Genomic DNA, 131,661 nt, shown 5'->3' on the forward strand with positions numbered 1-131,661 from the left:
TTGTAACTATACTTGAGACCTTAGAACTTATATCGCAAGGTGGGTGGCGCATTTACGCTGTAGATGTCTATGGGCTCCAGTAACCACTTAACACCAGGTGGGCTGTGAGCTCGTCCACTTATCTAAGTAATAAAAAAAAATGCAATGTAAATGTAAAAGATCACTAAAACTATGAACTGTAATAAATGTAATACAAGAAGAGCATCATTATAGATGATAAAAAAATATTCAAATAAAACGTACTACCTTTGCTCAGCTGTTTTTATGTCATTTAAAGTATTATTATAATATTTTCTTCTTCTATCGTCAGCTATAGACATAATTAAAAGTACTTTTACAAATTAATCTCGCGTTTTTATTGCAATTGGATCATTTAAGACGCTTCGAATTTAACAGTATTTATAACAGTTTTAACCCAGTTTTGACCCAAGAGATGGCCATAGAAGTAAAGGCAGAAAAAATCAAAGATGGGAAGATGATTTCAAAAGAATAGCTGGCGGAGAGTGGCTGAGAAAGTCAAAGGACAGGACCTTGTGGAAAACATTAGAGGAGGCCTATGTCGAGAGACCAGCTGTTTCCTAGCATTAAAAAATATATATATATTTAATATTTAGATATAAGTATTGTAAATTTTTTAACAGCAATAAAGGCTTATTATTATTATTATAACAGTTTTAAAGTACCACTTTTATAAACGTTTACAAATTATCACACCATAAGCATGTTAGAGCATAAAATATTATACAGTTAAATTAAAGATATCCATATAAATAAAGCTGAAAAAGATTCACTCGTATATTGAGATAAAATTTCGACGGCGTTAAGATTCTATATTATCAAACGTTTCTAATTTTAATATCTATAATTAAAAGTGCACTGGCATCCAGTCGAAGCTCCGACCGTGGAAACCGCCTTCAAACCAAATTTAAATGATGAAACTTCTCAACTTATTCTTCGTTCGTTTTATATTTAGTAGAATACTTATTCCCGTCTGACTCAATTATGAACTGCCGAATGTTTTAAGCGTAATGTAAATTCCTATAGCTTTAAGCCAGTATGATTTGAAGAAAACATGGAGGGATATTTAGTTAAATAGAACGACTATACTTTTATTAAATCAAAAGTATATTACATATTTATATATATTTCTTGTGTGCGTGTGTTTGTCACTGAACTCCTCCTACGTCCATTTTTTTTGATGCGTTTGGGTGGCACCCTGGATGGTTTACATTCACAAATCATCCCGGCAAATGACGCTGCAGTCGGTATTTAGGTTATTTATCTTTCCTAGAAATAATTTATATGGCAAAACAACGTTTGCCGGGCCAGCTATGTGTTATAGTGTATGTATAATTCGGTTATAGCTTTGTTCTATATAATTTCATTCGTCGTATTTAATACCAAGGAATGTAACAAAATACGGTTGCAATGAGATATTCCGACGTCATAAAATAAAACGATTAGTGATGATGATGCTTCAACGGTCTTTTGGATGAGAGTCATTTATTATTTCTTTAATTCTTATTTATAAAGCATGCAGTCCAGTTATTCTTTAGGAAAAAGAGAAAAAAAAAATGCCGCATCGTTTGAAACTTATTTTACTATTAATTATATTTACAACAACATCAACAAATGCTTACTATAATTTACATTAAATTGTAACACAATAGCTATACATCAATTTTCTAAGGGTTAATTTTATACACAGGTCCGTATATGGTGTAGCTACAGTAGTTTAATAAAATACACTGATCCCTAACAACAGGTTAGCCTGTTAAGATCCTAGAGGCTCAGAGAACATGAAACTACACGAACACGCATGCCTTAACATTTCTTACTTTGTTTTTGGGGAGAACGAAGGAATCCTACTTAATGTTATATGTATGTTGTAAAAACGTAGGGCATATTTATATTTATAACCTAAAAACTGTTACTGATTTTTGTATATCTTTTATATTGCACCTAATTAAAGCGATTACAAATTGAATAGTGCGTGACGTCAATCCAGGGTTGTCAAGGTTACATTTATCTGAACAAATAAACTGATGCAATAAAACAAAAAAAATGCATATTCTTTTTTTGGTACACTTGCTGTTTGAGTTGTACCGTCTAAAACATCCTGTTGCTGAACAACTGGCGTTCGAGTCTCCGATGTGATAGATTTCAACTAAGCTAGTGGGGAGCAATGTGGCGCGTTCCATGTGAAGTGTATCAGCAGATCACCTTACCACCACGGAACGTAGAACCAGCATTCGTGCCACCACCACCGGGCTTAGCGGTAGGCAGTCTATCTGGAACCTGCCTAGAGGGCACCTTCTTTCGTGTCCCAAGATACCCGGTTGGTTTGACTTAGAAAGATGTTTCCATAAGCCTGGTATCAAAGATGAAGCTCAATGTCGGGATGTCATTGAAGGATTCATTGAAAATCATTGGAAGTTCATTGTCATTCAATGGAAGCTCAATGATATCCCGACTATCTTTTGTCTTTGGATACTTTTTTATTGTTAAATAATTGACATTTTATGTGCCTACTATATTTATTTAATTTTTGGATAAGATACATTCCAACACTCAAATAATTTTTATTTATAATTTAATCTACCAAGTCATTCGATTTAAGTTTCGTGTAACCGAAGTTTATTTATTTTATTTCTTTAATTATTTACCGCGCATCTGTATAATGAAATTCTATGAAAACAAAGTTCAAGTACTCATAATATTGTTATTAAAACACTTCAACCATGAAATCTCGGTAACGTTTTGAACATACAACATGTTATTGGTCAGAATTTTTAATTAGACCACTTAGATCGTATAAGTGTTTTGAAATTATCTCTACTACCCGCGAAAACATTCAAAGAGTATTATAATACTATCTCGATGAAATATTTATTTATCCAGAAGGCACTAGGCTATGTAATGTTTTTTACTAAAATATTAATTTTGGTACGTTTATAAAGTCGTTGTAGTTTCACTGCTATACCATTTAAGTAAAAACATGCCTAATCATTTCAAAAGCTCCGCAATATCATTTATTTTTTATGAATTGTATTTAACATAATTTCGAAATTATATTCCCAATTTAGCTAACATACTTAGATAACATATTTAAAATTTATTATAAAATTTAATTATATAATGAAATGAAATTACAAACAATTTAAATTAATTATAAATATATGTCAAACAATTAAACGTAAGTATGACGAAATGCATACAACTCACGAATAAAAATTTAAAGGACAAAATTAACATTTTTCATTTTCGACCAAAATCGAAAAAATAAAAGCTATAAAATTCTAAATGGTCATTACGTTCTTTACATTTATGCACAATTCAAGCTTTCGCACACAGAATATAAACAATACACCGATATCTACACTAGAAAAGATTATCATCGACAGATGAGGCTTTCCTCCCTGGCCGCGCAGATCCCATGCGGTGGTGCTAGGAATAGTTTCCCGTTTGCACATGCACACAACTGATAAATGTTCTGGTGATGGGGATCGTGCGGGTGCTGTGCTGATGGTGGCAATGGTAGAGCCGATTTCAATTTCGGCATGTAAATACTAGGTGCGTCTAAACGTATCTGAAATAGATAAAGGCTTTAAAATATATTGTATAGTTGTAATATATGTACGTGCTCAGATAAAGAGGTAATAGAAATATTTTGAAAAAAATCTACTTTTTTGATGGTTCTGTTTCTTACCGATCCGGCTATGGATCTCAGTCTGAAGGTTGTGAGGCAGCTCGCACTTATGTCGCCAGCTCTTGACTCCAAAGCTATGTTTTGGGCTGCATGCATTTCTAATGATCTTGTAGGAGACTCCAGCCTAAATAAAAGTAAGTGTAATTCAAAGAGATGAAAAGAGAGAAGAATCTGTGGATTCTATTTTGATGGAAAAATTTTCAAATAATAATCAGGGTGTTCTCTATAGTACTTGCTGATTCTATTTAGAGCTTAGCGGCACAGTGGTAAAATTGTACGTAAAAAAATGGTTTGACTTTGTTTCCGGTAACCGATTAACAATTAGTGCACCATGATCTGCACTAAAACATATCGCGAATTATCTTTTGGTATAAACTGAACTTAAAAAGATTTTTTCATTTTCCTTTACTCAGAATTACTTATTTATGCAATACTAGCGACCCGCCCTCGCTTCGCTTCGGAAACATTAAAACACACATGAAACCAAAAAGAAAAAAAAAATTTAAAAAAGTAGTCTATGTTCATCCGGGACAATGTCGGCTTCTAATGGAAAAAGAATTTTTCAAATCGGTCCAGTAGTTTCGGAGCCTATTCGAAACAAACAAACAAACAAATCTTTCCTCTTTATAATATTAGTATAGATGGATTGTTTAAACAAAAAAAAAACTAATAAAACTTACACTAATGGTTTCGCTGGGGGTGCCTTTACAAGTGAGGTCTGGACTGCGGTATTCAGTGTCACTCCAGCTGAACTGGAAACCGTTAGTGTATCCGCTCCTATGGTGACGGAATCTTGACCGGCTCCCAGTAGCAACGCTCCTCTTGAATCTCTCACTTCAAAGCGACCAACGTTGAGTTCTAAGCGGTCATGACCTAAGGAATTTGTAAACTTGTTCTATAAGTGCTGACAAATTCTATTATATATTATAATATTTTATACATATATTATTTATTTATTGCTTACATGGGTAGACGAGCTCACAGCCCCCCTGGTGTTAAGTGGTTACTGGAGCCTATAGACATCTACAACGTAAACGCCACCCACTTTGAGATATGAGTTCTAAGATCTCAGTATAGTTACAACGGCCTTCAAACCGAAACGCATTGCTGCTTCACGGCAGAAATAGGCAGGGTGGTGGTACCTACCCCGTGCGGACTCACAAGAGGTCCTACCACCAGTAATTACGCAAATTATATTTTTGCGGGTTTGATTTTTATTACACGATGTAATTCCTTCACCGTGGAAGTCAATCGTGCACATTTGTTAAGTACGTATTTCATTAAAAAAATTGGCACTCGTCTGCGAACACCGTTGCATCGCTAGATACGAATGCACCGGACACCTTATCCTTTAGGCCACGACGGCTTAAGCTACAGGTTTTATATACTAGGATATAGAGAGTACATGTGCAATAAATATATTGTAATTTAATTTTTAAATTCATTGTCCAATAAACATCTTTAATCACACTTTATAACCGAAAACGAACAATTTTTGCAGTTTATATTGAAACTCCGACTATAACACCATTGAAGAGAATTAGAAAAAAATCCTAAACTGATTTGTAATTGATTGTAAGTTATAATTTAACAGAAACATACATTTACAATTTTATGGTAAAACAATATGTAGTGTATACAAGCGATAAATTAGGATTTGTTGTGTTGTAGTTCAAATATAAAATAGGAGCATATTCTCATATGTATCCATCAAATTCGCGTCAACAAACCGCGGGCGATTCCAAAACACCTGGCGATAGGGCGGAAACAAAAAACTTCAACTCTCCCATCTTGGGTGATGTAGCGAAAATAAACTCTCAAAAAGTTTTATAGAAATTGATTGAAGCATAAGACAACACATTTTTGTACTATTCATGTTTTATATCCACTAAAAGTTTTTTTTAGTTACCTAAGAATAATCTACTTTGCAGCAATCCCTGTGAATCTCGAGTTGACACTGAGAAGTTTCTGGTAGATTCGATGGAAATCGGTTGACCTCTCCGAGATTTGATACTTGATGTAAATAGAGAATCGAGTACTAATGCTTGCCCGAGTAGCTGTAGTCCTCCAGGAACTATTCTGAGCTGACCCATTCCTTCCTAAAAATTAAAAGGTTAAATTAAAATTTTATCAGATTGTCGAATGCAAAACAAAAAAATTGACTCACCGAATTAAAATCCAAAACTTTGAGAACCCAAAGCGTGAGAGCTAGATTAATGATCATCATAAACATAAGCGCAATGACAAGTATATACAGGCATTTCTTCCTCCAACCGTAGATGCCAACTTTGAATTGGCTATTATAACTGTTTCTGATCGAGTCTGGCTTTGTGTCTCTGCCCGCATTGTTGTGCAAGATTGGCTCCGGGGTGATCTTGTCGGCGTACGGTATCCTACAAGAAAAATAAGCCTTTGAAACAATGCAAACGTGCAGCAAACGTCCAATGTTAGAAGTTTGTTTACACAACGGAATTGCACCGTAAGAAATGTGAATGTAAATGTTTTTGAACTATCCTTATGCAGTCTTCTTTGGTTTGAACATAGAAAATTACGATCAGTGTTAATATAAAATCTAAATTATTTTAGTTTTAATTTAATAAATTATTTAAGCTAAGGATCTCTAATTCTATATCTCATATCTTTTTGAAGGCTGATTGATTTTAAAAAATTCACTGTCGTAAGCAAAATTGTTATGCGTGTGTTTAAATTTGAAGATGACATGTCAAATTACTTTAGACTAATCATGAAAATTTATTTCAACTTGTTTTTGATAGACGATAAAAAAAAAGTAAAGCACATGATGATTAAAAAGTACTGTATATTCATCACGTCACCTCAAATGAAATATATTCATGGAATCGATTTCACAATTCCAATTTGTCGCGGAGGTACCCCAGGTCGTCGATACCGTCGTTCTGCTGTTTCACACCCCACACACACACATCGTACTAGTTAAAACAAATCCTTTTAACTTTGTATATATCAGAAATACCCTTAATCTATCTATCTATGTATATATAAAAATGAATTGCTGTTCGTTAGTCTCGCTAAAACTCTAGAATGGCTAGACCGATTTGGCTAATTTTGATCTTGAATTATTTGTAGAAGTCCAGAGAAGGTTTAAAAAAATGCTCGGAATTAAATAAAAATAACAATTTTGTTTTTCCTTTGATGTGTCCCCTGTCGGAGGGATTCCTTTTGTTTATTTTATACAAAAGTTTAGGTCTTTTATTTATCGATTGAGGCTCTACGAAGTCTGCCGGGTCAGCTAGTGAACAATAAAATTTCCTCGCCACAACAAAAAAAAATTACAAACTGCAGCTGTTTTGATTGTGAATCGTTGGCGTATGTTTTACAGGTCACCACTTCTTAAATTACAAATTAATTTACTTATGTGGTGCTACGCAGAAGATTTGTTAAGACAATTCACGTAGGCACGTAGTTAAATAATGAATGAAGAAGAAGAATAATATAAGATAGAAGAAGAATAGAACGAAATTTCACTCGCTAAAACACCCCAACCGATAAAATATAATACCTAATAATGCAGATACTAGAAATAGCGGACGGCTTTATCGCTCAGAGCGTTTACTACTATGCAACATTTTATAGGAATGGATTAAATAAAATGAATATGGGTGTTTTTACATCTTTTACTGGTGGTAGGACCTCTTGTGAGTCCGCGTGTAGGTACCACCGCCCTGCCTATTTCTGCCGTGAAGCAGTAATGCGTTTCGGTCTAAAGGGCAGGGCAGCCGTTGTAACTATACTGAGATCTTACAACTGATATCTCAAGGTGGGTGGCGCATTTACGTTGTAGATGTCTATGGGCTCCAGTAACCACTTAACACCAGGTGGGCTGTGAGATCGTCCACCCACCTAAGCAATAAATAAAAAAAATCTGCTGGTTAAAAAAATTAATTAGTTGCCGGATTTATCAATTCGATTTAGTACTTTTGACTATTCAACAAATCTAAAGGTATATATTTAATGTATTGTTATTTATTAATGAAATTAATACACGAGTATACCTACACTCAGCATTGGTGGTTATAGATTGAAAAAAAAGGGTGAAATTAATATAATTCGGTATAATTCAGTCATCAAATATAAAAATATTCTTCATTGAGATTTTATGAAGAATATTAAAATGGAATCAATATAATAAATGTAGCAAAGGTGAATAACGACGTACGGGGAACAAAAGTTCTGCCTATTTTATGAATTTTAGTTCAAAGTGTAACCATATCCTAAAGCATTTGAGACTTTATGGTCACACACCGAATTTGGTGGCGTTACATACGTTTTAGGCTCCAGGTGGGCTATGAGCTCGTCTAATGATACGCGCTAATCATAAATCTTAAAATATGATTTAAAAAATGAAGTAACTTTAAAGTAACTGGTGGTAGGACCTCTTGTGAGTCCGCGCGGGTAGGTACCACCGCCCTGCCTATTTCTGCCGTGAAGCAGTAATGCGTTTCGGTTTGAAGGGTGAGGCAGCTGTTGTAACTATACTGAGAACTTTAGGACTTATATCTCAAGGTGGGTGACGTATTTACGTTTTAGATGTCCATGGGCTCCAGTAACCACTTAACACCAGGTGGGCTGTGAGCTCGTCCACCCATCTAAGCAATAAAAAAAGCATATATTTTACGACTGGGTTATTGTCATTATTTCAAATGCAACTCATCTATTCAGTGGACGTGTATGAAAGTACAAGATCCGATAGTTGTAGAACCGGCTGGCGTCAACGAGGGTAATAAATTTAGTAGGATTCGAGTGTGACAGGAGCATTGCTTTCTGAAAAATCCCGACATGATTACCGAGGCTTCAAGACTGTTCATATATTATGAAAATGTTAAAGTTTTCGACCATGTGCAGTAATCTATACTAATATTATAAAGCTGAAGAGTTTGTTTGTTTGAACGCGAATCTCAGGAATTAATGGTCCGATTTGAAAAATTCGTTCAGTGGTAGATAGCCTATTTATTGAGGAAAACTATAGGCTATATAACATCACGGTAAGACCAATACATGTGGAGCACCAATAAAGAATGTTTCAAAATAGGGGTTTAAATAGCTCCTTGACATTATAATATTATTCAAAAATATTTTCACATTCTACGAAAATGAAGTGGAAGTAAAATTTAGCGTTATGCCAAAGTAGCTATTCCACGCAGACGGAGTCGCGGGCAAAAGCTAGTGCTCTAATAAAACAGAAGGTATTTTTTTTTTATTGCTCACAGCCCACCTGGTGTTAAGTGGTTACTGGAGCCCGTAGACATCTACGACGTAAATGCGCCACCCACCTCGAGATATAAGTTCTAAGGTCTCAAATAAAGTTACGACGGCTGCCCCGCTCTTCAAACCGAAACACATTACTGCTTCACGGCAGAAATAGGAGGGCGGCGGTACCTACCCGGGCGGACTCACAAGAGGTCCTACCACCAGTGATGATAAAGTAATTGACAGATGCTTAAATTTCGTTAGCGACATTTTGAAGATATGTTTCCATATACACAAGGTCCGAACAATAACATTTGGATCGTCGATCTACCGAATAATGTCATCCGAATAATGTCAATGTCATGTAAAAGATTTTTCCATTGTCGGTGACCTTACACATGTAATCTATATTTTTCATAATTTACCCGCAGCTACTCATGACACAAGAGTAGCTACTAAAAATTCTAAAGTTGAGAAGGTTACAGTAATAAAACGACTATTAGCTCAATAAACTATGGCAAAAATTTGATTTTAACATTAAATAAAGAATGTTATATAAAATAAAATTAATATAAACATGTTGCAAAATACAAAAGGCGGTATATATTTTTTATATAGTAAATGCTAAGTTTTGTAGCTAGTTAAGTAGGTGCTAAGCTTTACGGTTTATAATAATTTTTTTTAAATGCACCTACCACTAGTACAAAAGAATTGCGTGGAGATCGGTAGTAAAATAACGCGAGGATACTACTAATTTAATGGTCAACTGATGACGAAGTCGCCTTCTGATTAATGCCCGGCCAGATTAAGAGTTAAGTATGTAAAAGTCAGAATTTTCATATTTCAAGCAACAGACAGGTTTTAATGGGGTTGAATAAACTAAGCTCCCGGTCACTCAACAACCCGCCTTAGATCACGCAGACAGGAAGCAAGCTAACAATGGTTGGCGCCACATCTACGGTGCGGCTGGATCGTCAGGCTTTCCCAAACACACCTAGACCGCATAAACTGTACCCTACAAGAAATATGTCGAGGAGTGTTTTAATAGTAGTGTTTCAAATACATTTTGAAATCTTAAACTTTAACACTATAATGTAAGGCAGTAAAAAAATTAATATTCAAAACCACGTTTCAAAGCGTGCCAAATCCGTTCATTGTTTTTATATGTTTTGTTTTTGAATTGCGTAGTGTTTAGTACAAAGAGGCGTTCTATGGACCGACCATCTCGTCGCGAAACGTGTCCGAAGAAATTCACCATTCGAGACTGTACTATACCAAATAGACGCTGCTTGATGCCGAGTTCCTGAAGTATCGAGACATTTGTACGAAAGTCGGTCCACGAAACTCCAAGCATTCTTCTCCAGCACCACATTTCCAGAGCGTCTATTTTCTTCCTTTCCACGTCTCGCACGGTCCACGTCTCAGCAGCGTATAGAAATATAGAGAATATTAGTGTTCTAACGAGCCTGATCTTTGTGGTTTTGGTTATGTTTCTATTTCTCCATACTTTCCTCAGCCCGTCCATCGCCGACCTCGTGACAGCCATGCGCCTTCTGATTTCGTCCATGCATCCGCCATTATTTGAGATTAACGCCCCAAGGTATATGTAGGACTGGACCACGTCGCAACCCGCTATTTGAGTCACGTCCGGCGAGTTATTCATAGCGCGATCGACAATCATCACCTTGGTCTTACTGCGGTTAATCTTTAATCCAAACTCAAGGCTCACACGTTCCATCCTCGACAGTAACTCCCCCAAGCATTGCGCATCAGTTGCAAACAAGGTGGTACAGGGAAGCGTTGATGGTACAAGACCGCGCGGGAGGCCACCAATGCGGTGGACCGACCAAATTAAAACTGCAGTGGGAGGTCCCTTAAATGAGTGCAGTAGAATGGCTTCGAGCAGGGAGAGATGGCGCGACATCGTGAGACGCATCAAGTCTGCCCCTTCCAACACTACATGACGATCACGACCACTCTGTCAAGAGTGACACGACTGAGAAGAAGAAGTGTTTAGTATCTTTCCAAAGTTATTTGTCGGGGTAAAGTCCCTGATTTCGACGCAAACATTACACGGAGTTTTCGGAGCGAGTGCTCATGTAGGATTTACGGTAATCTGAATACAATAAGAAGGGAGAGCAACGAATATATGCTTAAATTCTCTTGAGAATTGATACGTGTTTATTGAAAATTTTAAATTATTGAAATTTGCAAACTACTAGAGCAACTTCGTTTAAAAGTCACTATAGTTTCTATGAAAAACTCATAGGGACCACTATGAGAATGCCTCTAGTCTAATGTAGAACATAAAATCATCTTAATTTTATAGAGAGGTAACTTTATAACTGTAATTGTTGAAATTGGGCACCTAAATGATTGGAACCATGGGTACTGGCGATTGGCATTAAGCAGACCGCGAGTTTGTCTTCCAATAAAGGCCAAAAAAAATGTAATTACATACCTATCTGTAATCACATATGTATATTTTTCTTGGGATGATGTTGGTGATAGGATCGATTCATAAGATGAAACAATTGATATATTCCATAATTGAATCGGAAAAAAATATGTAGATTTTGTTTCCGTAATCTTTTACGGAGCAACGCAAAATAAAACAAACAAAGTTCGTCAGAAGATGCGCTTTGTAAAGTAATTCGCTAAAATTCACCAGAGAAACAAAAAAAGCAGTTACAAAAATAACGATAGCGAAATCGGGCACAAAGCATTTGTGCACTTTATCTCTCCGTCCAGTCTCCCAACACGTTTGGAGGGTTTACGCGGCATTAGAAACCAATTACAGGACCAATACCTACTTATTGGTTTCCCCTATCCTACGGATGGGTGAATTATATTTTTAACATATTTAAATACGTCTAATATTTTAAGTTTTTGAACGAAGTTCCTTATTTATGGGACAATTCAGAGGGGTACCCTACCGGGAAAAAGCGTCCGTAACGTAAGATTTTTATTATAACGTACAAAAAATAACATATTTTTATTATATATTTTTTATAAATCATTGTGAATAAAATAAAGTTGATAACTTTTTAAAGTAGTTTTTTTATCAATAAAAAAATCATAATAAAAAATGTATACCCGAATAATTATTTCCTTTATCGTTTGGAGCCTCTGGGTTTGCGGAGGGACTTCGGTTCCCTCTGTATTTTATACCGTATGTTCCATGGGGAGTGCTCTGAGGAATTGTTCGAGATGATACCAGCATCTCGTTTTTACCATCGCACCGCCCGCCACCGGAGTAGAGTTCATCCATACTACCTGGAGCCACTGCGGTCATCCACAGTGCGTTTCCAGAGATTTTTTTGCCACGTACCATCCGGCTATGGAATGAGCTCCCCTCCGCGGTGTTTCCCGAGCGCTATGACATGTCCTTCTTCAAACGAGGCTTGTGGAGAGTATTAAGCGGTAGGCAGCGGCTTGGCTCTGCCCCTGGCATTGCTGAAGTCCATGGGCGACGGTAACCACTCACCATCAGGTGGGCCGTATGCCCGTCTGCCTACAAAGGCAATAAAAAAAAAAAAAAAAGAATAGAACTTAAAATTAATATTTTTATAATAAGTAACTTCGTTCCTATCCGGTGTCCCACGACACCACACTTCGTTTTTTTTTATTTATTAGATGTGTGGACGAGCTCACAGCCCACCTCGTGGTAAGTGATTACTGGAGCACATAGACATCTACAACGTAAATGCGCCACCCACCTTGAGATATAAGTTCTAAGGTCTCAGTATAGTTACAACGGCTGCCCCACTTCAAACCGAAACGCATTACTACTTCACGGCAGAAATAAACAGGGTGGTGGTACCTACCCTTGCGGAATCACAAGAGGTCCTACCACCAGCCGTTTCTTTATTTAGCTTATTTAGACAAATTAAGTCACAGTTCTCCTTACCAAAGCTCAAAAGGAAGATTAAGGCCTTGAGATACTTAAGAAGTCTCAATTGATTTTGAATTACTGGTACTCTAATCATAATTACTACACGTTTGTTAATAATATTTACGAACGGATAACACCTATAACTCTCAATTTGAGGGACTAACTTTGAGACATCTTCCGTCTGAGTGTCTTTAGGCAACATTTTGTTATTGACGTTTAATGAATGAATATTCGCAACCGTTAACAATTAATTTACATTAGACTAAAACGCGTACAGGAACATTGTAGTATTGCATTTAATACATAATGGAGATAAAAGGTAGGAATGGGGTGGAAACTAATAAATTCTCAGTGCGGAAGCGTAAACGATGTACGCAGAGAGAGCACGTAGCGGCGCTCCGTAGCGGCTACGAAGCTACGTAGTCCGTAGCCGTCTGTGTAGCCGCGTACCGCAAATGAGCCATATTAATCATTCCCATTACGGCACCTTGACTTCTGAGCTTCCTCTGAAGCCAGATTTCGTGTAATGAGCCAACCGTTTTTTTTTTTCTTTTTCAAATCTTACATTAGATGTTCTAGTAAAATTTATGCGATTATTCTTATACACAAATCGTATTGTGTTGACATGAAAAATAATCAGTCTTAAAGTCAGTAAAAATCAGTAAAAAGAAAAAAAAACATGACTTGATTTTCGTCGCCAAGTATGATAATTTGAGTTGGCAACGATGCAAGTAGCTATGGTGTGAATAAAGATATTCACAGAAAGACTGTCAAAACATAAATCCTAAACTAGGAACAATTCTTAAGGAGAGGACATTTAGTTACAGCAACGTGATAAATGTGTCGCACTGTTTTACATTTGTCAGAACTATACACAGTGGTGTCGAATGCGAAATTTTATCGATAGCCGCATTGGATGTCCGACAATATTGATTGGGTTATGTAAACATAATATCGACATTTGTCAAAGTGTCATAATATACTGTTATAGCATTGTTATTGTAGTCACTGGTATACATTTTACATTGCAATTTGTCTATCAATATACCAAATTAGTTGTCTCTTGGCAACAGTAACCCTACTCAAGTTAGTTGATACGAATTTTTTATTTATTACAGTGGCAAATTGTGCCTTAAGTTTTGAAGGGTGGATAATTATCTTAATCTAATTGCAATTCAACAGCATTTTTCAAGGTCGTACCACTAACAATATTATTAAGAATCGAATCAGGACCAAATCGTGTTCAAAAAAAGGTATACAAGTCTTCCTTACCACGCCGGATAAAACTTCGAGAGAAAAGGCTCACTAGAATACAATTATGAATATAAAATTCTATCATTCAGTTATTTGAACCTTAAAAGCGCGTACTTTATTTAAGATAGAGTTGTACAAGACTTGTTATATTGTGTATGATTACAGCGCTGCTCAGTTTAACAAATAAAACTATATTTATGTAGTATTTGATTTGTTGATTAAATACTTTAAGCCTAATCTAAGATTCTGTCTAACTCATTTAGTGTTGGCAGTAAGGACTGTTCTTGACTTTAGCCTTGGTACTTCGTTCTATATATTTCTACTGTGAGGGAGGTTGGTGATAGGACCTCTTGTGAGTCCGCGCGGGTGGGTTCCACCACCCTGCCTATTTCTGCCGTGAAGCAGTAATGCGTTTCGGTTTGAAGGGTGGGGCAGCCCTTGTAATTATACTTGAGACCTTAGAACTTATATCTCAAGGTGGGTGGCGCATTTACGTTGTGGATGTCTATGGGCTCCAGTAACCACTTAACACCAGGTGGGCTGTGAGCTCGTCCACCCAACTAAGCAATAAAAAAAATAAAAAACCGTGAAGCTATTTAAGTTGCGACTTCTACCTAATATTCATAAAGGATAAGAGAATTATTCGCAATGCGTCTATGTGGTTCCGGTAAACGGTGTGCCTTGAGCTCTGCTCCCGGCGTAATCTAATCATTATTAGGAAACAAATATCTTATAACTAATCACCATAATTCACATTTTATAAGCGTACAGGGTTAGTAAGAGTTAGAGTATGTGCTAATTGACCGATACACCGCACGCCCGATGTCGGAATACGCGGCCGCTCCACATTCGTCAGCGATATTCCACTAACGAACCAAAATAATGGCTATTAAGTTGAATAACGCAGCATTTCGCTTTACATTACGCAGCGTCGCTAACGGATCATTCCCGGTGCATAGACACACTGGACATTGCAGTTTTCATGAAACTATTTTACAACAAGCAATAAAACGAATACGCGGACACAGATATAAAAGAGTAAAAGGCTTTTATACATTTTTTTTTATTTTCGAACGGAAATTTACAGCTCAGTTTTGACTGTTTACGACTTATTAATAGCACAGTTGGATGACAGAATATCAGATATGTTGAATGATGAAATTCTATTTTTATTAAAGAAATACAAAATGACACACACAGTTGAAGCTGTTAAAACTTTAAAGATTTTATACGATTTTCATTAAATACATATTTTAATACGGACCGATGTATCACGAGGAACTGAAACTGTCAGTCTCCAGGCGGCTGCGTAAGCTCAACTGATGGCTCCACCATAAATCGAGTTTTCAATTTACCAATGACGCATTGCGAAGACAATGCGCGTTTAGACACTTTCGGCTTAGTTTCTAAGAACACATTTATCTCATATATTTCTAGTGAAACCTACAAATAATATATTTTGCATAAATAAAATAACTTCTGGCATTGCTGATGTAAATAAAGAACAGTCACTACTTTCCATCAGGTAGACCATATGCTATTCAGCTTACGAAAACAATACAAGAAAACTTGTGTATATTTATAGAATTATAACCAATATTAGAAATTATTACAAAAGACATCAATATTAACTAACCAACGAGTGTAATTAAAATTATATTACAAATAACAATTGAAAGTGTCACATATGGCGGCTTATTTAAATTTCTTCCAAGCAACTGTGTATGGAGAGGTATGATTTCACGATAATTTAAGTAATGCAACTATTTAATTTAGTATATCATCTCATTTATAAAGCTGGGTGCCAACCAAATATTTCTGTAATCATTCTGTAAATAAAAATAAATGCATTCGTTATTTCGTGAACTCGAATGACCAGACAATTGAAGCTGTAATTTATTAAACACACAAAGTCGATACAGAATAGTGAAAACGCATGAAGTTTTAAAAAAATTATCTACTAAACTATTACAAATTTATACATAGTTTTCGTATGAAAATTATTCTCTGTTATTACTTTAAATTTTTGTTCAATGGGGAAAACAGTCGGTCGCATGCAGCAAAATGCAGCCTAGCTCCCATTACATCGACCATAAATCAAAAGCATTGAAACGTTCTTCCTCCTTCGTGTCGGAACACCTTTGATGAAAGACCGATGTATGAACTATGAAGTAATAAATACAGGATTTCGGACGTATTACGAATGTCTGTTGTTTAATTTCAAACTACACAAATTCCAACTAAACATAATAAATGTTTTAAATTTAAAACAAGAGAATCCTCTCAAAAGCGTGGCCTATTTATTTTCCTTGATATATGTAGCGAATTGTTTCTACGATTTGTAATTCTTCGCGTACGTCTTGGCAAGTCCGCGACGGTACGGAACAAACTGCTTAGAATTATCGCTTGAAAAATACGAGCCGAGTTCCATTGTGTTATAAAGTAAGCTAACATATAGGTTCTATATAAAATATCTATGTATCGATTTGAGCCGAAGCGGGAACTGATCTAGTCCGTAATTTAAATTTCCGTTTACGGCATTATGTTTAAATTGATTCACTTTGATTATTAATGAATATTTTAAATCATTATTTTGACAGCTTTCCACGGTGCCAAAAAAATATAATTCCTTGAAGATTTAATAGAAGTTTTACATGTCATTTTCGTAGTGAATCAAAACATTAATTTGCCATAAATGCTTTAGACAATTTGTGAATATGGAGAATTGAGGCACAATGTTATTCTGGAATATTTTTATTTCAGTTCGAGCACTAAGGAATAGATAGCTACGACTAAGTTCGGAGAGGGCATGATAATTGAGATTTATACAGTGGTTGGACTAACTCTGCAACGCGACACCGATACAACCACCTTATTCATTCATTTTACACGCTTTGTTCCCTGTCTGTATTTACAATCGAATTTACTCTATCACTGGGACTATAGCTACAATAAACTGAATACAATTATAGATTTGGTTAACGACAAAAACTGTTTACTTAAAAATGGTTTCTAAAATTCAATAATTTAATTTAAAAGAAACTAACATGTCGTATTAGTTAAAAAAAACATTTGTTTTTTTATAACATTTAAAGTTATCGCAGTTCGGACTAAATGCATCATATATATTTTCTATAACATAAAAAATTCTCGCAGTTCGGACTAAATGCATCACATATATATTCTATAACATAAAAAAATCTCGCAGCTACGAGATTTTAATATATTTTCTATAAAATAAAAAAATCTCGCAGTTCGGACTAAACGCATCATATAATATATACAAATTTGGACGACATAGTCAAACAGGCTGCAGAGATTCGGTGCAGGCAATAGGCACAGGGCGTCATGTACGGTTAATACCTTGCCTCGGAGACATGCCCGCTCGGCTCAGCAAAACGTCAAAGGCAAATTGAAAATTAATTTATGCTTCAGAATTATTACACACAGCTCTCTAGGGAGCTGCAAATTAACTCAGTTTAATTATATTCTTCTGAAAGTAACAATTTGTATTTTGCGCAGTTCAATAACATTGTATTTGAATCGGCCATTTGTAACTTCTGTTCACGGTTTTCTGTTGCGCGACTAACTAATGTGTTAATTTGGCTAATTACGTGCAGTTGCATCGGTTGCAATCCAAAAACAAGTTCTAATTGTGTGAAATTACACGTTCGATGATTGATTATGAATGAGTTCAAATTCGGAATGTATATGTAGCCAGCGCGATCGGAACCCACTCGCGGGAGGGTTGAGAAAGAGTCGTAAATACACTTGGTGGCGCTCACTTATAAATTAGGATCATAAAGCAGTTGCCAAAGTTTGTTGGCGGCACGACGACCATAAAACAACGCTTTCGTCTCGGAGGGGATCGACGCTGCGACGCTTGTCTCTTGCAACGCTTGTGATCTTTCAATTTGAATGGATTATTATGAACGCCGCGCGCGATCGTTTATAAAGATTTAAAATTGAAATTGAAACGTATTTTGTTGGAGCACGCGTCGTATGAATATTTGTACGTTTTAACAAGCATAAGTACATACTCGTATTATTTTAAATTAGTATCTACTATATCAAAAATTCGACTCAATTATGAATCCGGTCATCGTTCTCGTCGAACCCGTCGCTTGCGACGAAGGGCTCGGCGAGTAAATTAACCCATAGACACAGCCCACTGAGTTTCTCGCCGGATCTTCTCAGTGGGTCGCGTTTCCTATTCGGTTGTAGATTCTGCGATGCACTACTTTTTCTAAGGTTAGTGTTAGCAACGTCGTCAGGTTAGAGTCCCGTGATCTCACCTACTTGTTAGGACTACGCTGATATAGCCTCTCAACGCTATCGGCTTAGGTAGGGAAAAAATATATATTGAACATTGATTTAAAAATATGAAATGTATTTACTAATATGGTAAATGTAACACCTAATTAATTAATGACTTCTGAAAAATATTTAGGTATCAGTTAGTATATAAATCCACCTAAGGATCGTAATAATAATGGATGGATGAAGGTTTTTTTAAGGTGGACTAGTCTACCAGTAGCCGTAGCTACTACCGGTTGTAGTGCATATTGAGTCAGCACGGATACGTCCTACCAACATGGCCCTCCCTACGGCAAAAAAGCTATACGTTATATTTTAAAGAATGAAACAGATACGATATTCCGTACTCCTGTATCAAGATAGGTGGCATCATTCACGTCATGATGCCCATGGACTCCGCTAACCATTTATTTATTGAGCGTATTTGAGGCTCGATATAGTAACTACCACAACTAGAACACTGGATGCCTTACGAATTAACCATGAAGGTCAAGGGTTCGGAAATTTTCATGCAAATCGTTTCATTCTGCTTTGATTATTCAGTATTATCATATGTCCACTGTGTACAACAGTTGTTTTATCAGAATTTGTCTAGATAATATACATTCGGTGATATAAAAATTATGTCATAACATAAAATCATCCAAAATACCAATGAACATCACCGAATATGAAACGTGTGGCCTGTCAATGTTCAATTAGTCATTGTATAATGAACAGTGTGACATAATTCTGGTGCTTATTCTCACTTATTTGTATTCAGTTTGGCTGACTAGCAAAACGCATACAATCCATTGTGTTTCAATTGACGTTTCGAGAAATAGGCAAATGGGATCTTAAACCACTACAAAATAAATGATTCTAGTGGATTTCAGAGATTAAAATTGTCGTATACGCAATTATAAATGTCTAAGCTGACCTTAAGTAGTTCAATAAACAGCACTAAAAATCAAACGGTCTCTCAAAAACTTCTTTCTATACATATTTTTTTCAATTACTTCCTTAAATTATAAATTGAAGAGCCCGGACGCAGTGCTCTGATAAATTGTTCAATACTGTTTCATAGCACGACTTATTGTAAAGTTAATTATTATTAATTACTAAATGGCACTACGCCGGCATACGAAGTTCGCTGTTGGCCATTAAATTTTTATGTTTAAAATATTGTGCATTCAATTAGTTCAAAAGAATAATATAAAACTCAGTGAGTCGTCCGTGACTACGATAGCTGTGAAGTATTCGAAAGGTCGAAAATAATTTTATATAATATAATAATAATATAATAACAAACGCAAATAATAATATAATAAATAAAAAGTTTTTGATCGAAAAATTTAGGTGACAATTCACCTTTACTGTTTTCTTCAAAAGAATGTGGCTCTCTTTGGAACCGGGGCCATAATTTACACAGGGACAGGATAATAGTCTCACCTCATGCAAAATCACAATATACTCACAATACCACTACAAGAATAAAAGTAATTACGTAAGAGAATAACATGAGGATGTTATCACTGGGAGGGGTGATGACATTAGACGTAGCTTTTGTTTTTTTATTGCTTAGATGGGTGGACGAGCTCACAGCCCACCTGGTGTTAAGTGGTTACTGGAGCCCATAGACATCCACAGCGTAGACACGCCACCCACCTTGAGATACAAGTTCTAAAGTCTCAATATAGTTACAACGGCTGCCCCACCCTTCAAACCGAAACGCATTACTGCTTCACGGCAGAAATAGGTAGTACCTACCCGCGCGGACTCACAAGTGGTTCAACCACCATTAATAAAGAAGATGTTGTCGGCATACCCATGTTTCCTTAATAGCCAAGCAGATTAAGATAAATTCTCACATACTTGTTGATACGTAAATAAAACTACACAATATGAAAACACATTCCGGCCGATATGTTAGTTTCTTCGTCATTTCGAAATCGTGAAATCGCTTGGAAGTAATTCGCGAAGGCGGGTTTTCCACAGACGCTTTACTTACAGCACTCGAAGTAAGTTGGAGGCAAACTTAGCCGTCTCCTTCCATTCAAACACTCGGTAACGACAGATCGTTTTTTATTCATCCCCTGCTTTTGAATGCATGAGTGGCATTCCAATATTTCAAACTAATTCTTAAATAAAACTGCACTCTCAATTTTGATTTTCAGATAAGTAAGTTATCGTTATCGGTCTTAAGTAGTTTTACTAATTAGATATCCATAGTAAAATAGTTATTTTTGTAAAACAATTTTAAACAAAGACGAACGCAACAAACTCTTCTTAACTAATGGAAAACACTTAATAATTGACATTAAAATTCTCTTTTTTTTAATATTTCTCTATCGAACTGATCTGGAAGAGATCGTTGTTAAAACCAACATCCTTTTTTTTGCATCTTTTCATATAAAAAAAAAAAAAAAAATTCTGCAAATTAATGCATAAGACATTTTTTACATAATCATGCATACTAAATTTTAATACAATATTACCGTAAAATACAATTTTAAAAATTAACATCGATCTTCAAATTGACAAAACTTGACACGCACTCATGAAGCAAAGAAACTAAAGCCTGTATATATTAAACAAAGTTTTACAGCTATAATTTTCTGATATCAGTGAAATACAGGCCGAGGGTAACATTATTTTAAGTAGGGTCACTATAATCTCCTGAATGACGGAAATGGTAAGAAATAAAGGAACTGTCAGAGTATAATAGGATATTGAAACTAACCCGTGAAATTGAATTGTAAATTTTCATTTCTGAGCATAGTAATTTATCAAATGATTAATTTTACGTAAATTACTCATGTAGAAAATATTTGAATCATTAAACTTTTTTTCCAATTCCAACGGTTAAAAGCTTTCAGTTCATTCTTATACATATAGTTCGTAAGTTTTATTATGATTGACCGAACATAATCTATACTAATATAAAATTGAAACAGTAACTTCTGTTCCAAAATTGCTGTTACAAAATTTTTATAAAAACATTGAGATACATTTTCCCACAAAGATAGTTTATGTAGATAATGGCCGTTACAACTAAGATGCTTTTTGATTTTTCTTCCAATTAACTAGCAAGCTATGGGCCAGACAATGACACATTTTAAAACCGGAAAATTTAGAAAATACAGGATACCTAAAGCGAGAATATAAGGTCAGATCAGTTTTGCACTAATCTTTTCGAATTTCATATTGTTGTTGGTTGTACCGTATTTTATTATGCTTGGAACATTTTTAGGATACTCGTATGAACCAATGTTCGCTTAATGATCGAAGTTCGACCATAATCACTGGGTACTCTAATACTTAGATATTGATTTTATGTATTATATATATTTTACTGTTATTAATATTTTGTAAATATCATATCTTTTCCTGACCCCGCTGAGTCAGAACCAGCCTGTCGGGTCGGAACGCGTTACACCGCCGACCGGGTTGCTCTTCCACAGTAACATACATACGTACCTCAATCTACTGAATTTCTCGCCGGATCCTGTGAGCGGGTTGCGATTCCGATCCGGTGGTAGATTCAGCGAAGTACTGTTCTTGTTAGGGCTAGTGTTAGCAATTCTCTCAGGTTGAGCCCGTGAGTTCACCTACCAGTTCGAACGTAGCTAGAATAGCCCCTTAGGCTACCAATGATTAGGTAGGCAATAATAACGGTACCACCGTCGTATCTTTATCTGCTATGATGCACTCGTGGCTTTGAAGAGTAAAGCAGCGATATAAAAGTAAAACAAGACCTTAACTATCTAACTACTTAACTACCTTACTACTACCTTAACTACCTTAAAATCTATAGACGGGTCACGGTATGCGTGATGTGATATGGGCTTCAATAGGTATCAATATAGATACGATGATAGATAGATATAAATACGTATTTATAATATGACTATATTAAGGTTACATAATATTTTAAATGTTAAAAAAAACTAAAAATCATGGATTTATCTTTTACGAACAAAAATCCGTCTATTGTAAATAAAAATTGTTATACTCAGAATATTTTAAGAGAACCAAATTTTTTTTTCAACATCTTTGTGCAGAACTGATGTCATTCTTCGTGGGAGTAGCATTTGTATGAATAATTGAGTTGAGACGAGCTTGCTCTCCGGGGCTTTCGATAGAATACTAGGATCTGATCAGTGATTGTGTACGATAAATCTGTGTCTCTCAACATCCAGGCTGTTTATTCCGTGTAAATATTTTATATGTAGTGTATAGGAACTGGGTGAGATCATTCAATAAAGCTGTCATGGCTTCTTAAGATTATATTTTTACAAAAAATCTAGATAGCACGAGCGCTTGATGAAAATAATAATAATAATGCCCGTATAGTTCGCCGGTTTCTCTCCCAATAGTCCCTAACGCTCCGGCTGATTGTTGCCCACCTCGCCGGAGTGTGTCCTGTCGTCTTCTCAGGCGAGGCAGTGTGTAATACAAATAATAATAAATTTTTATTTCAGAATTAAATTCCATATGAAGTGTTAGTAATACATGTATGAAAAATCATAACGTGCCACGCGGTGTTTTACACGAAAAAACATTAGGTAACTCAATATTCAAATTTCATGTTGGAAAATGAAATGTATGTTTGCACAAGTACTGACTGAATAAACAATTCAAACTCCTGTGAAGACGTGAGGTGCAACACAAATCGCCGAAACTCGCCGAAGTGAACCAAGCGCATATCGACCATCAGATTCTTTCTGACATTAGAAATCTTTCTAACATTAAACTTTGTGCGTTGTCAATTTATCAGTCACATTTACTTTTTTTTAATCACATAATCTATACATATAAATAAAATTAGAGTGTCTGTTTGTAGTATTGAAATAACCGCTTTTTGCTACATGCATATCAATATACCTCGGTACATACTCGTACACCAAAATAACATTTTTTACAATTTTTGTCTGTCTGTCTGTTTGTTCCGGCTAATCTCTGGAACGGCTGGACCCATTTTGATGAGACTTTCACTAATAGGTAGCTGATGATATAAGGAGTAACTTAGGCTACTTTTTTTAGACTAGCTTCGCCCCGCGGCGTCTCCCGCAGTTATTGTCCTACCGCGCGCAACATGACGGGCTTCGCCTATCAATAATAGCATTTAATGTCTCCGAAGCCAAGCGAGGGCGGGTCGCTAGTAGTTAATATGATTATTGAGTACAATAAACAAATTTGTAAATATATAAATATACAGCTAAAGAGCATAGCATACATGCATCGGAAAATGAATAATTATTGCAATTAACTGCCTTTTATGAAGTTTTCCGAATAATGAAATAAACTGCTACCGAACTGATTTCGTGATTCCAAATATTTTAATTGACAAACAGAAATGGCCGGAACGTAGCGCTTAAATTTTGCTTGCATTTGCGGGATGTTAATTCAATGAATAAACATCACGTCGGAACAACATCAGAATCCACTTTCTACTTCCAAATGGCGAAGGGACCTATCACTACGACTACTCTTTTTTTTTTTTATTGCTATGATGGGTGGACGAGCTCACAGCCCACCTGGTGCTAAGTGGTTACTGGAGCCCATAGACATCTACAACGTAAATGCGCCACCCACCTTGAGATATAAGTTCTAAGATCTCAGTATAGTTACAACGGCTGCCCCACCCTTCAGACCGAAACGCATTACTGCTTCACGGCAGAAATAGGCAGGGCGGTGGTACCAACCCGCGTGGACTCACAAGAGGTCCTACCACCAGTAAGGTATGGTAAGGTACTCGAATATCTTAAGATGCGGTAGTCTCAATAGTATATAATAGTGCAGGCTGTATGTACATTAAAGTACTACATTAGAATTGAAACTATAAAATATACTGTATATAACAATAATTTGAGGGGCACACACTTACTGATAGTGACACACAATAGTTGAATTTTTCTTAACAACAGTTCCAAGGAATTTAAAAAAAATGCTTCTCTTCTATAATCTTAGCATATCCCTAGCCTAGTGTGCCCTAAATGTAAATATTTTTTAATCCAATGAAAATTTAAAGTAAATGCAGCAGAATGAAAAGTCCTAACCATGTTCAACCAAATTTTATTTTGTCAAAGAACCACATCATCCGAATTGCTTTAAATTAATAAGCGAAGACAAAAAAAAACCGTTAAGTACCATTGCATCCATACATTTGTGCTGGTTTTCAAGCAATTTTTTCTAGCTATTTTCAAGTTTTCTCTTTTTGTTTAATAGCACTTTTAGAACTTAGGAAATATCAATAACATTTTAAGAAATAATATATTTTTTCTGAGTGTTAAATAGAATAGCTTTTGGGAGATAACGACAGAGGGAAGATCTTCCACCGAACGGGTAATATGCTCGGTAAACCGGTAATTCGAATGTTATTGTTACGAACTTGTATGTATTTGCAAACTTATTTCGAAAATTTGAGAGATTCAGGCATTTGTCAAATATCTTGTGTTCTATGATAGCTATCCGCCGCAACGCTAAGCCCCACAAGCTAAACCTAAACATAATATTAGGCATAAAATGAATCTTACTGCAGTCCAAATTGATGTCATTATGCGAAAACTACATAAAGCATCCAAATATAATGACAATGTTGCATAACACTTGTAACAGTTTTATGACACTTTATGACATACCCACGCCTTACGTTCGAATTTCTTTTTTCGAATGACTATTTCTGCACAGACGTACCAATATAGATATCGATTTTCGTTTTATTAATAGTGACTTAAAAAGATCGTAGTGTTAGCGTCATTAATTTAAACTCACTCCGTTAGTCTGGGCCTTCACAAAGACTGTGTGAATATTTATACTAAGCCTCCGACATCGTAATGAAATATAATATAACATGTAAATCTTAATTTAAAATGAGGATTGGAATTAAATCAACGTATCATTTTTTTACTAACTGAAGTGCTCCCGGTCCATTACCGGCTATAGACTTTGTCATATTTGCCCCCGGCGTCCTTTGGGCTATATCACAGTTCTCCTGCAAATCTCCTCATTAATGATTCGATCTACCAGGGAAACTCCGAGCGTAGCCCTCTCATAATATGTTGTGATTATGTTGTGAACGCCACGGTTGAAGTGGCAGTGGACAGGACACATTGCTCGTAGAGGAGATGATCTACGCTGGGCCAATAGTTCTCGGGTGACGATAGCGTACCACAATATTTTTAAGGAAACTCCTTACCGTAATGTTCTATCTAGAAACTTATTTATATTTCTGTTTAACATTGCCTAAAACACCGTTCGCGTGACTTGATATAATTATCAGGAAAATACCCACATTTACTCTGACACAAAGCATTCAGATTTCATAAAGCAAATTGTCGGTTTTACTTAAAACTTTGCTTCGAACTTATAACTTAAAATTGATCACTAATGCTCTTCGAATTCCTCGTCATCATTAACCTTGTTTTTTTTTGAGTATTTTTATAATTACGCCTTGAAGATATTCCATGCTATAAACAAAACTTAATAACAATGCTCTCAAAATATACTTTCGAATTTTATTATTATTTTGAAAAGTATATATGTGGGATTTATGAATGGTAGGGTGCAGATTACCGCAGAAATTCACACAAAATAATTAAAACAATCTTAACGTCGTACGATCCTTTACTCCTTCTTTTGACAACTAACTTATCATCTAATTTTACTTGACAGTGACATCTACCAATATTATAAAAGTGACATAAAAAGAAAATAAGAATAATCAGAACCCCACACGGCTATCCTGCATTATTCATCTGGCCCGGATGAATGCGATTCTTGTTCGTCATCACCATTAGACCATGGTTTCATCATATCAGCGGAGCTAGTGGTGTTAATAGGTCCTTCACCGTCTCCTATCTTCTTCACAGTGTATCTGTCATTCCTTTTTTTCTGTATAATTTGATATGGTCCTAAATACTTCGGATGTAGCTTATAGCCTTGAACGAATTGTGTTCTCTTAATCGCTACTAGGTCTCCGATCTCATACTGTATGGCTTCTCGTCTTTTGCGATTGTAAACTTTTCGATTTTCTTCTTGAATTTTCTGAATATTTTGCTTTGCTCTGTCTCTAAGTTCTGATCTTTTGTCTTGAAAGTATACTAAATTCTCCTTTTCTATCAACTTTAGAATATCATCACTTTTGTCTCTCATTTTGATTCCAGTAAGCAGTTCAAAGGGTGTCATCCCAATACTTCTTTGGTAAGTCCCATTTAAACAACGTTGCACTTTGCCAATCTGTCGGTACCATTTTGCAGGATCGTCTGATGTGAGTTTACTCAGCACGTTTATTATTATTTAGTGTATTCTCTCAACTTGACCGTTTCCTCTCGGCTGACCAGTAGTTATTACATAGTGTGTTATGTTTTCTTCGTTACAGTATGTTTTGAAATCATTAGAAGTAAAAGCAGCATTACGATCTGTTATAATTCGCTCTGGAGAACCGAAAGTTTCCTGTTGCAATCTGAGTTTTTGTAGTACTTCTTCCGTCGATAAAGTTTTGGTTGGGTAGATCCACGTAAATTTTGTGAAACCATCTACAACAGTAAAAATGTATTTGTAATTCTTATTCGTAGATGTCAAAGGACCAAGATGATCAACATGGTAAGTAGACAATGGAGTGACCCCTTTATCAAGCGGGTGTAAATATCCTTCCTTCTTTCCTTTTTTATGCGAAATTAATATGCATTCCACGCAATTATCAATAATTTATCGTATCTTCTCTTTGCTATTTTCAATGTAGTAGTCTCGGTTTAGTAATTCTTCCGTCTTTATAATTCCGAAATGGCCTTTCTCGTGACATTTTTTTATTATCTCATTTATCATCTTCTTAGGTACAACAATAAGTCTAGTACGATCTTTAACTTTACACAATATTCCATTTTCTAGTACAAAATCTTCATAAGGTTCTCTTTCTAACAACTTCTTTAATAGTTTTATTTTCAGGTCATCATCTTGTGCTCTTCTCAGGCGTGCAGTAGTTTCGGTAAGTATCAGGCTAACAGGGTATCTGCTCAAAGTATCTACATGTCTCATCTGTGTTCCGGATCGGTGTTCAATTTTGTAATCAAATTCTTCAAGGAGGAGTGCCCAGCGAGCAACTCTATGAGGTAAGTCTTTTTTCTGTAGCGTCATGGTTAAAGCAGAACAGTCTGTTATAATTTTGAAACGAATTCCAAGTAAATAAACTCTCAATTTCTTTATTGCTTCTACAATTGCTAAAATTTCCAGATAGTAGCTGTGATATTTCTTTTCTACAGGAGTAGTCTTTTTGCTCATGTAGTATATCGGGTGCAGCTGGTTATCTTTTGGGCTTCTCTGCAATAAAACGGCTCCGTAGCCATCTATGCTTGCATCTGTATGTAACTCTGTTTCGAGATTCGAATCGTAAATGCGTAAAACTGGTGAACCACACAAAATCTGTTTTAATTTTTCAAAAGCTCTTTCGCAATTAATGTCAAAATCAAAGTTTACATCCATCTTGAGTAAATCAGTCAGTGGCTTTGCTATGATTGAGTAATCTTTAACAAATTTTCTAAAATATCCAGTTAAACCCAAGAATGACCTTAGTCCTTTTATATTCTCCGGCTTCTTGAACTTTGCAACAGCTTGTATCTTCTCAGTAGAAGGTTTTACATGATTATCACAAATAATATAACACAAATATTGAATTTCTCTTTGCAGAAAGTGACATTTCTCCCAATTAAATTGTAACCCATATTCTTGCGCTCTTTCAAGTATTTTCTTCATCTTCTTGATTCCTTCTTCTTCTGTTCTAGAAGGTATTATTAGGTCATCTAAATAAGCTAGGACAGTGCCATCTAGAATGAAATCCTGAAAGATATCATTAATGAAGCGTTGGAATACGGATGGCGCTGTGCACAAACCGAATGGCATTTTATTGAATTTGACGGCGTTAACGATATTTATGTTATATAGCACGTGCAATAGGAGTAACTCACACAAGCAAGGTGCGCCGGCCATGTCGTTCTACTCGTAAACAACAGCTGCAACAGAAGTGACTCATAAGCCAGCTGCGCCGGCTAGTATAAAAGGCGGAACATGCCTTGAAATGAACATTCGTTCGACTGCGTTTGCCCGGTGCACTTACTACGTTGTTACGTTGTGTGATTCAGTGACTGTTGTACGTACTGGTTAAAGATTGGATAAGTGAAAGTGAATTAAGTTATCATATTGTTGATTAAATCAGGAATCAAAAAGTGACCTCCTTTTACTTGGTGTTTAACAAAATAATGTCTACCCTCAAGCTTACATCAGAAGTGGGATCAGGACTCTACTCTCACTGGCGTGACGTGTTTAAACATGTTCGAAGTACAGCAAAAAAAAACATGATGCAGATCAGAATACTAGTAGTGGTACGCCACAAGAGCGTGAATGCAGCATACGTAAGTCGTGTAATAACGTCTCTGTTACCTCGATGGAAGATCTGAGCCACGAAGAAATCGTCACATCTTACGTTCTGGCTCATGTTGCCCAGTTTGACTGTCGACTTCATCACATGGCATTTACTAACGGAAATACAACACGTAACAAGCTATTGCAAGAAATTAAGGAAAGTGCAAATCTCAAGTGAAACTTCGATCGCAATAATGGATCTGTCATGACGAGTGGGTAGTTCCGACACGAATCGTTTTTAAGCCAATGACTACTGCTAGAGTTACATGGCACTGGTACAGTAAACCAGGACATGAGACTGTGAATTGTCGCTGAAATTTTAGAATCTACTCGATTCAATACCAATAACACTACACGTTCGATGACTTCGGGCTCCAGCAAGCAAGCCAACAAGAAAGCAAGCAAGTTTCCGTGGGGAAGAAAAATTGACACATCTGAAGTCGTCGTGACCTGTAAGATAAGACGTCCGGTGCGTTCGTGTCTGGCGATGCGGCGGTGTTCGGGTTCCGCTGGCGAATGCAGGTTTTTCCGGTGAAGTGCGTCCTTGTGCGTGCTTGACATGTGTTCGCGGTTGGCTTCCTCAGTGTGGGAGTAACATCGTGTAAGAGAGGTGGAACCCGTAAAATTGTAGTTTGCGTGGTGGCTGGTAAGATTTGTTGCGGTAAGAAGTTTGCATGGTGGTAAAATGTCTTGTGAGTCTGCACAGGTAGCCGGAGGTGAGACTTCCGCGGTCGCGGCCCACCCAGTCCGCGAGAACCGGGCAGATCGCCTCGACGGTACGGAGGCCGGCCGACGGGTCTGCCAAACGACGAGACCACGCCTCCAGCACGGACTGCCGATATTGGAGCCCCCGCGCTCCGGCTGCACTTGCGCTAGGGCGCGTCGCCTCGTAGGAGACTGTGAGGTATCATTGAATAACTCTGACTGCGATCGCGCGCTGCCGGCGTCGCAGCGCGGCGACGTTCTCGTGGGTAAGGACGTGGCACCAGACGGGTGCTCCGTATAGTGCCATCGACCACACGGGTACCATCACCCTGCCTATTTCTACCGTGAAGCAGTGGTGTATTTCGGTTTGAAGGGTGGGGCAGCGGTTGTAACTATACTGAGACCTTAGAACTTCTATCTCAAGGTGTGTGGTGCGTTTACGCTGTGGATGTCTATGGGTTCCAGTAACCACTTAACACAAGGTTGGCTGTGAGCTCGTCCACACATTAATACGAAGAGCATAATCAAACGAAATTAGATACGAAGTTTAAAGGGCCGTTTAAAGTAGTTGAAGTATTGGATGGTGTCGATTTAATTTTGACTCTCACACATTCGCTTAAGGCTCGAGCTGCTACTTGCCTCACAAAAATACAGCCTGGTAAGATATCCTGGTCTACTATTAAAGAGATGCTGACAAAATTATCTAATGATGCAAGACCACTTCGACCTGGTTATTAAATTTGAAATGGAAAGCAAAAAGGGACCAGCTGAAGCCGGTATCCGGCTATGGCAACTTATAAAGAAGATTCCCGACGCTAATGTGCCAGAACAAATAGCCACCGGATTTGTTATATCAATACTGTCGCAGTGTGATGAAAGAATCCGTCGGGAATTGAACTTTGTCGTTATTACCACAAAAAATCGTCTATTTCACACATTACGTGGCTTTACCCTCAAAAGAAAAAACGAAGATCCTGATAAAGAACCAAAACGCTCTCGAAGTTTTTTTCCGTGGAAGCTGCCATTTCTGCGGAAAACCTGGGCATCGTGCCGAAGGGTGTTGCGACAGATACTGCTCTCAAACTTTTTTCGATATTCCAGCAAAACCTGAACAACCTCCTCATCCGTGGGCGCCCGGCTCTCGCCTGCAAGTCAGCTGTTACGTGTGCGGTGATGCGAGTCATGTAGCTTCTGGGTGTTCCATGCGCTACAAGAAGAAAAACGACACTGCTCCAGGTGCTGTGGCAGGTGCAACCAGAGACGTCAACGTGTGTTCCAGAGCTTCAGTGTGTTACAGATAAGTGGTTTTGGCTTCCCCTTTATGTTCCATTGAGGGTCAGAATGTAGTCTTATAAAACAAAGCCATAGTAATTTATTCAATGGTAAGAGGTTTCATGAACAAGTCACTCTTTGATCTGAAAGTAACTCGGACCAATCATGGCAAGAGCAGTTAGGGGATATTCAACTCGCCCTTAATAGTACACGTTGTCAAGTAACAGGGTTTACTCCAATAGAATAGATGTTTACCGTTCAGGGTAGTTCACTTGAAATATCTAAAGTTTCAACAGAGTGATAATCCCTTGGTTTAGTCGAGGCAAAGCTAAAGTCAAACTTTTTTCCGCTGGGGATTTTGTTTTCGTAAGTTGACCGAAAATGTTAAGGTCCCTTCAACATTACTGCAGTTATGGAAAACGATAGGTATAAATTGAGACATGTAAATAGTTCTAATAGAGTGTACAAATTTCCCCAAGAAAACTTACGTGAAATACCTCGAGGCCCGTCAGGCCTACTAGAAATTTCTGAAAATTATAGTGACGATGACGTGACGGCGTACACAGATGGGTTAATTAATCTTGTTCATGAAACTGATCTTAATGATGACGACTCTATCACTGACAATAGAAGCGACATTTTTGTCCGCAAATAGCGATACAGCAAACATAGTCTGTGGGTAGTGATACAATGTCTGTAAGCTCAGGCACCTCAGGTGCAGGTGTTGGAAATGTAGAAAACGATGGTCGGTCTCGCACTATTTCTGAAGAAATTCCGTATAAATGTTCTGGTTTAAGAAATGTTTTAACAAAAGCTACCGTACATGAAGATTAAAAAAAAAAAAGAAGAAAAAAAAAGAGAATTGTATGTGGCTAGAGAGATGTTAATCCGGACTGGCAAAAAAAAAAAGAGAAAAAAAAAAAAAAAAAGAAAGTGTGAAGTCATTGAAGGGTCTGTCCGGTCCAATGGCTTGGCTATAGGGATTTTCATCCAGATTAGCCACAACAATTAGCTACAGGGATTGCGATTCGGTCTAGCATTTTCCGGTCTAAGTTAAAAGGGGCATACTTACATACCTGAAGAGTTTTAAATGAACTGGCCCAGGTATGTAAGCAGTCTGAAGGTTATTTATACCCAGTATAGGATTTTCTGAAGAATTATGCGAACCGAACCCTACTAGATTGTTAATATCATAGACCACGTTTTAAGTTGCATCCGTTAATGTCAGGATGAACGAACACGTTTGTTGTTCACAGACATACCATAAGAATGCGCGCACGAGGACGAGCGCACGTCAGTATGGCCGTGACGGCGTTAACGATATTTATGTTATATAGCACGTGCAATAGGAGTGACTCACACAAGCAAGGTGCGCCGGCCGTGTCGTTCCACTCGTAAACAACAGCTGCAACAGAAGTGACTCATAAGCCAGCTGCGCCGGCTAGTATAAAAAGGCGGAACGTGCCTTGAAATGAACATTCGTTCGACTGCGTTTGCCCGGTGCACTTACTACGTTGTTACGTTGTGTGATTCAGTGACTGTTGTACGTACTGGTTAAAGATTGGATAAGTGAAAGTGAATTAAGTTATCATATTGTTGATTAAATCAGGAATCAAAAAGTGACCTCCTTTTACTTGGTGTTTAACAAAATAATGTCTACCCTCAAGCTTACAAATTCATATTGTCCTTGTGGTGTTACGAATGCAGTATACTTCTGGCTTTCTTCGCTGACATTCACGTGTAAAAATCCATTTTTCAAATCTAGTGACGTAAATAGTTGTGCTTCTTTCAGTTTGTCGAGTTGGTCTTCTATAAGCGGAAGTGGAAATCTTTCTCTGATAATTTTCTTGTTGAGCCTTCTGTAATCTACGCATAGTCGGTAACTTCCATTTTTCTTTTTCGCTAATACTATCGGACTTGCAAATTCTGATTTACTTGCTTTTATTACATCTTGATCTAACCATTCTTCTATCTGTTTATTTACTATGTTTAACTCTAGAGGTGAGAGTCTTCGGGGAGTCTGGTGAATCGGATCCTCATTGGTAAGTATAATTTTAAGTTTTACATTTGATTCTTTCATCGTAGTCTTTAAGTCATCATAGTCTTCCAGTAATTTCTTAATTGTGTCTTTATATTTCATCGTCTTAATATCATATTTGTCTGTAAGTTCTTCTTTGTAATCATTAATCTGAGTCAGGTGTAATATCTTCTTCACTGAAATGCCATCAGCGGAAAATGCAATTTCAATTTCGTTCAATATCGGATTTCCGAGTAAAATATTAACGGGTATTACGTCATCGTCTACCACGTTAATATTTGTTTCAAAAATCACATCATCCATTTCAATTCTTGCTGTAAAAGATCCTTTTGTGCGTACTTCATGCTCGGCTATTCCTGATAAATTAAGTGTATTGTTCGGATCGTAGTCATTATCCTTTGACAGTACTTCTCTATAATAGCATTCTCGAATTAAATTTGCATCGCTTCCGGTGTCAAGAAAAGTAGTAACTTCAATATCATTAATCTTGGCTTTCTTGTATGGCTGACGAAGATTCGAAGTAAAGTCGCTTACATCTTAGATTTTAAGTGTCTTCTTCATCGTACTCTGACATTCGTTTGATTTGTGTCCATATTCGTTACATTTGTAACATTTTATTCCATTTATGCATGCCGATGATTGGTGGCTAGAATCACCGCAGTTGTAACATCTCTTAGTGTACACGGGCTTGCGTCCTGTCGTCGTGGGTGTAATCTGAGCAGCAGCTTTATGGTGCATCTTTTCCTTTATTTGTGTGTATACTTCCAGTTTCTTTCGAAATTGTTTCATGTCGGTAGCTCCGTATAAAATAGATTTGTTTGTTTCAGAGTCACGGATACCATCTATCACGTATTCTATGATAGCTTCGTCTTCAACTTTCCCATGCATAGCCAATTCCTTCATGTGTAGAAAATACTGTTGGTAAGTCTCACTCGTTTTCATCTTGCGTGATGCTAATTTTTTGTGGATGGTAGCACTACTGAGTTTTGGGGCAAATTCTTCTTTTAATAATTCTTTAAGTACGACCCATGATGTTATCGAGCCCAACGATCGCAGAAATAACTTTGCTGTACCAGAGAGAAGTCTTTTCGAATAAATAATTTTCTCTATTTCAGTCCACTCCATTAACGTAGCGGTATCTTCAAAATCACTCATCCATGTCTCAATCGGGTACGTATCATCTCCGGTAAAGGGCGTCATAGATTTCTCTAAGTCATTAAAAGAAATCCGTGGTTTGTTTCCAGAGGTAATATCGTCTGAACTGGGTTTTGTCAAATCTTCATTGTCTTTCTGATTTCGTCGTGCCATTCTGTATCAATTGTTTCGTCATTTATCAACCAAAATAATAACCAATCGTCTTCATAATTTTTTCTGAATAAAATAATCGTCGTTCCCTCAAATGGTAAAATTCTACCAAATATCGGGTATTTTTTTCAGTATGGCAATATTTTATTTCTCTTCTTGATTGACACAGATGATGTTTGACAGCTTGCTTGGCGATTATGCGGCATCTAATATTCACACTTTTACACCGTACACCATGTTTTCTTCATATCCCGGACGAGCCCCCATAAAAGTTGTGGGATTTATGAATGGTAGGGTGCAGATTACCGCAGAAATTCACACAAAATAATTAAAACAATCTTAACGTCGTACGATCCTTTACTCCTTCTTTTGACAACTAACTTATCCAGGGGGGTGCAACTCCCATACAAAGGAAAATAACATACAACTAGCGTCATCTTTAGGAACCGGCGAGGTCATTTTTGAAACGTTTTGGCCTTAATGAACTAATAAACTCACTAGATGGCAGATACGAGTTCTGACTCAATAAAAAAGGTTAGCGTACTTTGAAGCAGTGCTTCCATTTTTAGGGAATTCTCCCTTTTTTAGGGAAAAATAGCTGATATTTTGGATGATAAAGACAATTTAAAAAATATAAAAAGCAAAGCCTATACTAGTAACTGTTGTGAATTTTAAAATAAACGGTTTTTAAAGTAAAACAATGAACATTTTATTTTATGGAGAGAGAATGACATTAAGTCGAGTTGACAAGTAAAAGAATAAAACAGAGTTGTGTATAAAAACTATTAAGAAGGTTTGATTCAACAGTAACCCTCTAGTAAAGTAAATCATAGATTAAGCCACTGCTTTTTTCTTAGGGATTCCCCAGAATCCCAATAAGTATAATCCGCCAAACTTTTATTTACCTATTTTCGTTGATGTCACCAGAACTTACTTGTATTGTAATATACAGGTACTTCATGTACCATGAAAGATTATCATGGTAATTTCATTTACGAAAACCTTGTAATTGTCATTTCACTTTTGCTAGCAGTTCCTTCTTCAAAGACTGAGGTGGAAAGATTATTCAGTGTTCTCAAATGTAAAAACTGACAAAAGAAACAGGCTTTCTAATGAAACCCTGAACGGCTTGCTTCATAGAAAGTTCCCAACTTTGCCAGCAAACAATTGCTCAATTTTAGAACCGAACAGTGTTAGGTTGCGTGCAGCAAAAGAATATAAAAGAAATGCGTCGACTTCCTTGAAAATTCTAATCCTATAGATCTATGATCTTCTGGGGGCGTTTATATTATATATACCTACATTAAATAATATGCTGTGGTTTATTTTCTGTATTTTATTTATGCTTTCTATATAAAGGATTTATGAAAGTTGTCTAGGAAATTTTAGGGATAAATTCAAAAGAAACTAGGGTAAAATGTGTTAAAAAAAACTTAAGTGGAAACACTGCTTTGAAGTTTTCAAAATTCCAGGGCCGTAAAACAATCTCAAAAAAAAAAAAAAAAGTTTTCAAAATGTCGTAACGATTTAATTTTTTAAATCGTTTTTTTTTGGTCTTGGTGTGAGTTATTTTACGTTGTAGTATTAATTTAGAGCATCTTTTAGCTTTATGAGAATATTAGACGATTAGACATTGAGAAACTCTGTTTTGAATTCTCTTTAGACATAACTTGGTTCCAATACTTTTTTCTTCGTTAGCGTTTCGTAAGCCTGTGTAACTATTTTCGTTTCTTACAGAAAGCTTATTATTAAAAATCAGCATGCCTCGAAGATCGAAAATGAAATGCTATTTCGGATGCCTTGATAACGGTGAGTTTACACTATTTTCCCGGTATATTATTTGCTAACAGAATTATTATTCATAATATAATTAAATGAATTAGCACCAACTAATGGTCCTTCCTATTTCTGCTGCCTAGCTATCATATATGTTAAGTTTGATTAAAACAGTCGGTGTTAAGTCTCGTACTATCACACACACAACTCAGATAATAAAATTGTCTCGAGTGGGTGGAAGTATTTATGTTTTGCAACTCAGCGTATTATATGCTTATTGTCAAGTGGGCCCGAACTAGTTTTTTGGAATGATCAATCAGTCATGCTTTCCTGTTTAAATAAAATACAGCACAATTGATCTCACATCCAAAGTTAGATGATGGCATTCACATTTTGTTTCCTGGTGTTTGATAACCAAGTTACACCAAGTGGCCTGTGACCACGTTCATCCTTCTACCCAATATAAAATAATGTTTTTATTTTGTAGACAAAGGTTTGATAATGACAAAATTTTATGGAAAAATTATAAGGAGCACTAAAATGTCTGAAACATGAAAAGATTGATGCACTATATTTGAACCAGAACGTGTTATGTAATATATTAATTTGTAAGTATGATTACATTAACACTAAATTTTTCATGGTCGTATTTTTTCAATATTTGTTACATACTTAAGATACTTTGTTTCTCCGTTTCAGAAGAGAAACTGATTCAGCAAGGAATGTGAACTCACAAGGGATCTTAATTTTTTTAAATATGTTTATAATTTATAAATTAATAGATGAAATAGTTCATAAGAACTAAATTGATGCCAATTTTGTTTTAAAATAGGTTGTTTAGTTCTTATAGTTATACTATTACGTTTGAATAGTTGTAATTAGTAAGTTAGTAATATATGAAAATACTGATATAAATTTTTGTAAATGAGCTTTTGTAAATTCTACGAGAAGATGATTTTAATTAATGATCAAAAGTCAACGATCTTCAAAAGCATTATTTGCAATTATTTAGATTAACTGTGGAATATATTTGCTAACTTGTGTTTTCTGTATGAGCAGATATAAATGAAAATGCCCAAACATGATTATGTTTCTTACATTTTCATTATGTGAAATCAATATGCTTGTGACTGAGTATATTAATAATTTATTAAAACTTAAGTGATAGACAGCAACCCCTATGACACTGCTGAAGTTTATAAGCACTGGTGACCACTTATCATGAGCCGGGTTGTGTGCTCGTCTGCTGTTGAGTGCAATAAAAATTTTCGAGACCCTTTCTATTATTTAGATGTAATATTAATGTACATTTAATTTGGATTAAAAGATAAATTTACATTTTATGTTTGCATGTGTATGTTTATAATTCATTTGCATGTAACGAACATCAGTTTCTTTTGTAACAAAATGCAAACTAATGGTTTGTAATGAATGTAATTAACTTTAAGATGATTTTCTTTCAATCTGCTGTTTGTTTCATCTAGTATTACCAAAGCTAAAGCATCAGAAACGTCAGAATAGAAATAATTTAGTTAAAGAATAAAAGTATAACTATTGTAATCATGTCTAAGATTACTATAAGTGTCATTAAGTACAAACTATCAATATTTAAGAGTACTTTAAATCATCATTACATTTTTTAAACATTTTTTGTTTTTTTTTTGTTTTTCAAATCATGTAACAAAACGTTTGTGCAGAACAAAATGTCACATGTTATGAACATGATTGTGGGTTGATCGTTTCTTAAATTTCTAAATGTTTATAAGAATGCTAAGAATAATTTAGTATTCACTTTAGTGTGTGTATTATCTCTACAATGCTAGTTTAAATGACAATTATTGTATGACGAAGCATAGGTAGTATTTATAGATGTAATATTTTCATACAAGGTCATGATCTGTCACGATCAACTTTAAGCAAGAACTGCTATCATTAAGAAACAAATTTATTAAATTTAATTCAAATTGTCTACTATGTTTATAATGGAAAGCTGACATGTTTATATTTCGCACAAATGACTTAATTGACATTGAATGATTTGATTATCTAGACTTAATTAACTTTTAGATAACTTTCGATTTAATGTTAATAAGTACGCTAGTAGGATTAATCTAGAGGAGTTATTGTTATTCGAAGTTTTATACAATTGTACGTTCATACAATCTTTTAACCGAAAATTGTTTGTAATATAGGGAAATTAAATAGCTTACAGAGAATTACAGCTTTTTATTTTAAAAAACTGTTTTCTCTCTGTATGAAAAGATCTTATCGATTAGAATGCTGAACACAATCAAACATTCCTTAATATCTCATAAGTACTACCGGGAATTCCAGCGATTCTAAACGATAAGATTTTTTCATAAAGAGAGTTATTAAAAATATTAAAATTACTAAAAAAGCCACCTGGTGGGGGGTAGGGAGACTAATAATCGACCGTAGCGACGCCTGCTGGACCGGGCTTTAACTAAAGCAAAAATAAAAACGAGAGTTGCGCATCTATCTCTAATATATTAAGTGTATAATCTATGAACTTATCATCTAATTTTACTTGACAGTGACATCTACCAATATTATAAAAGTGACATAAAAAGAAAATAAGAATAATCAGAACCCCACATATACCTATATATATTAATACGTGAAGCAAAAACTTTATATTCCTTTTTAAGAAAATTGCACGGACGGAGGAGTATGAAACTTTCCACACTTATAGAGAATATAGATAAGAAGTGCACAATGCTAATATTTTTATAAAATAATGCATAAAAGATACATTAAATCAATAAAGAAAACATTACACACACTACATACCATGTATTTGACGCACACACGCATGCATACTATTTATTTACTGTCAAACTTTTGTTCTTGACGTCTGTGGTCAAATTGAGAATAGATTAAATATTGTTTGTTTTTGTTAATATTTTTTATAGTGTACTCTTGGCGAAATTTGTGATTATAGAAGTATAAAATACAATCATAACAGAGTACAAACTTACAATTCCAATTAATTATAGTCGGATTTCGATTACTGCGGGACCTCTAGTATTTATAACTATGTAGTGAATTTGTTGTGATTTTCGTCTAAAGCCTTAAAATCTTAAAATTCAAATCGGCTGAAAGAACAGGAAATATAAACTGATAAATCTTTTCTATCTTAGCCATGGATATGAGCAGTAAATACAAGTGCTTGTTTCCACGAGGCAAAAATTTACATGTACATAAGTTATTTGAGTCGGAGGTGCGTTGGCTCGTAAATCTTGCGACAAGGGGATTTCTGTTTGTGAAGTTTCTTTTTTATTTCCACTTTATCTGTGTAACGCAAAGAACTGCGAATACTCAGGCGCAACTCGGTAACATGTTCAACTTCGATAAATCAATTTGTACACTTACTCGTACTTATAATGTACTTATTGTATTGAGTTACGTAGGGTAGGTACGTGCTGAAGATGAATCCGAATTTTCGTTAATATAAACATTCTGAATTTTCTTTTTTCTAAATTAAATTTTATTATTGTCCTACTATATTTATTCAAAATCTTATTAAGTATACTTTTTTTTGTGTCTATGACACAAGCCACCAGTGGTTAAGACTCCAGAGTAAGAAGCCTCTTCACAATGCGCGCCATATCGAGGATAACTACCTTCTATACCAGGCCCCTAACCCTGCAGGATAACGATAGTTTGTAAGGTGTTGATCGAAACTTTTTGCTATCAAACCGTGTACCGACACCACTATTGAAAAAATAATGATTGAATCAACATGCTACATGGCAGTATTTATTACTGTCATTGTTAAGGAATTATATTTCATACTAATAATTAAGACCAAAGATGACTAAAATAAAGTCAAACAAGTAAATTATCATTCATACGATAGCTTAACTCACCTTACTAATAGATTATAATAATACAAAATGTACAAGATATTGTAACAATTCATCAATCAAATCGAATACAATAATTATAATATTAAAATTGATGTAATTTATTTTGAAAAACATTAAAGCGACTTTACTTTCAAAATAAACCTTCGTTACGTTTACGTCCGCGGGCCTGACTCGTTTTGTCCGTTTTGCATCACAAAGTTAGATGTGTTTGTCGTTCTATTTTAAACGCGATAAGGCCAACTTTCTAGTCCTCGAAATGTGAATACCTTGTTGCGAAAATGTGACTAACGGAAACTGTATACAAGTAACTGTACTGTCCTTGCTCGACACACAAATATAGGGGGTCCCTCGAAGCCCGTCTGCCCCTCGCCTCCCCCCACACACCGAGAGCGGTTCGGACCATTTATATTCAAATTTCTTTACTATAACGACATATTCACGTGAGTATTGTAAAGTTTTCAATAATTTCGAAGTTGAATATTGTCTGAAGATCTGAAACTAACAAATAAATATTGCGGAGTGTATGTGAAAAGAGAGCGGCTTGATTTAAAAAAATCCATTATTAATATTTGGGCCTATTTTAGAGATGAAAAATTGTCATAAGATGAAAAAGCAAAATACACATGAGCCATCGTACTAAACAACATACAACCTAGATTTATGGATTTTTGCAAATTCATCAGTCTATTGGTCATCCTTAAGTTATTCTCCGTAGAATTTCCACATCAATTACAAGAATGTTTTTGGAATAATTTTTTTCATTAAAATTTTACTTTTCACTACTAGCACATTTTTGTGTTTAAGAACACTCCAAATCCATTATGTCTTCTAATTTTTAGGATTTTGTTTTCCTTGTCAGGTTTTTAAAATACGGCTCAGAGGTAGTTAACAACCACAAGTTATTTCTTTAGAGAGAGAGAGAGAGAATACACTTTATTGCACACCAAAACACAATTTACATTCAAAAAAACAATCAAAAAACAGATAAATTTGTACAATAGGCGGTCTTATCGCTAAAAGCGATCTCTTCCAGACAACCGTTTAATTTATAGAAATTCTGGAAAATATAAAAAATATAGCAGGTATGTTGCGGTGTACTATAGATAATACATTATAGAAAATATATACATACAATAAACAAAATATATACCGTTTACATATAATATGAAATATATACTTATTATTATATACCAATATACACACTTACATACAATACATACTAATATACTTACATACACATAATACATCAACAGTATGGAAATAATAAATGATGATGCAAACAAACAGCACTAAGAAGATAAGTAGTGTTCCTTCACCATTCTTTTAAAACAGTTTAAAGTTTGAGCCCTTCTCACTGCATCCGGCAGAGCATTCCACAATCGAACCGCCTGGACGGTGAATGAATGATCAAAGAATGATGATGAATGCGCCGGCATTTTCAGTCTCAGGCTATCCGATGATCTCAGTGAAAAATTATGCGTATCACGTAGGAACTCGAAACGTTCTTTGAGATATATGGTGGCATGGGGGTTAAAGAGAGTACAGTATAGTAATGAAAGGACATGAGTATTGCGGCGAAGGCGAATTGGTAACCACTTGAGCTTAGTGCGAAATTCAGATACATGATCATATTTCCGTAAACCAAATATGAATCTTATGCAGAAAATTTGTAGCCGCTCAAGTTTATCAAGTTGTGTTTCAGTTAAATCAGTATAGCTGGCATCGGCGTAGTCAAGAATTGGAAGAAGGAGAGATTGTGCAAGCGCAGTTTTAGTGGCAGTTGGAAGAAAATTTCGTAACCGTCTCAAAGATCCAGCTGTTGCAAACACCTTCCGGCTAACCTCTTTTATCTGAGCGTTCCATGAAAGGTTTTTATCAATTAAGATTCCTAAATTTTTCACAGTATCGCTGATAGGAATTGGTACGCCATCAAATAAAATAGCCGGAAGCTGCGACCATTTCACTTTCGAACACAATCTTGAACTGCCGACAACAATGACCTGTGTCTTCGACGGGTTCACCCTCAATCCTTTCTTTCATTTCTTCATTCAATCATTTCTTTAAATGTTCTTTACAATTTAAATTTTAGCGACTTAGTATAGCGTATAATATCATGTTACCAGTAGCTTCTTAGCTTCTTAAAATAACTTAGCTACAGTTGTAAAAATTAGTTTTCCTTTTTCTATTCGCAGATGAATGGACAAGCTTATGGCCCAACTTGTGTGAACGGCAACCGGGGTCCAAGGACACCACACCGTGAATGCCACAATCTTGAGACAGTAGGTCGAAGCCTCAATTGCATAACGGCTGTCTCATCCTTGAAAATAGACCGCATTACTGGGTCGCCGTCGAAGCTGACAGGATGGTGCTACCAATCCATGCTAGCTTACACAGCACTCACACCAAAGCTGAAAAAGTTATTACTAAATCCTTCGGTTTAAGCTGGAAAGTATTCGAAACGTCAGAAATAATAAAAATAATTTAAGCTCAAAGGTATAGTTAGTAAATCCGTATATAAGATCCTCTATTTCTGAGCCGAAATTAAGCAATTTGACTTTCATGATTAACGTTTAAAGAGTCCATACAGTTAAAACTGAGAAGCACATGCAATAAATATGATATTAAATAAATAATTAAAATACTACTAATTTAAATAAAAATGTCATAAAAAAACTACATAGCACTCGGGCCGTACTTTAAAAAAATTCGTGAGCAAGAAAGAAAAAAATTATAAAAAAATGGATGCTATTTATTTCAGAGGTTAATTAAATACATTAAGACCTAAGCCTCGGCACGGTCGGTTATTAACAAATATTACTCACAATATTCATCGTTAGAACAGTTCAGGGTAGATTACGTTTTATTATTTCCTGCAAAGGTTGCCTTGGGATACGGTACAGATATAAACAGTGTTAAATAATTACGATTATCTTCCTAAAAATGTTCCTTTGGTTATTTCATTATTAGTTTAAATTTTTTTTACATGAAGATTACAGATTTCACTGTTTATCTTATTTTGACTTTTGATCCCAAACAGCAATCCTCATATAATTTTACTTAATATTTCGACGTTGATATCTCATGATAAAAATGGTAAAGTATGATACTCAGTGACTCTCCTAAATATCTATTGGTACATTTTTGATAAATACTATCAATTTTAAAATTGTTTTAATTCTCATGAACGAATTATTAATGCATATTTGTCGTTCTAATATATGTTTTGATTGGCATTACGTATGTACATATCACATATTGTTGAAACAAGTGATAATACTTACTGATGAATTCTTTCGTATATTGAAAATGAGTAAGTAATTCAGTGCTATGCATTTTATTTTCATTCACTATACAGAAATAATGTGTGTGTTGCGTTTTCTTGAGGAGAATTAAAGAACATAGATGATTTAGAGATAACAGAACGTCTTACTATTTATTTTACCATAAAAATTTGAAGTTAGCATGTCGAATCTTTTTTCAAGGATTTTTGGAAATTAAAAACTATTGAAATGAAGAAAATTTAAATATATTGAAATATATAAGCATTTATGACTTAAAGCGAACTGATAACTTTTGAAGATTTTTTGTTAATTTTATTCAGGACGAGTTTTATTTAAATGGTATTTGAGGGTAACGATAGAAACTAGTATGTACTTATTTGCAATATTCTCTTTTAAGAGAGTTTATTTGTGCTTAAAAACCGAATCAAACTCCAGTGTTTGGGCTTCCTAGAAACGCAACCCGTCACATAAACTTATTGTGACGAATGTAGAAGCTGGCCATCAGAGAAGTTCAACAACTACGGTGTCCAGGCTACCAATGAACCGCCAATGAGACATTGACACTATTAGAACCTAAGTAGCGTCCGATATGTTATGACTATAATTTATAAGGAAACATATTGACGGTAACACAGCGCTTGGTTCTTATATGGTAGCGAAATTTCGGACTGTAATGGCAACTTGGGCTTTAGTGCACAATCTATGTATATAAAAATGAATTGCTGTTCGTGAGTCTCACTAAAACTCAAGAACGGCTGGACCGATTTGGCTAATTTTGGTCTTGAATTATTTGTGGAAGTCCAGAAAATGTTTAAAAGGTAGATAAATATGAAAATGCTCGGGATTAAATAAAAATACCAATTTTGTTTTCCATTTGATGTGTCCCCCGTCGGACGGATTCCTTTAGTTTGTTTTATGTTTATTTTATACAAAAGTTTAGGTCTTTTATTTATCGATTGAGGCACTACGAAGTCTGCCGGGTCAGCTAGTCCTAAATAAATATGTTTGTTCTTGTAGATCAGTACGACAATGTAGCATATCCCACAACTTCGTAGCTGAAGTGAAATGGGTGACGCGGTAAAACTTACAAATATTTCGAATCAATTGTTTATTGCTTAATGATGTCGTTTCATAACTAAACATGAACTGACTATTGAATTGTTTTTTATCCTACTCAAAGGTCAAATTTAATAAAACTATTTATTGTTATCGGTTTTATAAATGTGTGCAAATTTTCAAGTTCGGCGGCCGTCTTGAAAACTACATATGTTAACAGTGTGGCGGGACCTAGTAGTATGATAGATACTCGCAATACGTTATACCATCGGTACTTATGATTAGAATTAAGGCCGCAGTTGGATAAGGAAACGAAGGTGAAGATTCTACCATACAGATACCCCATAGATGAAAGATAAATTCATGCTTTTAATGACGATGGATTCTTAAATATATTGCACGTAAATAATTACTTGTAAACGGCTGAACCGGATCACAAGTCTCATAATTAACCATGGACGCCAAAATAGCCCTGTCTTGAAATATAGCTTGCATCATTTCATAGCAGTTTTAATTTGTCGATAAAAATAAATGTTTGTGTGCCTGGAATCTAGAAGGAACACGTTCGGTGAAGGTAGTATAACCTTTCGAGGTTATTAGCATAGGTAGAAAAGTAGAAGAAAATGTTCGATAATTTCAGATACAAGCGCCGGGCACGGGAGTCTCAACAATTGGATCACCTCCATACTATGAGTTAGTGATAATATATAATTGTAGCGGAGCGTGATCAAGTTTTGATAGTTTAGAATCAAATGAAACATACAACATAAGATTTTAGATGGTTGTTAGGGCAGATTTTGGTCTTTCAGGCTGAGCCTCGTGAGCTCATCCACCAGTCATGTCGAAGCCAGAATAGACCATCAGGGATGCTGGCAGAGAGTTAGACAAAAAAAATGGCTGGCCTAATGTTATTTCTCCAAAAACATGTATGCCTTTATTCTGACACTTTTCAATTTACTGTCGATTTATAAATACGTCGCTTCAGGACTATATACTATACACTCATGAATTGGCCAATCAAGTTTGTAACCTTAAAATACAATGACAATAGAACTATCTCTTTTGAAATAAGAACAAGTGACATAATAACGAGACGACGTAATAAAAGAGTCTGCAGTGAATTTAAATGTTTCAGGAAAAGTTCAGTCGGTCGAGGTTTCTTCTTACAATGGTGTTAGAAACTTTTTACACCTCATTTATATGAAAATTTCTTTTGCAGTTACCTAACCATATGCTTCATATTTTACTGGACGAGTTGTAATAGTATATCTCGAACTTACGGCTATTTAACTGTAAAGTTAGTTAACTAAAACTGAACTTTATGTCGCAGAAAAGTAAATGTACATTTCATTGGTATTCATACTTACTTTGTACATTAATGTTCTTTGGGCAAGTTAATAAGAAATATCGTCTTAATATTAAGCAGATTCTAAAATAAAATTAAGAACTTAGCAGCAGAAAGGTCAATATTGTAACGTTTTATACAGTTTAGTAAAATTTAACGGCACGTTAAGTACGCCGAATTCAAATTAATAGAAATTGAAGTAGGAAGACTAAAGTTAACTTTCGGTTGAAATTAATGAAGATTACAAAATTCACGGCCATTGAGTTCTCCGCCCCGGCGAACCTTTGACTCTAAGTTACTTGTTAGAACAAATTGAGAGAAATAATAAGGCTCATTTGTTTGGTTTAAACGGTAACGACGGGATATTATTATTTAACCACGTTCAAATTTCAGAATACGTTTTTATTTTAGTGTAAACGCCATTGAGTTATAAATATGACGTAAAGCTATTTCCTTTAAAGTCTTGTATTATGTATTATTGTCTTATATTGTGGTTCTTCAATAATTTGATACGTATTTTAAGCTATATTTATAAACCTCTTCAAGTCGTTTTTTTATTTTTTATTAAGATAATTTTATAGACTTGGTTAAATACTCACTTTCTTCCCTTGTGATCGGTGTAAACTATGTGGTTCCTGACAGCAGGAGCCTGGCGACTCCTCCCTAGCGATTGCGTCTCCATCATCCGATTTGCATCATATTATAGCTTAACGACAGCGCATGTGGATCTACCAGTCCGCACTGTTAGTCGAGGCGAGCCGCCAACACTTCCAAACTGTCCGTTCAGTTAGCGACCGCTTTGCCGGAATTATTCTCCCGCAACTCACTCGGCTTCGTTTAACAACTTCGGATGGCCAGCTTGTTAGAGCTCACTGTTCGGCGTCGACATTATGCACACAGTCTAGACTTCTTAGCTGTGAAACTTTCATCCGCCCCGTTGAATTTGTTTGTTAACACATTGTCCTCTTGTGAAATTGCGGGAGCAAACTATTTTGTCAAGACGGTTTCGTTGTAGCTATTTTAACAAAATAATCTCTAATTTTATTGAAACATTATTTTGTTGAATCGGTACTATACGAATACTTTTTTTGAAGAACTCTTTATATTAATTATGAATTGATATGTTTAAAAATTACTTCAAAATTATAGTCTATATCTGAAATGAAAGCTAGTAAGGAACACTATGTAAAAGCGTACTATGTAAGAGAGGAAAGACAAGTAATTCTGGGTCACGAGGTCTCCTTAATATCTTCCGGAGTAACAGGAAAATGTGAGTATGTATTCAGTGAGTATATAAAACTGTTTACATAAACACTTATTTACCTTCCACGGGTAGGCGGAGCTTGGGATCGAGGCGGGCTTATTTGGAATCGACAAGGAGGTGGAGTGGAGGCTCCTACTTATTTATCAATACGTTATTTAAAATACAATTTCGTATACTTCATTTTCACAACAAATTAGAAGAAACACCTTTCAAACTGTCTTTCAATTACAAGGAATTAATACAACAAATCAGCCGACAAACAAATCATTGCCGCGTCAAAAATATTTCCACGACTCGAACATTTAGTAAACGCTGAAATGCTTTCTCATTTCATAAATTATATTTCTGAAGACAGAGTACAAATGGCCTTTAATTAACTGGAGAATGTCGGCAAAACGGCAAATATGCCAGGATCGCCGGCACCCCGTGCCCTCCCATAACACCGCTAACTACGATTTACACTCGCTGTTATTTATATTCAAGATACAGTAACACAATTTAATTTAATTTACAAGGACGGTTAATGTTATTAACGTCGGGAAAGGAATGAATTCTTCAAGAGAAATGAGTTTGAAATTAAAATTAAATTTATGGTTATTTTTCTTTGGATTCAAACCTTATCATAGAGTACGACTCGTTTGTGAAACATTTAATTTGACGATACTTTAAAATCGTTCACATTTGTTTTTATTTCAGCTCGTTTTTGCATACATACTTACTATGTTTTATATATTTTATATTTTTTAATTTAGTTTTGGAATTATTTTCGGAAAAACTATTTCCAAAACGCGTTGGAACAATTTAAATAAACTTTTCTTGACGTTCGAACCCCTATACTTCATTTGATTGATCACTTCGTAAAGTTTTGTACCGATCTATCGGTCGGTCTTCATTGCGAAGTAAGTTACGAAAGCGCCGCGAAGGCAATTTAAATGAATCGCCCACTCACCCTGGAGGCTCGCAGCCGACTAAAGGCTTCGCCCGTCTGTCGTGCCACTTCACCCCTTCAAACTCAATTTCTCCAAATGAATATCTACCTTAACACTGTGGATAATAGTTTAGTTTACCATAAGCCGAATTTCGGGGACTTCAGAGTGAAGGAGTAAGAAAACAGGAGAATACGTCACGAAAATCTAATTCTTCCTGCGTGAACATAATGACGGCTTTACAACCGAAGATGATATGGGCCTCAAATTTTCGCGCGTTGACGAGCTAGCAAATTCAAAGTCCTTATTCTTTAGGTTTGAGGGTTCAGTTTTCAGGTGATATCTTTGGCACGGAGGCGGTCGTAGGGCTTAGGGGTGGCGCGTAAAATAAGCGCATGCGTAAGTCTCTTTAATAACTTCCAAATTCAGAAGTTGTCACAATCGAAAAGATTAGTTTAAAACGATGACAATGACGACCAAAAAAGATTATTTTTTTTCAGATTTTAAAAACATTTCATTTCACAAAAAAATTAATATGTAGGAAAATTTTTTTTTTCTCAAATAGTTTCCTGACTATCCTGAATATTAAGGTACTCACCACATATGACTGAAAACAGTGGCATAGAACCAACAATATTTGTATGCCATTATCGAATCTGCACTTCGGTATATGGACTATTTCGCTTCAATGTAACTCTCAATATGAGCTTTGTTACCGCTTTGTGCCGCCATTTCTTGTGTCACTGCATTGAATATATCGGGTGCTTTCCTTTGTGCACGGAATATTGTTCGTCTTTTGTCGAAATGAACGTTACCTCTCCGCGAGTTGTTTCAGAGAAGAATTTCCCGATTGCAAAGTAATATTTCCCCTTAAGAATTTCGATGTGTTTCTTTCATGTCGAAGATGACTTTACTTGAGATTATATTGTGTCGGAAAATGTTATTTCAACTTTGGTTTTTGAGGTCAGACATTCTTTTTTATTATTATATTTTTGCGTCTTAATAATTTGACACTATGATTTTCAAGAGCTTTGAGGTCAATATTGTGTTTCGTTGTAATGGTAAAAAACGTAGCTTTTGATGAAAATAATATTTTCGTTTTGTGAAGTTTCAACCTTAAAACGGTTATTGGGTTTTATAAAGCAAGTACAGTAGGTTTACATTTTGTTGTTTTTAAGATAAATTTGTAGGGCAACGTTGTTTTTTTTTGCTTCTATAAAACAATTTTGACCAGAGCTGCCCGATGTACTATGTACTCATATCAACTAATGCAACCATGCCAGTTTCAAATCCCGCAGACAAGTACCAATTTTTGTGAGGAAATACGTACTTAGCACATGCTCATGAAAACTTTCACGATGAAAGAATAATATTTTTTACTATATAACAATCGCATTTGGAATGAACTTACCTTCATAATATTTCCTATGCGTTATAAAATCTTCCTCTTCAAACAGAGGCTTGGCTGAGCCTATAGCATTGTGGATGTCTACAAACGTCTGTGTAACAACTAGTAACTACTTACCATCAGAGAGGCCGTAAGCTTGGCTATCTGCAATGGCAATAATATTCTACAATATTCAATATGGTCACAAGTTTTGATACTAAATATATAATTTTTTTCTAACTCCATTGCCTTCAACAACATTTTATAAAATCGAGGCATTAATTTAAGCTTTATGACTGTAGTTATTATATCATAGTTATTCAAGAAATAATCAAATGATACGTCGAAAAGAAACGCCAGTGACCTAACAGTTAAAGTAGTCATACAACTCAAATCATCATAATGCAAGTACCAATATGCTCAAGCAATTATTCATTTAACCTGTGTCTTATAGATACGACTCATGAAAGCCTGGTGCACGTGTCCCGTATCCAAATTGGTTCCCCTCAAACGCTACAATCCCGATTTCTAAGTTAATTGTCAAATGATCTAGATCTCCATCCCATCCGTAGCTGTATGACAACTTCGTAACGCTGATATCAATGCGACACGATAAATCGCTTAGCGCTGACCCGGCTCCTGCAATAGCATTCTATCGACTGCGCCCTGCACGCATTTTGACGGATACCCTCCATTCACTTTAGATTTTATGAATACTACTTACTAGTTCTAGAAGTTAGCAGAAACCAAAGCATGGATCATCGTTCCCGCCGATTTCGACGAGAGTTTGACGTGACACTTCACAGCCAACAAATTAACCCGCTGAGGTTCTTGCCAATCTGTTTTTTTTTATTGCTTAGATGGGTAGATGAGCTCACAGCCCACCTGATGTTAAGTGGTTACTGGAGCCCATAGACATCTATGACGTAAATGCGCCACCCACCAGACCTTGAGATATAAGTTCTAAGGTCTCAGTATAGTTACAACGGCTGCCCCACCCTTCGAACCGAAACGCATTACTGCTTCACGGCAGAAATAGGTGGGGTGGTGGTACCGACCCGTGCGGACTCAAAAGAGGTCCTACCACCAATAAGTAGATTCACTCGCGAAACAGCTGCCCTTGAACTGATCGCCATTTAAAATAAGTAAAAAAATGTTTCTTCTAAGAAATAGTAACACCGCATCAGTTAACCACTAATCTTGTGTTGGACTGGTTTTATGTGATTGCATTGTGTTTCCTCTTTTCAAGTCCAATACTCGTCTGACCACCAATTAGATTAGGATTAGTGTCTCCGACAAAACAATTAAGCTCTTTACTCTTGAGATTGTCAATTATTTTCAAAGTAAGCAAAATGTGAACAGAGTGTAATGCAAACATACAACATTGTTTTAGATTGTATACTCGTACTGATAGAATTTGAAAATTATATTAAAATAATAATCTTATTAATTTTAATTTTCTAGAATTAAATGGTCACGTGGAGCCAAATTAGAAAATTTATTGGTCCTTTGTCTATGGTATCATATAAAAAGTACCACGAAACCTGCTATAGATATTTGTTTTAACTATGCAATGAAAAATTTTCGTTTCGGTTTAATCCTAGATCTATGTTAATATCACGAAGTTAGTGTCTTTATTAAGATATAATTAAAAAGTATTCAAGTCTTACATCCACTTGTTCTTGTCTCGAAAATGTTTTCTTGATATTCTAAACATAGGAACATTCTATATTGGGGATATTCCGGCTCACGCAGGTGCTAACTGAGCATGGTTGCTTCGGTGAGTTCCTGCACCGGATCTGAGCCGAGCCGACGGCAGAGTGCCACAATTATGGTTGCGACTTGGACACGGCAGAGCATACGCTCGTCGCCTGCCCCGCATGGGAGGGGTGGCGCCGTGTCCTGGTCGCAAAAATAGGAAACGACTTATCGTTGCCGAGTGTTGTGGCATCGATGCTCGGCGACGAGTCGTGGAAGGCGATCTCGCCCAAGCCCTGGCCCTCTAAGTGTTTCGGGTCCCCTTCACATGTCGGTCTGGGGACTGGCGAAGGGAGCCTAAGAAGACGACGTGCAAGCTGCTCTGCACGCATTTTACGCAAGAGCATCCGGGTGATGGAAGGCCGGCTATTCTCGACCCACGCTGGTTCTAACCTAGCGGGGTATTCCGTTAATTGCCGTTCCATGTAGCTTAATTTGCATGCAACAAATTCAGAAGAAATTTTCGTCTTCACATTAAATGTTGAAAACTGAGCTTTATTTATTAGATATATTTTTATTAAAATTAATAAAATGCACCCTATACATATGCTAATATCGGAAAAGGCAGTTAGTTTTTTTTTCAAAAATGATATTTCGAAAACTAAAAGAGTAGGGTTATTTCAACTGAAACACAAATTGAACTGAAAATACTTATTGCGACAACCTAAATATAGGCAACTGTGTGACATAAGTTTATGTGACATGAAACTTATCTAATATAATAGATTTAATATTATTTAAAGAGCATTTGAAGTTATTTCAATGATTTGTTCCAAATTATAGAACGAGTGAAACTGCGAGCACACCTACTACCGACATGAGACTCATGAACGTACAATTAAACCAACCAATTACTTGTACATTATACAAGCAATTAACAATTAACACATCTACAACGTTTCGGTACCGCTACGGAACCCTATCGGTATAATTTATACGCCCTGTAATTATGGATTCACAGCACACTGCGACCCGGCAACAATTTAAAGTAGCACAAGACGCGTAGCTTTTCGCACAGTAAATTTAAACAATCAGAAGTATTTATGAATTCACATAGTTATTTTTTATGGCTCTAGTTAAGAACGAGCTCACTTTGTGTTTAGTGTAAGAATCCACAGACATCACAACGCGATTAGAGTCACACACTTTGAGAAATGAAGACGTATTTTTATTGGCAGTAAAGCCTCTTCTGAGACGACCACCACCATTAAGTAGTATATGTTACGACTAACAGAATATGCTTTTCTCTCAGCCCACTGACGTCCACTGCTGGACCTAGGCCTCCCCCAAGCCTCGCCACAACGACTGGTTCTGCACTGCCCAGCACTGCATCCAATTAATCCCCGCAAATCGCAATAGGTCGTCGGATCATCTTGTGGGAGGCCTACCCACACTACGTCTTCCAGTACGCTGTCTCCCCTCAAGAACTTTTCAGCCCCATCGGCAATCTGTTCTACGAGCAATGTGCTCTGCCCACTACCACTTCAACGTCGCAATCCTTTGGCCTATGTCGGTTAATATGATTAAAAATAAATAAACTCAGATTCAAGTTCGAAAACTACTATTAAATTTATCACTAACTTGCTGACTTGATAGCCATTAATAACCATCTCGAAATTTCTACTATGTATTATTTGTATAATAATAATACATAATAGATGTAATCCAAGAAGCGTTAAAACCTTATCCCTACTTTTGTGAACGTTTTAAAAATATTCAAATCAAACCAGGGGCTATCAGATGGAATGCTTATAAAAAAGAACAGGATTGTGTTTATTGATCAATGAACGAAACAACAAAACCGTCAAAATAAATTTTAAAATAAATCTGCAGCGACAATTAGCATCAGTTCGTTAGATAGAAACGCTAAATATATGTTTTTCTTGTAGTCTGAACCAAGAACGTGATAAAGTAAAGTCGTATGCCGCACACGTTGTTCTTTTACATTATAAAGAGACCCAAAAGGTAGGAGTCTTCTAGTTCAGCCAACAGTAATAAAAATATTAAATACAGTGTAATCTATACTATTATTATAAAGAGGAAAGATTTGTTTGTTTGTATTGAATAGGCTCCGAAACTACTGAACTGATTTGAAAAATTCTTTCACTCTTTGGAAGCTACACTATCCCTGACTGACTATCACTAAACCATTGATGATAGAATAAAATAACGATTAATATAATACGAATAAAATAAAATAACTACGACTTTGTAGATCACATTATTATTTACAAAAAGTGTAGCGACAGCATATTATTATGTCTGTCTATTATAGTTATGCCACAATAAGTGTTCATTTATTTAAAAAAAATAAAACAACGTCAAATATTGTTTTTTATAATTTATAATTGCAAGCTTTTTTTATAATTGTGGGTTTACTGGTGGCCCGGAGGCCTTTCCAGTTTCACAAGGACAGGTGGGCGAGCAAGGGCTGAGACAGAGCAAGGGCTCAGCCAGTACAAGGAAGCTCTGACTCAATAAACTCAATGGCTTTTGTTTTATGTGTATGACCTTTTTACGAAAATTTGAAAAATAATAATACAAAAATAATAAACAATCAGACTTATTTAAGATATTATTCTTAATTTATTTTGTGTGTAATATATATTTGTTCATTTATGTTAAAATTCTTTTACAACATTTCATGTTTCACCGACGTCACACAGTAACGAGTATTGAAGTCAGTATCCGTGTATACGTAATCCTTATTAATCTAAAACATAGTATATCTTTGTTAAATACATTTTTAATAAACATAGCGCATGGCGGTAGTCTCGTGGCCCAGGTCTAAATGTTTGAAAATAATAATAATAACTGGAAACAATTCACACGGTCATCCGGCCCTAATTTAAGATTCACAGTGTTATGTGTACCAAAGATTGATAAACATACTTATACACGTTTGTTCATATACATACTGGGTTTGAGGAGACCGCTTCCGAAAACGAAGATAGACGATAGTACTAATGACTGAATAATCTTTGATCACGGGACAGAAAGAAATCGATCCTGATATAAAATAACATATTTTTAAAATGTTTTATTAGCATTATTTACGCTCCGCTGTGTTAGTACAGCTAAATGAAACGATAGTTTCATAAAAAATACATTACTTTACAAAAAAAAAACCAGCAATGAAACACAAAATCGAAAACAGCTGATGCTCGGATCAACGAACGCCCTGGCGCGGCGTTTCTTTTAGACGCACAACGGCAAATTTACAACTTTGTATGTACAAAATTTTGGTGTTCGAAAGCGGTCTCCTAACACCCAATCCAACCCAAAACTCCCAACAACTGAAGGGTTAGCATTACAGGCTGATTTACAGGATCAGGAGGAGAGCCAAAAAAGCAGAGCTCAGCTCCGTGAATTCAGAGGCCTGTATAGAGCAGACAACTGTTAACTTATGATTATTACATTGCACTATTTCTCAGACCGTTCACAAAATAGTTTAGCTGTAGAAATGAACTAGACATTGGAATTCACCAGTGTAGGCTCAATTACTATACAAAAATAGGATTTATTAAATGAATTTCAATGTTTCTGTTTCATAGCACACAAATGCATTAAAGTCTGTTGCAAATCCGCATTAACAGTGTGTCTCAGCGGTGCGTCCCACTGCTAATTACGGCCGGATTACCGGACAGACCCGTCCAGCACTACTTACTGTTTCACAACTATGTTCTAAGACAAAGCGAATAATGCGCCCAACAATACCTTCCATTAACACTAAATGAGACTTTTGTACTGAAGTCTTATTTGCTAACAATTATGCTATGCTAAATATAATACAAAGTTTCCTAATTACTACTAACCAGACAATTTTAATCAAGCAAACTGTTATCATTATTAATAGTTTTCTTGAAAAATATAGTTAAACGAGTTACGTGAAAATCGGTATTATTCGGTATTTACTAGTGGTAGGAAATCCTGTGAATCCGCGCGGGTGGGTACCACCACCCTGCCTTTTTCTGCCGTGAAGCAGTAATGTGTTTCGGTTTGAAGGGTGGGGCAGACGTTGTAACTATACTTGAGACCTTAGAACTTATATCTCAAGGTGTGTGGCGCATTTACGTTGTGGATGTCTATGGGCTCCAGTAACCATTTAACACCAGGTGGGCTGTGAGCTCGTCCACCCATCTAAGCAATAAATAAATATAAATAAATAAAATATTTTTTTTGTCACTAACAAAACAACTCTAATAACATCGAGTCAATAATATAAGGATATCGAGTGGTATTTGAAACTGTTTGTGTATTCTACGAGCAGCGGGTGCGGTAGCCGCAAATAACAGAAAGAGCAAGTCCTCGGGGCATCGCTTTAGCTTTTCAATTTCCCTTTCGGAATTATTCGTGCTAATCGAATACGACCGCCAGACCGGGATCCGATCGCGATGATTCATTCATGAGACTAATGTCGCGCGCTCCGAACTACATAAAATGTTGCTATTTACACTATTTATTAGTTTTGAGCAACATGAGAAGAGAACTATGAATATATTCATCGTCCATTTCACAATATAATCGACCATCATAGATTTTAGTAGAAACTTATTAACTCGTTGAAGTCGCCGTGGCCTAAAAGATAAGACGTCCGATGCATTCGTGTTGAACGATGCACCGGTGTTCGAATCCCAGGTGTGTACTAAATTTTCTAATGAAATATGTACTCAACAAATGTTCACCATTGACTTCCACGGTGAAGGAATAACATCGTCTAATAAAAATCAAACCCGGAAATTTTAATTTGCGTAATTACTGGTGGTAGAACCTATTGTGAGTCCGCGCGGGTAGGTACCACCACCCTGCTTATATCGGCCGTGAAGCAGTAATGTGTTTCGGTTTGAAGGGCGGGGCAGCCGTTGTAACTATACTTGAGACCTTAAAACTTATGTCTCAAGTTGGGTGGCGCATTTACGTCGTAGATGTATATGGGCTCCAGTAACCACTTAACACCAGGTGGGCTGTGAGCTCGATCACCCAACTAGGCAATAAAAAAAAACAAAAAAAAACTTCGCTTATTATTTGAATGGATCAATTTCTAAAAACTTATTGCATAACACCTATTGGACTATGACAAAATCCTTCCTGAAGTGCCAACAACAACTATACCAAGTTTCATCATAATAATTACCCGATATAAAGTAAATATAGAATATAGGAATAAATAAATGAATAATCATGAACAAATCACATACGTTCATCGGGTCTAGTAATATAATAAAGTAGTATTCTCTCTAGTACGGCAACCAGGGACTAAAATACTAACTTTTGGACGCTTAAATAATAAATAGGCAAATTCGTAGGCAAATTTCCAATATATACATAAAAATATAGATACACGAAGATAAAGAGCAAATTGCACGAATATTCTCCGTGGAAGTTGAATTCTCGACCTTCGAGCCTGTCAGGACGGCTAACTACTGCGTGTCAGTCTAAATTATTAAATACTAGCTGACCCGGCAGACTTCGTAGTGTTTCAATCGATAAATAAAAGACATAAACTTTTGTATACAATAAACTTAAAAGAAACAAAAGGAATCCGTCCGACGTGGCGACGGGGGACACATCAAAAGAAAAACAAAATTGTTGTTTTTATTTAATTGCGAGCATTTTCTTAATTATCTACCTTTTAAACCTACTCTGGACTTCCACAAATAATTCAAGATCAAAATTAGCCAAATCGGTCCCGCCATTCTCGAGTATTAGCGAGACTAACGAACAGCAATTCATTTTTAGATATATGTATATAGATTATTTAAAACTCATATCATTTAATTGTAAATCAATAGAATTTTTTCCAAACAATTTTATATTTTATTTATCTATAAGAACAAATAGTAGAGTGGCCACTTAATGCCAAAGGTATTTATTTTCTAGAAGTTAACCAAGGGTAGTGTAGAGAGTACCTGACGTAGGTGCATTACTTTATTGAACAAAAAAACCAAATACTTCAGTGCCTGGTAATTTTTTTTTTTAATATTCAATTCAATCTATAAATTACACCCGGCACGTAGGTACTTTTTTAAATTAACTATTGGACCATTAATAACTGTACGACCATGTCGGGTGGATTATCATTAAACATGCTGAAATTTAAAATTAAAAAAGATGTGTGGTGTCGTGGGACACGGGATAGAATCGAAGTTACTTATTATAAAAATATTAATTTCAAGTTCTATCCGAGGTATCATTCGGTAACGTGCGAACTTATTGTGGTATTGTTATTTTTTGGACGTTATTATAAAGTTAACTCGTACACTGTGTGCATTACTAATAAAAATCTTACGTTACGGACGTGTTTCCCCGGTTGGGGCACCCCTCCGCATCGTCACATAGGGAACTTCGTTCCAAAAAAAATTATAACCAAAACGTATACCATTTTTCGGAACATTAGGAATACGTCATCACCTTCACGAGACACCGTGGCGCGCAAATGATGAGTCGCCTGCTAGGTGGAGTATTGTCGCGGCATTAATGAGCGCGGACCGGCCGGGACAGCGCTGCGGAAGAGGAAAATTAAACTCCTGGGCCCCGGGCTCTTATTCATTACTCCACACCCGATTGCTTCGTGGTTTGTTTATGCAACTTTAAAACTACACTCCAGCGACAGATGAATAGGAGATTAAAAATTGCCTGTCTAATAAGCAGTTACTTTGTTTGCTCGTAATGAAATAATTAATATGACTTTTTCGCAATGATATTTAATCGCTACTACTAGAGACTATTCCAATTTTATTCTTACAGCGTCATAAATACAAAAGTAATTTCTTTGCTTAGATGTACGGATGAGTTCACGGCTCACCTGGTCTTAAGTGGTTATCGGAGCCCACACACGCCTATAACGTAATTGCCGCCACCCATCTCGAGACATGAGTTCTAAGGTCTCCATTTTTACAATACAACGGCTGCCCTACCTTTCAAGCCGAAACGCATTACTGCTTTACGGCAGAAATAGACAGAGCGATGGTACATACCCGTGCGGACTCACAAGACGTCCTACCGCCAGTAAAAGTAAAAGTAAAATATACCTAATCGGACAGGCAATTCAACATTATACGAATTAAAAAAATACATCAATAATTTCCCAGAGCACAAAACAATGTTTGTTCTTCTTTATTCTTGATTCGAAAGTGAACATAAAATCCGCGGGGCATTGCTTTAAGATTTCAATTTCCTTTCGGAATTACTTGTATTCTAATCGAACACGCGTCAGAGGACACAGGAGGGGGACGCGTCACAACCGCAAATTACTCCGGCACTCTGCGTACGAATGTTTAAAATGTATCCAGATAATACGTACGTGTTCACCCGATCTTCCTGGTACGACCACTTGATTAATGCTTAATGATATTTATTTATTCATTCGCTAGAGATCGAAGGAATGCCAAATGTTGTTTGTACTTTAACTTAAGCAAAAACTTATTTAGAACTTTATAAATGATTTTTTGTTTAAAAAAGCATATTTTAAATTTAGTAGTATATATTGTGGTACTTTTTAAATCCATATAGCAATGAAAGTTTCTAAGTAATTTAGTACTACAAATAAAAACTTGTATAATTGATGAGGAAAACCACAATACTTATCTTTGACATCAGTACCTCTAAATATGCGAATATTATGAAGTGAATATCATATTAGAAAGCTAAATCTACTACGAATAGGCAGTAGATTTTATCAATATTAGGCTAGAGGCTAGATCGTGAAAACGTACTAACCCGTGAGATGTAGGTAAGAAGCAATACATAACGTATGAGATATGTGGCGACGTTCAAGCTTTAATGGGTTCTGGTAACCAATTAACACCAGGTAGGCCGAGAGCTCTATTATATATATAAGATAATAAGATCAAGACAAAATAGATTTCCAATAAAATGGTAAAATTGATTTACAAAAATCATTTTTGAAAACACTAAAAATTTGTTCTTAGTATGCCACGGAATCATTGAATCTCATATTCAGACAACAACAAAAAATTTGTTCTTATTATGCCACAGAAATATTGAATCTTTTTCATCTTCATCTTTATCTATATATCTATATATATTATTTTCATCTTTTTCAAAACACACAATTAACTACAAGACTTACTACACACGCATCAAGAACCGACGACAATACAATAATTTTATAGCTTCGCTCTAATATCCTGACCAGTATCACCTGATAAAATTAAAAGTGCTTTTTTTTATTTTTAAACTTCGTACATTATTAAGTTTTTTATAATATTGCAGAAACTTGAAATAACTACACGACATCACAGATGATGAAGTCATAATACAGAGCCGGAGACAAAAGCGCAGAGCGCACGACAGCCGACTGCTGATTGTAAAACGCTCACAGACGGAGCCTATTCGATTTCACGGCTCGTCGCTTCCGATATTTATTGTCATCGGTGCAGTTGTACGACACGGCGCCTACTGAATCGCGCGGAAAAATCTCCATTCCCTAAATCGGACGAAAACATTCCGCTGTTACCAGACCGAACAATGAAGTTTCGAACAAAAACAAAAAAAAAAGTACCGCGTAGAATTGATAAAACGACACAGGTTAACAATCTCACTCGTATGTAAGCAGACTCATGACACCTTGTCTCGTTAGTAAAAAGTGACGGCCGTATGCGATTTATCACCTGCACGCGACGTGGCAATTCCCACAGTGCGTCGCTACCCTGCTAGGTATTGTGATTCTACAAATAAAAACAAACATGAAATTTGAACGAAATGTTAACAAGCGGAATTTACTGAAAGATCACCGTTTTAAGTCATAATTTTAACATATTCTCGAATCCTACAGTATAATGAATTATTTTTAATTAAATCCACTCTAATAATATACGTGTGAGAGGTCTATTCTGGTCTGGTCCATTCAATTTTCATTCAGAAATTGAATGGACCAATAAAATCATTTTCAGCTAAGAGCGTAAATTGTAGCGCGGTAACTCAATAGCGGCAGAGATAGTTAATTGGTACAATGCCAACTTTGTGGATATCGTTGTTTTAACTCAATTGTCTTGAAACTAATGCAGTCGGAAGAACAATCTTAACCCTGCCCCTGTTGATTACACGAATTTTCAGTGTATATTATTCTAAGTACTCCGTTATTTCATTTATCTTGATAAACTTACAGATCCAATCTCTTTCGTTGTGTTGATTTTAAGCAAACAGGATGCAATAAAACCAGTACGATCAAAATGTTTTTCTATAAAGTACCTACAGAACATTTTTACATTATTGTTAGCTTCGATAGCTGATTTCACGGCTAATCTGATGTTAAAATATTACAAAGCATTATTAAAATAAACATTAAAATTTGAGTGCCACTGCTCACTTTAAGACTTGAGATTGAAATCACATTTCCATCGATCATATATTATTACTCTTCCACATGGTTTGCGTGATTGCTTTACGGCAAATATGGAGCCAAAATACAAAATAGAATGGCGGTACTTGCTATTAGCTTCCATTACCAGTATTCGATTATGCTAGAATAATACGAATTAATGGCAGCAAAATATTAATAACTTGATAAGCTCATAGCATTTATTTTTCAAAACAAAATGAAATCATAATTATATCTCGGGATCCGCGAAAACACTGGAAGCAAGCAACTAGGTAAGTTGACTAATGAGTTACTGGTTGCGAAACTTGTGTACATAGCTCGTGCAAACGGTAGACAGTTGCGCTGCGTGGTGTTGAATACGGCACTCGCATCCGCGCTGCTGCCTACTGTTGACAATCACAAGGGAATATATTTAGGTACGTGATCACAAGCTGGACGGCTAGCGGGTTAATCATTCCCTTTACAGCCGCTCCGCAAATACGCTAAGCAAATGATCACATTGTTGTGTCCGTAAAAACTTAAATTCAAAGAAATCGCATTAGCAAACGGAATTGCATTTAACAAAGCCTGATATCAAATGAATAAGGTTAATTGACATAGATATTTATTTTAAGTTTAAAAGTAAATAACTACCCGGAATGTTTCAAAATTGCTGCAAAATTGCTACATTGTTTGATAAATTATGTATTTTTACATATATCAGGGTGAATAGGTCGTGGCCCAATTTCTTTTAAACAACTATCAGACCTCTTTGATATTGCAACATGAATACAGAGATATTTATTGAACCTTTTTAATATAATTTAAAGACTTATTAATAAGAGAAATACAAAATTGATGCGTTGCTTTTGGCGGCTGGATCACTGAAGCTAGGTCTATGGGCTGGATTTGAAAGAGAGTAGGTGTCATGGCGGACGTCGCTAGCTGACACTTTGACGTTCAGGAATTGAACAACAATGAAAATTTCGTTGTAACCAAATAATAATATTTTTATTAATTTGTCACACTGGATGGGCGGAGAGCTCGTTCAACTATTTAACGATAAATAAATATATGAAACTACTCTGTCAACGAGGAAAACAATTGGAGCGATACTAACGATGGGAATAATCAAAATCACTTTTGTGTTTAATCTTCGTGATTGCACCACCCTTTCAAATGCAGTTCCGCCACTGTAAAGCATCGGTAAGAAAATTCATGGCTTGCTCTTTTTCAAACATGCTATTCGAAGTCTGGACGTTCTTATTCTGGTTTCTTATGTACATACATTTCCATTGTGCATAACGCAAGAGAAAATCCCAGCCAAAATCGTTGCACATGGATCACTTCTCCGGATGGCTCCAAATTGAAGTTTCTAGGGGATCCTATATATCACTTTTAAAAACCAACTGAACCATAAATTCATTTACTTATCTATGCTATTAATAAATAACCTATTGACCATAAGTATGCACTCTGTTTTGAATAAATTATTACATCTACATACAGCGATCATACGTATGTATAGTACTAATCGAATGAATTTATAAAACCTTTACCAAAACGGAGGAAACATAGTCGCGATAATAGCGCATAATACAAACCTTACATAATAGTTGGAAGCAATTCGATTTAGGTCATAAAATTTTGAGTAATAACAATCAGCTTAAATCTGCAATAAAATTTAGCTTAGAACGTTCCCCCGTTATGTAGTCGTCAAGTCGTTTTTATTACATTCGAGACAATAATAAGAATCGGCAGCTCACTTACATCGTGATTAAATTATCATTGCAAAGTCAGAACGGCTGAAGCTATTTCACGTTCCTGGCTTCCACAGGATTAGTGCCGGCATTTTATTATTGTAATATCTATCCAAACTGTTTAATATACATTAAAGTATCGGATTACTTATTATACCACGACTTTTTCTAAGAAATATTGGTAATTAAAAAATTAATAAAATTATCATGGCGGATATTATGAAAAGATTGGATATGCTTGTGTGTTAAACAAGTTACAGTACTTACACATACATTTTAAACATTATATATTGATTATTATTGTAAGTAAAAAGGCATGACTCGACATGCATAATTTATTAAAGGACAAAACAGAAATCTATCTTTTTTATAAAGAATGTTAGCCAAATATAAGAATAAGAAAACGTATTCAGTTGCAACGGAAATAAATTATTTTAATATTACAGGGCTTGCAAAATAATGTTGTTAGCTGTTTTCCAACGAGATTACCAACTAATAACCTTACAAAACAAGCTCTTTGCTGGTAAATTATGCATACACTCTCGGATCATTACCACGCCGCCGTTGGCCTCCGTTCAAAATCTTACCAATGCCCAGACTAAGGCAATCCCTAACAGTTTTTTAATACGGAACAACATTTACTCAAAATTTTTGTAGAAAATCTTATAAAAAATTTTCAAATTCAAGACGACAGAAGAGTTTTTTTTTTCAACTTATTATGTGTTGATCTTTTTTATTTTAGTAACTTGGAATATTTTAGGTGAGCACTAAACTCAAGCCCAAGCTCCTACTTTGTTTAGCTAGATATCTTTGAAGTGCTATGTTTTGTTCTACAATCAACTTTGTATTATATTTTAGATACACGAAGAATGTAGCTAAAACATAATACAAAGTTGATTTAAATGACGACTACGTCAGTTAAAATTAGTATTAAAATTAGTATGTCAATAGTAGTAAAACTTTTAATAAGTCGGAAAAATGAGCTTCTTATTACGAAAACGTAAAAATTACTATATTTTAAGAAAAAATAGGATTCAAATAATATTAAGTAGAAAAATATTAATATTAAATAGAAGATAGGATGACAATTGATGATTACACAGAAGGCAGAAATTATGAGGTTCGAAACATCCAGAAGTCCCTTTTTTGACATGTTTTCATTAACTTGGTTTGTATGTTTGAATGTATGTAAGGGAATCTTTTGTACTTTATTTTCATCCACCTTAACACGATAACTTTTTTGCAATACCCAATTATAATAACACAAAGCTAAATTCTGGTCGAAATGAATCTCTGTCTCTACATGAAAAATGTATAATACTAGGTATATTCAGTAGTCAGATGTGCGTGAACAAACAAACAGACAGAAAATGAATATAACAGTAGCTTGGGCAGATTAACGAATATAAATTTAATGAACAAACAAGACGATAGTGTGTAATACGAGAGGGTCAGACATCCGGTAACAGATCAGGAGTGCAGGCTCCACCGGGAGCGGCCGGATTAGCTAGATCTTTTCCGAATTGAAGGTAAACATTTTAGAGACGAGGTCCCCTGAGTCGACGGCTGAGGTGAGCGAACATTTCTCATTTTGATATCACAAAATAACACATACAAAGCTACTTCTTTGACTTCTTTGATCGTTGTGAATTTTAATTTTTATGAAGCCAGTCGTGATTACTTTTACACTGTAATAAAGCTCCAATGTAATCAAGAGTGGATTTAGAAATTATTCAATATCGTTCGACAAAAGTTCCTAGTTTGTGCAGCTGAGTTGTTTTTATTTTTATTGCTTAGATGGGTGGACGAGCTCACAGCCCACCTAGTGTTAAGTGGGTACTGGAGCCTATAGACATCTAAAACGTAAATGCGCCACCCACCTTGAGATATAAGTTCTAAGGTCTCAGTATAGTTACAACGGCTGCCCCGCCCTTCACTAACCGAAACGCATTACTGCTTCACGGCAGAAATAGGCAAGGTGGTGGTACCTACCCGCGCGCACTCACAAGAGGTCCTACCATCAGTATTGGATATGTAGTCTATAGTATTAGACATGTAGTCTAGATAGATTGTCTAGATATGTACTTTTTAACATATTGCTATTAGCTTCCATTACCAGTATTCGATCATGCTAGAATAATACGAATTAATTGCAGCAAAATATTAATAACTTGATAAGCTCATAGCATTTATTTTTCAAAACAAAATGAAATCATAATTATGTCTCGGGATCCGCGAAAACACTGGAAGCAAGCAACTAGGTAAGTTGACTAATGAGTTACTGGTTGCGAAACTTGTGTACATAGCTCGTGCAAACGGTCGACAGTTGCGCTGCGTGGTGTTGAATAAGGCACTCGCATCCGCGCTGCTGCCCACTGTTGACAATCACAAGGGAGTATATTTAGGTACGTGATCACAAGCTGGACGGCTAGCGGGTTAATCATTCCCTTTACAGCCGCTCCGCAAATACGCTAAGCAAATGATCACATCGTTGTGTCCGTAAAAACTTAAATTCAAAGAAACTGCATTAGCAAACGGAATTGCATTTAACGAAGCCAGATAGATATCAAATGAATAAGGTTAATTGACAGAGGTATTTATTTTAAGTTTAAAAGTAAATAACTACCCGGAATGTTTCAAAATTGCTGCAAAATTGCTACATTGTTTGATAAATTATGTATTTTTGCATATCAAGGTGACTAGGTCGCGGCCATTTCCTTTTAAACAACTATCAGAGCTCTTTGATATTGCAACATGAATACAGAGATATTTATTGAACCTTTTTAATATAATTTAAAGACTTAATAATAAGAGAAATACAAAATTGATGCGTTGCTTTTGGCGTCTGGATCACTGAAGTTAGGTCTATGGACTGGATTTGAAAGAGAGTAGATGTCATAGCGGACGTCGCTAGCTGACACGTTGACGTTCAGGAATTGAACAACAATGAAAATTTCGTTGTAACCAAATAATAATATTTTTATTAATTTGTCATTTCGACCTGGAGGTCGCTGCTGACACGTTGACGTTCAGGAATTGAACAACAATGAAAATTTCGTTGTAACCTGTGACATGTCTTTCAGAACGTTCACCAACTTCATCCGAGTAACTTGCAAATTTTCACGCTTGTCATAACAACAAATAATTAATAATATTCGGACCACGACCATCACAATAACGATAACGTATATTTTAATTTGATTGGCTTGCTATTAAAGCGTGTTTAAGTTTTTAAAACGTATTTACTTAATGTAGCGCTATATGGGTAAACGAGCTCACAATCGGAACTCACTTAGCGTTATTTTGTTACTGAATCTATCACAACGTTAATGCTACTTTCATGTTAACATTTACGTTTCTTTTCATTTATCTAGAAAATAATTGCCAATTTTTATTTGCCACTGCGATTACTCCATCTTTTTAACCAAACCTAGTTTAATTTATATTATACAGACCTGTATAATTCTCAGTATACTGAACAAACCGATTTTTGTCATCTATAACAAATAATTTGCATCTGATTCTAGCGAGTACTACTAAGATAAAGCCGAGGAAATCCTCGCGAGCGCTCAAATTCTTCGAGCTTGGTGGTGAACCGTCTTTGCCCGACGGGCTGTAATAAAAACGGCTTAAATAGGATTTTAACCGCGAGTTGCTCGCCTTAATTAAATTGGATTTGCGAGTGAAAGAAATATACGTGAAAAATTCGTGTCGATTATGTCAGGGGAACGAGTTTTGAAATCCCATTTAGTAAGCGGATTAACTGGGACTCTCAAAGATTACGTGAGTATGAAATTAATCTTATTCGATTCTTATTTATATGTGTATGTGAACTGGAAAGGTACAAATGGCGCTCAGCGCTTCCGGGTAGCGAAAAAGCGACAGGATGTAACAGACGGCGCGCTGTGCGCCCTACGACGCGACACAAAACCGTCAGTCAGGCTTATGAATTAAAATTTTAATATTCGATAATAAAATTACTAAAAAAGACACACACACACACAAAGAATCAGCTTACTGAGCATTTAAACAAAACGTGTGTAACGAGTTAAGCTTGAACATTATATGCACTTGATTGCTTTTTCATGGTGGCGGCAGTGATATTAAAACTCTGAAATAACGCCAGTAACAGCTGCAGTAACGGGGTTTTAATTATCACTTACAACGCCTTTCAGCCGCGGAAAATTGCTCTCATAAACCATTTAGAACAGAATAGCTAAACGATTGAAGATACCGGTTATTAGAAAGTGGGCGCCCATTTTCTGCTTGACGCCGTCTGGCCACGAGCCATTTTTGAATTAATTAGCATATTGTCTTCAAAATTTAACTCTGTTAACGTTGTTTTTTAAACGTCACGTAATGAAATCAATGTCTGCTCGGTATTGAATAACATTATCCCACAATTAACATTTGGGGTCGATTTTTAAAGCGGCTAAAACGCAGGGCCGGTGTAGGCAATAAAACCGCCCGTCCCTTATCCGTCATTCAGCCCTTAGAGATTTCTTCTGGGAGAATAATTTACGTTGATCGCCCGGAAGGGGGGCGTAACTGCCTCACTGAAACTTTAAGCTTTCACTCAGAACGGTCGCGATTCGCGGTACTTCAACTTTAGGTAACCAAATGGTTTTCGAAAGAAGTTGTAGAGGTATTAATCTCATTAACTTGAAATTTATTTCAACATTAAACTGAATTAAATGGCGTTTCCATTGTCTTCTTGACTTATACAGAGCTTAAATCAATCAAGTATAACATAAAATAAATCGAGAAAAATAAATACTACGTGGATACTAAGCTATTAATGCGCTTTTATTAGCTTCAGACATATGTATGTTAGTATATTAGTATGTAACGGAATCTTTGAACATGATTTTGACCCCCTTCAAAACGTCACATTAACTCGAAATTTGGTATACTTACATAGGACCGATGACATTTCATTATTTAAAAAAAAATTTAATTCAACTAAAAATGAAAAATTAATAATAATCTTTTTTGTCACGCATGGTATCAGTAGTTATAAATATTTTAGGAACAGATATGAGTAGAAGGGTTATTTTCATAATATCCTGAAAAGCATCCCACGCTTTTTTTACAATAAAATCATTTTTTCTTACACTATTTTTAATTCAAATTTATTAAGATTTATTTTCTATTTTTTATTTGGATTTTCTATGAAAGCGTATTGTGTTAGTTTTTTTAAATTTTAAATTATTATTTTTTAATACATAAAGACATACTCAGTATCAGGAAGATTGAATTTTTTAATGAACGATAAAATAGGTACGCATATTTTCAAATGCAACCAGCTGGGGCGATGATGACGTCATGTGTCGATGACTGCGAATAAAGCCTTTGACGCCTTTCGCGGCGTGCATTTGAAGCGTGCCACTTCAATTTTAGTTTACACGCAATCCCCACAGAGGTTTGCTTTTTGGTCGGAAAATACCTGCCTTTTTAATAAAAGCCCCGCACCACAGAGGTTGTTTACAAAGGAACCTGACGCTATTACAGAAACCAGAAAAACTAATGTACCTCTCTATGAGTATGCACGTAGAATTAACTACAGTAATTGGCTTATTAGACTGTTTTTCAGATGTCACTTTTTATTTTATTGCTTAGATGGGTGGGCGAGCTAACAGCCCACCTGGTGTTAAGCGGTTACTGGAGCCCATAAACATGTATGACGTAAATGCGCCACCCACCTTGAGATATAAGTTCTAAGGTCTCAGTATAGTTACAACGGCTGCCCCACCCTTCAAACCGAAACGCATTACTGCTTCACGACAGAAATAGGCTGGTGGTACCTACCCCTGCGGACTCATAAGAGGTCCTACTACAAGTAAATGTAGTTGTCAGATGTATTAGCAAAGTGTAATTAATATCTAGAAAAATGTATATAGTAAATAATTTACAGCCTTGGTTATATAATTTTACATTAAATAGCGGATATTACGCAACCTAGTTTTTCCCCGAATAATTAATTGATGTACTAAATCAACAAGCCACAAAATTTAATGAATGAAACAGGACAATGTGAGAGCCAAATAACAATTTAAATATATTTTACGCTACATTTCAATACGCTACTGAATTTAGTATCTATTGCACGCCATTCCTAATTTTAGTAAAATAGGAAAATAATTTAAATCTTGATTTACTTTCTAAGCATCCGAATCGAATCATTCACATAATTTATTGGTGAATAAAAATCCGCCGATCCTATATTTTTTTCGCAAATCAGTAAAGAACAGGTTAAAAGGTAACAAAAGAATTCGTTAACTAGTTTTGGCGGTTTAACATTTCGTGAGCCTCCGGGCTTTACCCTTTACCGCCTTGTTAAGAAAAGTCACGAAACACTCTCACATGATACACCGGGCAATACACGAGCTACTTTCGTTCTAACGAAGACCGAACAACGAACATAAATTATTTCTTGGCAACCCAGATAGTATTCATGACGTTTTTGTCAACGAAATTTATTGCGCGAAATCCCCGTCTTACAACTTAAGGCATTTCAATCAAGATTTTAAACTTAGAATATTTGAATAATATAACCAACTAGCTAGCTGACTCGGCAGACTTCATAGTGCCTCAATCGATCAATAAAGGACCTAAGCTTTTGTATAAAATAAACTTAAAAGAAACAAAAGGAATCCGTCCGACGGAGGACACATCAAAGGAAAAACGAAATTGTTATTTTTATTTAATTCCGAGCATTTTCATATTTATCTACCTTTTAAACCTTCTCTGGACTTCCACAAATAATTCAAGACTAAAATTAGCCAAATCGGTCCATCCGTTCTCGAGTTTTAGCGAGACTAACGAACAGTAATTCATTTTTATATACCTAGTCAGGTCATAAATTCTGTCACATGTTTAATGTAAAATAATTGAAACAAGTTTATTCATTATGTAACCATTCATATACCAAAATGAACTTAACAAAGCATAGATTCTTATGACACTAAAGTTTATTCAAAATGACCTCCGTGATTTTGAATACAGGCCTTCAATCGCGCGGCCAGTCGTCTATCGCAGCACGAACGAGGTCCATGTCAATATCGGCGGCTGCCTTAATCAAGGATGTCTTGAGTGACTCCAAATTGGGATGAGGCTTTGAGCACGCCTTTTCCTCCAAGTGTTGCCATATCTTGTAATCTAACGGATTCAAATCTGGACTGGAGGAGGGCCAGTCTTCGTGCCGGATGAAGTCGATTTCACGCGCCGCCAGCCAGTCTTGTGTGCTCTTCGCTCTATGAGCTGGCGCCGAATCTTGTTGGAATACCCAGTGCCTGTTATTGAACATGGTATGAGAAACAGGTTCCACAAGGTTCGTCAGGACTGTATTTTGATACACAACTGCATTCGTTTTTACACCTTTCTCACAAAAATGTACCTCTGTTAAGCCCCAATAAGAAACTCCCAACCATATCATGAGCGAGGATGGAAAATGACCTCGTTGGACACGCGGAATACGGTTGCTCGCTTCTTCACTACTGTGTGCGTACACCTTATCATTTTGTTTGTTGTAGCTCTCTTCTACGGTAAAAATTTTTTCATCCGAAAAAAGAATTTACCGATATTTTTTTCTCGCGTACCGCTTCAACAAAGCGCGGCATCTCTTCAGTCTCAGGTCCATTAGACGAGCATTCAAACGATGTCCTGTTTTTTTTCGATATGCCCGAAGCCCATTTAACACCCTTTTCACCGTGGTTCTGCTTAACCCCATCTGAAGGGCCAACAGTTTCTGCTTACGTTTGGGATTTCTTTGAATTCGCGCCTTCACAGCTTTTATCACTGCTGGAGTCCTAACAGACCGAGGGCGACCACTTCTTGACCTGTCATCTACACTAGAGTCTTCATTGTATCGGTTGATGGTACGATAAACGAATCTTTTGGTTATATTCAAATTTTTCAGCATGTTAAAAATTTTAATTGGCGCCTAACCGCAACGATGCAACGCAATAACTGCAACACGGTCTTCTTTAAGCGTCCACTCCATATTTAAAAAATGAGTAAAATTCTAAAAGTATACATTTTTATTTTCATGAACAATTCGAAATTCGAATTCAATAAACTTTTTTGTGGCCAGCATTCTAAAAGAAAAGTTTTTACTGTGTGACAATACTTATGACCTGACTAATTATATAGATAGATAGATAGTTAAAAAAACACGCTAAAAGTAGAATAGGGAGGGACCAACAGAGTGCAATCGTTATCAAAGCATAGAGCTATTGTGTTATCGGAACCATAAAAGGGTAGCGGCTACTGGGATGCCGTGGCTCGCTAATTCTTCTTTACGAGCATCGATCGGTCGATACGATATCTGTATCTAACGTCTGTAGCTGAACCTATTAGATACTATAACTTACTATTCGCTTGTCGCTACTTCGTTCGTCATTTGAATTTTCAAATCGAATTTTAATAGCAAAATCGAACAATACTTTACCAAATCAGTTCCCAGTATATCAGGAAAGCTTTTATCGTGTCACTATAAAGGAGAGTGCAACAGTCGATGCAGGTTGGGCGTTAATTCTTGTTTACGGCGATTCGCTTTTAGTGGCCCTGTTCGTAGTGACGCAGCAGATAGCACGCTTGCCCTCCTCCAGATCGAATTCACACGTCGATCAACGAAACTCAACCAGTAAACCAACATAATACAAACCTAACGTAATATAAACAACAAAACTTCTGTTTATAAAGACTATTGTTTTCATACAAAAGTGTAATGCAAATAAAAAAGGGAAAAACATGTTTTCTGTTTTAATACGCAATTTAATATTAATTTATAGTCGAAAATCACCCTCTCGCCGCCATCGAGTTGGAAAATAACGGAAGTCTTAAAGGAATAAGACGGTGTTTTGAAGAGGTCGGAAAAACAATTAATCACTCTACTCTTTTATGGATGTAAAGGTTGTACGACACAATTGTTCTGTAACAGTGGGGTCGTTCTTTTGTTATCATAAAACCAAATGGGTATCTATTATTATCACCCAAACATGAAATATGACGTTTAATAGTAGCGGAAATACCACTTCTCAGCCTTCGGCATTTGAGCGATTGTTAATGTAACCGAGGGAATATTATTGTACGGAGTGTATTAAGATAATACCTTTAAATAATGGACGCTGCGATGCGCATTAATATTGAGGTAAATCTTATTAGGACCGCCTAACGCGGCGATAATATCGTATTGTTTCGAAACTCACCATCCGCGATTCCTCTCTTATGCTCCGAAGGGTTCTCTCCTCGGGGACAACCGACGGCTCTGAATATTCATAGTATTATCACAAACCGACTTACAGAACTGAGCATTCTCGTAAATACGTAATACCCATCTCTTCGAGATAAATAACTCTTAATAACGGCTTTAATATCGGTAGCGAGTGAGCCACATTGTTGTTTGATCGATAGCCAGCGTACCGATGGTTTTGAAGGTCGGGCGAGTGTTATTGGAAGTAGCTTTCGAGATGTAATTGTTGTGTTGATTTCCCCCGGGAGACGCAGGTTTCTCGCGGCACCGACTTTACCAGACCTGCAAATAGTGAGACTTACGGTGTTATTCGCTTTGTTAAAAACTTCTAAATTTTCAGCACTTACTATTATTTTTATATTTTGAAATCAATTAATATTAAAAATCGACAGGAAACGCAGGTATAATAAATTAAGCACAAACGTATCAAAATAAGTTTTATTTCCGTGAATGTTGCTTATTCTAAAATATCCTTTTCTGACTTAATTTACAGCAATTATATTTAGATACATGACATATCAATAATTTACGCTTATGTTAATAAAACATTGCATTTATATCAAAAGGAGGTAGGTACTTATGAACTTTAGATAAGTATAGATTAACAAAATCACAGTAGAGTTGACCAAATTATGTTCTATGATTTAACACATTACTCAGCGTCAAAAATCTCGTTGTTGATTCCACCTAATATCCGTATTCCGGCCTGTCACAACATGGTCCGGTGTAAAGATGATGGATACCCTCCCCATAATGTTAAATAAGCATGTGCTTACAAAACTCGTGTGCACAATATTTACATGGAAAAAACGTTGACACATTCACATTTTTCAAGAAAATGCTAAAAGTCAACAGTCGTGTTGTGTTTACGGTCTAACTTCTACAATTCTGTAGTGAGCAATCGAAAAACAATAAGATTTGTTTAAATGCTTAAATAAACAGCATAGCTAAAGACCTGGCTACAAATTTATGAGTAGCAGTCGTCCGTCAAGCCTCATGTGCTAGAAAATTGTTTAACTTGAAGGAAAAGGTTAAAAACGAATCATTTGTCGGTTCGCTATCAACACTATTAATCATCCATATAATGGCCACGTCCCCTAGCACACGTTCTTAAATAATTTGTCAAAAGTCGTTCCCTGCCCATACCGAGAACGTTTTACGTATCTACTTATTCCATTTTTTCTTGACACTTTCCTCGGCAATTTTTCATTTGAATAGTACAAATGAATCCGAAACTTGGTGTCTAGACAACGTCTTCAATTTAGATTTACTTTTCAATTATGTTTTATGTATTCAATTTATTTAATTCTCGAATTTAAACTCAAAAGTTACATTAAATAAATTAGTTTTCGTATACATGAAACGACATTAGATTATACTATTACTGGTATAGATTAGGGCTCTCAGATTATTATTATTTAATTGTTAGTAAAATGTAATGTTTTTTTTTAAATCTTACGGTAACTGTATCAAAGCACAGCAGGATTTTTTCGGATATAATTGGAAAACAACATATTTGAAACAATAAAGATTAGTTTTATTGAATTGAATTGTTTTTTTTTGTCCTTTGTAGATAGAATTTCGTCCTCGCTCATGGACGCTCTGCCAAAGTCACAGACGCACAACCGCCTACCGTTAAGCAAATATATTTTAGGACCCAATTTTCACGAATGGTTAATGGTTTATATCGATTTCAATCGACAATTCGATTCTAACTCATAGATCAAGTGAGTTACTACCACCACGAAACCATTACACTCTGTTGACATCAACGAATGCCCCGTTACATATTCACCCCGAGCACACACAAAGATTGAGCCGTGAAATTGAAAATGGTTTCCATGAACAAAATTTTATTCCACGCACGTACCGGAATATCGTCAAAACATGGAGATCCTTGTTTGACATCTGTAGTTTTCAATTACATTTTATTTGCATGTTCACGATCTAAAACTTAATTCCGAAATTTTCCAACACGTAAAACTTAAACTATTTTGTAAACCGAAAATAAAGTATCATGTTTCTTGACAGACTTGCATTACGAACGTTAAAAGCAATTGCTCACTGAAATAAATTGCCGAGACGTAAATTGAATGAGAGCAAAAAATTGCAAACTTAGTTCGAAAGCATTCCTCTCATTTCAATTACGTAATCGACTAAAGTCTTGTAATATTACGTTAATCTGTGAACCTCTCTTTCACCACTACTTAGTAACTATTCGAGAAACTGAATGATTGCACATATAATGGGCGTATCCCGCGATTTGATAACGAAAATTTCCCATTAAATAGCGATAAATAATTCTATTCTATCAGCCTAAAGACTTCCAATGCTGGCTAAGACTCCCCAAGCCTCGTCACAAAGATCGGTCCTGCGCTGCCTGCATCCAGCAGATCCCCGTGAACCTCAATACGTCGCAGGTCCATCTTGTGGGACCTAAATAATTCAATACGCTATAATTGGGAGCGTAGCTTATACAATTTGTCTTTTTTTTGGTGAAAATTACGGTATTTCTTAAATGTAATTCTTCAATAAAAATGTAATTTAATTCAGTATTATGTAACGTTCGTAAGCACAATATTTTTCATAAAAAAATGTTCCGGTAGTTTTTTTGGACAACCACCGAATGCGGTTACCAGGGTCTATACTAGACAGCCTATCTTCAGACTTTAGATTGAAATCTCAATCACATAGGCTGTCTCGTCTTTCAAACTGGAACATACAATTTCTCCGCAGCAGGAATAAACAGTACGGTGGTGTATTTTTTATATGTTTATATGGATATAATCAGACATACAGAAAAACCAAGCATTTAATCAACAGTGTAATCTAAACACCGTATTGTAATATTTTCAGCAAGCATCTGCAAGTGTAATGAATTAAATTTATTTCATATGTTTCTCGACTATAATTCATATAACTATTTTTGTCCTCAAATAATACTGTTGCAGTGTATGTAATTGCGAAGATGTTTAAGAATTATTTATTGAAACAGGTATAGGACCATAGTCTCGTCATGTTACTGCTTCTGTTTACCCACTATGTTGGTTCGTAGTTGTACCTGGACTTATTTTCCTACCTAACTTATTCTATAAAAGTCTGGGATAGTCGCGATTCCAATGATTGACGGCAAGGCGTCACACGTGTAAGTACCACCACCCTGTCTATTTCTACCGTGAATCAGTAACGTATTTCGGCTTAACGTATTCCACTCTTTGAACAGCCGTTGTGCTTTAAAACTGAGACTCAGAGCTCATATCTCAAAATAGATGGCGTCATATACATACGATACTAAAGGCTCCGGTAACTACTTAAACATCAAGTGGGAAGTAAGATCGATCTAAGCAACAAAAAAAACTGAGACTACGATCTAAACCTTAAAGCACCTTAAAGCAGGTAGTGGCGTCCTCGTCGCATACAAGTCGTCGTGGTCTAAAGGATAAGACGTCCGGTGCATTCGTGTTGAGCGATCAACAAATGTTCACGATTGACTTCGACGGTGAAGGAATAACATCGTGTAATAAAAATTAAACCCGCAAAATTATAATTGACGTAATTACTGTGTGTGTAGTGTCTTTATTTGGTTGCGGTAAGAAGTTCATAGTACGCCATGACCCAATCTCCCAATTATTTTTTATTTATTTATTGCTTGGATGGGTGGACGAGCTCACAGCCCACCTGGTGTTAAGTGGTTACTGGAGCCCATAAACAACATCTACAACCTTGAGATATAAGCTCTAAAGTCTCAAGTATAGTTACAACGGCTGCCCCACCCTTCAAACCGAAACGCATTACTGCTTCACGGCAGAAATAGGCAGGGCGGTGGTACCTACCCGCGCGGACTCACAAGAGGTCCTACCACCATTAATAAATATATACACCAGTAATAATGTATATTGTATACTGAATAAAATTAAATAAGTGAAAAATGCGAAAATATTCTATCAATTTTTAGTTTACGTTTCATAATAGATAGTGTTCATGGACGCGCCTCGCTGAAGCTGTTTACGTTGTAAGTATTGCGAAAAGATCGAGCTTAATCCCGACGGGATCCATCCTTTCCGGCGCCTTCAATGTGACACACTGAAAATTGCATAAAATCCATCAACACCATCACTTCAAGTAACATGGCTTTATAGTTTTAGTTGGCTAGCGTATTATATTGCACATTGTTGAACATAGTATTTACTTGTGCAGAAACTTATCGCTAGGCTCTGCCCCTGGCATTGCTGAAGTCCATGGGCGACGGTAACCACTCACCATCAGGTAGGCCGTACGCTCGTAAAGAAACTCGATCTTCGAAATCTCTCTCTCTCTTCGATCGGTCCCTCACTGCTGAGGATCGTAACTCCGTTCGATTCCATCAACCAGCTGTCTCCATCGATCCCGTTTTGTAGCTTGGTGGAGTGCGTCGCTGACAGATATCTCCAGTTTCTCCACTATTTGGTCCGACCATCGTTTGGGACCTCTACGTTTGGGATCTTCGAAATAAGCTTTCTAAAAATAATCTTTCGTCAACATAGATTTTTTTTAATTGATTTACAGTCTGAAAGGAGTGGAGTAAATGATTTTAAACCGATCTATCATTCGTACTATTAAATTGTACTATTAACGTGACGCTCAAGCCAGAACTAACGATTTAACATAAAAAATACTACCTACTTACAAATCCGATTACAAAAAGGATTTTCTAAAAGTAGAGATATCACACAAATACGTTGTTTACTTATTACCAAGAATTCCGCATTCAATATCAAACGTGGAGATGTCACGAGTATTGAATTATATCAAGTAATAAGAAGACGAATCAATAATGTAATATTTCAAACGGCCTTTGAGAATAACATATTTTTCTGTCCGCTTGTACGGCAAAACGGGATCAGCAGTCAGCGGTTCGCAGAGGTCGAGGTCTGAAGAACACATGTGACCCCGCGATCGGGGGCTACCTTTATTATGTAATACCGAGCGCTACGACATATCCTTCTTCAAACGAGGCTTGTGGAGAGTACTTAACGGTAGGCAGCGGCTTGGCTCTGCCCCTGGCATTGCTGAAGTCCATGGGCGACGGTAACCTCTCACCATCAGGTGGGACGTATACTCGTCTACCTACAAGGGCAATAAAAAAAAATATATTACTTGTTTCATAACGAGACATAAATGAATTAATACGAAAAGAAATAAATATGCACATATTAATCGCGACAAAAAGAAGTTAAACAAAAATATATCGTTTCAATAAATAATTCAAACACCTCTTTATACATATAACGCAAATTTTTAAAACGACTTCAACTTTAATACATACACTAGATACTTTTTTTATTGCTTAGATGGGTGGACGAGCTCACAGCCCACCTGGTGTTAAGTGGTTACTGGAGCCCATAGACATCCACAACGTAAATGCGCAACGTAAATGGTCTCAAGTTAGTTACAACGGCTGCCCCACCCTTCAAACCGAAACGCATTACTGCTTCACGGCAGAAATAGGCAGGGTGGTGGTACCCACCCGCGCGGACTCACAAGAGGTCCTACCACCAGTAATTACGCAAATTATAATTTTGCGGGTTTCATTTTTATTACACGATGTTATTCCTTCACCGTGGAAATCAATCGTCAACATTCGTTGAGTACGTATTTCATTAGAACGTATTTCATTATTTTGAAAACTGAGTATTCATTATGAAATGTGCAGAGAAAATAATATTTACTTGTTACAAATATTGAATTATATATTACTTAATTTATTATTTTGTTATATTGATATTTCCTTAGATTATATAGATTTTACCTTGTACACTATATGAGTATATTACTGACTTGATCTGATATATTCTTGAGTAGACGTCCAAAACACAATCTGCCTCAAGCCATGCTACTTGGGACATTATATTCGTCTACAAGCTCTTGTTACAACTAATTACGATATAATCATAGTATTGTTTGATGCGCAATAAATAATAAAGATATTTAAGTCGTCTGACCACAGAATAACTGAACGTTTGTTTTCCTAACGCAAAAAATTATGGCTTAATAATAAAATGTAACCACCAAACGACATCATTTTAATGATCTCAATGAATTATAACTGAAAATACACTAAAACGCATTTATATACATTACTAGCGACCCGCCGTTGCTTCGCTTCGGAAACTGTAATGTATTATTGATTTCTCTACTATTTAATGGATGTTATTATACATATAATAATAATAATAATAATAATAATAATTTATTTATTTCTCTCTTAAAGGTACAAGGTACATACAAATTCAAATGGAAATAAATTAACCTTATAATTTATTTTGTAAGCCTTTGAAAGAGCTGAAGTCTGTACTAGGTTCAAAGACCTGTATTACTGATCTCCAGGCTCCCTCCTTCTTAAGATAGATTAGGTTAGGTTAAGTCGTGAACAGATGATGCGGACTAGTGTTGAGAGATCATTAGGTGTTATATTTTAAGAAGGTCATTTTACGTGTGTGTGCGTGTGTGAATGTGTGTGTATTTGGGTGTGTGAGTGTGTGTGTGTGTGTGTGTGTGAGTGAGTGTGAGTGTGTGTATATATGAGCGTGTGCGCGCATGCATGTTATATTGTGTATGTGTGAGTATCTGCATCTATGCGTGTTTATTATTACTATTACATAGGTATAAATAATATAAATATAATAATATAAATAATTATTTGCTTAATTGGGCTCGAAAACAAAAAGCAGATTACTTCACAGTCTGGAGTAAGTTCTCTGTTTGCTCGTAGTCTAGGTCGTGAAGCCAATTTGTTAGTGCATGTTTGCATTGGGTCTGTGTCATGGGGTATATATTTATGAGCTTATTGATTTTATTGTATATGAAGCTACTTAGGAAGCCATAAAAGCGTTGAGCTAACGATGTAGAAACAAGTGTTGTGGGACGCACACCATACCCGCGCCGCTGACTTACGAGCAATGTCGGATCGTATGGAGTTTTCGAGTGTGTAGTCATAATAAGATTAAGAATAAATAATTTACGGACAGAAAGGACTTTACAGGTTTTGTAAAGATCATTTGTAGGAAACCTATAAGGGAGCCGCCATCCAACTTTTAAAATACATCTCTGGGCACGTTCAAGTTTTAAAAAGTGTGTTTTGGAAGACCCGCCCCATGCCACTATGCAGTACTGAGTGACTGATTGACAGAGCGCTAAATAAACGAGTGTAAGTACGTTCCTGTCGGTAACATGACGCAGATTTTTAAAAATGTAAGTGAGTTTGCGTAATCTGGACGACAGAACGTCAATATGGGAATGAAAGGATAATAGGTCATCGATCTGTATACCCAGATACCTAATGCAATTTGTCCTGGCAAGGGAGGGGCAACCGCAGGCAGTTTGTCCAAGAGCGTTACAGGAGTGGGCTATAAGTGAAAAAGGCGAAGATGATATTTTACCACGCGTAGACAGGGAAAAAGTGACGTACTTAGTTTTATCCACGTTCAGTGTCAGTAGATTTTTAGACAGCCAGTCAGTTACGGTGTTCAGGCCACATTGAGCAAAACTAAAAGCTGCCTCCCAAGAACTGCCATGAAATACGAGAGCAGTATCGTCAGCATAGGTGTAAATAGACCCGTTTGTGATATTTAGTTGACATAGGTCATTTATATATATTAAAAATAGGGTAGGGCCGAGAATACTGCCCTGTGGCACTCCATATGCTATAGGGAGTTCGTCACTGATAAGGTCACTGATTTTGACACATTGACGTCTGCCCGTAAGGTAGCTCCTGAAAAGAGAAAGCTGATCGCCTCTCAACCCAACGGCTTCAAGCTTAGTTATGAGAGTTGGGATAGAAATCGTGTCGAAGGCTTTAGCTAAGTCCAAGAATATACCAATTACTTTGTTCTTTTTATCTAGTTTTGTGACAATTTCATTAGTTAAGTTTAAAACTGCATCGCTAGTCGATATACCAGAGCGGAAACCATATTGAGAGGGGGAGAGAAGGTTGTATTTGTCTAAGAATTTTATGAGTCTATGGTTCATAATTTTTTCCAGAATTTTTGAGAGGGTTGGCAGAATAGAAATAGGTCTGTAATTGTTCGGCAGACGTCGGTCCCCCGTACCCTTATAGATCGGATGAACTACTGCAAGCTTAAAGACGTCGGGAAAGACTCCAGTAGAAATAGCCAGATTACATAAAAACGTAACTGGAGCTAGAAGGATGTGTTTAAATTTTTTTAGAATTATCCCAGAGATATTATCCGATCCAGTGGCACAGTCTGTTCTGAGACTATTTATTAGGGTTTCTATCTCGGATTGGTCAGTTTCCAGCATAGCAAAAGTTCTTAAATGAGAAAACAATATAGGTACTTTTGAGTGTGTTTTTTTTGCATGAATATTTAGAGCTAGTGAACTACCGACATTGGCAAAGTAATGGTTGACCGTATTAATAGAGTTTGCGGGTCCTGCGTGTGTGAGAAGGTCGTTCGCATGGGTATTTTGTTTTTTGGTATGTGTTATAGTTTTAATCGTTTCCCAAAGCTTCTTATTATTGTTTTGAGCATTTTTTATTTGGGCCCTATCATAATTGATCTTAGCGCTTAGCTAATTGATATAAACCTTCCTCTTCAATCACTCTGTCTATTAAAAAAAACCGCATCAAAATCCGTTGCGTAGTTTTAAAGATTTAAGCATACATAAGGACAGACAGATATAGGGACAGAGAAAGCGACTTTGTTTTATACTATGTAGTGATAATATAATGATTTTACTGTAACTCAAAAGCATCATTATAACTTAAACAAAACGAAAGATTTAGACTAAGCTACATCCACCAAGGATTTGCCCCTTGGAAAAGATCAGATTTCACTCAAACGTGTATGACTATATTACTAAACACAAATACATTAAAATCAACACGAATGGGTCAGCATAAACATTTGCTTGTGGAAAGTTCAGCAAGTGTTATAGTGTAATTGTATCAGAAAAATACTAAAAACTTTCCAATGTTAAGTTAAAAATGATTGATACCCCAATTGTGTTCCAACGGTAGCTCGTAGTATATAATTGACACTGTATTTGATGGATAACCTACAGAAACTGTATTTAAAACTTCGTAAATAATGACCTATCGGTGTCGCGTTAACGTATGACCGGTATAAATGAAACCGTTATCGACCCGAACAAACCGACGACTGCAATAAATCTAAACAGATACATGAACAACTCGATTAGTTTAATCGTTTTTATTTTTATCGACTACATAAATATTTCTAAACTTCTTCGTCAATTTTAAAATTTCATAAACTGTATTAACAATCTTAACGAAAATTAAAACAGATACGAGTTATAGCGCAACGTGTAATAATAAAACGATCGTCGCACCTCGCACACGTCTGACAATTCATTCCCGACAATCCCCCACATCTGAATTCTTAATGAAACAAAAATTGCAAATGTCACATACATATCTCCACCAGCCCTATGAATACTAAAGACGCTATTGTGGATCGTTCACGTTCACAGAATTGAGTCAAGCGCTTGTAACGCAAATGACGTGCATGTGTCTTGGTAAAATTTACGGAGAAGAAAAAAAAAGTATTATTACATATACGTCTTACGAATGCGACGCTTGTACGTTGCGACAATAAATCATGAAATCTGATTTAAAAGAATGATACACGTCGTCAGAAAACAATTGGAAAAACGTGACCCGAGCTTCGATCTCGTCGAGGGGCGATCGCAACACGTCGTGCCACCCAATGCATACTAAGTTATAACACCAGTTTCAATTTTAGATCCCTCCTTTTTTTTTCATTACATATTTTAAGGAGCAAAAGCTAGCTCGTGAAATATACAATATTTTATCACATCGGTTTGTTTATGACGAACCAAAAAGCGCAGCTGAAATTAGAGACATGTGGCTATCTGGAGCTAGCTCGCTTCCATACAAATAACAACTTCAATTGTATACATAAATATTCCCGTTTTATTGGAAAAGTATATAAATTTGTTGGAAATAATATTAAAAGCTTTCTTTTATCAAATGTTTAATTTGACAATTTCAAAATCAATTTACAATTGAGTCGCGTTAAACATATAGTTACTTTGTAAACTCAATAAAAGCAGTAAAAGTCCCGTACGAATAAAGTAGGCACGAAATTGGAGTAATAAGCATAAATCGAACTATTCAATTAAAGTAGCTTCAAACCGTGACGGCGTTGGTACTTAGTATTCAAACGTATGCAAATTACGGACGTGCTATGCAATAAATGCCGACACACGGATCACAATTCGGCAATTGGCATTTATGTCGCAATCGGCCTGTATACAATTCCGTGTATTTATTTAGTACCCTCGCTAATTACATGAAAATTATTTTAATCATACATTGACGTGAATTTATGACTAATTATAAATTATAATATTCAAATTCCGCAACACAAGAATACAAATATTTAGGAAATAATGCCACTATTAAAGGAATTGATATAATTTTTCAATCTAGTTAAGTTTTTTTAGTTCTTCCTGCATTTTCCCGCGACTTTCACTCTGATCGCGTATTGGCCATTGGTGCCGTCTGGTAGCTTGTAACTATTTTTTATCAACATTCGGGCTATTCCATCTACTCCCGGACGGGTAGGTGAGCTCAAGGGCTCAACCTGATCTGCTAACCCTAGCAAGAGCAGTGCTTCGCAAAGTCTACCACAGGATCGGAAACGCGACCTACTGAGAAGATTCGGCGAGAAACGCAGTGGTCTATGTTTATGGGAGTAACGACCGATGGATCAACTTTCCAAGTAGCTTCCGCGACATACTATAAAGGTCCATGAAGTGACCTACAGTACTTTCAGACGCGTATCAGATAATTTCTGAACAGAAATTTGACGGGCACTGTGCGCCTGGCTAGAATTTACACGATGTTTCAAAATATTACAGTTTTCAAGGCTTTAACATTAGTACTTTAAAACAGGTTCAAGACTATTTATAAATTATACTGAAAAATCAATACAGCTAAATGAATATAGAAACAAATAAATGGAGAACTTTTTTTTTATTGTGTATATGGTTGGACTGGCTCATGGCCCACCTGGTGTTAAGTGGTTACCGGAGCCCATAGACATCTACAATATAAATGTCGCCACCCACCTTGAGATGAGTCTCAGTTTTTAAAGTACAGCGGCTGCCCCACCCTTCGAACCGAAACGCCTTACTGCTTCACGGCAGAAATAGGCAGAGTGGTGGTACCTACCCGTGTGGACTCACAAGATGTGCTACCACCAGTAAATGTAATTTAAAAAAAAATCTCATTATCTAAATATAGATTTGATTCATATTTAGTGTTTATGTCAAGCAAGTGAGCTCATCTTTTCGCATTCAGTATTTAGTATATTTTAAAATTGAGTATCCAATCAAATAAAATCTCATTACACACTTTACGGCGTTTTTTCGTTGGTATAATCATAGTTTTACTGTCAAAATATGTGGAACTTTAAACGACCAATTTCCAATAGCCATATTATCTGATATATCCCATTCATATTTTGCGGTAGGCAGCGGCTTGGCTCTGCCCCTGGCATTGCTGAAGTCCATGGGCGACGGTAACCCCTCACCATCGGGTGGGCCGTATGCTCGTCTGCCTACAAAGGCAATAAAAAAAAAACAAAAATTCAAATTGAGAATGTAGAGAAGTCTATGTACAATTATGCCCATAAAAACTATATATATTAAAATCGCAGTTCAATTAATAGTAGGATATTGAATAAATAGACTGTGTGTTTAAAACTGTCGTGTGGCTTGGGTGTGTTCGGCAGTGATAGAGAGGATCTTGCAAATCGTGTGCTCGTAGACCGACGGCCGTAAGCTCTGTCGGTCTCAAGTATGGGCCCTGAAGCCAGCGCGTATTTTGCAACTTTTAAAAAGCACATTTGTTCTGACATAAGCGTTCGGTCTGACGTAAAATATTTACCAAATAGGTATAAACACAATTAAGTTGAAGTATTTCGTAAAACAGCAGTCTTGTTGGCCAAACAGGAATCCTTGACTGCTTCACAGCAGAAACGGGCAAGTTGTGTAGCTGCGGGCTCGCCTTACACCGTAAAATATCTTCAATAATTGAACATTGTCATATTTGTGGGTTTGAATTTTACATTTTAGTACATTCGTCATAGAATTCATTAAACAAGGCGATTAGGTACGTTTTTAGCCAGGAAAAATTATACCCTTGTAAAGTTTCAGTCATCGATAGGAATATACCATGCATCGTATTGTTACGTCCGTAAGAGTAACGCTATCTAATCGCCGAATAGCCAAACGAATATCGAAGGATCCAGAATGCTCGAGAATTACAACGCCATCTATTGACAGATAGCGGAAACTACGACTAGAGATGTGTAGAATATTCTCGATAATTCTAGGGATGAGGTATCGGCTATAAAAGCGTTGTAGAGATGGCACGCAGTCAGTTCATTCCGATAGAGGCACCCGTCACGTGCGGACGTGCTCATCGTCCACTCGATCGCCCGGTCTTTGTTCGCCCGGCTTTTTTTAGCCCGGCCATTGTTCGCGCGGCCTGTGTTCGTGATACATCTGCCGACCAAGTGTGTTTCCTAGAAGCTTTTATTTGTTTTGTTTTAGTTATTTTTGTGTTCGTGGAACATTTGCCGACAAAGTGTTTTCCTGCAAGTATTTATTTGTTTTGTTTCTTTTTGTAATTTCTGTTTTGTTGTGCTTTTTCTTTGTCCTGTAGTAATCGCGCCGCATTGCCACCTGTGTTCAATAGAACCGCTCAGGTCCGAGAAGTTGGGGCCTCGCCGCAAGGCGAGTGTTTTCAAGACCCGGGGCCGCCCCACCTGGGTACTCAGCGATCATGGACGCTGTATTCGCGGAATTCCTCCGACTTCGCCACCCACAGCTCGCCTCAGAGTTTCTGGCCTTCAATGCCAATCACACTGCGAGCCCTCTCGAGGACTCCGCCGCGCTCGCTGCTCCTGCGTCGCCTGTACCTGCGTGCAGAGCTTCTGCATTGAGCACCGCAGCCTCTGTCGTGCCTGCCGCTCCCGTGTCGCCTATACTGGCGAGAAAAGCTGCTGCGTCGTCCGCCGTGACCATCGTTTCAGCTGAGCAATCATCCGCGGCCTCCGTCGCGCCCTCTAAAACACCTAAACTTGCTCGTAGGTCGCCTGCACCCGCCTCCTCGTGCTCCGACTCTGACTCGGACATGGAGGTCGACCTCGCCCCCGCCTCATCGACGGATGGATTCACCCTGGTACAGAAGGGTAAGAAGCGTGCCGCGGAGTCTCGAGCTCCCGCGGCCGCTAAAATTAGCAAAGCCGTGAACGCGTCGCGCCCCCGCCCTCAGACTCCCGTTACGCCCCCAGCCCGTGCCACTCCGTCGCCGCGTCCGGTGGCACAAAATAAAACCCAGACCCCTCCCCCGGTTATCCTTCAGGAGAAGGCAGCTTGGGATCGAGTTTGCCTGGCCCTTAAGGCCAAAAATATAAATTTCACGAATGCCCGTAACCTCGCGAACTGCATTCAAATTAAGGTTCAAACACCCGACGACCATAGGGCCCTCTCTTCTTACCTCCGTAAGGAACGTATAAGTTTCCATACTTATACGCTCCAGGAGGAGCGCGAACTCCGCGTTGTAATACGCGGAATCCCTAAAGAGTTAGATGCAGTGCTCGTCAAGGCCGATCTGTTAGAACAGGGCTTTCCAGTGAATTCTGTGCACCGTATGCACACCGGTCGCGGTAGGGAGCCATATAATATGGTTCTAGTCACCCTCCAGCCTACCCCCGAGGGTAAGAAAATCTTCAACACACAGACCGTCTGTAGGCTCTCCGGTATCGCCATCGAAGCCCCCCATAAAAAAGGCACTCCTAGCCAGTGCCATAACTGTCAATTGTACGGGCACTCTTCCCGTAACTGTCACGCGCGCCCCCGATGTGTTAAGTGTTTGGGCGATCACGCCACGGCCCTCTGCGCTCGCGACCAAAAAACCGCGACGGAACCGCCTAGCTGCGTCCTGTGTCGAATACAGGGTCACCCCGCGAATTACCGTGGTTGCTCCCGAGCCCCTAAAATAAATCGCCGCGTCGCCCGCCAAAACCGCCTCCGAGCTTCCGGCCCAGACATCAAAGCCTCGGCACCCTCTGCGTCGCAGGCTAAGCCAGCTTTCGTTCCGGCGGCGGTGCCCAGTGTCTCGGCCTGGGCAAAACCGCTGCCGTACACGAACACGGCTACAACTCCCTCCTCCGCGATTCGTCCCGCCCCCGCGACTCGTCCCTCTCCCGCGACTTGCCCTCCGACCGCGTCCGAAAATCTCGCTTTAGCGATCGACTTCTTTCAGTCGATCAACTTTGAGCGCGTTAACGCTTTGGGCGACGCCATTCGCGCTGCCACCACTGCACAACACTTTATCGCCGTTGTGCAGGAATACGCCGACGTATACGCGTCATTAAATACGTACGTCCTCCCCTCACTCCGCCGGTAATCAATGGCGTATATAAGTAGAATAAAGCCCCTATCCGTAACGATAGGATTTTTTAACGCTTACGGTCTCGCAAATCAACGTGGTCAGGTTTCTGACTTTTTGCGTGACCATCAAATTGATATCTTTTTAGTGCAGGAGACCCTACTTAAGCCCGCGCGCCGTGACCCTAAAATCGCGAACTATAACATGGTCAGGAACGACAGGCTCTCTGCCCGTGGTGGTGGTACCATCATTTACTATAGAAGAGCCCTGCATTGCGTCCCGCTCGATCCTCCCGCGCTCGCTAATATCGAAGCATCAGTGTGCCGAATCTCACTGACGGGACACGCGCCGATCGTTATCGCGTCCGTTTATCTTCCACCGGATAAGATCGTTCTAAGCAGTGATATCGAGGCGCTGCTCGGTATGGGGAGCTCTGTTATTCTGGCGGGCGACCTAAATTGTAAACACATCAGGTGGAACTCACACACCACAACCCCGAATGGCAGGCGGCTTGACGTGTTAGTCGATGATCTCGCCTTCGATATCGTCGCTCCGCTAACCCCGACTCACTACCCGCTAAATATCGCGCATCGCCCGGATATACTCGACATAGCGTTATTAAAAAACGTAACTCTGCGCTTACACTCGATCGAAGTAGTTTCAGAGTTAGATTCAGACCACCGTCCCGTCGTTATGAAGCTCGGTCGCGCTCCCGATTCCGTTCCCGTCACGAGGACTGTGGTGGATTGGCACACGCTGGGCATCAGCCTGGCTGAATCTGATCCACCATCGCTCCCGTTTAACCCGGACTCTATCCCGTCTCCTCAGGATACCGCTGAAGCCATAGACATCTTAACGTCACACATCACCTGGACATTAGATAGGTCATCGAAACAAGTTGTAGCGGAGGACTTCCTTCACCGCTTCAAATTGTCCGACGATATTAGGGAACTCCTTAGAGCTAAGAACGCCTCGATACGCGCCTACGACAGGTATCCTACCGCGGAAAATCGTATTCGAATGCATGCCCTACAACGCGACGTAAAGTCTCGCATCGCCGAAGTCCGAGATGCCAGATGGTCTGATTTCTTAGAAGGACTCGCGCCCTCCCAAAGGTCTTACTACCGCTTAGCTCGTACTCTCAAATCGGATACGGTAGTAACTATGCCCCCCCTCGTAGGCCCCTCAGGCCGACTCGCGGCGTTCGATGATGACGAAAAAGCAGAGCTGCTGGCCGATACATTGCAAACCCAGTGCACGCCCAGCACTCAATCCGTGGACCCTGTTCATGTAGAATTAGTAGACAGTGAGGTAGAACGCAGAGCCTCCTTGCCACCATCGCATGCGTTACCACCTGTCACCCCGATAGAAGTTAAAGACTTGATCAAAGACCTACGTCCTCGCAAGGCTTCCGGTTCCGACGGTATATCTAACCGCGTTATTAAACTTCTACCCGTCCAACTCATCGTGATGTTGGCATCTATTTTCAATGCCGCTATGGCGAACTTTATCTTTCCCGCGGTGTGGAAAGAAGCGGACGTTATCGGCATACATAAACCCGGTAAACCAAAAAATCATCCGACGAGCTACCGCCCGATTAGCCTCCTCATGTCTCTAGGCAAACTGTATGAGCGTCTGCTCTACAAACGCCTCAGAGACTTCGTCTCATCCAAGGGCATTCTCATCGATGAACAATTCGGATTCCGTACAAATCACTCATGCGTTCAACAGGTGCACCGCCTCACGGAGCACATTCTTGTGGGGCTTAATCGACCAAAACCGTTATACACGGGAGCTCTCTTCTTCGACGTCGCAAAAGCGTTCGACAAAGTCTGGCACAATGGTTTGATTTTCAAACTATTCAACATGGGCGTGCCGGATAGTCTCGTGCTCATCATACGGGACTTCTTGTCGAACCGCTCTTTTCGATATCGAGTCGAGGGAACCCGCTCCTCCCCACGACCTCTCACAGCTGGAGTCCCGCAAGGCTTTGTCCTCTCACCCCTCCTATTTAGCTTATTCGTCAACGATATTCCCCGGTCGCCGCCGACCCATTTAGCTTTATTCGCCGACGACACGACTGTTTACTATTCTAGTAGAAATAAGTCCCTAATCGCGAAGAAGCTTCAGAGCGCAGCCCTAGCCCTAGGACAGTGGTTCCGAAAATGGCGCATAGACATCAACCCAGCGAAAAGTACTGCGGTGCTATTTCAGAGGGGAAGCTCCACACGGATTTCCTCCCGGATTAGGAGGAGGAATCTCACACCCCCGATTACTCTCTTTAGACAACCCATACCCTGGGCCAGGAAGGTCAAGTACCTGGGCGTTACCCTGGATGCATCGATGACATTCCGCCCGCATATAAAATCAGTCCGTGACCGTGCCGCGTTTATTCTCGGTAGACTCTACCCCATGATCTGTAAGCGGAGTAAAATGTCCCTTCGGAACAAGGTGACACTTTACAAAACTTGCATAAGGCCCGTCATGACTTACGCGAGTGTGGTGTTCGCTCACGCGGCCCGCACACACATACACACCCTTCAATCTCTACAATCCCGCTTTTGCAGGTTAGCCGTCGGAGCTCCGTGGTTCGTGAGGAACGTTGACCTACACGACGACCTGGGCCTCGAATCAATTCGGAAATACATGAAGTCAGCGTCGGAACAATACTTCGATAAGGCTATGCGTCATGATAATCGCCTTATCGTTGCCGCCGCTGACTACTCCCCGAATCCTGATCATGCAGGAGCCAGTCACCATCGACGCCCTAGACACGTCCTTACGGATCCATCAGATCCAATAACCTTTGCATTAGATGCCTTCAGCTCTAATACTAGGGGCAGGCTTAGGGACCCCGGTAACCGTACTCGTCGAACTCGACAAAGAGGTCGACGTGCAACCTAACCCATGCATCAGCCCGCTGAGTTTCTCGCTGGATCTTCTCAGCGGGTCGCGATTCCGATCCGGTAGTAGATTCATTCGCGAAACAATTGCTCTTGAGTTGTTAGCAAACCCCACCCCTCTTGGCTGAGCCTTTGCTCGCCCACCTGTCCTGGTGAAACTGGAAAGGCCTTCGGGCCACCAGTAAACTTTCAATCATCATAAAACGCAGTCAGTTAGTAATCGGAACTACTCGAAGCGTAATAGCGAACGGTCACCTGAAGCGAAGCGAATTGAGAGTTTTAAAGTGTTTGTTTAAGTGGTGATTACAGTTTTTGGTTGTACTTTGGTGGAATTTTATTTATCCCGAACCCCAGCGCGTAACAGTATCTATCATACAACAGATCCAATCAGTTAATCCTTCACTTTTTAAAATCTTCTTGAACTTAGTTGAGCTGCATCTTATGTACAGTTATTTAGGCAACAGAATATGAATTTGATTCCATCGATTCGTGATTTAGATAGCAGGTCAAAATTGAAGAACAAATAAAGCGTTTTGAGAATTATAATTAATGTCATTTAAATTTAATCGGGCTTGATCGCTGTTTGTGGTGCCTATAGCAATATAATTCCACTATAATTGTTACCTTACTGAGATAATACAATAATTTTTTTTATAAAAAAAACGAACTTTGTCGGAATATTTTAGATTTCTCTATAGATGGATGGATAGAAGGGCTTACTGTCAAGTGGTTATTGGATTTCGACGAAAACAGCTATTATCCTACCTCTCAAAACAGAACGTATAACTAACTGTTTTACGCATTTAATTTTCTTACACATTATACACGTTTTGTTACATTGAAAATTTGTTGTAACAAATATTCGGAACGATGTTTTAAACAACAACGATGGGTATATTTTTGTTAAGAAACTTATTAAATAGTTGCCACATGAACTGAATGCCATCGCCAACACGACGATCACGTTATGATAACAGATTTTGAACCGCATTATTTTTGACAACCATAAACGGTCTTAATGTTGTTTAAGCCCTGGTAAAGCACCTAGATAATGTGCCTCAAACGAAAACTTACTACTAAAAGGCTACTAAAAACTTACTACTACAAGTCAGTTTGGTTGGCCAGTATTATTCATCACAGCTTCTTACCAAATGGCACCTGCATTACTGAGGATTTATACTGTTAGAAAATAGATACAATAATATAATAATAATAATTCTATTTAACTCTCTCTTAAAGGTATAGTACAAATACAAATAGAAATTAACCTTATAATTTATTTTGTAAGCCTTTGAAAGAGCTCGAAATGAATGGAATGATGGAAAAGCTCGGAAATCTCCTACCAGCATTAGTTAGCCGTTCATCCACGCTGCTCCCAGACGACAACCCCTTTGAATTTGTTAAATACCACACACCTGACTTCTTCAAGAAGGTTTAAAAATTATCATTGTGCTGGTAGATATGCAAAGATACCATTAGTGCGTATTTTGATTGATAGAAATGAAAAATATTATTAAAAAATGACTCTTAACTTTCTGTGTAGTAAACGGAAAACGAATACAGGTAATATTAGCCTGATTCTTGCTATACGATCTCTTCAGTTTTGCTAATACGACCCTGCTTGAGTTACCGTGAACGTTAAGGTCAGATCACATTCAGTTTATTATATTATCGATAAATGTTAACTATCTTTATAACTTCCTAATAACTAGTATTATCTTTTATAACTTCCGATTTTTTTAGATACTTATTTATTTATTTATGTACACACAAAAAAGAAGACACAGTACAGAATAATAGGAAAATTATGTACAAAGGCACTGCTTATTTCTTTAAAAAATCTCTTCCAGCAGACCTGCGAGAGGATTATGAGAATAATAATTAAAAGTGATGAGTGTGTGCAGAACAGCTAAAATAACAAATACAACATGAGAATTATAGTAATGCACATAGACATAGTAAATATTGCTAAACTTGAATACAAAATATTATAAGTAACACAGTAGGACGAAGAGTATAGAACAATGATCATTATTATATTATTAAATAGATTTATTTTAAATAGAGCGATTTTAAAAGAGTTCAGTCTTGTGAATTGACATTAACATTCAAAAGAACTATGTGAAACATAGTAAATAAAATATAAAAGAATCCTTCTATTAAATTCCCTAATGAGAATTGAAGCTCTGAGAAGATAGCCTTAGAAACAACTGCATAATCAGCTTTCCGTCGATTAATATCGTCTCGGCCCGCGGCGAGCTCGCGACCCGCCCGTCGATATTACAAAGCTGAAGAACTAAATTATTTTCTCCGTTTCTTCAACATCTCTTTGTTTTAGATACAAAACGGACTGTCTTGTAGCCGTTTGAAATAAAGGTAAAAAAACCTTAATCACGAATTTCAAATACAATATTTTTATTTGATATGCAAGTTAATTTATAATTTATTGATGAACTAGCTGACCCGGCAGACTTCGTAGTGCCTCAATCGATAAATAAAAGATCTAAACTTTTGTATAAAATAAACTTAAAACAAACAAAAGGAATCCGTCCGACGGGAGTCACATCAAAGGGAAAACAAAATTTATATTTTTATTTAATTTCAGGCATTTTCATATTTATCTGCATTTTAAGCCTTCTCTGGACTTTCACAAATAATTCAAGACCAAAATTAGCCTAATCGGTCAACCGTTCTCGATTTTAGCGAGACTAATGAACAGCAATTCATTTTTATATATATTCAATGCAACGGACACACAAAATGGTCACCAATAAATATAATGATTTTAACCACATTATATTTATATTTCGTATACTTTACTTCGATACGACGATGGCTTGCTGCATCGATTCACGACTTCCTGAAGAACGCTACAAACTCAAATTTAATGCAAAATAACAGCTGAAAATAGTCAGTCGCGTTCGATGAGTACCAGTAAACCTTGGTCTCGTGCCAAACTATGCATGCAGGAGCTATGTAATTGTTTGTTACCACGGCGTCTAATGCACTGGTAACGACAGAACTATCAGTGTAAGCATTCAGCTCTGAGTCTTCGCGTTAATTTGAATTTAAATCTTTTTACACATTGACTCTCGGAGAAAATCATCATATTACGGAGTAATAATTGACAAAAGAAAACACGCCCTAAATTTCTGAACTACGCGGTAGAGAAACCAGAAAAGCATGTCGAATAACTGTAGAAATTAACGATTGCCAAGCCTAGTGGACAAATATTCAAGGGACTGTTCCCTAACGATGTTGGAACAAGCATAGCAGAAGAAGAGGTGTCAGTCACACTTTGGCGAGTTCTACACATGGATCGAAGAACTATTATTAGGGATTACCGAAACTAAGAGACCAATATAGGGAATGGATTATATAAGCCATGAATATAAGTGTCTTAAGTTTCGGATGTGTTCAGAAATGATAGAGAAGAACTTGCAAATCGTGTGCTTGAAGACCGAAGGCCGTAAGTTCTGTCGGTCTCAAGTACGGAGCGCGAAGCAAGCGCGTATTTTAAAGCTCAAATAACATCACAATGAGGTCGAAGGCTTTTATTATACTATTAGAGAAGACACGTTTACTAAGCGAGAGATACGGATTGGATGCATATAGGATAGTGGTACCCACCTGGACGATCATTCAACACAGCCCTCCATCGGTAAATACACAAATATCATTTATCTATCTACTGAAGTAATTATACTTATCATTATTGCTTTGATTGCTCTGATAAAATTCTAATTCTAATAATTTTAGACTTTGAAAAAGTATACTACCAAACAACGAGAACCCACAAGTTTTCATTAACAGTATTATAGGAATAGTAAACGTTGTATCATGAACGAAACCTACCAAAAAAATTCGCTGTAACTTTACAAAGTAAACAATAAGGTCCACAGCAACCAACAAACATTGGCCCACCTTTCCCATAAGTCATAAAAATGAATGAAGGTTCGGCATATCGACCTATATCCAGTACAAATACTGTGATCGATTCCTACTGCTTTAGATTTCTTAATAGGATTCATCTAAAACTAGAATATTAGCACTATTTTTTTCACAAATTATTAAAACAATTTTTGAAGTCGTCGTGGCCTAAAAGATAAGACGTCCGGTGCATTCGTGTTGAAGCGATGCACCGGTGTTCGAATCCCGCAGGCGGGTACCAATTTTTCTAATGAAATACGTACTCAACAAATGTTCACGATTGACTTCCACGGTGAAGGAATAACATCTATACTAATATTATAAAGAGGAAAGATTTGTTTGTTTGTTTGTTTGTTTCGAATAGGCTCCGAAACTACTGGACCGATTTGAAAAATTATTTTTCCATTAGAAGCCGATATTGTCCCTGATGAACATAGGCTACTTTTTTTTTATTTTATTTTTTATTTTTTATGTGTGTTTTAATGTTTCCGAAGCGAAGCGAGGGCGGGTCGCTCGTCGTGTAATAAAAGTGAAACCCGCAAAATTATAATTTGCGTAATTACTGGTGGTAGGACCTGTTGTGAGTCCGCGCGGCTAGGTACCACCGCCCTGCCTATTTCTGCCGTGAAGCAGTAATGCGTTTCGGTTTGAAGGGTAGCGCAGCCGTTGTAACTATACTGAGACCTTACAACTTATATCTCAAGGTGGGTGGCGCATTTACATTGTAGATGTCTATGGACTCCAGTAACTACTTAACACCAGGTGGGCTATGAGCTCGTCCACACATCTAGGCAATAAAATAATAATAATAAAATCATTAAAAACTGACTTTTTTTAAGTGATTTTTTGACCTGATAACTAAGACCTTTAGGTAATGTCTTATGTTATTTTATATTCTTATTTTTATGAAAAATGATATTATGGAGTGAAATGAAATGAAATGAAATGAAGATGATTAATTTGTGACATTAATCAACTAGGATGAAATTACAAGAGATGATATGGAATGACATAATATAATCTCAGTAAAATGGTCCACCCATCCAAGCAATAAAAATAAAAAATAATAAAAATTAAATTGAATAGAACTCACTTTTACAGATTAAAAAAAACTCTTATCCCCCTTTCTTAAACTTGTCCGTCTGGATTCCCCTTTAAGACTTTTGCAATGCCTTACAAGCTAACAATTAATTTAATTACGTATGTACCGTCATGAAAACGTCGACTGACAGCATGGTATTTTCATTAGGTCCCTCGCAAAAAGTAAAAACTTAATAAAGTTTGTAGTAAAGAATTTTTAATTAGAAATTTTAGCTCTTCACGACATAGCAATATTTCAAGCAAAGTGAAGGTATTTCCAATAAAGGACTTTGCCAAGTCATAATTCTCAAAGTAACGTGTAATGAGATGTGGATATTACGGAATTCTTATGAGATTTAGATGGCCCGGTTCAAAGAAGGATCCACCCGTAACAGGTAACTTTTTGAAAACTATCATTTTGCACAACAATGTCGGAGAATAAGTGAAAACCGCCATTTTTATTTTTATAATATGTCAAACCTAGACAGCATTTTTAAAGTTTTTAAGTATTTTAAAGATTTTATGGCATCTTTTTATGTTGAATTTATTATTTTGAGTGTAAGCACTCACAGTTATAACTAAGATTTAAATTAAAACAATTATTTGTGAACAGAGAAAATGTACGTAGTATAATAATATAAATTTATTATATTGATTGAAGAACTTAGACTACCCAATACACTATTTTACCAATTTATGATTACATAATATAGCATCAAAATACAAGGCAAAGATTCCTGTCACTGCCATTTCAAACGGAAACAGCAATATTTTAATTTTAACATTCCGATATCTGACAATACAAGAGAATTCGTAAAAACATTCAATTCCTCTAAAATGTGTTTGATTCTCAAACTTTACTAGTAGTATATCTTTGTGCGGGCTTTGGTAGATTTACATAATACGTAGCGCGTAGTGAGCGATCAAAGCTCTCGAGGACGGCGTTCAAGCATGCAATCGCGCTACGAAAGTCGACATTTTGAAAGTGGTCACGTAAAATTTTACGTTTGAACTCGACATCAGTGCACCGCCAGCGCTTCGGACCTAATCCAATCAAAGTCAATGGCCGATGAACGCGAGTGTCAATTTCACACGTCGTGATGCTGCTCCAGCAATAATATTCATATATTATCGACTTTTTCTATCACAGTTGATCATTTTGAAGTGATACTTTAAAACGCAATGCCAATATTTGTATACATCCACAACTACTGGATTCTTTTTCATTCGTTCTCCTGATGCTCCCTGCAGATCCAACCAACGTTCTGTCTTGTCCCTTCCAAACCAACTTCTATTCTCACTCCTTTACTGTGCACGCGGTCCGACTGTGGAATTCGTTGCCGACTGACATTCGAGTTTGCAAGTCTGTTTCTGTTTTTAAATACAAGATCAAACAATTCTATATCTCATCAACCGAATGATCATTGTTCTATACTCTTCGTATATACTGTGTTACTTATAATTTTTTTTTGTATTCAAGTTTGACAATATTTGCTATATGTGTGTGCATTACTATAATTCTCATGTTGTATTTGTTATTTTAGCTGTTCTACACACACTCATCACTTTTAATTATTATTCTCATAATCCTCTCGCAGGTCTGCTGGAAGAGATTTCTTAAAGAAATAAGCAGTGCCTTTGTACATAATTTTCCTATTACTCAGTACTATGTCTTCTTTTTTTTTTGTGTGTACATAAATAAATAAACAAATACTCGAGCTCGGACAAACTATGACAATGGCTTACATTTTTCCGCCAACAACGATTCTAAGAAAAAAAAAAATCGCAAATTTGTTGTATTAGCTTACAGTGCATAATTTCGTAGTGAACATAACATCATAAAGAACGTATAGCATTACAATTTACCGTGGCAAAGTAAATCTTGCACGTATTGTCTGTAAATATAACAGGCGCGGCTTGTAGTACTCATATTATTATGATCCCTAATAACGGACGGTTAGGTGAGACGGATCGATTGGCTCTACCTACTGAAGAAACTATATAGTACAGCACTAAATTGTTGTTATAAGACGTCATTCCCTTGCTTTGACTTCCTCCTACTGACAAGGAAACGGTTTAACGTTAATCATCGCCCATTCATTTCCGAATTGAGGTGCATACATGATACTCCTGCCGGTCACCGTTCTCGTCGAACCCGGCGCTTGCGACGAAGGGCTCGACGAGTAAATTAACTCTCAGACACAGCCCACTGGGTTTCTCGCCGGATCTTCTCAGTGGGTCGCGTTTCCGATCCCGTGGTAGATTCTGCGAAGCACGGCTCTTGCTAGGGTTCGTGTTAGCAACGCCGTCAGGTTTGAGCCCCTTGAGCTCACCTACTAGTTACGGTTACGCTGGAATAGCCTCTCAAGGCTACCACCAGCTTAGGTAGAAAAAAAAAAAAAAAGATACTCCTGAATTAAAAGGGAAATCATAGCTTCATTGATAAATACCAAATAACTGATACTTCGTAAAATTTATAACTGAAAGAAATAAACAGACGATCTCATGGCCCTAGTCCGATGTAAAGAGTTGACCGATCACTGAAGTCCGATTATCACAACGCAATACAAGTACGGCCTTCAGATGACATCAAATTAACGTATGTCTTATTCTGCTTTTCAATTCGGAAGGTTCGTGGTAAAAAAGGCCCAAAAACTATTATCGAGACGGTACGAATTTAGGGTAACAAAATAATGTGAATATGAAATAATTAGACTATCGAATAAACTATTATTATAAGTGGGTCCGCACGGGTAGATACCACCACTTTGCCTGTGAGCCGTGAAGCAGTAACGCATTTCGGTTGGAAGGGTGGGGTAGCCGTTGTAACTATACTGAGATCTTCGAACTCATATCCCAAGGTGGGTGGCGGGATTTACGATGTAGATGTCTATGGGCTTCGGTAACCACTTAACACCAGGTGGGCTGTGAGCGCATCCACCCATCTATAAAAAGAGAAGAATAACCTTTGGCTGATTAGATTAGAGGAAGATGAAGAGAATATGCTTAAAGAATAGGCTTAACAAAACTTCGATTTCCTTTAATCTAATCATAATTCTTTCACGAGATGTTGAGAATACTACATTAAAATAAATTCGTTTGGCCCCGGTCCTAATGGGTAAGTGTCGTAAGTATCGACTGACACGATTACGCCTATGTTCGAATGCCACGGTCGATGTCTACTTCTATGTTGAATAAATAACATAGTATAATAAAAATCAAACCTTTTCCATTATTGAACTTGCGTAATTATCGATGCCGCCGAATCAGTCATGCGTTTCGATTTGAAGGGTGGAACAATCGCTACAGTAAAAGATCAAGAACAACAATAAAATCCTAAAATTAATAAAACTTACACAAATTATTCGGTTTAGTCCTTTTGGTCGATGAGACCAGCTTGTTCATTGAAACACCTTAACTTCCTTGAATTTCAAGAGAATGCTTGCAGAAAAATTTGCTAAGAGAGGAAAATTCAGTGACTGTATATATTTCATGAAAAGGTAACATTATTAACGGCCAAAGCGGGAAGCAAGTAGCAGTTAAACGATTTGTCGGCGTATTAATAAAACGATTAAACGAAGCTCTCCATGGTAATCTGAGAGCGACGCGGCGCGCGGCAGATGGCCACAATTCCCAAACTTTGATGATGGCCCGCCGTCTCTCGGAACGGAATCAACCAACGATTTGTGGACTTTTGTTGCAGGATACTTACACAAAAGGAATGAATGCTCGAACGCCTTTTATTTTTCCCCTAATTTAAACATGTCTTCCCATGCAATAAATTTTGTAGGGTTTGTTTTGTAACACTGCAGTAATGTAGTATGTTATAATATATGTTTATCTAATTTATGCTATATAATAAATGACATCAGAATGAGTAATTTTTACAATAAATCAAACTAATACAAACATATAACATCCAAAATATTGTCAAACTTACAGTAGTGGATTCCATTGCGTTTTAAAGGCGGTTTTAACATAAGAAAAGACATAGATACGATGGAAGCTCGCACTGCGTCAATCGCTGTCCAACGTTTGATGAGTCGTCAAAATTACTTCCTGCGTTGTTAAGTGCAGGAAATTGTGACTCCTCCAGCGGCGCACCTGCTAAACGGCATTCACCCCTCTTCATTTGCTCTACTTCAATTATATGTAAACATATGTATATATAAAGCAATCAATAAATTAAACACGGTAGCTACTTCACGTAGAAACATAGTTAACGGCCGTCTAGTGTAGTGGTAAGTGACATGGTCAATACATAAGGGGGTCGCTGGTTCGAATCCCGCCAAGGGAAGATATTTGTATGATAAATATAAATGTCTTTTCCAGGGTTATGGATGTATATGAAATATTAAATATATGTATGTGTATAATAAAAATCTTACATTTATATCCGTTATCTGGTACCTGTAACACAAGTTCTTTACGAACTTATCACGGGACCAGTTAACGTGGCGTGATTGTTAGTAAATACTTATTTATTAAAAAAAAAAAAAATTACTTCCGAAAATTGTATCGTGATTTCGTTTTCATCCAAACATAAAAAAGCACCTCTTTAGCATGTGGAGGAATAAATTCGCGCCGAAGCGGTAAATGGTGCTTGAGGCAATATCTCGGCAACAGCAGCTGTGAAGTTATGGCGCCGACACTTTACGCGATGCGATTACGGCCACCTAAACATTCATTACAAGTAATGTCCGTCATTTATCTGTCCTAATCACTGTGTGAATATTGCCCGTCGTCTACAACCATTCGCGGATGTTTAAAAACCTTGTCGGATCTAAATACGTTCGCGATAAAATGAAAACAAATAGTTAACTCTGGAATGTTATACAGCCACGAGTCGCTATATCGCAACGTCAGCTCCCATAATAGCATGTAAGGCTAGTAGGTAAACCCCTCTAAATGTTTCACGGTTTAATCAAGCCCCTGCCATCAGGCAAGACAAATAGATGGCTCATCTGCATCTATACGAGTCGGAACCGCAACCAACAAAGCATCGATACTTTACCTTAGGCAATATATTTTACGAAACGGGCTGAATTCAAAATAGTATGAATTTTATTCATATAATTATAGTAAGAGTACGGATGAGTATCTAAAGCCGGATTCAGTTCGAACACCGGCCGAACGGCCAGTACTCAATCGCGCTAATGGCGGGAACCGCAAGCGCAGTCCCGTGGGACATACTAACTAAATATGTAATGGTTATTCGGAACGGCTCGCTACACTTAGGCACCACTTCGCATTCACCGAATAAACTTACGCAAATGCCTTCGACCTTTTAAGACTATTCTTTTAAGGACTATGCCTAAATTGTACTTATAGATTACTTTGTGCAAGAAAAATAAATCTTACTTAAAATTCCGATTCAATTCAAAAGAATTCATGAAAGTGTGAGTGCAGTAAAACACATTCAGAGCCTTATTTTCTCGTTCCGAAATTGCAGTAGGTTTAAGCGAGATTTCATTTGTATGGAAGCCGGCATAATCTGAAATAATACCGCAGCGGCGGCGTGGGCCTTCAAAGACGGCACTCGTCCGCGCAGCGGTTGCCGCCTGTAATGAGTTTTTTAAATACACAGCACATTCATACACCATGTCGAGTTTCAGGTTTAATGTACTGCAAGCACTGTTTATGAACTCTACTAAGGGTTCAAGGAAAATCCATGATTAAATCGAATGGAGTTCATTCGAAGCTTTTATATTCAAATGCCTTTTAACATCAAAAAGATGCACCCGTAGATTCTTTTAATATAGTTTAGAATATTAAACTCACTTAATCCGTCTTCATTACCAGAATATATCTACGCTCCCCGCGCGACGGTTTAGAATTGAGCGTATTATGGAGAATTTAAAGGGCGATGACAATTCAAATGTGAACAAGAAAAGTGTTCTAAAAATTAGATTATATTTTCTCTTTTTGATACAAAGGTCTCGCTTTTTTGAATTAAATGAACCCGTTACTAGAAGAGTTCTTGGGTAAATGAATAAAAGGTTCATCTGATTACGGGTGCTTTGTGTTTTTTCTGGGTGCTAATAAAATAAATTGTGGTCGCACATATGAGATCTTAAATATTACGTTGTGTTTATCATAGTTAGTGATGAAATCTAAAAAAATGAGCAACTACTTAATGTGATCAAAAAAAGGAAATATATATTTTTTTAAAACAGTCTCAATCGTGTATTGAGTAATGAATGTCGCGTTCTTAAAAAACCCTATAATGATTACAGATCATAAGGATTGCGCAACATACAGCACAAGAAGTCTGCATACCAACTGCTGAAGCGAACGGAAGGAAAATGTCGCTAATTACGCGCGCGCCCCGAGCTAAGCCCTTGCTCACATCCTCATGCAGGGAGCATTGTCGGTATGGAAGTATTTTGCTACACGTCACATGACATAAATTTGCAGCTTATAAAAAACTTTTACTGTATGTTTTAAGGTAAAACGAAATTATTTACATTCCTAAAGCAATTTTTGAAATGAAGTTCCTTATGGGACGATGCGGAGGGGTATCCTAACCAGGAAAAAACTTCTGTAACGTAAATTTTTTATTATTTATGTATAGTCTTAGCATGATTCTTAGCACTTCGCCAATTGTGCGAAAAATATCGCGACGTGCACAGGAATCTGCATATGGTGTTCGTTGATCTGGAAAAAGCGTACGACCGAGTACCTAGAGCAGTTTTGTGGTGGACATTGAATGAGAAAGGTATACCTGGTAAGTATGTGAGGTTAATCTGTGCCATGTACGTTCGAGTCAGGACGTATGTACGAACCGCCGCAGGGAATTTCGACGAGTTCAATGTGGCAATGGGATTACACCAAGGGTCTGCGCTAAGTCCCTGTCTCTTCCTGCTGGTGATTGATGCCTTGACATCGGAGTTCCAGGAAGAGCCCCTTAGTGTATGCTGTTTGCCGATGACATAGTGCTCGTCGGAGAAAACGGGCTCGAGGTCCAAAACAAATGGCGATGCAAGTTGGAGAGTGTTGGCCTAAAAATCAGCAGAGCGAAAACCGAAAATCTGTTCTGTGATTTTGGCGGTCTCTCCAATTTTATACCCATTGCTCTCGAAGGAGCACCCGTGCCACTATGTCAAGACTTCCGATACCTAGGCTCTGTTATCCAAAGCGACGGTGAACTGGATCGTACTGTCAGGCACAGAATTGACGCAGGATGGATGAAATGGCGGCAGGTCATGGGCACCACATGTGACTCACACATTCCTCTTCCCCTAAAAGGCTTCCCTTTTCTTCTATCTTATAAGACCTTAATAAGGCCTGCCGTCTTGTATGGATCAGCTTGTTGGACCACTAAAGTGGCGGATGAAAGGCGATTGCATGCAGCAGAGATGCGAATGTTGCGATGGATGTGTGGAGTAACGAGAATGGATAGAATACGGAATGAATATGTTAGAGGAAGTCTGAAAGTGGCACCTGTGACAGAGAAGCTGAGAAGTGCGCGTTTGGGATGGTATGGACATGTGATGAGACGAAATGAAAATGAGGTTGGTAAGAAAATGTTAACTATGAATGTGGAAGGATATAGAGGAAGAGGTAGACCTAAGAAGAGACGGATGGATTGCGTGAAAGACTATATGGGTAAGAGGGGAGTGAGCGAAGAAATATGTTAGAAAAGTATGGAAGGAGAAAACATGTTGCACCGACCCCAGGTAACTGGGAAAAGGGCAGGATAATGATGAATGATGAGTCTTAGCATGATGGCTATACAGTGTCTAATTTATAGTCTACGTGATGACGGTTATTATTATTATGTTTTATATAAAAACGTGAAGAAAAAACTTTGTATCCCTTTTTACGAAAATTGCGCGGACGGAGGAATATGAAATTTTCCACAACTATAGAGAATATAGAGAAGAAGTTCACAATGTTAATATTTTTTTAAAATAATGCATAAAATATACATTAAATCAATAAAGAATACATTACACACACTACATATCATGTATTTGATGCACACACGCATGCATACTATTTATTGTCAAACTTTTGTTCTTGACGTCTGTTGTCAAATTGAGAATAGATTAAATATTGTTTGTCTTTGTTAATATTTTTTATAGTATAGTCTTGCCAAAATTTGTGATTATAGAAGTATAAAATACAATCATTATAGTGTACAAACTTACAATTCCAATTAATTATAGTCGAATTTCGACTACTACTAAAAAAATCATAATAAAAAATGTATACTCGAATAAGTATTTTCCTTATACCCCAAAAAGAACTTAAAATTAATATTTTTATAATAAGGAACTTCGTTCCTATCCGGTGGTACTACACATCTTTTTTTTTTAATTACGTATTATTATATAATTATTTACACTCCTTAGTGAGTATCACACAAATAAACATATCATTATTGTTGACTAAATATTACATCAGTGTTTATTTAAGTACAGCCGATCGTAACTTTTTTCAGCAAAAACGAAGACAACATTGTATCGCTACCCTAAATTGGTGTTAAATGGCTTTTTGTTTGCGCATTCAATTCAAAAGTAATTTCTCTGTTAGGAAAACAAATTTTACATCCACGTCTTTTTTTACACCAGGGCAAAGTTTTTCAACGTATTCAGTTAATGGTTTATTTAATTTATCGTTAACCGTACAAATCTAAAGGCGCAGTAATTGATGTAGCTATAGAAATAAAAAAATATATATATATAGATATTTAATGTTATCACATCCTAATGAATATAAATGACAGACTACTAATTCCAACCACCTTACAAAAATCTAAACGAAAAATATCTTTTATATACTATTTTTTAGCTTACAATGAATTTCCTTCTTCTTCTTGCCCTTATGACACTATGTCGGGTCGGTGTTTTAAATAGATATTATGTTATGTACAAAATGTATTGTATGTTTATTTGCTTTTAAACCGAATACCTTGATTCTATATGTTCAATATATACCAATGCGGTGGACCGACCAAATTAAAACTGCAGTGGGAGGTCCCTTTAATGAGTGCAGTAGAATGGCCTCGAGCAGGGAGAGATGGCGCGACATCGTGAGACGCATCAAGTCTGCCCCTTCCAACACTACATGACGATCACGACCACTCTGTCAAGAGTGACACGACTGAGAAGAAGAAGAATATGTTCTGATGCACATTTTTCTACTTTTTATAGTCTGTGTGACTCTGATTTTTGTCGACTAGTTGAAAACAATCGCACTAGTTTAGTGTAGGCCTTTTTTCGTAACGAAACAAAAAAAATATTTCCTGCGTGTATAAAATTTAAAACTGATTTTTATGATTCGAAACTGCAACTTAAATAATGCATATCACTTAACATAAGAAATGAGCCTTGTAGATGTAGCGTATGCAGAATTCATCACATATGATGCTTGAGTAATAAAATTCGAGTAACATATCATGGTATTAAAGAGCCTATGAAGCCGCAAGGCGCTGCCGCGGGAAACCCATTCATAATATTGTAATAATGGTTTCCAGCAGCAGTTATTTCGTGCTTAAACGTTTTACTGCGGTCATTATCCGCCCGCTGAAAGGATATGCATGCAATAAATCTTCAAATGCTACCTATAGATGTACCACGGTTTACTTATCATAAGATCTACCCAACTTCCCGGTGCCTTTATCATCGCATAGGAAGTATTTAATTAAACTGCCATTGATTGTTCGTATTGTTATTCGATTTATTGTAGAAATATTATTCTGAAGTTCATTTTAGATTCACGTAGCAATTTTAAATACGTATATTATTATGTTTCAATTTATGAAAAAGAAATGAATCAATCCCTTAGTTTATGTATTAGTACTGCACCTACATTTGATATCTCGATGTTGCAGATAAAGGGAACGCGCCTTTCGTTTAGCAATAAAGAGACCATTTAATCGAAGCTTATCTGCCCGGGGGCATTCATTAGATGATTGCGCGCCATTACCTACTACTAGAATCTTTTCGACTCACCCCACCCATTTTATTGTCGGAAATAAATTCTCCTACTGCAAATTCCATTGTCATACATAACGAAATTAATTTAAAATTCTTTGTATAACTAATAAACTCTACCATAGATTGCTTATTATATCTATTAATTTTATAATCTTACAAGTTTTAACCGTAGTTTTTTATATAGCTAAAGTGCTTTGACCACCATTTTAGAACAATATGCTACCTGATTATGAAAAACAACATTAATGAAAAGAAATATACATAAATATAATTGGCAACAGTCTTAATTATTGGTTTTGTTTAAACAAATAGGTACATTAGCCCATATTTTTATTATCTGTGTACGACTGGTATATCAGTGTTTAATGGGCTTTTTGGCGGGAACGCGAAAAGTGTAGTTGTGCAATTTGTTTTATTTTGTCTATTTAGTGTTTCTTCAGGTTTAAATGTGTAATAACGGTGGTTTATTAATTGTTTAATTTCTGTGAAAGTGCACAAATCTGAGAAAATGCAACAAAGCCGCTGGACGTAACTTCTCGGGATCCTCCAAAAAGTCCACTGAAAAAATCTCAGTAAATGACCACCATTTTACTGAGATTATATTTCATCCCATTTAATTTCATCCCAGTTGATTAATGTCTCAAATTAATCATCTTCATTTCATTTCACTCCATAATATCATTTTTCATAAAAATATGAATATAAAATAACATAAGACATTACCTAAAGGTCTTAGTTATCAGGTCAAAAAATCACTTAAAAAAAGTCCGTTTTTAATGATTTTATTATTATTATTTTATTGCCTAGATGTGTGGACGAGCTCACGGCCCACCTGGTGTTAAGTGGTTACTGGAACCCATAGACATCTACAACGTAAATGCGCCATACACCTTGAGATATAAGTTCTAAGGTCTCAGTATAGTTACAACGGCTGCCCCACCCTTCAAACCGAAACGCATTACTGCTTCACGGCAGAAATAGGCGGGGCGGTGGTACCTACCCGTGCGGACTCATAAGAGGTCCTACCACCAGTAATTACGCAAATTACAATTTTGCGGGTTTGATTTTTATTACACGATGTTATTCCTTTACCGTGGAAGTCAATCGTGAACAATTGTTAAGTACGTATTTTCATTAGAAAAATTGGTACCCGTCTGCGGGATTCGAACACCGTTGCATCGTTATATACGAATGCACCGGACGTCTTATCCTTTAGGCCACGACGACTTCATAACCTCAAAACGCTTTTCTAATTTTAAGCAGCGTCTTCACTTTCTATATGCCATTGTCAAAACAACTTATACAACAAGGGATAACATTTTCAATTAATTATTAATAATAATTACAGCGACTACTTAAAAAATATTGAAAAACAGTTGCTGAGGTAGGTCTGTGTTTTCTAAAAAAAAATATTTTTTGTCAATGATTTTTCCTACAATATTTCTTTAAAAATATCTCAGTGAATTGTTCAAATAATACGTGTCTTAGTTAACGCCTAATCTAATAATTAAATAAAGCTAATGAACCGTTCATTTGAAGTGTTACCCGTTATACTGATCCTAAATAAACACTTGAGAAAGAACATAACGGAAACTAACTTGTAGACGCTGAGATGAACAAACAAAGGGGTGAAATGAAGATCTTCGTAGCACCTGATTGCAACACATTTTCACAAAACCAAATGTTAGTCAAATAGTCGTTTTTTACACGATTGCCGAAGAAGAGTAATGTTTCTGAAGTGAAACTTTTTTCAGTTGCGTTGAGGAGAAATTTTTACTCGCGACAGATTCGTTACGGCTAGAGAAAAAATATACAATTTAGGACGAGCGAGAGTGAGAAAATAGATAGAGCGTCTCGCGAACTACCCAACCTGGGAGAGAGAGAAAGAGCGAGTTAGGTCCGTTTCTCTTATACACATTCTGTTTATGGGCGTCGGCCACTAGACGGCTTGTTATTAGTTTCTTATTGCTCCTGTAGATGGCAGTAACATATTAACTGTGTTGTATTTTATTTTTAGGAATGAATTTAATGAAAGACTTAAAAAATATTGATATTTATTTTTCTGCATATAATTTAAATTACATAATGGTGAAGAGGTCGTTTCTCGTATACACTTTAAATAAATAAACATGCTATATAAATATAAATATAGATATTTAATATAATATTTAATACTCGTCTGCACAAGAGAAATTTGATTTAAGCATGAAAAAATAAGAAAACCTTAATACTACACACCGCAACAGAAGTTTCATTTCTTTCACATCCACCAAGTTGCAGGCGCTTTTTCTTTTTTAGTTTACGTACTTACATATATATGTTTGTATGCATATCTAATCCTTTGGCAAGTTTTACAGCCCAAACTATATGACGGATTTCAACATTCAGGTATCCTTTGATTTATTTGTCTTGGATTGAGATGTCTTTGGGAGTGATATAAGTAGTATTTTTTTAGATGTCCAAAATTTCTAAAGTCAATCATTTTAATGATATGTGTGATATAACATAAACTATTCATAAAAACCTATAAACATTTGAAGATTGAGAATAGTTAACTAAAATGCGAAAAATAAAATGTATAATATAGTGTGAATATAACTTAATTTACTGTAAAGGTATTTGCAGGTTCCGACAAGCTAAGAAATAAAACAATTTATTTGTAATTCAAAAGTCCTAATCTCCGATTGTTTTATGTTTAATTTAATAATTCATTTTATTTACCCTCACCTACAGTCACTGCGGGCTGAAAATTGGGTAATTAACATTAATTTCCCTCTATTACACAGATAGCATAATCATATTTTATTGCTATTTGTGTACTAACAGCGATATTTATTAGTGGCTGTCTTATGAGCCCGCACGGGCTGTACCACCACCCTGCTTATTTCTGCCGTGATCAGTAAAGCATTTCCGTTTGAAGTGTGAGGCAACCGTTCTACCACAAAACTCTCAACTTAATACTCATGTCAACGTAGGTGGCGGCATTTACGTTGTTGATGTCTATGGTCTCCAGTAACCACTTAACACCAGGCAGACCGTGAGTTCGTTTCCCCATCTAAGTAATAAATAAAAACTATTAGATAAACATATCAGCTCTACTTTGTTACGGAACGTTTAGTGACTCACTACTTACATTGATTAAAACGTATATTCACTTCTAATTTATTTTTGTATACATTTATATATTTTAAACTAATGTGCTTCATGAAAGTTCATGCAAGGATAACAAAAACAATTTCTGCAGACCTACCACCAAAAATAATTGTAGGAATGCTAGCTTAAAATTTATTATCTAAATATCCTAACCCAGTCCCGATCTAGTTATTTTACATCGATAGACAATTATTTCAAGTATAATGTTTGTGCTGCGTACTAGTAAAATATTACTATAAATTCCCAGATGAGTTTACAATAAGCAGTTACCAATGGTTGTCCGACGAGTATTGCAACAATAATACCACCACCTCGAGACATGAAGCCAAAGGCCCAATATTATACTTTAAAACGGTTTTAGCGCTCTTCAAATTAAGGAACACGACTGTTCCGCAGTTAAATTCGATTGGATAGTGTCATCTACAAGTTGGTTTCGCAATACACCGAGTAGACCTTTTTAAATGATAGTTCCAATATAAGTGTGGTTGAACTGTATATTTATATCGTTTGTTTTTTGTGGTGTCTCCATTCAAATTATTTTTCTATCGTTTTCTGGATCTATAAAAGGCTCTCTTCCATCTGCCGGAAACGTGCTATGAGCTTCTTCGGACAGATCATGCGGTCTCCGAGACATTAATTAGAGAAGCTGATAATTACGGGTCGCATAGAGGACAAGCGCGCCGTGGGCAGTACACCAGCCAGATGGTCAGACCTAGTAAGAGAAGCACTTGGTGGTAGTCTGTACCATGCGATCCATGCCACCCGTGATCGAACACAGTGGAAGAACGTCACATGTGGTCGCGATCCTCAGTAGTGAGGGAACGATATAGAAGAAGAATGGATCTATTAAAGCCATTAAGTTTATTTTGTAGGTGTGTTGTTCAAACACGGTGCATGGCATGGAGCGAAGCGCGAATGCCGGCCGCGACCGCCGCGCGCCGGCAGGTGCCTCAAATTACCGCATTTGTTACACGTTTACGCGAAACTGTATCAATATTTCATGCGGATTTACACGAACCATCGCGAGGGCTTGCATTTTGTTATCGTTTAAATATCTGCCTAGTTTTTGATAGCGTTCACGTACAATGAAATGTGTTCGGGTCTTTCTGTACCGAAGAGCTAAATGTTTATTTTTTTAATACAACTTTGTGATTGAAATACTGCTGTAGGTAATAATGAAGGCTTGTCATAACAGTTTTATTTATTTGACAGCTACACTTTTTATGCAGTCTAAGGAATTACATAACAGTCAACTAAAGGTGATGCAGTGAAAGTCATAGTAGATGTTTTTGGTATATTAATATAATATACACATACAAATATTGTATTTTTTTATACATAGACAGAAGCATATATTATTATATATGTACTCACAAAAATACACATAAACGAATTTAAATAATTAGATTTGTAATATAATAATAGTACATTGATACAAGATTAGCCACATTTTGTCCTCGATGGTCTTTATAGCCTCGGTTATTGGCAGGCGGGGGAGCATTTTTACCAAATCAGACCAGCGGGTAGGTGAGCGTCCGCGTGATCTTCTCCCGTCAACCTGAACAACTACCACCAACTTTTCTAAATTATCGGAACCTCTACGAACGATGTGACCGAAGTACGTAAGAATACGTTGGAAGCAGATAGCGGACAGGCTTGTGGTAGCCAATTTTGGAGTTCTCCGGAACGACTTGACGAATTGTCATATAAATTTGACAAGTAGACAGATAATAAATTGAAATATAGGCTTTGTTTTACTGAAATGTTGTTGATGATGAAAAAATATCGTTAAAGATGTTTTAAATTTACTTTAAAACTGTTGACCTAGCAAATAATATTATAAACACGAAAGTCACTGTGTTTGTTGTTTTCACTTTTAAGCCACTGAATCGAATTTGATGAAATATTTTAAACTCAGAAAGATTATAGCCATATATTTGAAAGAATATAGGCTTTCATCGCTCTGCTGAATACACCTTTCCACCATCCGTTGCGAATACAATAATATAAATAGGTATAATAAATGAAAAATATAACGTAGTTATGTCTTAAGAAAAGGTGGCGACATCCACCTTGGGATGTCAATTGGTTCCGATTACCACTTAAAAACACCTACAGTAGGACAGTCTTACAGTAGGACAAAGACCAGGAGGTCGTTGTCCTACTGTAAGACTCGAGTTCCAAAGCCAAGAAATAAATACACAGATTTCAATAGTTCACTTAATTCTGTATTGCTTTATTTGTAACTCCACTTGTACAATCTTTAGATATCTGCTCACTACTGAGTACACTGCTTTCTGTCCCGTTTTTTCAGACTACCACCTTTTTTATTATGTCACGTCCCCACTACTGTAATCGCTCCCACCAACAGTATTGCTATTTGGCATTCCGAAAATTGCCTTAACATTAAAAAATTTAATTATTTTACAACAAACCTTACACTACATCTATGCAATAAAAAAATAAGTCGGTAATTAAAAGATAACAAGAAAATATATAAACGAATCGTAGCATAAAAAAATTAATTTATTTAAATGTAAGTCAGAAGGTTTCATAACTGGAACAAGAAAGAGAATCCTCACAATGACAACTCACTTAAATGTGAACGCAAACTAGTTCCATAAGGACACAAGGCGTTGCAAAAGTTTTTCAATTTTCAAAGGACCACGGCATTAACCAAGTTATATAAGTTCGACAATGGCGGCTGTTCATTTCAGTGTCTTTAATTTCTAAATATTTAAATGTAATAATGCAATTAATGTATTAATTAGTTAAGTCAATAATATTAATTATTTAGATGATAAACTTCTTAATGATATGAATTAAATAATATTAACTTAATTTACTAAAATAGAAAGTAAAGAAAGAAATAAAAGCATCAAAGCATAGTTTACGTTGTATCTATGCTCTCAAGCTAACTTCGTCAGGCCAGTAGTTCTAAACGCAATGTCTCACTTAATTGTAAATTCCGCGTTAAACAGTGTAAAATGACGTTTCTCTTGTTTATTGAGTGCTGTAAACATACACATACGAGACAAAAGACTAATCACACTGAGTCTTCGAGTATCAATACTACTTAGTCGAATCAGAAATTGAACACACATGCTATAGCACGACAATCAAAGTCACTGACCCAAATATAATTTTAACTTGAAACTCCATCCATCCCAGGCGGCTACTACTGTCCTACAGTCTATATGAATTAAATTTTAACATTGGCAATGCCATATTTTGTCCACGGCTCTCAACTGAAAAGACCTATCCTTATCCACAAATTCGGTAGAATCTGGCGCCAAGTTCCGTTCAAAAATCCCGTTGTAAACGGAGCGTCAGACTACCGACTGTGTTTACTGTAAGCAGAACGGTTTTTTGCTAACTACAATTTCTTAAGTTTTAAGGTTCATAATAAATAATAAATTATTATTTTTTCAGAGAATAGCTGTTTAAAAACAAAATAAGCGCTTGGTATAGAAAACAGTAAATCATTTAATAGTCATTTAAGATAAAAATTTCAGTGTATTAATTCTTTTAAATTTAACGAACTTTTTTTTAAAGAATGGAGTGGTATTATTCAAATTGATAATAGACACGTAGCCCGGCAGAGGGCACATTATGCAGCATCACGCGGGGATCACGGGGATTGTTTCCTAAAACAGGATCGGGCGAGAGCACTGCCTGAATTAAACCAAAATGAGACACATCACATTTAATACTAGCATTTTCTTCTCGAATCGTAGACATTATTGAAACAGCTTTGTGAATAAATCTTTTTTGAACACATCATTGCGTCATGGCAATACGTGTGGTACAATAGGTCACTCGTCATGGCTACTTAAAACTCACATACACCAATAAATAAGATATAATGAAGTGACCGTGGCCTAAAGGATAAGATATCCGGTGCATTCGTACCTTGCGATGCACCGGTGTTCGAATCCCGCGGGTTGTACCATTTTTTTAATGAAATACGTACTTAATATATAATGTTCACGGTGAAAGAATTACATCGTGCAATAAAAATCAAACCCGCAAAATTATAATTTTCGTAATTACTGGTAGTAAGAAGTATTGTGAGTCCGCACGGGTCAGTACCACAAACCTACCTATTTCTGCCGTGAAGCAGTAATGCGTTTCGGTTTGAAGGGTGGGGCAGCCGTTGTACTGTAAAAACGGAGACCTTAGAACTCATATCCCAAGGTGGGAGGCGGCATTTACGTTGTAGATGTCTATGAGCTCTGGTAACCACTTAACATCAGGTGAGCCGTGAGCTCGTCCACGCATCTAAGTAATAAAAACAAGAAAAAAAATATAGGAAGTTAAGATTTACGAAGTTAGCTTACAATATAAATGAGTAGTAATAACAAATGCTCAAATAATCTGTTATTTAGATTCTGTGACCCACTACTTTCCATTTTTTTTTAATTTAAATAAAATACACCTTTCATATTTTAAGAAATTTCCTACCTCTAAAAGAGTGAATAATATTACTATATCTAAATTTTATTTAAAGAAAAACATGACATGAGTATCAATCAACATCGCCCATGTTATTAACAATGACAATTCAACCAGGCAACTAGCGGTAGACACTTGAAAATGCACTTCGAGTTAATTTCATTTACATTCAAGAATAACTGCGATCTTTCCATCTCACAAACGAGAGAAGAGCTTAATGTATTATAACTAAACTCTGTTTTAAATTTCCATATTAGCAATAATTCAAATAAGAAAGTTGATATGTTGGTTTCTCATTCTTCGGCAGCATCTAGATTATTGTAACATAAAGTTAGCTTATTGATTAAACAATACCGAAGGTACATCTATATCCGTAAAAAATTACACATCATCAATTATAATTTTGGAATTAAAAATGTAAAAGATTCGAACTAAGCTTACTGTTTACCTACTTAATTTTCAGAACTGAACTAAAAATTTTTTTTTATTAAATAACCAAACGTGTTTCCACCTGGTTTTTTCACTAAGTATTACTCTTTCTATGTGATTTAAGCTCGCTTTCCTTAGCCGTTTGGTTCTTAGATAAAAAACTGAAGCATTTTGCCTGTAATTAAAATTTATATTGAAATTCAAAATATCATCAATCAATAAATTAATAAGGCCCCGAGACATATATTCATATTCTACAAATAACCTATTGTTCTAAATGTAGTAAGGTTATAAGAATCAAAATGTATATTTATAGATAATCCATTATTAGTTGTCATAATTTCATACCGCACTGTGCGTAGGTAGTTTAATTTTACTAAAAACGTTACAGTGGTAGAAAGTCTTTAAAACGACTATTATATTTGACCTTTTGCGCTAAACTCCACACGATATCACGACACAAGTTTCCCAAAATATCATTCTGCTGACCTTTTGCTGTAAGTTATCTAAAAAGTGCCTTCGTGGTCATCCCTCGGGGCTCACATTTATCAGTGCAATAACTTCCATGAAAACATACAGTGACATCCAATGTTATTTCATTGCTGTATCTAAAAGGCCCCGAATAGGAATACCATGAAATATTCTCGTTTATTAGTCCTTTACTGCGTTATGGACGCGTAAACTTTTACGGGGAACCCTAACACTATTTGTACAGTTTTTTCAAACTATCTTCAAAGGCTTCTCCGAATTATTTAATACGAAGCATTCTCAAGAATATAATATTTATTTAAAAAATACAAAACCCGTATTCTAAATTTAATTGATGTACAACTAAAATTGAACCAAATCTTCTCTCTAATTTCTCAAAGTCGCCCACCAAGGATATTATTATTCAGGTGAACCAACAAGTCAGATCCTTTGTCAGGGTCGCGTCCGTTTTAATTATTTACGACTTTATATGAACGTGTCAGTTAATGACACGTTAACGTTAAATAGAATCCGTAATAGAGACGAGCCCAGCTGTATCCACAATGTTGCGGAATAATGTCCCGCGCGAGACAGGCGTCCGATTAAAAATGCAGAACTTCAAAACGAGATGGATTCGGCTCCGAGACCACCGGCGTCGCTCGCGCATACAGATCCCAGTTTTGTTGTGACGACGGAACGGCATACTCGTTCCCCCAAACACAGTTAAGTCTTAAATCCTGTGAATGGTTAAAGTCAGTGCTTAAAACAGGTAATTCGAACAAAAGGCAACGGAAAAAAAGTGATGATGTGCCATAAATAAGTTACATAAAATTCAAAGACAGTCACAAGATCGATCGGCGAACCGCAAGTACTAGACATTCATAAATACGACGAGCGTGAAAGAGAGAAGCTGCAATGTCGGTATTTTATTTACGTAGAAACTAAACGATATCCGTCCCGTTGCTATTTTCGCAGTATATCGTTTATTATGAGGGCCGTCGGCGGCGCGGCGCGGCTGAGAGCGGGCGACGGCCGAGAGTCACGCGGGCCACTCCACCGCCTGATATTATATTCTGGAGCACGTCGGCCGTTCCCTCACCTCGCTTCGCGCCAGATATTTCGAGTGCTGCTTCCACCACCTATGCCTTTACCTAGTCTCAGTCACAGAGAACGCTCGATGCAACCGCCCGCATCGTTTTAATATATAAAGTTATCTCATTTAGTTTTTATTAATTTCAAGTATAAAAGTGTTTTAAAATATATTTTTTATTTATTATATTTCTACTACTTGATGATTATCTACACAAACAGGTGTGAAAAATATAAATAAATGTAGTTATTGCAATCTTAGTTTCAATTGTATTACTAGATTCAACGTCACATTTCATTGAAATATTGAATTCCCATTTTTAGTGCACATAACCCAATTCGATTTGTTTCCCAATAAGTTCTATGTTAGTTTTTAGAATAACCTCCCAGAGTTTAAAAAACCTAATTAGGGAAACATGTTTAAACTATCGAATACTATTTAAAAGCTTATTATTTAATTAGCACAAACCACTTGCTTGTTGACACACACGTACACAATAATTTTAAACGCAACGAAAGTAAAATTTATTACAGCACAGTAATACTGTATCTTTTCTAGTAGATTGTTGATTTATTTTATCGTACTCAATAGGTGAATAAGCTTACGACTCGTCCGTATGAAAATAATTGCTAATTTAAATAAAAAATTAGTGTCCATTTTTTTGCTGATTTCACTGTTTTTTTTTTTATTAATAAAAGACGATACCCGAATCGAAAGGTATTTACGGAAGACTGGTATTATATTCATTAGTTGGCGCGCATTCGCTACGTTCATTAGCGCTACAGTGGTGCTTTAAAGTCAAGTTTTGTACAATATTTCGATTCAATTACAAGCCGACTAATTGAAAAATCGCAGTGCTTTCACATGACGATTTTTTTTAAAAATAAAATCATAATCTGGATTCGGCACTCGCGTTTTATTCAAATGTCGAAAGGAAGTTTATCTACGTACAACATTGATGAATTTCAGCCCACTGAGTTTCTCGCCGGATCTTCTCAGTGGGTCGCGTTTCCGATCGAGTGGTAGATTCTGCGAAGCACTTCTCTTGCTAGGCTCAGTGTTAGCATCACTCCGGTTTGAGCCCCGTGAGCTCACTTACTAGTTAAGGTTACGCTGAAATAGCCACCCAAGGCTATCAGCTTAGGTCAAAAAAAAAATGATGAATTTTTCATATAACCATTATTTTTCATAAATCATTATCAAACTGTATAAGGAAGAGCGGTCGTCGTATCCCCTTGCGGGGGCACGGACAGAAGGGGGGTAAACTGTATAAGTACCCCCAAGCTACATTTTATTTATTTTAATATCATGCTTGGCCTATTCTGTAGTATTTATGTAATTAAACAGTTATTTGTACCAACAAACCAATCGCCAATCCAGAACATCGACCAACAACATTCTGTTCACACAACTGTCTGAAAAATAAATTTACTATTGCAATACAAAAATAACCACCGCTGAACTATATCGGACAAGTTTTATTTCATAATTTTCCTTTATCAATATTTATTATGATTAATTGTATAGGAAAAGAATGTTTTCCAATAATAACCACCAATATAAGTCTGAAAGTTGAAGTTTAACATCAAATAAAAAAGAGAGAATTTGATGTAACTGTCTTCAACTCAAAATAACCGATTTATATATTTATGATCTGTTGGTGGAGGCCTCGCTCAAATTTATTAAACCAAATTTGATGATACCCATTTCTGATTTTCGATAACAGATGACACGGAGAATTTTTTGGTATAGGCAAATTAAATATTTTTAATTTAAGCAACTATATAATAAATAAATCGTCGGGAATATATGCATACTTAAACGTTAAATTATGATAAGATATTAATCACCCTCAGAAAATAAATCTGTTCGTCAAAAGATAGTTCGTCCGTAGTGGGAATCCACGACCCAAGCTTAGTAGCGAGGAACGCTAAATACTACACCACCCGTGCTTAATTATGATTAACCATCATACCGGATGGCTATAAGGATACCGCAATTTTTTGAAGTTATACTTCTTTAGGCGCGTTATGAAAAATTGATGAGAGTGAAATTTTACGATGCGCACGCACCGTGACACAAAATTAACAGAATGAAGTTGCCCACTAAATCGCTCATTAAAATACGAACGACGTAACTTGGCGAGTCTGAATATAGCCGCAAGTGAACTTTCCGAACCGTACCGAGAATTACCGAATTTATACGATGTCAAGTAAAGGGATGTCCAATATGCGTGTTTGAGGATGTTGTTTAATCGTTTTTTTTTTTTCAAATTGATTAAAATTTAAATAAAATAAAAAGAGAGAAATTTAATAAAAATAAAGTATAACTTCTTACGCGCGTACATAAGTACACGCACCCTTTTTTGTCAACACAATACATATTTAATATTTATATTATACGAGACGACAAACGACACACTAAGATAACTCGCTTCATTATCAAATACACAAACCTATTATAATAAACCGATTAACCAAAATACACGCGGATGTCTTGAATTTAGATTATGGAGTGGCTATTAGAATCTAATTGACATTAGCTGTAATCCTTTGTTACAGAACCACAGCAAGTCCGTTAAACCAGGAAGAGGACACGAAACATGAGCGTAGCGGATACCAGTAATAATGCTATCCGAGGATGGGGTAGTACGCCAACAGGAAATGCTCCTACTGTAAACGTGGGCAATGAAAATAGAACAAACCACAAATGTCTGCCCGCAATATTCTTTAGAGGCTGGAGAAGGAACCTTCTTTATGGAATACTAATATTCCTCATGATTTTAGTGTTTTTAAACATTTCATTAACTTTGTGGATCATAAGCGCATTGAAGCTTAATATGGTAAGCGTTTATCTGACATCAACTTGTCACTTATCATTATTTAATTTTAATATACCACATTTTACATTGTATTAATACAATTAAAAAACAAATACACGTGCCATTGAGATGGTATTATAAAGAAATAATGCAATAAATTATATATTTATTTACTATGGTGATCAAGCATATGAACCATCATCAAATAAAAGCACAAACACACAGACGAAAAACCCATTAACTATCCAATAAACGCTGTACAAATTAATAAGATATATTCTAATTTTAGAAATATTCGGATAGTTTTAGAAAATAAGAACTTTAAGTTAGAACAAGAAAATGAATATGAGTTAATAAACTTAAAAAGTTATTTTACAGAATGGCATCGGTCCCATAAAAATTATGAACGGCGGGATTCAGCTCCAAGGTCAAACATGGGTCGTGAACAATTTAGTTGCGTCGACAATATCAACACAACCCGCTCATCCTATCACGCTACACTCTCACCGCAACTTCACCGTACTCGTATCCGACCCTAAACATTCAGAACATTCCAAGTTGTTAATTAGTAAGTACAAAATTAACACTATTAATACTCGTTCATTAATTTATTACGTTATTGATTAGTTTTTATGATTTTGACAGGGAATCGAAATGATCCACTTTACTAAAATAGTCATGGAATTTTAGAATTGTTCCTGTCTCTCACTCAATTTTATTAACGGTGGTAGGACCTCGTGTGAGTCCGCACGGGTAGGTACCACCACCCTGCCTATTTCCGCCGTGAAGCAGTAATGCGTTTCGGTTTGAAAAGTGTAACTATTGTAACTATAATGAGACCTTAGAACTTATATCTCAAGGTGGGTGGCGCATTTACGTTGTAGATGTCTATGGGCTCCAGTAACCACTAACACCAAGTGGGCTGTAAGCTCGTCCACCCATCTAAGCAATAAAAAAGGGGTTGTATCTTCTAAGCACCTATCCTTAAAATTTTCAGTTATTTAAAAACCCTCGTCAGTTCAGTAATACTTAGGTAGGTTGATTGGCAACCTGATAGATACGAATCGACGTCGTTGGTACGAGAAGATATTTCCATGTGATCCAATTCGTTCGTTCTAATTTATATATCTTTTCTAGTCTCGTCTAGTCTAGGTCTAGTGAAATTTTAATTTTATGTTTTAGAGAGAGACAACATTGAGTTTAGTGGTAAAATGTTTCACGTGCGTGATGCTCTCGGAGGTGACGTCTTTCGTGCTTCTAAAGAAGAAGTAAGAGTGTATGCTGACACATTTGCAGTGGACGGTGTCGGTGGTTTAGTAGTAAAAACTGCACTTCAGGTGCCTCTTGTACGGGCCCCTCCTGGATCTGACTTACAGTACGTATTAAGTAGAAAGCCTAACCTACACGTTAGGGTGAAGCTGAAATAGCCTCTCAAGGCTATCAGCATAGGTAGGATAAAAAGTAGAACATTCTTTATTATCATTCATGCTTAACAAAACTATGAAAAGAATTTCACATTGAGTATTGCGAACCTATATTAATTTTGAAAATTAGTTCAGCACAAATATAATATTTTTGTTGTATAGACGAATTAAAGTGTGCACAGCCCATCTGATGTTAAGTCACCGAAGTTCATAGACAACGCGAATGACGCCCTCGCCTTCTAAGGCCTCAATTCTATAATTCAAGCTGTAATGTTTTCAAGTAGCAAGTAGAATATGTCCGATTAACAATATTTGCAAACAGAACTCATTTCAGTTTCGCTGTAGGAATATACAAGGGAGTGGTGCCTACACGTGCGAGCATATGCCCTATCATTTATATTATAAATTTTACAATTTTTTATTTTAATACACGATGTTATTCTTTCAATGGGATATTATCATTCGCGAAAATGTATTAAATTACCATTACACCTGGTACCTGCTGCGGGAGTTGAACACCGACACATTCGCACTGCTTGATTCAATTTCGCTAGACATCTTATCGTTTAGGTAACGACGACTTTAGGTTCTGTATTTTAAGGTATTTTGATCGTTTTCGTTCTATTACTCATTTACAAATCAAATAGATATAGGAATGAACAAAACAATTTATTTTATCTGTACTCTTGTGTTATATCACAATTACAAACTACTCCAAAAAAAGGTATTTGTGTAGTGCCTGATTTCATCATCAGAGATCAAATACCTAAAGACGATAGAATTAGATCCAGTTTATTTCACCAAAATTTTGTCATATCTTAAATTCCAAATAATGAAGATATATTATCATTGAAGACTAGCATTTATAAAAAATTAATATGTACATGTACGTTGCATAAAAATAAACAAATTTTGTTCAAGATTGGAATCTTTGACGAGGGGGTTAGATTTGAGAGCGCCTCAGTCGATTTACTTCGAAAGCAGAGCCGGAAAAATTGATGTAACCTCGCACACTGATCTGAAGCTCAACTCTATAGTAGGCGCTGTAAGTACGCAAAAACTATATATTAGATCAATCAGTTTTTATTTTAACTGTGAAAGTATAATTTATCTTAATTAAATTATACGATTTGCAAACCAATCAATGGAATAAATTATTCATAAAACATTTAACATTTATATCATAAGACCTCTAACAAGACGAAAAGACTAATCTTGTACTACATACCGCATTCATTACATAATATTACATTGTTCTATTTCAGATCAAAATTGATGCCCCAAATATTGTGATTACGAATTTGAAAGAAGCACATATAACAGAAAAACCGCAAAGAGGTATAAGAAGTATGAAAGTTTATCAATTGTGCGCATGCGCAACTGGAAAACTATTCTTAGCAGCACCGGATGCGGTATGCGCTGCGAATGCTGACGACACCGAATTGTGCCGATGATAAACATAGAGCTGTGATAAAACACAACAAAATCTAGTCAATTTAGTAAATAAACCCATCTTAAAAGATTAACTGAAAGTATCGTTAACTAAAGCATGGATTACGTAGTCTTGAATAGATCGTAATGCACGCCCATAAAATTATAAGTGACCTTGAAATTGTTATCTATAAATAATAAATAAGAAATAACTGTACGTACTGAACTTTAAGTCAATAAAACTCGTTTGAAGCATCTGCTCTTAAGATGTTAATTTAGTTCCCTATGTGATTTATACGGAGTGTTACATGAGCGCTCTCAGCTCCTTTTACTATTACATCCAACTATCTAAAACCAATACTTTCGCCCATAGTACGTAACAAAAAATCACTTTCCATTGTCCACAATTTCCATTTGTCTCTGCAATGAACTACTTTGCCAATGCCCTTCTTCAAACTAAGTTTATAGAGAGCCTTCAGAGCTAATCAGGGGCTGTGCTGTACTGGCATTACTGATGTCCATAAGCGACACTAACCAACCTGAAGGGTCGCAGGTTCATTCACCTTCTAAATAAATAAATTCAAAACCTCTTTCTATGAATTGCTGCAATATAGACAACGATCGGATTAGTTTGTTTTATTCTACAACTTTTGAACTCATTTTACTGTCGTTTTCACCATGAATTTAGAATTTTCGTGAAGTAGAACAGGTTTGTGTGTACCACGCATAGTTCAGTCAAAACTACTTTAAGTATGTACCGAAAAACACTGAATTTTGTTTAGGAAAACGCGCTGTTAAAATAAACAAGTTCTTCTATTAACAAATAAATTTATTTACACCGCTGCGGGAAATCGTTGACGGTTTCATTCCTACTGCTCAGCATGTATGACCAGCGGTTTCGATGTCGGATGTTGGTTTCGCCGCTCGTAATTACACCGCGCCGTCGTTAATTGAAATGACCGCGGTTTCCCGGTTTTTCTACCGCCTGTCACTACTAATGAGAGCACCGCTACGTTGGACACGTGTAGACTGTATCGATCGCTTTTCAAATCGCTTAAAACAAATTTAGAAGGTCTTAGTACGCTTAAAATAGAACCTAGAAGCTGCAAGCAGAAAGTTTAAATCTCATTAAAGGTGATGTTTTTGTTTTTGTTGTAAATTTTGCTCGGATTAGATTTTGAATGTATTCGAAGGCTTAAGACATCCAAGCGCAAATATATAGTTCATTTTAATAAGTCCTATAATATCATATTGATGTCTTTGTGTTTCTACAATCACTTAAAGTAAGAAGTTAACTAATCCACTTATACAGTAATAAAAGCAGATTTTTTTTTTTGTAGCCGTAACGGAAATGTTGAACCAAACAACACAAAATATATACATACATACACTGCTAAAACTGTTCTTTAGTTTCGTCAGTTTCGAAGTCTAGTACCGAAAATAGAAAAAGAAATCTACAATTAGAATAAAAACAACGCTATACTGTATTATATTTGCTATTCCTAATATTATTGACACAATACGTTTCCGAAGAAAAGTAGATTCAATAACTCTCAAAGATACAACATTTTTATTTGTTTGTTTTATCCTCTGTGTGATATAAAAGGAGAGCTGTGAACTGTTACATTTATTTCGCAGCACTTTTTTTGTTACGAGTCGATAAACATAGACGCTCGAAGTGTAAATATTTGAAGGTTTTTTGATTTCTTTTGTTTATGCTTTATCGGGCAAAGGGACAAATTGTGAAAATATTATCCCGCCAACTTAAAATGTATTTGATGCTAATCTTAAACGATTTTACTATAAATTCGTTCTAAGTTAAATAGTTTTTTTATGTTATTCAGTATTATTTGATGTTATTCAAAATATTTTTTAACTGCAATAGTCAAGTTGATTCATAAAATATCAATTCTGTATACTGCAAAACTTTTAAGTCTCATTCGACTTACTTGTTGTTCGATTTGCCGCTAAGGGCACAACTTTCTTTATGGCCCTCCAGACGCCTTTAAAACACTGCCCTGAGACGTCCCAACCTACAATTTAATCCGATCAGTACCAGTTACACAGTTCGAATAACAACGAAAAGATAATAATGTTTTTTTATACATTCTAAGTATCATGTAACGTTGCGGATTATATTATATTAAAAAAAGAATTAATTTTTATAAGCTTAGCATACTGGGCGTCTTTTTATGTGTTTTTTTTTTGCAGATAAAATACGGCAACCCTTTCGTAAAATTCACGCCATAGAGAACTGTCTGTTAAAAAGTAATTTGCAGAACAACTCATGAGTGAGTTTTACTTGTTACTTAAAAAAAAACGAACTTAATATAAAACTGAAATGATGAACTGAAGTTTAAATTAATTTATGTACTCGTTCTCTCTCATCTATATGCTTCCATAGCCCATAACATGAGATAAAAGCTTAGCTTAGAGCCGTTAATACAGGCACGTACTGGTACATACATTCTTTTTTTTTATTAGAATTATATACGCGAAAATTGTAAGATAACTAACTCCTTCATTGAATATAAAACAAAAGAAATAAGCTAGTGAAATAAATATAAAGTTAGGTTTTTGTAAATAAAGATGGACCTTCAAAACTGTCCAGTAAGAGTTCAACGACTTGTCCACATTATGTAGATGAGGCCGCAGGTGCTCGTTATGTATCCCCACGCCGTGCTGCGCTGTATAAAAACTTCCGACGACAAAACGACCCTCACTCACTATTTCTAACTGATATCTGTTTTGTTTGCATACAGGAAAAATTGAATACGAATCACGGATGGCCATTTCAAATAATGTAAACACCAAACACAGAGCTAGAGTTTGTCCTTTGATAAATTCGTACTATAAATGTTCGCTCGGTGATAGGATTTTGCTAACAACATTAAATATCGTGAATATTAAATACAAAAACAAAGAATAACGTTTTCCGACTACACCAAAATATTGATAAGCTAAAAATTATTGCAAGGAAACATGGAATCTATATATTAATACGTGAAGCAAAAACTTTGTATCCCTTTTTACGAAAATTGCGCGGACGGAGGAGTATGAAATTTTCCACACTTATAGAGAATATAGAGAAGAAGTGCACAATGCTAAAAATTTTTAAAAATAATGCATAAAAGATACATTAAATCAATAAAGAAAACATTACACACACTACATACCATGTATTTGACGCACACACGCATGCATACTATTTATTGTCAAACTTTTGTTCTTGACGTCTGTTGTCAAATTGAGAATAGATTAAATATTGTTTGTCTTGTTAATATTTTTTATAATGTAGTCTTGGCGAAATTTGTGATTATAAAAGTATAAAATACAATCATAATAGTGTACAAACTTACAATTCCAATTAATTATAGTCGAATTTCGACTACTGCGGGACCTCTAGTATAGTTTTAATTTACCTAGAACTTAACATTTTTCTATTCTGATTAAACTCTCTTAAAAATAAACGGAATCATTTTAAATGGTCAATAGCAAACTCAAAATATAACTTTATTAATTATGCGACAGATATCATTTGAATAAAATGAATTGTTGTGTCAATCACATCGAAGAACCATGCGGGGCTCACGTACAGGGACTCTCAAAATGTCCATCATTCTTACTTAACGAACTAACTTGGCTAATTTCGTTTACAAAATAAGATGGACACAGGTGAATCTGTGACAGTGATAAATATACTCCACGTTATCATAATTAGCTTTAAACTTTTAGCGACAGGTGAGATTGAATAAAATAAGAATAATAGCATAATAAAGTACACTAATTGCACAAACAGTGACAAATCGAAATAACACTAGTTCCTTAGCAATGATAGCTTGTTGTTGTTGCATAGATTGAAGAGTAGAAAGAGGATAACAAATAAATACAGAAGCTTATGAAGAAACTACTGGTAACATTATGTTAACTAATAGGTAAAATTGTACTAAGTTATCGTTATACTATGCTATGAGACTTAAACCTCGTTTGTCAAACTGGGCGGCGACATTGATGTAGTGTTGTCTATGAACTTCGTTCGCCACTACCAAGTAGGTCTTGAGTTAGTTCACCCATCTATGCAATAAATAAATAAAAAGTATCCAGTTACATATTTAAAATAATTTTTTTTGCTTGGGCTTTCAATCTATCATGACTTCAACGATTCCGGTGGAATTTGGACAAGAAGAATTAGCAACAGACTTAGAGCTTGCCCGTTCCAAATTTAAAAATATGTACATGATGACACAGTAATTTAAAATCTACATTATATTTTAAATTGTAAAAGAAAATATTTTACATCAATCTGAATAGCTTTTATTTATTTTTTATTTTTATTTAATATATTTTGTACACACAGCTGTTAGAAACAAAAACACGACAATAAGGATACAGAGTACAAGGGCACTACTTATTTCATGTTGAAATCTCTTCCCGTAGGCCCGCAAAAGGAAAGAAGAATTAGGGACACAAACCTAGTGCATACAGTAAACATTACATATAATAATATATACATATTACAAGATACAAAACAATATATATGTCGGAGGCGGCGTCGCCAGGGATGGCTAAGCGGTAGTTTCCGTCATCACTCGTATTTGATTGAACTCAGTTTATAAAAAGTCAATAAAACCTTTTGAATAATAATTATTGAAACTCAACACACACAACTTTCACAATGACAGGATAAACCGCCAGTTTCGTTGCACATACCGACAGACAGACTGACTGACTGACTGACTGACTGCCAGAGACTCACTGACTGAGACGGACGGAATGACTGTCTGACACGGAATGCTACGACTCTGTCCACGTACCGCCATTTTATAACTGTGGCGTTACGGAGTCTACCCTTCATTTTGTGATATTTATCAAAACAACATTTCATCATTTAAAATAATAATCAAAACCACCGTCTTAATATTACTAAAAGTCGTCAACCACGACACGGCCATTCTGTCACTTTGACGTTTGTGTATCGTTGATATTCCGAACTATTGACCCGGATGCGACACGGCCATCCTGTGTTACACACGTCCTCGTGTGTTAATCTGAAACAAAAGCCAATACCGCACAGTATCATTCACGCTCGGCCATATCTGACCACTCTACTAAAATAAGTCTTGTGTCATCACAAATTCTATAACGACATTGTAAGATTACACGTACAATTCATGTACACAGTAACTAAGTCATCCCTGTGACTACAAGTGTTCAATGATAGTCATCCCTGTGACTGCAAGTGTTCAATGATAGTCATCCCTGTGACTACAAGTGTTCAATGATAGTCATCCCTGTGACTGCAAGTGTTCAATGATAGTCATCCCTGTGACTACAAGTGTTCAATGATAGTCATCCCTGTGACTACAAGTGTTCAATGATAGTCATCCCTGTGACTACAAGTGTTCAATGATAGTCATCCCTGTGACTACAAGTGTTCAATGATAGTCATCCCTGTGACACTAATCGACAGTCATCCCTGTGACTCTAATCGACAGTCATCCCTGTGACTCTAATCGACAGTCATCCCTGTGACTCTAATCGACAGTCATCCCTGTGACTCTAATCGACAGTCATCCCTGTGACTCTAATCGACAGTCATCCCTGTGACTCTAATCGACAGTCATCCCTGTGACTCTAATCGACAGTCATCCCTGTGACTCTAATCGACAGTCATCCCTGTGACTCTAATCGACAGTCATCCCTGTGACTCTAATCGACAGTCATCCCTGTGACTCTAATCGACAGTCATCCCTGTGACTCTAATCGACAGTCATCCCTGTGACTCTAATCGACAGTCATCCCTGTGACTCTAATCGACAGTCATCCCTGTGACTCTAATCGACAGTCATCCCTGTGACTCTAATCGACAGTCATCCCTGTGACTCTAATCGACAGTCATCCCTGTGACTCTAATCGACAGTCATCCCTGTGACTCTAATCGACAGTCATCCCTGTGACTCTAATCGACAGTCATCCCTGTGACTCTAATCGACAGTCATCCCTGTGACTCTAATCGACAGTCATCCCTGTGACTCTAATCGACAGTAACCTTTTATGAGAACCATCGTATAAAATTGCTGAATTATGAAGCTACTACTAATAGATTTCTCGACAAGAGAACATTCGGCACCAAAATCCAAATAAAAATAATAAGACTCACCAGATTTTTCTCATTTACCAAAAATACCCGACACCACGCAGCCACCGGCGCGTCGCTCCGCTGCTGCGTTGCTCGCGGCCGTCGATGACATTGCGCCATCAATTTGCCTCGGCGGCAACTCGAGGCAATGTTTTTGCTTAGATGGACGGACTATGGACGAGCTCACAGCCCGCCCGGTGCTATGTAGTTATTGGACCCCACAGATTTCCACAACGCAAACGCGTTATCCACCCTGAGATACAAGTTCCAAGGTCTCAGTATAGCTATAACCGCTGCCCCACCATTCAAACCGAAATACACCACTGCTTCACGGCAGAAATAGGCAGGGTGATGGTACCTGTGCGGTCGATGGCCCTATACGGAACACCCGTCTGGTGCCACGTCCTTACCCACTAGAAAGTCGCCGCGCTGCGACGCCGGCAGCGCGCGATCGTAGTCAGAATTATTCAAGGATACCTCACAGTCTACTACGAGGCGGCGCGCCCTAGCGCAAGTGCAGCCGGAGCGCGGGGACTCCAATCTCAGCAGTCCGTGCTGGAGACGTGGTCTCGTCGTTTGGCGGACCCGTCGGCCGGCCTCCGTACCGTTGAGGTGATCTGCCCGGTTCTCGCGGACTGGGTAGGCCGCGACCGCGGAAGACTCACTCCAGCTACCTGTGCAGACTCACAAGACATTTTACCACCACGAAAACTTTTTACCACAGCAAATCTTACCAGCCACCACGCAAACTACAATTTTGCGGGTTCCACCTCTCCTACACGATGTTACTCCCACACTGCGGAAGCCAACCGCAAACACTTGTCAAGCACGCACAAGCACGCACTTCACCAGAAAAACTTGCATCCGCCAGCGGGACCCGAACACCGCCGCATCGCCAGACACGAACGCACCGGGCGTCTTATCTTACAGGTCACGACGACTTCAGATGTGTCAATTTTTCTTCCCCACGGAAACTTGCTTGCTTTCTTGTTTGCTTGCTGGAGCCCGAAGTCATCGAACGTGTAGTGTTATTGGTATTGAATCTAGTAGATTCTAAAGTTTCAGCGACAATTCACAGTCTCATGTCTTGGTTTACTGCACTAGTGCCATGTAACTCTAGCAGTAATCATTGGCTTAAAAACTATTCGTGTCGGAACTACCCACTCGTCATGACAGATCCATTATTGCGATCGAAGTTTCACTTGAGACTTGCACTTGCCTTAATTTCTTGCAATAGCTTGTTACGTGTCGTATTTCCGCTAGTAAATGCCATGTGATAAGTCGAGAGTCAACTGGGCAACATGAGCCAGAACGTAAGATGTGACGATTTCTTCGTGGCTCAGATCTTCCATCGAGGTAACTGAGATGTTATTACACGACTTGCGTATGCTGCATTCACGCTTTTGTGGCTTACCATTGCTTAAATTGATAAGCGTCGCAGCAAGAATTTTGCATAACGAGCGAGAAATAAGTCGCAAATGCCTCCATGTGACACTTACTTGTGAAATCCGCGACAACATGATAAGGCACCGCCTTTCAGGGCCCCACTGAAGACTACAATGAGCTATGCACCATCCAGTAGACGTTGATCGAGGTACATATCAACCGTAGCGCACCAAGCACATGGATCGGCATCTGTCTGTTCCCGATGAATTTCCGACCCGTGATCTCACATACTGTTACTGGTATTCTGATTTCTGATCTGCATCATGTTTTTTCGCTGTACTTCGAACATGTTCAAACACGTCACGCCAGTGAGAGTAGAGTCCTGATCCCACTTCTGATGTCGTAGGCGGGGCGGGGGATGGCTGAGCGGTAGTTTCCGTCATCACTCGTATTTGGTTGAACTCAGTTTATAAAAAGTCAATAAAACCTTTTGAATAATAATTATTGAAACTCAACACACACAACTTTCACAATGACAGGATAAACCGACAGTTTCGTTGCACATACCGACAGACCGACTGACAGACTGACTGACTGACTGACTGCCAGAGACTCACTGACTGAGACGGACGGAATGACTGTCTGACACGGAATGCTACGACTCTGTCCACGTACCGCCATTTTATAACTGTGGCGTTACGGAGTCTACCCTTCATTTTGTGATATTTATCAAAACAACATTTCATCATTTAAAATAATAATCAAAACCACCGTCTTAATATTACTAAAAGTCGTCAACCACGACACGGCCATTCTGTCACTTTGACGTTTGTGTATCGTTGATATTCCGAACTATTGACCCGGATGCGACATATATATATATACATACAACAGCATTAATGACATTTTCAAGAAAACTTTGCACACAGTAGCCGTACAAGCACGGTAGATCTTCCCGCTGCCGTTGATTTGAGACGAAATAATTACAACACCAATTCATTTACACTTACACTGTCAGCGCGCCATCAACGTAAATGCAGTTTTCGCAATGTTCCAATTTAACATAAACCACCAATAAAGATCGTTCCATACCAAGTTAGCATTAGAGCCTTGCCGATCCATCGCAGCTGATAGATCGCGCTTCCTGGACCTGCCTGCATAGCTCACCGGACTGACCGGATCATCAACACTTGGAGACACGAATCTGTGATGTGACAGCTCTGCACAACGTGGACTACTCACTGACGCAGTATTCAAGCTCGGCTTGGACTTACTGAACACTTCGCGCAGTACTGTCACTTGCAAGCTTATCTCAGCGCGGACAACGCTAACTTACTTGTACAGCCTCCGCTCTCGGATGGTAGCTGTGCAGCGGTATGTATCACAGAATACAACAACAATGATTTGGCTATACTATGGGGTCCGGGTTTAATTAAATAATAATAACTAATATCTCTGTGAAAGATATTTGGTATTCAGTCTCCAGGTATACTTACTTGTCTATAAACTGTATTAACAATACACATAACACAGAAAACTCTTAGCTTTCGGCGGTTAAATGTGACATGTTAGTTGGCTATTAGTTGATTTGTTTATCATATTTATCAAAATATTATGATTTACGTAATAGTTTATTTCAAACAACCGCTATTTAAACAGACCCCATCTACTTCCCCTCATGTACAAATACTACAAAAAATAATTATTATAAATTTGAAATACACTTACGAGTTTGTGTGGTTACTTTGAATCACGTAATAATTTAAATTTTACCCTAATGTGACGTCACTGTTAAAAAACTAAAACTAACATTTAAGATGACAGCTAAGATGATGAAAAGCTTACCGAAGTCCATTAACATCACTACTGCTGTGAACAGGTGATGGGGAAGTAACAAAATCAGCTGAGAATCCCCTGTGAAATTTTCTAAGACGCCCGGCTTATAAATCTAGGTATAAAGCCAGGTACCAATTTTTTAAGTAAACATACAAGCTCTATACGTGGTCACGAACTGCCTCTACGATGAAGGAATAGCGTAAAATTATTTTCAGAGTTCTCAATTTAATTGTATTTTTATGTGCGTTACCAGAGAACTTTTTTTTATTATAGATGAAACGATTTTGTTGGCTCTTTTTTATTTGAAAGACAGTGGTTCTCGTGTGGTCCCATTTAAAATTTATTTTGACCAGTAGATTTTGAATTATCCTCAATAATACACATTTAATCGCCATCGACTACATTGAAGATATTGTTACTTTTTTGGTGAAAATCTCGCATCATTTTAATTGAGAATAGACACATGACCACACTGCCTGTTATGAATACGTAAAAAAAAGGAAGAATCACTGCTGGCCTTTCCAGTTTCGCCAGAACAGGTGAGCGAGCACGGGCCCAGCCAGGAGCTAAAGGTGTTACATATTTACAAATATAATACACAATATTTCTATGAACTATTCCGAGATATTTACCCGCAAATCAGTTCAAAGGTGTAAAATGTCGTTCTGCGTATTATTGCGAAATGTTTCGCCACACTAGCGACACTGTAATAACATTTACACAGGGGAAATTCAAACGTCGAAGTAAGAGTATTTGCACGTTTGCCCCAATACGAGATTTCTTTGTAAAAGAAACGATAAATATTATATGAACGAAGTGACTAAGAAATCAAAGGTGACGCTTTACTCGAATACAAAATTGGAAAAATAAAGTGGATAAGGGTTTCTTTTAATCGTTCTGAAGCAGCATTATTTTGCGGTTTGCCTGACGGTAAGTTGTCACCATCGCTCATAAAGATCGGCGTTCAAAATTCAAAAAATTCTTTATTCACGTAGGTCTGCAATGTAAGACAAATAGTTTTTAAGCTATTTATTCCACGTACGCCTTCAAATGACTGTACAAGCGATACAGCGTGTAGTGCCACTAAGAGAACAAATAAACGATCCTAAAAACAGTAAAAAAATCCTTGCTTACTCTTTTCCAAAGTTAAATATATCACAGACGAAATTCACAAATATGTTTGAACTAGAAGAAATAGGTAGCATTATCAACTAACAGCCATGCCAACACAAGGGAGATAGACCAGCTGCATACCCCTAAAGACTCTTTTCAAATCTCATTTCAAAATATACAACTCACAGCGCTCAGGAAGGATCCCGGAGTTCATTCCAGAACCGGATAGTACGTGACAAAAAAGATCCCTGGGAACACAACGTGGATGAACGCGGCGTTTCCAAGTTATTGGGATAAATTTTGGTCCGATAGCGATCGAAAAATGAAAATGAAGGATTATCTCAAATAGTTATCTAATTAAAAAGAATGAAATCAAAACTAAACACCGTGGATTAAATGCATGAATCTTATTTTTTTTACTCACAAATATCATGTTTCTAATGAAATCGAAAAAGGTATTTGAAAGTGACATGTGACCACATACATAAAACATTAAAAACAGGTTGATAATGAGGTTTTTTAGTGAGATGTTCAGCATTTGTAACACTTATTGAAACTGTCTTAAGTATTGTTCTTTTATACATCAACTCTATAAATGTTTGATAGGGCCATCTCGGGAAATCTCTGTCTCCATTCGCAGAGGGTCTGCACTCAAATAAAACGGAATCCCAAATATTATTCCTCGACATTTTCCCTGTTCCTTCGATGTGAACCTTTATTTTTATGCTCGTACGTATTCTTATCAGAGAAGCGACACACTCCCGAAGAGCTTGTGACATACTGACTTAAATCCTTCCTCAGAGTGAGTTTGTCTCGGATAACAGCATTCTTATTCCTCTTTAGAATTATAGATTCAATTTTAGATTTAGTCTATTCGATGCCGTCAGTACTTTCACGTTTATAATTCTGAGCTAATAACTGTAAGAGCTGAATGCTTTGACACTTTGTCTGAGTGTCCAATATCTGTATACGTATATACTTAAATCTAAATTCGTTAATATCTATTTATAAATATTAATATGTACACATATCAGTGTCTTTTTTATAATAAATATCTGATATTAAACAATTTTCGAAGCCACCTTGCAAATTGAGGTCTGTGTCTCCATTATACATTAATTCTGCATTTTTGTTTTGTTCCTATGATAATCCTAGTTTCCCTGATAATTCATTCATGTATAAAAAGTCCTAGACCGATTCGAATGCTATAATTAATATTGTATAGATGGGTGAACGAACCCTGTGAACGACACTCTTGCTACCAAAAAGTTACACTGCCGTTAAAGCGATATCTAATCGTGATTTGGAAGGTTTTGAACGCTCACCTGTCTTAACGTAAAGTTGAAATTCGGAGATCAAATCTGAAGGTGCACCTGAAGTGATTTTTGTGAAGGTTTTTATTAGATCCATGGGACGCGCTTATTATCTTTAAATATATGAATAGATAAAAACAATTAAGTACCGTATTCTCGAATGTCTGTTAACCTATATTTTTTTAAAAGAATAACATTAAGGTTTAGTTCAAAATCTCTACAACAACAAAAAATACAAAATGTAATTAATACAATACAGGTGTCAATAATTATATCGAACTGTGAGCTTTGGACAAACAATAGAATTAGAATCACATCTAAATATATTGTTAATTTGTCTAATAAAATTTATAAGCTACATAGTATGTTTTACAATGATACGCCGTATTGTGGTGTGTTCAACTTACTGTACCACCCGTTCCAACGGCAACACCTATGTCGTATTAGTATGCTACGCCACAATAACCGAAGTCGAATCACAAAAGATTTCCGGAGCGCGACTTGCACAAGGGATGAAAGCCAACATTGTGTAATCAGAAGGGTCGCAATCTTACCTCACCCCTCGCGCTGTGTCGAACACAGCTTCATCAACAAGGGCTCTTTCTACTCATTGTGAAATTTCGATGTTCAAAGCAAAGGAACTTCATTCGTCTCACATATTATATTCGAACCGTATTGCTTAACATACATATGTGACCGTCCCCCCACTTCAGAACTTGTAAAAAGTACTTAATCTTACATTCATTAAAATTTCATTTCGCGTAGCTAATTGAGGCCATCAGCGGAAAGGTGGCCTACGCTTACCATAGTTAATATGGAGATCATGAGATTTCATTTTAATTTTACACTGCTTCGTAGGCAATAACAATACCCGCAAAAAAACAATGCTTACAAAAGCATCTGTTATCTATGGGTGAAACTAGGGATAGGATAGTTTTGCATCAAAACTTGTTATGTTAATAAATTTCAGTATATAAATCCGAATATGAAATTGTGGGCTAAGCCACTTTTGCACTGACCAACTCAATTCAGGTTGTATCTTTTTAAAATTGCATAAACAATACAAAAAAAGAATTAATTCACGGACATTCGAAATTATTTAATATACAGGTGTAAGTGGTTTTAAAAACCATAAAATCAATGTATGGCCAAATTACTATTTACGT

The 131,661-nt window shown here is 36.7% G+C and overlaps 2 protein-coding genes and 2 long non-coding RNA genes across 11 annotated transcripts; 3 read left to right on the plus strand and 1 right to left on the minus strand.

Moving 5' to 3' along the window:
• Nucleotides 1-1,587: 1,587 nt before the first annotated feature.
• LOC114248537 (delta-sarcoglycan) lies at nt 1,588-47,686 on the minus strand. Of its 4 annotated transcripts, none has more exons than XM_089732576.1 (7): nt 47,553-47,686; nt 46,067-46,482; nt 5,877-6,102; nt 5,619-5,808; nt 4,390-4,582; nt 3,710-3,833; nt 1,588-3,589 (listed from the first exon to the last, which is right to left on the minus strand). In XM_089732576.1, exons 2-7 carry the CDS (start codon nt 46,150-46,152, stop codon nt 3,395-3,397), a joined length of 1,014 nt encoding a protein of 337 aa, XP_089588702.1. In that variant the 5' UTR covers nt 46,153-46,482; nt 47,553-47,686; the 3' UTR covers nt 1,588-3,394. The 4 variants fall into 4 exon arrangements, with proteins under 4 accessions (XP_089588702.1, XP_089588701.1, XP_089588700.1 ...); XM_089732575.1 differs by having other exon boundaries at nt 46,067-46,454; nt 47,451-47,686; XM_089732574.1 differs by having other exon boundaries at nt 47,451-47,686.
• Nucleotides 28,721-31,709, plus strand: LOC149501672 (uncharacterized). Its single transcript, XR_016324079.1, has 2 exons — nt 28,721-30,162; nt 30,606-31,709. It is a non-coding gene; the product is annotated as an uncharacterized LOC149501672 (long non-coding RNA).
• On the plus strand, nt 34,505-38,111 carry LOC149501673 (uncharacterized). 2 transcript variants are annotated; one of them, XR_016324126.1, is made up of 4 exons: nt 34,515-35,680; nt 35,857-35,928; nt 36,383-36,503; nt 36,595-38,111. It is a non-coding gene; the product is annotated as an uncharacterized LOC149501673 (long non-coding RNA). The 2 variants fall into 2 exon arrangements; XR_016324125.1 differs by having other exon boundaries at nt 34,505-35,928.
• A 64,868-nt stretch (nt 47,687-112,554) lies between the features above and the next one.
• On the plus strand, nt 112,555-119,053 carry LOC114248543 (delta-sarcoglycan). Of its 4 annotated transcripts, none has more exons than XM_028181809.2 (6): nt 112,555-112,711; nt 115,594-115,874; nt 116,232-116,421; nt 117,036-117,228; nt 118,199-118,322; nt 118,543-119,051. In XM_028181809.2, exons 2-6 carry the CDS (start codon nt 115,635-115,637, stop codon nt 118,729-118,731), a joined length of 936 nt encoding a protein of 311 aa, XP_028037610.2. In that variant the 5' UTR covers nt 112,555-112,711; nt 115,594-115,634; the 3' UTR covers nt 118,732-119,051. The 4 variants fall into 4 exon arrangements, with proteins under 4 accessions (XP_028037610.2, XP_089588543.1, XP_028037611.2 ...); XM_089732417.1 differs by having other exon boundaries at nt 112,575-112,810; nt 118,543-119,053; XM_028181810.2 differs by having other exon boundaries at nt 112,576-112,859; nt 118,543-119,052.
• The last annotated feature ends 12,608 nt before the right edge of the window (nt 119,054-131,661 follow it).

This window comes from Bombyx mandarina, chromosome 13 (genome assembly GCF_030267445.1).
Source record: "Bombyx mandarina strain Sakado chromosome 13, ASM3026744v2".
Lineage (NCBI taxonomy): Eukaryota > Metazoa > Arthropoda > Insecta > Lepidoptera > Bombycidae > Bombyx > Bombyx mandarina.

What these genes read in the sequence shown, in the direction of transcription:
- LOC114248537 (XM_089732576.1), bottom strand. Translation starts at nt 46,152, where the DNA reads ATGATGGAGACGCAATCGCTAGGGAGGAGTCGCCAGGCTCCTGCTGTC. An exon ending in ACCGATCACAAGGGAAGAAA is followed by an intron (nt 6,103 to 46,066) that starts GTGAGTATTTAA and finishes TTTTTCTTGTAG; the next exon opens with GATACCGTACGCCGACAAGA. An exon ending in TGAGATCCATAGCCGGATCG is followed by an intron (nt 3,590 to 3,709) that starts GTAAGAAACAGA and finishes TATCTATTTCAG; the next exon opens with ATACGTTTAGACGCACCTAG.
- LOC114248543 (XM_028181809.2), top strand. Translation starts at nt 115,635, where the DNA reads ATGAGCGTAGCGGATACCAGTAATAATGCTATCCGAGGATGGGGTAGT. An exon ending in GCGCATTGAAGCTTAATATG is followed by an intron (nt 115,875 to 116,231) that starts GTAAGCGTTTAT and finishes GTTATTTTACAG; the next exon opens with AATGGCATCGGTCCCATAAA. An exon ending in ACATTCCAAGTTGTTAATTA is followed by an intron (nt 116,422 to 117,035) that starts GTAAGTACAAAA and finishes TTTATGTTTTAG; the next exon opens with AGAGAGACAACATTGAGTTT.